We start from the raw sequence: 121,896 nt of genomic DNA on the forward strand, positions 1-121,896 counted from the left end.
CTTATCCGATGACCTGGAGCGTTCATCGGAGGAGCCCTGGGGGGTGACAGCTACTCGACCTCCACTATCAACTGTCAGCGGTGTCTCTTTCATACTATGGGTACTGTTGGTGCCAAGAGATTTAGTCGCATTTCTAAAGTTTTTCAGGACATGTTGCCGCTGTGCAATAAACTTACAGTCAAACAAGCTCACACGTTGACCCCTAGAGTCGATTAATGATTTGAATTTTCGAATTTTGATTCATTATTCAGTTGAAATTTACAACGTCAAAAACAAAGATATGAAAATTCCAATCAACTTTAAATTCAATATACGACATTTTGATTGGTTAATCAGTGCTAACGCAGCGGGAAGACCAAGAAAACATGGCGGTCACAAATAGTCTTGGCCGTGTTTATGTGCCGGGAAGGCCTTTACCTGATATTATTCGACAGGAAATTGTTCATCTCAGCAATAGCGGATTGTCCAATAAAGCAATTTCGCGACAACTGAAAATTTCTAGTTGGGGAGTCTAGAAAATACTTCAACATTATCGACGACATGGAACTGTGTCTCCATTTCGCTCAAGGCGGGAGCGTTCCCTACAAAATTTATCCTCCAAGTAATTGAGGCATGGAAATTACAAAACCTAGTGTGTATGCTTATGAAATAAGAGAGCGACTTCTGCTCGAAGGTATCTGTAATTTAGATGGTTTACCTTCTTCATCACCAGTCGAATAATGAACTGAATTTTCATTTGAATATTGCATTATTCCGGTTCGTACGTATAAAAGGAATAATTGACTAATGATTTCATTAATCGAATCTAGGGGTCAACGCTTGAGCTTGTTTGACTGTAAACCAGTGACAATTATGTTGGAGTCTGAGTGATTAGCGAAGTTAAAGTGACCGTAAACTGGTTTTTAAGATTTTTTTCAAACCAATAGGAATGACTTTTCCACGCTAGTGTCCTACTGTTATCTTGTTTTATGAGTATGGAGTATTGGTTTGGCTTACAAATATTGAAATTAATCCGGAAACCAATAGGAATCGAATTACTCAGTTTACGCGTTAGTGTTCTAGTTATTATCCACTCGTTCTTTATCCTGTTCGTTTTTTTTTTGAGTATGGGGTTTTGAGTATGGGCTGTGTTGGGATTTTTTATGGTCAACTTGAATATAGGAGCAACAGGTGTTCTGAGCGCGACTGCAGACTCCCATTCTCATCTATATAGCACAGGGGAGATCGCTGAGAATAAGATAATATTGTCAGCGGTCTCACCAAGCGTATACAGTCAATTCAAAAAACGTTGTCGTCGACCGGCTCAAGCCTACGCGACTGGACCGAAAGAAATATGGGTAAAATTCACTGAAGCGGTTAAATATTCGTTCTGAATTAATTGTTCCCGCTAGTAGTAAAGATAATAATGGCGAGAAACAATCCGTCAAATGCATGTCTTTGGGTTTAGGGAAAGAAAAATAAAGTAGTTATGATTCAGTTCACTATTTCGAAAATATGAAGGCATTAAAAAAAGGTCTCCTTCAACTCTTCCCGCTCGCCTACGAAGGTTCGTGCTGTAAACCAGGCATAACTAGTCAGATAAAATTATGGAGTGAACTCGGCTTCAATTACTACCCAGAGTTCCTTTCGGTCCAGTCGCGTAGGCTTGAGTTGGTCGACGACAACGTTTTCGAATTGACTGTATTGTTAGCAGATATGACAGGGGCGTGACCAGGATTTTCCGAAGGGGGGTCCCAAAATCATAAATCCGCCATTTTGTTTGGGTTGCCGGAGCGCCGAACCAAAACAATGATAATAAAATAACATAGAGCGGCATTGCTTTTAATTTCGCACTTCTTAGGCCCCGTCCACACTATGCCGGATAATTTGAATCCGAATTTTTATCTATTCGTTTAGGCCTACCGTCCACACTAGTCCGGGCGAATCCGGAACAATTCTTCTCCGAAAACGAGTTTTTTCGAACACGGTCTCCAGAGTGAAAACGCCGGCTAGCCGTATTAGTGTGGACGAAGAACATTTCGTATCCGAAATTTTTCGAATACGATGACGTCATGACTGTCATGGGAATATGGCGGGAAGGCTAAAAATTCACCGCGGGCTCAATTTCAGCTTCGATGCACATGTTCAGATGTGCAATGAAGCGTTTTTGCCGCCTCTGATCAAGGGCACTAGGACACCGAATGTGGTTTGATTTCTATAGGTTTTTTTTTTCCTTTCGATTATTTGAATTAAATCAACGTTGATACTTGTTTACTTATCTTGTGTCCGTGTTCCTTCGTTCGCTGTTGTAATGCAGACGTTTTCATTCCAAAGGTCAAACGGTTTGAATAGCCTATGATCGTTACTTCTTTTACGGCCGTGTCCTAGTGCCCTTGCTCTGATCGGACTAGTGTGGACGCGAAACATTTTATCCGTTTTCATGTGTGGACGGAAAACACATTATTCTCGAGGTAAATTGATGAATAAAGATAATGGAAAAGGTTAGAACATAAGGGCATAGGAAGTATGGTTGCCTTGACAGGCGCCGGGAGTTGATCAATTGATTTGGCTTCTCAAACTCATTTTAAATCATAATAGAAAGAAATTCTAGTTTTTACTTAATTTATATTATTCATTTATTACATTTCATGTATGACTGGTTATAAAATGTGCGCATAAAAGTTTCAAAACCTGATCTTTGCTCAATGAATTTAGTCGCAGCATAGTCGTAAGGAAGGTGCGAGGGTGACGAGTATAGTGAGTGTGCGGTAATGCGTTCGATGCCTTCAGACATTGATAGGTTTCATTTTAGATTTTTTAGATTTCATTTATCTTTTCCAAGTCTGTTATTTTAATAAGGCATAGCTGGACTGGACTCTATCAGTCGTGTCTTGATCACTGTTTGATCCTTTTAAAGGCCGGTTTAGACGGTACGATTTTCGCTTACAACTATCGTATACAACACGCTCGCGTCTGTCGTAGGCGAGTTGTACACGATAGTATACAAGTATCCAAAACAAAAAGATTGAAATCTATATAACTTTAGTTATGGTTGCCATCTTGAGGCATGTTAGTGCCTACCAAGATGGCCGACATAACTGAGATGTGAAAAAGAATTTTGGTTTTGAGTAACTAGTACCTAAGATAAAAGATAATATTAAAACATGCAAGTCTTCGCTGCTTTTATGCTCCGATCTCAAAATATGAGAAAATGATTAGATATGCAAATGAAAGTCATAAATTATTTGCACGTAATCAAATTTTAACTCAAAAATGTTTTGAATTTTTCAATTTGCTATGCCTTTTAAGACTGATGAGACTTTCGACACATTTTATTAAATTATATGTAAAAACTTTTTATTCACGTGACCATGTCAAAGCCTCATTCACCTGACAAAATTCGTCCTTCTGATTTCGTGTTTAATGCTCATACATTATTAATGAGTTTGAGAAAATCATTTTAAAATCGGTCTGCTAAACTTTATTCCCCTCTCAATAACTCGTTTTGACTCTTCGCAAATACTACTACTAAGACAGGTTACACAAATATAAAAATATAGAAATTTATGCTATTTTCTAAAAATATTACTGGTAAGTATTTTTTTATATATAGGCGTTTCTGGTAGATACATTAAAACTTTAAAAAAACTGCTATTGTTTTCTTTATAACAAAAAATATATTAAATTGTAAACTATAAATAAAAAATTTAGGAGTCGGCACAACAAAAGACAGTTTGAATATATGCGGGTTTAAGGAAAATTTTGTCCCTGGTAGAAGGGAAACCCTCTTCCTCGAGCTACCCTGGGCAAGCTAACTTTTCCCTATTTTCTTTGTAAATTCATCTCAACCGTTTACATGAGGTATTTTACTTTGCCTCGGCTAGAAGAGTCACCCTACTGGTAGGCTTACCCTCTTTGCGAAAGAGGGTGAACCTGGTACCCGGGACAACTTTTCCCCTCACCTAACCGAGACAACTTTTTTGTTTGAGTATGCATATCACCATTGAAACCGATAGTTGTCCCAGGTTCATAGGGACAACTTCTTTCCATGTAAAGGCTTGAGTAGATAGGTGTCCCTGCTACCAGGGACAAGTTTTCTCCATGTCAACGGCCTCTAAGCCCTTCAATTTGGGAAATATTGAATATAGTTGCTTAATTCTTCTTCATTGGTGAGAGAAAATTGCCAACTAATGCAAACAAATTTGGACTGGCCTTATCATTGAAACTAGTAATAGAGGTAAACTTTACTGGAAAATATACAAACTGTTTTTACACAAAGTCTTTTGGTATATTAAAAATATTTTCGAATAAAAATGATGAAAGGATAATACCTTTTCCCTCATTCTTCTGAATGTTTAGTAAGACTACCTCCCACAAAAAAAAAACAACAATCAAACCTGAGCCCAACAGGCTGGCTCCTTCTTTCCTTCAAAGACCACTCACACCTGATTTTCTTGCACAAGGTATTTTTGTAATAGTTCTGTACAATCATCCCTTTGCATTGCCAGTAAATGGTTGTAAAGAACATACACAGTTGTGTTTCCTTCTGTGCCCCATTCTTGCAAAAGGCTTTGACAGGCTTCATTTCGGTTTAATTTAAAATTTTGTATTTTGCATTGGCTGTAGCCGAGTTTCCCTGCTAGTACCTTCCAGTTTCGTGATCCTTCTGGATTTAATAGACAGCACAGATTCTCAAACGTTTCAGGATTTAGATCTCTCAACATCAAGCCAGTTTCTAAACAGTTCCAAAGTTTGAAATATATTAGATTAATTATTAGAAGAAGTCAATGTCCAATAAATTAAGCAATATCAAATATTTCATAGAACTATGTGTCATAGAAATAAGCTTTCAGAAAGGGAAATTTAACAATTACTCTGAATGGACTACAAGTCAAATGGGCTATTGACTCATAGGCCATGATGGCAAGAAGACTATAATGTTTTAGTCAAATTCACCTAGTCGGTCAAATACATTTATATAGATAGAAAAAAGTAGACTATAGCCTAATAATATCTCATCCAATCAAAATGCAGCATTGATGATAGACGATTTAAGTTGGATGTGACTGATTGTAGTTTGCCCTCCTTCCCAGTGACAATATTGCCTAATCATATACATACCTCTAACAGGAGGCAATGGTCTTTTCTTGACAAAATCATCAATCTCAGAATCATCAGTGAATGATGATTCAGGGTATTTATTTCTTCTCTGTATATTTGAAGAACAATGCCAACAAAGGCAGACCAGTAAAAGGGCAACAACAAACAATGCCACCATAATTGACAATATTACCACTGTCGTGTTATTTTTTTCTACCTTTTCTGGATCATCAGAGGGTTCTGGTTGTGTAAGGGTAAAAGCTAGAAAAATGAAATGTACCAAAAAATAATAATAGTGAAATAATGCGTGTATCCAAAATAATCAAAATTTGTTAGCTATAAATTATATCCTATCAGTAGCTATCAATATTATCTTGATTGCAAATAATTGACTTTGTTAACATGACCTTGAGTGAACTCAACATGATGAATCTATTATTTGTACTAGGTTTTTCTGCAGCTTACGTATTAATCATTTCAAGTTCACACCATATCAGAGGTTAACTGAAGGCTCTCAGCCAAATAAAAACAGTTAGTACAACGTATAACATACAAGTCTTCAAAAACGAATATAAGATAAGAAGTATAAATTTTTAAATCAAGCTAACTTATCAGTAAAAGTCAGAAGACAAATAATTATTATCTAAACGTTTTGACTGTACGATATGATTGTATGAAGTAACTCACTTTTTTTTCAAATGGACATTTGACTTATTGGAAATCTACTTTCGATATTCATTTCATTATTATCTTAAGAGTTGCATCTTTCCTTGATTCTTTTGAAATAGATAAATTTGAAAAAGTAGAGCTATGTTCCTAAGCCCACCTGCTCAATCCTTAAGATATCCTCCCACATCCAACAGTGAAATTCAAATTTCTAATATAATATGGTTTTGGGCCTTAAATCTTTGAGCTTTTGAAAGCTAATTCTGAGAAAGTAGTTCTTTGTGTAACATACAGCAAGGCAAGTCAAATGGTAGTTTCACAATACACCTTATAAACATTTAAGATATAACATGCACAGTGATTGGCTGACTATCATGCTTCTAACAGAGGAAATACTGAAATGCTGGAGCAAATTCAAATTATTTCATAAAAGCAATATAAATAATCTGCTTATGACCCTGTATAGGTTACTATCAATAGATGGCACTTTCTGTAATATTTGTTTATTGACTGGGGGGTGGAAGGGGGGGTGGGGGGGGGGGGGGGGGTTGGGAGGAATTAACATTCAGAGGCTTGGAGAATTTTGAAGGTTGTGTGATTGTGTATCGTGATTTCTGGTGTCGGGGAGTAGAAATACTGTAGTCAGATACAATACTTTGGGAACTATTTTGAAGTTATTTTACTAATTGTATATTAATTGCCCTCCAGTCAGCTCCAAAAAGTCACATGATTGATAGTAAGGTCAATATTTAAGAAATAGGAAATGAGTGCCATGCTGTGTGCAGTTCTAAAGAACGTGGACGTTGTCAGAACCCGAGAGAAGTGTTAGGAGAAGTATGATGGGTAGTGGAGTGCTTCTTGACACTTCTCGATTGTGATGCCTGTCAATCCCCAAGTGCCCAATAACTCCACACAGCACAGCAAGTTTTTTTTCTTTTATAAAATACCAATTACATGAATGACGAAACTGAAAGCATGCTGTGTACTCTCATAAAGCATGTGCTCCCAACCAACCAGAACGTGAGATTTGTAGAATAGTTATTTTATAATGTTATATAAACACTGGGAGGTGTAGAACACTCAAAAAGTGAGGTCCTTTTTTAAAATCATCAAAAGATGAAATAGTTTTCTCAATAAAGATTATTACTATTAAAGTAAGAAAAACACTCAGCCGGAACTTGTGTTCCAAAAATTGTTTCTCTCTTAATTGTGCTACAGCTAGTGCTCCCAGTGTATTTATATATAACACAGTTCATAGACATGCGTGCATTTTATGCAGTCCTTAATCGTGCATTATAAAGATGACTTGACCAATAAAAAGCAAGCAAAAAGCAAATCAAACATCTATGATAAAATGTGTTACTAACCTGGTTTATTACTGTCTCCTATGAATAGAGGTTTTCTAGAAAAAGGTCTACTACACAATGTGTCTTTAGAACCATTGCATTTCCGCGCCACAACTTCCCCTTCTTCACAATGTGAGCACTTTTCACACTGATATGGACTCTTTACAAAGGTCCCCTAGAAATGAAGGCAGTTTTATAAAAAGTAAATTCTTGCTTAACATGCTGCCTATTATAGAAAAATAAAGCTGCTGTGCACACTCTTATGTAATGATAATGACTGCACCATTATTTGAGCCCAAAATGACCTTCAGAATTTTATTGAGGAACCATACACATTTAATTTAAACTTCAACAGGGCAGAAACCCTTAATTTTTCCAGGGCACTCTACGATTGCTTTTTTTTTTTTTTTTTTTTTTAATTTCTGAAAGGGTGCATTAAAAAGAAACTTTTAACAATTAATTCTGAAATAAATGACATGGGTTTTACTCATAGAAAAAAAAGAAGCACATTTCATCATTTATAACTATATATAATGAGACCCAGAAAAATTTACCATGGCATCAATGAAATCGATCTAATAGTCATTGGCAGCCACCATAATGTTTTTTTGCTTTGGCCTCATCGAATGAAAAGTCAAGCTAATGAAAACATGCCATGCAACATGCCCACTGCTTGCCTAGTTAATAATTAGGTGGTTTTATTTGGGATAGCTTCATGAAATGAGAGGGAGAACCATCCACATGGTGATAAACTGTTTTACACTTACCAAAGGGCAATTGCTGCATTTTCTGTTGTGGACATGAGTGCAGTTTTGTGACACTATTTCTGTTGTGCCACATGACTTGCACAACTGACAAAGTGCCAAATTTCCATCCCAGTATTTATTGGATGGGCATTGGCAGATAAATTTATTTGTTTGGTTGCATTTTGCAATCATAATTTGTCCACTACGGCATTCTGGTAAGCATCTTTCACAAACATTGATATGATATGATGGATAAGTACCAATTGGACAGTCAGATAAAACATGATAAATAGGCAACTGCAAAAACAAGAATTTTTTTTGTTAATAATAGAACTAGATGGGAGATGCAAAATAAAGACTAAATAAAGGTTTTATTATTTGAAGACAGCTTGGTCACCCAGATGAGTATATAATGGTAAATAACATGACGCTCTTGGAGCGTGCACTGGGTTGCCCAATATGCTGGTATGCTGGAACTTATTTAAAACCTAATGTTACTTTGGAACCAGCTCTGCTTTGGAACATTTTAGGTGTATTTTTCTTTCAGACCTTCCGATTACTTATTTTTTCTCACATCAAATTTGTTCAAATGTGTAGCCTTTTTAAATGTGTTTTTTTAATGAAAATGTACTGCTCTTGTATATTTTTTAACCAGTGCATAAAGCAGTATGAGATTAGAAGACTATACAGACGTGGTTTTGTACTGACTGGAGAGAACAGCATTGCGTTACTCACATCACTAAGTTTTAATAGGCTCAATCATCTTAAATTACGTACACTGACAGCAATTTGACCCTGTCTGACGAAATACTTATAGTTATTTCATAACTGAGCATGTCATATAACGACATAAATTTGTTTAGAAAATATGCTTAAATTATTATTTGTTATTCGCTAATTTCTGAAGTTCTCAATCTCTCCTTCATTGATTATATTCTTCAAATATTGTCTTTTAAATATCCAAACTAGGGAATTAGTGGATCTGTGAAACTCGGCTAGTAAAAGGATACTAAGCGAAAAGTATAGTACGGCCAAAGTTACTAGCTCTATTACCTTGTAGTATTTAACGATACATTCATGTATATGCCTTATAAACTAAAAACTGAAAGCTGTATTTTCATTTAGGCTCTACTAACCCAAGCAATTGAAGCCAGAATACTGCCGACTGAGTAGCTGTATTAATACTAATGAATAGCTGAATTACAATCCTAGAATCTTCTTTTACTGCTCAATTATATTACTTCTAAAGTCCAGAATTACATCCTCATCTGCTGAGCCAATCTATCAGCCATTTATCTATGAACATGTCATTTAAATTCATATATGGGTACACTTGTACGAGAATGCAACATTCCTGAGAAGGTGACTACAAAAAAAAGGAAGGCATTTTACAACTGGGCTGCCATAGGCAACCCAGTAAAAACTTCAAGATGAAAAGGTAATTCTGGTAAAGAGAAAGAATTGTTAATTTCGCTTCTTACAGTGCTTCCCAATCACACGTGTGAAATTGTATGATTTTGGTGAACATCAATCAAAGTGTTTCCATGACATTGTAAAGAAAATAGAAAGTTTTCAAGAGCAAAATGCTTATGGAATGTTGTGGCAACGCCTTGATTGATATCTACCAAAACCAGCAAATAGTATGATTTCAAACATGTGATTGGGAAGCAATGTAAAATACTAGAGAGCAGTAGCTGACTACCAGAATACAAATATTTTAGCCATAAGTTAATACCATTAACCCATGGCCAGGAACCCTAGAAAGTCATTAGAGCTAACCTTTTGAGGCCTGTATGTTATGATCAAGGCAGTTAAAATAATCAATTAGATAAAAAATCATAAGGAAATTCATGAGAATTGAGGACAAAGCTAAAATGCCATTTTGCAGTCAGCTTTGCCTTAAAATCGGCCTGATGCGTAATAGAGAGTTTTGCTAGCTGTATATATAAGCATGTCAGCTAGCTTGATCAAGCTTTCAAAATAGTTCGTAGGCGTGATATATCATATGAACTAATTTGAAATTCCGAATCGTTCACCTAGTTCATAATCTGATAAAAATAATAAAATGAACTTGAAATCATAGATATAATTCATTGTTAAAATTGCTAAATGATTTAGGCTTAGTTGATATAGCTACTTAACTTATAAGTTAAGCTTAACTATAATTTTACGTAGCTATTTTACTGTAGTTGAATAAAATAATCTGTAAAGAACTATTAAAGATGACTAGGAAATCGATTGAAACCAAGGAAACACAAGGACTACCCAAAAGACGTGCTGAGACGGCTTCATTCATCAGCCGTAAAGAGTAAACTTATTTTTAGTTCTTTCATGGGAGTCAATCAAATCTCGTGAATATTGGTGGTAGTCATAAGTGTGTAGCTAATTGTAGCATGAACATTTTTTCGAGAAATTAGTGGAAAACCTAAATACTTACCAAAATAAACAACAACCCAAGAAATACCATTCTTTTCCACATTTAACTCCTTTATGTACTTCCTTATAAAACATAGGTTTTCTTCGATTTTCTAAAAGAATTCTAAATGGCGGACACATATGACGTCGTCATGAAAATTATAAAGAGCTTTTGATTGATTGGTTGTTGTTTAATTCAACCAATCAGAATTTTGTTTAAATCAATGTATTTTAACAGGCTCAGACTTGTTTTATCTTTTGCCCAAGGGAGCACGCAAATGCGCGCACGCGCACGATTTTGAACAGTTGGGTTTCCTGTGGTGATGGCGTAATTTGACACAGGAAGACCGTTATAGCAAGGGAGCACGGCAAACAAAAATTTGTTGATTGGTCTTCCTGTGGTAATGACGCATGCTGACGAATACGGTTATCCGCGAAAAATAGCGTGGGCTCAAGTAAATAATAATAATAATAATAATAATAATAATAATAATAATAATAATGATAATAATAATAATAATAATAATAATAACATTTATTTATACACAGATATTTATTTATACACGATAAGTTATATACAGCGTAGCTGATGTGGTCGTGTTCTAATCCTAGGTCCTAAGCTATAATAGTCCTCTCACTCTCACCCACACACATTCTCTCTCTCTCTCTCTCTCTCTCATTCTCTCGATCTTATCTACTACTAAGCTAATTATTACATAATTTAATATTTTGACTGGAAAGAGTTATTACATCTTTAGTTGAGATATGTCCTTTTTAAGTTTTTGTTTGAAAATAACGGGGCAACTCGATTCTCTGGTATTGTTGTTGAGCACGTTCCACAGTTTTGCACCCTGGTACCTTATTGCCTTTTTTCCATGATTGACTGTTTGGAAAAGAGGCAATGTTATTTGGTTGGAACTACGTAGGGAGTAGCCAACATCTCTCTTTTTGATGTGGTCCTGCAGTTCCTGGTTGGAATCTAGGTTGTAGTAGCACTTGTGCATGAAAACACCCAGCTTGATAGTGTAAAAGAACTTGAGGGGTCTCCAAAGCAGTTGGCGCCTTATCTCTGTTCTTGGGGTGTTCCAGGGCAGCTGGTTGATGACACGTGCAGCTCTGTAGTGTAGCTTGTCCAGGTTATCCATGAGTGTTTGAGTACAGTTACCCCAAAGTAATATGCCATAGGTGACGGCTGGAAGAATGATCTTGTAGTAGAAGTCTTGTTTTACAAGTTTGGGAAGGAAGTAGAGCGATTTGAGTAGATTTAGTTTTTGCACAAAAGATTTAGTGAGTTCTGTTACACAAGACCAAGACAGCTTGTCATCTAGTTCTAGGCCTAGACATCTGGTGTGTTGGACTTTCTTCAGCGATGCTTTACCAAATGTGACGTCTGATAAGGGACCAATGGATGGAGAACGTCGCAGAATCATGTACTCGCACTTGCCAGAGTGAGCAGTCATCCGGTTTGTGTTGCACCAAGCGTACATTCGATGGAGTACAGCATTTATTCTGTTGACTGCAATATCGGTTGTTTCGCCAATGGTGAATATCGTAGTATCATCAGCGTACATGTATAACTTATCCTCACCAGTTGCAATATCTGGCAGGTCATTGCAGAAGATAGAAAAAAGGACTGGTCCTAAGACAGATCCTTGCGGGACGCCATATCTAATACGTTGAATACTCGATGATACACCGTTGACAGCCGTTGTATGAGCGCGATCTGTGAGGTAGTTCTTTAACCACAATCGTACGTCATCAGCCACACCGAGCATGGTGATCCTGTTCAGGAGAACGCTGTGGTCTATAGAGTCGAAAGCTTTCTTGAAATCAAAAAAGACAGCACAAACGACATAGTTGGAGTCAAGGGCCGACCTCCACTGTTCTATCATGTTGGCAAGGAGTAGTTCACTTGAGAGACCAGGTTTGTAAGCCCACTGGAAATGGCTGAACAGGTTGTTGGATGACATGTGTAAAGTAAGGCAATCAGCGACAGTAGTCTCCATTATTTTGCTTGGCACACAGAGAAGTGAGATGGGTCGGTAGTTAGATTTGTCTTGTTCGTTATCCTTCTTGAAGATTGGACAAATTTTTGCAATTTTCCATGCATTTGGTATTAATTTGGTGCTTGCAGATTTGTAGCAGATGTCAGTCAAAGATGGTGCTATAGCGTTGTCTGCGAGTTTTAGTAATTTGGGAGACACGTTGTCTAAACCCATGGATTATCAAAGATGGCGGCATATATATGACGCGAAATACAAGTCAAAACAAGGGAGCACGGCAGACATAAATTTGTTGATTGGTCTTCCTGTGGTACATAATTTCATTGATTGGTCCTCCTGTGGTATAGACGCGCATGCGGTTGCTTAAAAGTCGCGCGGGCTCATACGTAAACAATATGGCGGATGATGAATATAAATGACGGGGAGTGAAACTAGGATCATGTGACCGGGTATCGGCCAATCAGCATCAGGAAATTACCAACGTACTTTGTAGCATGCTCATCACGGTGTTTTTGGCCAGCTGTTTATCGTGAAAGCCTAACATTAGCATAAATGAGCAATTAAGGTGGCTGCCTACTTTTGAACGTTCGATTTGAGCCCACTAATCAATGTTACGTTGACGACACCAAATTGTTGCTTACTTTCAATCTCCAGGACCAACAATATATTGTTTCAAGACTTAATCAAGACCTTTTCAGAATAACTAATTGGATACTCGACAATTACCTACTTCTAAATCCCGACAAAACTAAACTTATCATCTTTGGGAGCAAAGTGATGACTGCTAAAGTGGAAGATTTTCGTCTAACGCTACTGGGAAAAGAACTTACACCTGTCAAGTCAGTAAAGGATTTAGGAGTTCTCCTTGATTCCAACTTGACGTATAAAGATCATGTACAATCGACAGTGTCTAGTTGCATGTCGCGTTTGGGACAGATTAACCGAGTAAAACATGCCTTTGATCAAAACACTCTAAAAACCATGATAAATGCCTTAGTTTTCAGCAAGCTCTACTATTGCTCTAATGTGTGGAGCAATACCACTGAGAGTAACCTGAACAAAGTCCAAGCTGTGCAGAACTTCGCATGCCGTATCATTAGCAACAAAAGAAAGTACGATCACGTCACGCCTATTCTTAAAGAGCTACGATGGTTACCCGTCAGACAGCAATTACACTACCGTAATGCAATTATGGCATTCAAATGCATGACTGGGTGTGCCCCTGATTCCTTATGCTCGCGATTTATTCCAAGATCAAGCATCAAGCAGCGTACGACAAGAAACTCGCAAAAGCTGCAGATACCTCTTTGCAGAACGACTACTGGACAAAGATCATTTTACTATAGAACTGTCAAATTGTGGAATTCACTAGACTCTGCCCTTAAGTTGAGCTCAACCGTGAAAGACTTTAAACGGACATTAAAACAACATCTTATTTCAGATTTTCTAAAACCTTAATGTAATTTAAATGTACAATTTATTTATCTATTTATTTATTTACTTTATTCTTTGATCTTTTCTTTTTGCTTCTTATATAATTATATATAGTATTATTTTAATTGTAATTAATTAGGCCCTTTATTCTGAAAAGCCTTATAGAGGACGAATAAAGTATGTATGCATGTATATGTATGTACGATGTGCGCGCGCTCAAAAACCGCTGAAAAATCTACAAGATTTTATTGAAGAACCATACGCGTTTTGAGCTTCAACAGGGCAAAACCCTCAAATTTTGCACGGGATATTTTTTGATAGCTCATTCGAAAAAACTCCTAAAAATCAAGGTTATATCAACATTTTAGGAAAAGTTTAAATCAGGAACACGTGAAAAAATAGATTTTGTACGGATTTTTGTTCGACTTTATGAGATTTTTTAAGAGCACCGAAACTACAAAATATGACAAATCAATGTATCTCCCTGTCTTTTTGTCGAAAATATCCATGTTTTATTGTAGAAGGATTGACTAGCCTTCGTTCGTGCAATCATATAGTCTGCAAATAACTATTATCTTATGAATCTTTTTTTTCTTTTCTAATCACTTCCGGTGGCGTAATTTTTACTCCAAAAGCTCGTGCGTAGGCTCCCATTAAATGCTGATTATCTCGAAAACGAGCTCGGGACACCCTCTTTTTCTTTCCAGATTTGGAATCAGCATTAAATTTCAATTCGGAAAATCGAAGTTTTAAGAAAAGCTTAAATCAATTTCCAAAACTAGGCAGTCACCTTAAAACAGCCTGGAAGATAATTTATTTCAAACATTTGCATACCGGAAACCAAAATGTCTTCACTTTGTTTTCTTAATTTTGTTGCTTTTTTTTCTTTTAATGGTGCTTTGTCTGGGTCAGACAAACAAAGGCTTTTTCTTCAGTTATTATTGGATTTAGTGTGTTTTATATCATATGAAATGCAGGCCTTCAAAACTTTTTTATTGAAGGAAATTATAAAAGAGGAGAGAAAGAAAGGAAGTCAATTTACATTAATTTTTTGGCATTGCTACCGAAAAAATCCAAACACGGAATAATTATTGCCTTCAAAGCAAATAAAGAGGCTGTAAAAAGGATTTCCGTGTGTTGGTTACTAATGATAGAATTTTAATCGTCTTGTCAGTCGTAAAAACTTGATTTTATTCTAGCGTAAAAGGCAACAGCAAGCCTTTGTCTTTTGGCGAATAAAAATTACTTCAATTGCAATTATAAAAGTAGATTTTAATACATGTAAAAAACGATATTCGTCTGCCAATTATTAACAGCCTTAGTATAAAGCTAAAAAGGCAAAGAACAGGATGTAAATACAAAAAAGCAAAAAACAAAACAAAACAAAAAAACAATGAAGCACTAAAAGTACGAGGTCGATCAATCAACAATTAAAGTTATTTCGCTTTCAAGGATTCAAATATTTACTAGAATTGCATATTTACACTAAACTAGACTTTTTGAAAATTGTATCTAGAACTTACAGAGTTATCAGAGTAACTTATCATTCTGCTGTGTGATGAAATTGTTTTCGAAATTGTGGATTTGAGTTTTTGAAGCTACAGTATTATCAGCCTGAAAGATCGCTAATCAATTTCACTTTGAAGTCCCAAAATTCACCAAGATGTGAACTTGCGGCGAACAAACTGTTGAAGTTTCGTAAAACCAAAGAGCAAATAGATGAAATACCCATTGACCGAGTCGACCTGGACGCATACATTAGCAATAATTTAGCTCATTAACTGGCCCTGGCAACCCAAGTGGCCCTGGCAACCTGACGTAGCATTGTCGAAAAGTTTGAAAAAGTTGCATTCCCCGTCAATATTATTTTTACCACAATTGTAAATTTTCTCGCGCGCTGATTGGTTAAAAAACGTCGTAAATAAGAGGCCATACCAACAAATGGCGTCATGCAAGATTTCGTGCAGTCTATTTCCTAGAGTTTTGTGAGTTTTGTAGTAAAAAACAAATTTACGATGGTTTAGCGTGGTATGTCCTCTTATTTACCACGATATGACGCCAAACGTTGGTCAAAATTAGTTATGGATCCACTCGGCTTACGCCTCGTGAGTCCATAACATTTTGACCAACTTTTGACGTCATATCGTGGTAAATAAGAGGACATACCACGCTCAACCATCGTAAATTTGTTAAATATGCCGCCATCTTTGATATTTACTTAAGCCCACGCTATTTTTCGCGGATAACCGTATTCGTCAGCATACGTCATTACCACAGGAAAACCAATCAACAAATTTATGTCTGCCGTGCTCCCTTGGTCAAAATACACGTGTATCAAATACAAGTAAGCTATTGTTTTCAACAATAGAACTCGACACTTTCTGTGACATTGACTGCGCATGTACAAGAATATGGCCAGGATGCTTCGACGTCAGATTTCTACTATGCTGAATGTTAGAGAAATACTATACCTCCAAAGATAATAGATGTAAACAATACAATCTATTTGGGGAAAATTCAATGGAAACAAAAAACCAGTAGAAAAAAAATTAGATAGAGCCCTCAAGTTCCTCCAACTTCCTCCATAAACTCGTAAGTCTGTTCCATCCCGGTATATCTCTTTCGTCGCAAAAATATTACAAAGTTATGATCGCATGTCCGTTGATTGCCCCCGTGTTATTTTTATGAAGACGTCTCACAGTTTGATGAAAGTTATTTAACCAGAACGGCAATTTGGTTGCACATCGTCATTTAATACTGAAGGAAGCTGTCCTTCGATGTTTAACTGTGAGACTATAAAGCAGCATATTTCATAGTGGGCTTAGAGACGTTCTTGGTAATATAATAGCTCATCAACAATTTGATTCTGTGTATTTTTTTAACCTCAGCACTTAGTGAAGAGTTTACTTCAAGAAACTTTGATATTTCTTATGGAAAACCACTCATTTTGCAGTCAGTAACGACTAGTATACTTTACTTAGTAGTTATTTAATGCCTGTTCGGACCTGAAAAGCCACTCATTTTGCAGTTAGTAACGACTAGTATACTTTACTTAGTAGTTATTCATGCCTGTTGACCTCTTAGTTATTAAAAGGTTTTCAACATGGTCAAGTATAATAATATCTGTCACTTTCAACCCTCGCTTGTATTTCATTAACTAAAACGGATTAATAAAACAACCAATCATGTCCTGTATTCAACGTTACTGTGATACACGTACCAACCAATCACGTCCTGTCTCTTTGTTTTCAATACATGTATCAAGAACGTGATACATGTACCAGACACATGTATCTTGTCACTTTCTTTATAAATACATGTTTAACAAACCTGTATTTAATTGAAAGCATGTATTTAAGTACACGTTCCAAACGCCATTACATGTATGATACTTGTATAATACATATATACTACACGTATTTTTGACCGGTATTTTACCCCATATATATCAAATTTCATTTATATTTATCATCCGCCATATTTGTTTACTTATGAGCCCGCGCGATTTTTAAGAAACCGCATTCACGTCCATACCATAGACTCCTCCACAGTCTCTCGCTCGTCCGTACCGTCTCCACGCTTAGAGACTGTAACGGTACAATGACCGAAAGGACTTATGGGTCCCGAAAACTTGGACCCAGCGTCCTTTGGGAACCAAAATACTTGTCCACAGTCTCTCTCGTTTCAATATTTTCAAGATGGCGGCGAAAACGAGAGAGACTGTGGACGAGTATTTTGGTTCCCAAAGGACGCTGGGTCCAAGTTTTCGGGACCCATAAGTCCTTTCGGTCATTGTACCGTTACAGTCTCTAAGCGTGGAGACGGTACGGACGAGCGAGAGACTGTGGAAGAGTCTAGTCCATACCACAGGAAGAGCAATCAATTAAATTATGTACCACAGGAAGACCAATCAACAAATTTATGTCTGCCGTGCTCCCTTGGTTGGGCCAAGGGAGCACGGCAGATATAAATTTGTTGATTGGTCTTCCTGTGGTACATAATTTCATTGATTGGTCCTCCTGTGGTATAGACGTGCATGCGGTTACTTAAAAGTCGCGCGGGCTCATACGTAAACAATATGGCGAATGATAAATATAAATATTATATATTATCATATGACCCGTACGGCCCTGCTCGCGCGCTCTAATAAAACCATTGGAAAAAGTCACGTGATTGGGGCCGGACGGGTTGACGTAAGCGGGCCGGAAAAACCCGTCCGGCCCTGCTCGAATGCGCGCGCTTTCTTTTTCTTAATTATTTTTATTTTCGTGAGGGTCATATGATAAAATGCTTATTGACTGAGTTAGGTCGGGCCGTACGGGAAAATATTTGGCTCTCGGTCATTTGTACGGACCTCGCTGCGCTCGGTCCGTACTACATGACCTCGAGCCAAATATTTTCCCGTACGGCCCTCCCACTCAGTCAATAAGTACATATGCCGCCATCTTTGATATTTACTTGAGCCCACGCTATTTTTCGCGGATAACCGTATTCGTCAGCATACGTCACTACCACAGGAAGACCAATCAACAAATTTATGTCTGCCGTGCTCCCTTGGTTGGGCTATATATGAATAAACTTACGTGTAGCGCCATATTGGATTGAGCCCGCACTATATTTTTTCGAAAAAACCGCATTCGTCATCACCACAGGAAGCCCATTTTTACCACAGGAAACCCAATATATGAAGGCCGCGCGCTTGCCCGCATTTGCCGTGCTCCCCTGCTTTCGCCGGCCCATCTTCAGATTTCATACCCCAGAGCCTGCGTTTCTTTTGGCAAGCGGCGACGAACAAGGGATCTGGGCTCTGCTGGCAATAATCCATTTCTTGAGACCAGCATTTCTTGGACTTCCGTTATAATAGCGCATATGCTCAAAGACTTGCCAAAATTTTTTTTTGTTCCCAGTTTCTAATTGCCCAATTTCACTATGACTTCACATCAAAACAATCTATTGTTTAAACGCAATGGATTATGGTCGTCGGAGGGGGTCAGATCAACGCAAATTCACCGAAAATTGTTCTAAAACCCGTATCAATCCACGAAAAGTAGAATAGCCAGCAAATGCTCAGAATATTTTTAGTACATATTTATACATATTATATCTGAAAACCAGCCATTTTAGATGAAACTGTTTGGCAAGGAGCAAATTTTGTTGAATTTTCTATTGGATTTGGCGATTCAATCCCCCACATAAACAAGCAGTGATGTCATAGTGAAATAGGGCAATTTTTACATCGATTAAGTAAACACAGAACTCTGTTTTGAAGCATTATTTTCATTGATTATATTTCACTTCCTGAAAATTGCGCATACGCCAAAAATGGATTATGCCCCCTTTTCTTCGCCGCAGGCTTGACCGACGGCAATGATGAATAGGAAGGGATGGGTTATCACTGGTATAATACAAAAATATAGCGGCATTTTCCCAATTAGTGTATGAGAACATGGACGTATTACCAGATTGTTGAACAAGTATGGTCACCCGACTCCGGCAGTCACTCGTTGTGAAGGTTCATGCCATACTATTCGACAATTATTCTATGGTAGTTGAAATGGTCCAAAAAAGACGGCAATAATAGTCGGCTACATGGTTTGTATCCATGGAACAACCAAACAAGAAGAGACGAATCAGTAGTAATGATGCACAAAAAAAAAATTGAATTTTTTTACTGCAAAAAGAAAAAAAAAAAACGCGCAAAAACGGTTTGAAAGAAAAACGGTTCGTAGAGCACGCTGGCTCCGCGCACGTGCGCCATTGTAATTTGTTGGTATATTTTCTCATTTAAGACGGCTCTCGACCAATCAGAAAATGAGAAAAATTACGTTAGTGGTAAAATCGAGTATAAATTCAAGGAGTTTGAGCAACGATGCTAGCATTCAAGAGCTTTCCAAGAGCCCTTCAAACTAAAATTTAATAAATGGAGTTTTCAAGGAATTTGAGGAGTAGCACGAAACCTGATAGCGCTGCACTCTATGTCAAAGCAATACTAAGGTGATAAGGGGAAAAAGGGAAGCTTTTACAATATTTCAAACCTAACCTTTATTTTATTGTTTGCATTTCTTTCCATTTGTTAGTTGCGAAAGTTGTTGATTTACAAGAATATTTAGTTGTAAGTCATGTATCTTGGAGTTGCACTGAACTTGGCGTAGGCTTTGATGACTTTGTTCACAGCATCGAGAAAGTCTTTTTCTGTGGCAACCTTGGAAAAAAAGAAAGAACGCTATTAAAAACATAAACATTACAAACAAAAAACAGAAAGACAGACAGAGCAAAGGGATAAAATCACCAAATTCTGAAGAAACATATTTACAGCACCAACAAATACAATTACATATCTTAATAAACCCGAAAATGCATTTCCTTTTAAAAAAACACCTCTTATTAGCAATTTACAATATGGTAGCAGTTACAACATTCGTTTAGGTAGATTCGAATTTCGGGACAATCCGGTCCGGTTTTTTATTTTCATATGGCTTTTCGGTGACTTTTTGCAAATTTTTGTACATTTTCATTTAGCTATAAAAGAGGGGTGAGTGCCTTCGAAGTGGATCTTATTAAAATAGGTAATGGGGAATGACCGGGATTGTGGAATCGGAATGGAGACTGAGACGAGCAATTTCCTTTAACCACTCTCGCCTGGGGAGAAGGTAAAAAGAAGACTCTGCTCGAGGGTACACTTCATAAGTGTCAAGTCGATTTTATGGGTTTTCATGAGGACAAATCTTTTGAATTTCAGAGCAGTAATTTCTAATTGTGAGAAAAAAAATTATTCGCTTGTGGTTTGACCTTGCTTTGTTTTAGGGGGGGGGGGGGGGGGTTGGAGGACCTTTTGCTTTCCTCCCCCCTTCCTCCCTCCCTCCTTTCTTTCCTCCTTCCTTCCTTCCATTCTTTCCTTGCTTTTCCTTCCTTCCTTCCTATTCCTCCCTCCCTCCCTCATTTGTTTGTTTCTATGTTTCTTCGTTTTCTTTTATTTGTTTTTATGCACTAGTCAATTGAAACCCCCACCCCTCGACCTCCGAGAAGGGGCGGGGAATTTAACATTTATGTAGTGTTAAATTCCCCGCCCTGTTCAGGGTACACAGAAAAATATTTGCTGTTAAAATTGTTGAGCTACGCGTTAAATCCCCCGTTAAATCCTATCCAAATTAAAGATTCATTTGGATCGTTTCCATTCGAATTATTTCGAGGGAAAACTATGACTTATGGAATCAGTCTAGCATAGTTTGGAATGATATAATTATATATGTCTGTCCAATTTGGAAATAATTGAATTCAAAAAATTCCTCTGACTGCCAAATTGGGACTCGGCATATCGGCCTCTTCAAATTTTGCCAGTCCTCGGAATTTTTTTCTGCAAATTAGACAAATTGTCTAACATGTTTACGATAGATAAACTAGACGTTCATGTTATTATTTTCTCGAACAGTCATTTTACTAACCGAGTTTCATTCCAGTTTACTGAATTGGATATTAATGAACAATTCGATAAAAAATATGTACATAAGAAGCGAAAAAAGATGACGGATATTCAAGTGTCCTTAGTAGTCAGTCTTCGCTCGTTTCCTTCCGCTGGCTGGCAATAGCGCAGGCTCTGGGAACGAGAATGGTCTTACCGTGATTTGGGTAACAGGTTTCCTGTGGCGTTTATGGCTGGCTTCAACCGTGTAATATCAGGGTTGTCAATAAAATTTTTGGTAGGCGGTTAAAAAATAGGCGGTAAACCGGAAATCACTGGAGCATGTAATCAAGGCATACTTTTCAAGATGGCGGACAACGTAGTTTCGATTGCGTTGCAGTTTTCATAGTTTAAAACTCATCAACTAATGAGTTTGGGCTAGGTACCAGTGCGGGATCCTGTTACGCGAGTATATCCCCCAGCAAGGAGGTAACCATGGCAACCGGGCCACAACCCAACGCTGGTACCTGTCACACTGTAAACAGTGGAGATAATATTTACCTATGATAACCAAAGTTAGCCATTTAGAGGAGGGAGGGAGGGGCAACTTACACGATGGCAAGCATGCAAAGATGGCATACAAAGCTACCAGCCAGTTAGTGGACACGCCACCCGGAGCTCGGGCGCATGCGTAGCGTGGATGGTCCGCTGGCCAACGGTGCTTAGGCTAGCAGGCTTAGTTGTGGTTTTAACTTTGCCTAAATTACATTTAGCCCCATAAAGCAACAAAGATTGGATTAAAATTTATTTTAGAGATAAAGCACTTTAATCACGTTTTACAATTACATTGGGAAGTGCCTGAGTAGGCGGCCGAATTAGCATGAGTAGACGGCGGAATCTGCCGGTTGCCGGCTTCTACTGAAAACACTGAATTCACTCGAAATTTGTAATTTTGTACTACTATGTTTGTATTTTCCTTTCAACTTTGCCAGATGCTGTTTCAAAATGAAGTTCATTACTCATAGTCGTCTAATAAGTGTAATAAAATTCTTTGTAAACACTCGACAAAATTACTCGATTCTGATTGGAAAAGAGGAGTACAATTAAACCCCTTATAGTACACTCAACAAAATTACTCGACTCTGATTGGTCGAGAGGAGTACAATTATACCGTTAATTGTACTCCGTTGGAGTACCGAATTAAGTCGCTATGGCAACACGGCCAAAATAATGTCAAAACAATTACTTTCTATCATTTCGTACTTAAAAAACATAAATAAAATTTTAAAGCCGTAAGAACTAATCTTTTTTATGCATTTCAGTTGCGCGATGGACTGAAAATCGGCCGCCAAATAGATAAAGATGAACGGCGTCGCTTCGAATTTTTTACTGAAATTTTGTTGAGTGAACTATAAACAAAAAATCGCACGATCTTCTCGTACAATTTGGAATTAATAGACACTCGTAATGCTTTGAAAGTTCTTTAATTGCACTCGCCTAAAGGCTCGTGCAATTACAAGAACTTTCAAAACATTACTCGTGTCTATTAATTTCCAAATTGTACTCGAGATCGTGCGATTTCCTATACAAATCGTACTCTGTAGAGTTCCAATTAAGTTGCTCAATTTTCTTGAGTGTATTATAAACAAAAAAAAAAACACACGCAATCTTCTCGTACAACTCGGAATTGATGGTTTTCACGATGGCCATTTTGGAGGACTTTAACAAAAGAATTGTCAATGAATTCTTTTGTTATATCCTCCAACGTGGCCGCCGTGTCTTTTGTTATTTAATTCTCTTGGGAATGGTTGAAAACCATCAATAGAACTCTTCGGCTTGGGGTAATGCTTTCCCATTTCAGACCACGTGTCATAATTCCCTTGAGAATAAGATTCTTTGTTTGAGCTGTATCCATATTCATGTGTCTTTTCATGTGCAACCGAGCGCAAACCTTAAACAAAGAAATGATACTCTAGGGAATGACATGTGGTTTGAAATGGGAAAACATTACGTCGGAGCCGAAGAGGTCTATTTATAGATACTCGTGATGTTTTGAATGTTCTCAAACTGGACACGCCTAAAGGCTTTCAAAGCATCACTCGTTCCTATAAATTCCGGATTGTACTGGAGATCGTACGACTTCCCTATGCTAGTAAAGTTCAACTTTCAGCGACTACGCGCAATGCCAAATCTAAATGAAGGCATTTTAAAAATAGACACACTGTAGAGCCTGGCTGGACACACAATGATATGTCAAATCAAACTAAAACAATATAACACTTCCATGATTGGGGGTTTACCTTTCTTCTGGCACGAATAGCAAACATTCCAGCTTCTGTACAAACACTTCTGATTTCAGCTCCTGAATAACAGTAGTAAATCAGGTAAAACATATTAATCGTTTTGTACCGAGAAGGCAGCTAACATGTAGAGGTTTTATAGTATATTTTTTTCATGATATATTGAAAACTGACTTTTCGAGTTGATACACTGAGTTCACTACCGATTTTCTCTGGTTTCTCGCCTTGCAGTGAAAACACAGTCTAAAAACCGTTTTAAAGTTTTAAACATAACCCTAACATAAACGAGCACAGGATAGTCATACCTGTGCTGTTTGGACAAAGTCTCGCCAGCAACTCGTATCTGATATCTCTTTCTACACTCATTGAACGTGCATGAATCTTGAAAATGTGTGCTCTTCCCTAAAGAAAGAAAAAAAGATTAGGAAAAAAATCTAACGTGAATATTACGACTTGCTCCAAGCCGACCTCTCCGATACACACAAAGCGATAAGTATGTGTTTGTTGAAATCGAGAGGTCCAACGCGTTTGGTTCTGGTTGGCCTGCCTGTGCATTATTCAGCGCGCGCGAAGTAATACGGAGACTAAGAACTTTGCGAAAGTCTATCTGCATATTAGTGACTTTGATTTTTTATAATGGAATTACTTAAAATTGGTTTGAAAAGAATATCCTCTTTTGATAACATTATTTGCAAACTATATACTTGCATTCCTTTCATACCCATCGAACTCATACGAATCTACTCATTTATTTTACTATCCAATCATAGCTCAGTGATAATATCTGAGATATCATTGATGACAGCTGTCATAAACCTACTATAAATTTACCTAGCTAACCAAGTAGCAGATAAGCAATGTTAGATCCGCGTTAGCTCGTACTGAGACCAGCTTTTCCTAAAACATGAATTGACATTGATATAGAATAAAGGTAGGGCATTATGATTAAATTAAACCCTACCTCTAGGTCAGGTAAACCAAATTCCACCTTGCGATCTAGACGTCCTGGGCGCATTAGAGCAGGATCTAGTGTATCAGGTCTGTCATAAGTGAAATGAAGTAAGTAGACTCTCTAACTACATGTAGCTGCTGTTTATAAAACAGCAATGGTAATGGTGTGGTGATGGTGGTAATAGTAGTAGTAGTAGTAGTATTTATGGTGTGATTTTACTCGGTTCACCCGCGAAACAAAGTAAAGTCACACTACATAAGATGACTAAGCGTCAAATTAATACTACTGTTATATGTTACGTTGACTATTCTTTCAAGGCCAAAGTAAAATCACTCTTCTATGTGTTTACTGTTTTTGTGATGTAAAGTATCTCATTTACTGTATTTACAACGAAAGCCAATAAAGGTCATTAAGAAATGAAGCTATCAAAATGTAGCTATTAAAATGAAGCTATTTGTCGAGGGTCGAGGGTACTATGTCGAGGGCGAGGGTAAAAAGTCGAGGATACCAAATATACCATTAAATTTAATTTTTTCATGTTCTTCTGAATTATTCTATATTTTTCCTATAGCTTAACATAAACTAGACATTGATAACGCATTAATTCCAATATTTATAATATCAATAATATTCATTTATAATAACGAAACATTTAATAATGACAACAATGACAAGTTCGAGCCCTTCCTCTGTTTTTATAATTCCCTTTTTTTCTTATAAATTCGTGTTTTCATCAAACCAAGTTAATTTTCGCTGAATAGTGACAACTTATACTTGTGCGATTGATGTAAATTTTTCTACGTTTTACAAAATTTTTGTTAATTCCGAGTTCTTAGGTCGTTCCAATAGCTCAGATAGTTTTGATTGATAAAATTACAAGAAAAAAGAAAAGAAAACAAAACAAAAACGAAAATGTACGTAGTAGCGTATTAATAACTGAAAGTTTGTTATTTGATCTATACATGTACATGAGGAATGAATAAAAGTACGTACAATTCTAAACAAATTAATATCAACTAACAACACGCCTTCGCCTACTAACCCGGCCTTCATTACAATAACGCCGATTATCAAAAATGATAATCACTACAGAACGCATAGATATCATTCTGGGCAACAGCGAAGAAGGGTGGGCACGGTAAAATTGTTTTCGCGCGCGCTTGGACGACGCTTTGTATCAAATAAATTTGTCCAGGATCGTAGAAGAAAATATAACCACTCGATCGTGGCACTTACATACACTGTTCTCGATTTAAGACTGACTGAATATAAGGTTCAAGTCCAAACTGTTTAGGTAGTTCCGTTGTTCACTAGTTAAGGACATATAAGTGCTGTTCGAAATGAACACTAGCCCAGTAAAAAAGGGGGTTTTTCCTTTTGATGTGAGAGAGAGAAGGATGGTAGTAGGTATTAATAAATTACCCGCTATGTATAATTTGTCCTGTCTCGACATTTTTTGACGTGATTTGCTTGTTCAAATATTTGACAATAAGATTTGTGGGTGGGTTTCTATATTTGTGTACAAACTCTTGTTATCTGTAAATAAGAAATGTAAGGGAAACCTTTTATTTTAATGACTTGTCAATAGACAATCTGTCATTGACCAATGGTAAGTCATTCATAATGTCTTGTCTATTAAGGTGCCTATCACCCTTCTGACAACATTCACAGTATTGATTATACATGGGGTAAGATGTAGAATAACCCGAAAATATTTCATAGTTTGAGTGCGGCTTCTTGAAATTATAAAGGTTTTTCCATGCCATATGCTAATGTTGTGACGTATGAGAAGTAATAATTTAATATACAAAACATTCCTGGCACACATAAATGAAATTTGGAATGCGTCATTGTCTTTCCCATTGCTCTTATCGAAATTATTGCAAGTTAGTTTTCACATAGAAGCCGGTGTTTCGAGTTACGAGGAACAACAAATAACTATAAATGCCTCCTCATACGTCACAACATTAGCATATGGCATGGAAAAACCTTTATAACTTCAAGAAGCCGCACTCAAACTATGAAATATCTTCGGGTCATTCCACATCTTACCCCATGTAGAATCAACACTGAGAGTATTGTCAGAAGGGTGATAGACACTTTAACTCCAGGGTCAAGAATGTTTGTTCATTGACATAGCCTTGGGAAGTACTTTTTGTAGTAAACAAAAGCTGCAAATCTACTGTACTTTTCCAGTAAAAACGGGTTTTGATCATGTACAACTTTGCGCATGCGTACTGGAAAAGTGCAGGGTTCTTTACTATACAAACAACTACTTCCTAAGCCATTTTCTGTTCTCTTGTTTAGAATCATCTTATGTGAAACTTTAAAATATCTTTAGGACAATCTGTTCTCTTTTAGTTGAGCTAGCGAACACCATCGACAGATTTTCAGGGTCAGCTCTTAGAACTGAGTGCTCGTACTTTTTCCTCAAGTCAACACCTGTCTCAAGCTCTTACGTCATACTTGACCTAACTGGTCTAATCTAGTTTGACCTAGTATAAACCAGTTATGTGACGTATTGCGTGAGCTTAGCCCTTGAATACGAGCTCACTCAGAGTTCAGTGCAGTTGATAGCACAGTGCACAGTGAAGTAGCAGCTAGTCAAGAGCCATAACCAGAGTACAGATGAGTTCATTGTAAAGTACTACAAGCAGCAGAAAATAAAGAAGAAGAAAGCAACTAAAGAACGACCAGAATCTTTGTGTCCGTTGAGAAAGTATGACTCCCCCACTTCCCCTTCGTGACATAATGAATTGGTAAATATAAAGCCGGTCGATGAAAAAGGAGCAGCATCAGAAAAGACAAATTGCAAGTTGAATCTCGAGGGATATTCATGTTGTTGCTGGCGGGAAGACATTCGATTTACGCGCCAAATGACACGATCAAACATTTCTTCGAGGGATTGTGGTCTGTGTAACCGCTGTCAACTTTGTAAATTACCCCACGGTAAACTAGACCTAGGCAAATTTACATTAAAACTGAAGGAGTAACAAAACACGAATTTATAAGAAAAAAATAATTAAATCAATAAGAAAATAAATTATAAAAAAATATCATGGAATTAATGTGTTATCAATGTCTAGTTTATTTTTAGTTATAGGAAAAAATATAGAAGAATTCAGAAGAACAAGAAAAAATTAAATTAAATGATATATTTGGTACCATCGACTTTTTACCCTCGACCTTCGACAAATAGCTACACTCAATACCTGTTAGTAGCCATGAGGACCTTGATGTTGCCCCTTGGATCAAAACCATCCAGTTGATTTATCAATTCTAACATAGTCCTTTGTACTTCATTATCCCCTCCAGCACCATCATCAAACCGTGCACCTAAATTATACCAAAAAATGACGATTTTAGAAATGTAAAGACAAATTACCAGTCACAGTCTTTGCAGTTTAATTGCAAAAGATATCTATTTGAGCCCCTTAGATTCTTTCAAACTTGGAGATGCTACTGATAATTGGCTGAGCTATCAACAATGAAAAAATATAAATATAAATATCACAGAGTTTCATGATGAAGTTCATTCAGAAGTTAAAATCGATTTCATTTTTGAGGGAAAACGAGCAAAATTATAAGGTATCCTTCTCAATCGAAATCGGGCAAGCCAAATTTCTTGAAATTCAAATAAAATACAGTACCGATCTTATTAGACAGTATTTAGACGGCATCATCACTCCCGCGTGATAATATTACGACCAAAATTCGGCCAAAGTTTGTTAGAATGTTTATTCCATATCGAGTGTAGGCGAGTGTAGAAAAATCTAGCCGAGGGAAGCACTGGGACGGGAGCTACAGCTGATCAAACGCGTCACTAGGGTAGCGCCCAAAAAAATTACTCTTTTACATTTCGTTATCCTTGTCCCCAAGAAGATGCTTTCATACCAATCCAGTGTCTATCACCCGATATTCTAAACCCTGCAATGACCCGCGATGTCATATAACCAAGAGAATATGAACTAAGAGAAGGAATCCCCGTGCCCCATCATGTGCACACTTTGATGCTATTTTTAGAATCTATTCTAAAAATACCATCCAATGATTATCATTTATTTGATCGTTTGATTTTCTGCACGCGCATAGTACGCGCGCGCTCTACGCTGTTTGCTAACGTTTTCTTGTGCTTTTCTTATGTTCAAATGTTCAAATCTGCCTCAAGATGACGTCGTAGGTCGAAAGCCGTTGGAAAATAAATGTAAAAATAATCCAGAAAGTTGAAGAAATTACTACTTCAAATTTCCTGTCGTATTTGCCAATCTTTCGACGTGCACATTCATATTCAGGGCAGAGTCGAAACACAGGCTAACCACTCTAATAAATGAAGGAAATACCAAATGGCGTCTTGTCTTTGTCTTTTTATGCGCGCGCGTTATCGATTTTTTGTCATCTCCCCTACCCCCCTTGGTAACAATTTTGTTTTTCTACTATACAATATACTAACAAGGTAGGCAACTTCACGGGCTTCCTGTGGAAAATTCAAACTTTGACGAGAGAAAGCCGCGAATTTATCCAGATATTTTGACTCCGAAAACAAAAAAAGTATACAGAACGTCGTACTTACATCTAATCTTCAATAATTTAAAGGATTTTTGATAATAAATTCTCTATAAGGAGGGGTTTTTTGGGCTTTTTTAGCGAAAACTTATGTGCCGTCAGTTATGCTTGCATCCGAGCGGGCCTGAACACGAGAAAAGGGATTCAAAACAAGTCCTCTCCCTCCCTCTCCAAGTGTTTTTGGTTCGTTACCACATGCTTCCCAACCCCACACTCCGTGAGTCTTTCATTTTACTTCCGGTTTTTTTTCCAACCAATCAAGAAGCGTATTTTTGGCTTCGCGAAACCGGAACCGGCCATTTTCGCTGCCTTTTTGTAAAGCTTTTTTATCGTAGAGTTCTCAGATCTATCTTGAAAAACGTCGTATAGAAAAAAATAGAAATACTCATTATGCATCTGTCTTTAGCGTTTGTTTGAAAAATTTCCTCTCGACTGCGATTTTCCTCGATTTTTTCGCCAAACGAAAACAGCAGCCGTTTGCTTATTAAATATTTTCTGCATCCATAATGACAAACAATAGAAAGTCTGGTCATTTAACTGGGACCTAGTTCGGTATTTTTGTAATTTCTGCTATAGGAAAAATCAAAATATGCCGTATCAATGAATGGATAGAAAAAGATAAAAGTTGTATTGACAAGCGAAGTGTTTGTAGGCTTTGAATTATGTGGAAATAAGTCGAAATTAGACGAAGAAAATTTAAAAAAGAACACACCCTACACAAAGTATAGTCTCCATACTATCCTATATCCCTTAAGTCTCCTTAAGTTACGTTTGAGTGAGATACGGCCATTACAATTTCCACTATTATAGTACACTCAACAAAATTACTCGACTCTGATTGGTCGAGAGGAGTACAATTATAGCGTTAATTGTACTCCGTAGGAGTACCGAATTAAGTCGCTATGGCAACAAGGCCAAAACAATGTCAAAACAATTACTTTCTATCATTTTGTACTTAAAAAACATAAATAAAATTTTAAAGCCTTAAGAACTAATCTTTTTTATGCATTTCAGTTGCGCGATGGACTGAAAATCGGCCGCCAAATAGACAAAGATGAACGGCGTCGCTTCGAATTTTTTACTGAAATTTTGTTGAGTGAACTATAAACAAAAAATCACACGATCTTCTCGTACAATTTGGAAATAATAGACACTCGTAATGTTTTGAAAGTTCTTTAATTGCACTCGCCTAAAGGCTCGTGCAATTATAAGAACTTTCAAAACATTACTCGTGTCTATTAATTTCCAAATTGTACTCGAGATCGTGCGATTTCCTATACAAATTCGCCATGTGTTTCGCTTCGTCTTGTCTTATGTCCTTGATCTGACGTGACCTGCTAGATTCCCCAAAATGGTATTTTTGACTATCTTATACAATTCTGATAAACTTGATTTTAAAATTCAAATTTATACTTATAATAACAACGACAATGTAAAATGTTATATATTTTTTATTTAAGTCAATCGAAGGTAGTTTTATTAAAGAGGAAAAAGAGTTAAGCTTACTTTTATTCACAGCACGTGTCAAAAGCCCGACAAACAATTCAAGAATTTCCTTAATCTAACAAACTATAAACGAATAAATAGTCAAACCACTAGAAACTAATATTATTCAACTCAAGAAAGCCAAACCTATAGTATTCAACAGTGCAGATAGTGTAATTTTCTTTAAAAACTCAAATTTACGAAAAACTTAAAAGTTCAAATGCAAAAAGGCAAGACATTCGAAGAAAATCCTCGATCGTAGAAAGTAGATTATATATTTTTCTCAAGGGTAGATAAACAACAACAAACTTAATACATGGCTTTTGTATATTACCTCGAACAACAGCTGATAGATAAAACTTTATTCAGTAGCGATTTTCTTCCGGAAAATCGAGACTGTCATTGTTCAAAACGATGCAAGTCTTCTTTCTTCAATAAAAATGCCTGGGAAGATGGCTGATAACTGTCACAAATTTAAAACACGTAATACCAGCAAATTCAGTCTAATTGGTCCTTTTTGTGGACAATACAATAGAGAAAGAGAAGATCTGAAGTGGAAAAGGGCTCACGATTTCCCTCTTTAATCTCCATAGTCGATTTCATATAGTCGATGTTTCTGCATTGACATCAAAGCGAAAATGAGTAGATCACGTGACTTTTCAGTGTGATAATATAGTTGGTCGAGGCGCGCAAAGCATGCTAGTGAAACATCCTCCTTTGTTACAAGGCTATATAGGGGGGATTCCTTCTCTTAGTTCATTTTCTCTTGATATAACTCTTTATTTATACCCCATTTATTAACTACAATTGTAAGATGTGTATCCACACAGACAATAGCATCATACCATATTCAGCCTTTTTCCACCTTTTCAACCCAAGGATTTTCACATTTTATCCAAATATAAAATCATAAAATGACTTTAATAGAGAGAAAATTAACTAAGAGAAATAATCGCTAGTATTCGTGCTTGTAACTATCATAGCGCGCTCTACGCTATATGCTTACGATTTTTTATTTCTTTATTTATTAAGCTTCGCCATTTAAACACTCGCACATACATACACACACACACTTTATATATAAATATATACATACATAATCGCTGGGAGTCCACTACAGCATGTGCCAATTACAGTGGTCCCAATATATCAATATCAGTCGATGGGTGACCTTTAAATTTGCAAAGTTCCTCTTCTGTATTTGGCAAAACTATACTTCACATTAATAATATAACTGCACCAGCTCTAAAACCTCTTCATAAATTCCTTACAAAAAGTAAAGCATCCATATGGAAAAAGGCTTTAATAAAACAGTAAATGACTTACCTCCAATAGCATCGATCTCATCAAAGAACACAATACAAGCTTTCTTTGTTCTTGCCATCTCAAAGAGTTCTCTGACCATTCTTGCACCTTCTCCAACATATTTTTGTACTAGCTCTGACCCAATAACCCTGATAAAGCAGGCATCAGTTCTGTTGGCTACAGCTCTGGCACAAAGGGTCTTACCTGTACCAGGTGGCCCAAACAGCAGGACTCCTTTTGGAGGTTCTATACCAAGATTCACAAATCTTTCCGGCTAAAAGACAAAAATGTATTAATTCTAACTGCTGATTAAAGAATTTCTAATTTTCCACAGAAAGCCCGTGAAATTTTGTTAGTAATGTATACATGTAGTTTTTGTTAGCAGTTGTTTTCCTTTGTTTCTTTTTAAGTAGTTTTCACTTATATTTGTTGTTGTGATGAAAAAGAATTAACAAACATGATAAGGATAAAATGAAAGATTTATGCACTTTTCCTTTTTGTTCATGCAATTCAGCATCTTATAATACACTCAACAAAATTACTCGATTCTGATTGGACAAGAGGAGTACAATTAAATCCCAAATTGTACTCTGTAGAGTTCCAATTAAGTTGCTCAACTTTGTTGAGTGTATTATAAACAAAAAATCGCACAATCTTCTCATACAATTCTGAATTTATAGATGCTTGTGATGTATCGCCTAAAGGCTCGTCCAATTTCGAAAACTTTCAAAAAATCACTCGTACCTATAAATTCCGAATTTTCGAGATTATGCGATTTCCTACACAAAAACATGTGATTCGTAAAGAAAATCGCACTATCTGGAGTACGATTCGGAATTGACGAGGCTTTTATACAATTTGAGAACTTTGCTGTTGTAGCATTTTCATTGGGTGGACACTTGTATTGCCTTTTGTGAAAAGAGTATACATACATGCAATAGAGGAGTTTCTACCACTTCTCTCAGTTTTTCAATCTGTTCTTTACATCCGCCAATATCAGAATAAGTTACATCTGGCTTTTCTTCAACCTTTGACAAAGAAAGCAAAAAACATTAATAAATTCAGTAAAAAATATTATCAAACTCATGAATAATTAATGAGGAAAACAAAACAGAAATCACGACCGTGAAGAATGTTGTAAATCTGATACAAAACTGTGTTCATTAGCATAAACTTTAAGTTGGATTTTCTTGGCCAAATTCACTTTAATTTTGAAAATTTTAGTGAAACACAAAGGAAGTAACCTAGTTTGATAAGTCATATACAGTATTCGTGCCTGTGTTGTATCAGATATACAATCACTTGGCTACGCCTCGTGGTTGTATATCTGATACAACAAGGTCACTCATACTGTATATATTACATAACCTGAGAAATACTAAAGCGTTTACAGGTCAAGTGTGCTCACTGTTATATAATTTTAAGCTTGAATATAGAGTTTCATGTATGATTGGTTGAGGGACAAGTGATTATGATACAATATTCACTGGTCATGAAAGCAAAGCACCAAAGCAAAATCAATAATCACGATTTTTTAGTCCTGAACTTTGTCTTTTCTCTGATATTTAAATAATTTATATTACCTGCATCATAGTAACAGTTGGATCAATCTTTGGGGGGAGTGGAATATGTATCTGATATTTGTTACGATCAACACTGAAAAACAAAAATTGTATATTCCTTCTTGAATATATAATTATATTAATAGCAAATATTTATAAAAATGCTTCCAAATAAAGGTAATCAAAACTAAAAACAAGCCAAAATATTAAAAATCTTGATCCCTGATGGGTGGTGTAACAAAAAAGCTACATTCTGTACACATATTTCAAGTAATATTTCAAACACGCGAGAGAGTTCTTCCTCCGATTTCCAAACACCGAAAAGTGAGTTGAAAAAATGAGGCGCAGCCGAGTTTTTTTTACTGACTTTGAGGTGTTTGGAAATCGGAGGAAGAACTCTCTCAAGTGTTTGATATTACTTCTCAAACTCATGAATATTTCTTGGAGAAAATCAAAGAAAAAGTGTACGAAATTTAATGCAAATTAAGAACACATTTCCGAACCACCGTCACAGTAGTGATTTGCTTTGTTTTCTCCTCATTAAATATTTATGAGCTTCTCCTGTCTTTTAGACGTCAAAAGATTTTCTGCTTCCAAATAATACAATACTTTTAGTCTGTCCAACTTGTTCAAAATTGCAATTAAATTAAATATTAGTGGGTGATAACTGTCACCATAGGAGTCAACTGTGCAAATTCAAATTCAAATTGAAAGTTGTTGACCGAAAACGTCTTTGAGGTTTGACATATTTTTGAAGTGGATCAAAAAATATCTTTCACAATCTTGTGATGTCATGTTCCATTGCTCAAGACAAATTAAGCACCACAGCTCATAAATACTGGAGGCTCATAAAATGATCCACAAAAAACCATCCTGACAATGGCAACCTCAGATCACAATTTTTAGCCAACATCTAATAGCACAGAAAGGCCAGCATGCAAGAGCATAGAAATAAGAGCTACAAGTACACAAATTATTATGGCAGAGACAAATTACTGACTCACCCTACTCTCATGCCTTCTTCAATATCAGTTGGTGCTACTTGGTCACCAAGGTCTACCACAAACTTTGCAAACTGCTTAACATTAATTATGTACTTAGCATCATCTGAATCAGCATTTATTATCTTTGTACATCTAGCAACCTGTTAAATTTAAAAAACACATGAAATTAAAACAGAAAATGATATCTTTTAGTGCCCCTAACTCCTAATGCAATATTTTTGGTATTGATTCTACATGAAGTGAATAGTTGAATGGTGAAATACAGTAAAACCCTATGAGTAAGAACCTGAAAATTAAGAGCCTGTTAGCCTCAAATTTGTCATTTATACCCCCTTTAAACAAGAACCTATTTATCCTAGAAAATGAAAAACAGGTTCTTATTTTCAAAAATCATCATTTAGTGATGCAGAGCTGGGTAAGAATCCTGTTTGGAAAAAAGGAGCTTGCCATTGCTGTGCAGATAAATCAATTAATGTAATAAAAACGTGAAATACAGTAAAAACCCGCGAGTAAGAACCTGAAAATTAAGAGCCTGTTAGCCTCAAATTTGTCATTTATACCCCCTTTAAACAAGAACCTATTTATCCTAGAAAATGAAAAACAGGTTCTTATTTTCAAAAATCATCATTTAGTGATGCAGAGCTGGGTTAGAATCCTGTTTGGAAAAAAGGAGCTTGCCATTGCTGTGCAGATAAATCAATTAATGTAATAAAAACGTAAAGTGAAGGAAGGTTGATATTAATTGTATTGCATTATGAAAAAAACTGTACAAGGTGTTGTTGATGGGGGAGGGGTGGGGGAGGGGTGGGGGAGGGGTGGGGTTGATTGAAAAATAGGCTAATTACCATTTTATCTTGTAGCTGGATTTTATTTGTTTTTATACAGAAATAAGAGCCTATTTAAGAACCTAGATAGCCTAAAATTGTGTTAACTACCATTTAAACAAGAACCTGTTTAGGTTAACTCTAAAATATGTGGGTTCTTACTTGCGGGTTTTTACCGTATTTTAATTCATATGGTTTAAATAAAGCATCTTGGAGATATTTAACCCATTGACCACTAAAAAGGCCAAATCAGGCCATTACAAAATCTGCTGATTTTCCTGAGCTGGCCAAAATGGGCCGAAAATTATCATTATTTTTAATCAGCCGGTGTCTACCCAAGAAAATACCCTTTGTAACCCATTGTTCAGTTGTCATACTTGAGGTATTATTCAATCAAAATCCAGAAACTTCACATAAATGAGTTTGAGCTTAATTTTTGGTCAACTTTCTGAATAGCTCTAGGAACCCAGGCAGAATAATGAGATTGGACCTTAGTAGTCAAAGGGTTAACAATTATTATTCGCTGAAGGCAAAGTGAATATCAATGAATGCTTACTAAGCAGCAAGCCTTTGAGAGGTAAATATTCACCAAATTCACTGATCCTGATGTGAATAAACCAATGTGAATTATCCAACATAAAACTTCAGCTCAGAAATAAGATCAGATCCTGGCAATGTGAGTGCCCAAGAGGAGAATACAAGTGTAGCCACGCGGCTACACTTTTCATCTTTTCATCCATGGCATTCACAACCTTAGTCGCACAGATGTTGAATGCTCTTGGTGAAAGAAAAAGGCAGTCAACACCAGCCCGCAGTCGGTCGTTGAGATGTTTCCACCAGGCAAAGAATATGTTTCTCTAAGAAGAAAACCACACAAGGAGGACAGGGAAAGTTTATACTCACAACTTCATGGCTATGGTAAATTTATAGGCATCTGTTGGATACTAAATCCTGAACTTGGAAGAATTTCTGGAGATCCAAGGGCAGCAGCAACAGATGGCATTTGTACAAGAAAAAGTGCAAATGTCAGACGAAATAATAAAAGAAGTTGCAAACTGCACCCATGGTCAGAGGGGCAACCCTGTGTGGCACCTTGTTCGTAAGGGACGTCTAACTGCAAGTAACTTTGGGTGTGTCCTCAATGCAAAATGGGCAACACCATCCCTGATCAAAAGGCTATTAGGAGAGTATGATGTCTCACGATTGAAGGCTGTTCTCTGGGGTGTCAATAACGAAGGTGAGGAAACTGGGGTCTGGCTGGACAAGACAGGGGTACTTGGTGCCTCTCCTGATGGAATGGTGGGCAAAAACCATGTGCTGGAGGTGAAATGTCCATACACCCAGAGAGAGTGTACGATAGGAGAAGCTGTAACCAATGACAGTTTTTGTTTGCGAGAGAGTGAGGATGGGAAGCATGAGCTCAAGACTAACCACATCTACTGGAATCAAGTACAGGGAGAGAAGTTCTTAACAAAGAGGGAATTCTGCTATTTTGTGGTTTGGACAAGGAAAGAAACTGCAATACTGACTATCAAGAGGGAACAATCTTGGTTGAACAATATTGATATTCTCTTAGTTTTTTATTTTCTTCCATTTTCACTAAAATCTTATAGGGAGAACTTTAGGACTTGACATGAAAACCATGAAATTGAATAAATTGAAATAAATGGAGGAAAACAATTTTAACTTGAGCTCCTCATGTTTACTTATTTATTTCTCAGTTTTCACAACTCCACTCTTATTGCATTAATATACAGCTTTAGTATAAATCTATGTAAATAAGATCCTGACTGTTTCAAACTGAACAACATATATTTTTTCACATGTGTTTCATCATGTAAATATTCTAAGTTTAATTATGTTCAGCTAATCTGAAAACATGTAGCTAGAAACATGATTTTCAATAAAAAATATCTTAAGTCATTATTAAATTAAATATTTTACTCAAATTTATAGTTTGTGCAGCCTTCCTTAATTAATGGAAACTGAAGGTATTCTAGTGCTGCACAAAGTTGAAATCTGAATAGCATCTAAGATATGGAGGAATAAAAGTAAATATCTTAAAATCCTTGAGCCTGGCATTTGCTCGTTTAACATAGATCCTACATCTTGCGATTGACTTAGTAACTTTGATTTCACTTTCTGTAAATTTACCATGTTCTAAAAATGGTGGTATATTAACATAGATCCCCTTTGGCACTATATCCTGAATTAAAAAACCTTTAATTGCCAGAATTAAGTCACATGTTTGCAAGTGTTGAATTAGACCTGATTGCTGCACAATCTCCTGGGATGGACCCAGGGTAACAATTACTTACAAAAGTTATGACTCCATTGGGGGCGACACCTACTAAAACTTTGAAAGAGTTCATCCCCCTATAACTCAAATAGGTCAAACTTTTGTTGGCTCATTAACCCTAATCAATGACAATTCTACAACTGATAAATTGTGAAAATGAAGAAGGTGCACTCAATTTGTTTTTCTCTCTAGAGGGGATGGTTGTCATTATGTCTTTGAAAAGCAGCTCATAGAGAACATGGATAAATGTTATAACAATGTTAGAAATAGTGCTATGACGCCAAGAAAAAAGATAGGCTAAATGAAGGTTGGTATAGTTTTGACGTAATTTCATTTAAGGTCAAAAAGATCTGGTCTTCAAAACTTATTGAATCAGCTTTCCATTTTAGAAAAATATACAATAGAATCCTTGAATCTAGCAGCATAATCAACTACAAACTTCTTTTGTTGGTAAGCCTGTTTCCATCCTAATGACCTCTGCACTTAGGTTTGACACAGAGTAGTGTGTGCTTTTATATTTTTAAGTCTCTTTTGACCATTTCTAATACTTCACACATTTCTGATGCACTGTTGTTGCTCTGCTGCTCTTTATATTCCTCAACGATCTTTTCGATGTTCAACTGGTTCTCTTTTAATGGGTTACTTTTGCTCTTCTTTCTCTTTGGAGCTCCGTCTTGGCAGGGAAATAGCTTATGTCAACATTTCTTTCAAAAATTTCAGGGCTGAACTCTTTTGACCATCTCTAAAATGGCAGCTACACACAAGTGAATGTGGGCCTGGTTCTCTGTCTCGTCTTCTGTTTAAATGGAAAAAAATCGTAAACTTTTTTAAAACTGATACATACGACATTTTAGGAAATGAAATCTTGACGAGGAAAAATGTGTATGTGCTAAATATCAAGCGTAAGGCAATCTACAAGGCAATGTGATCAAACAAGCTAGCATTCTGTAAACAAGTGCTATTGGTGAATATATCATAAGCTTTTTCATACCTGATCAAACAAATCCATCGTTTGTGCTCTACCAAGTTTCTCTTCTTGCTTGGAAAAGTAAAAAAGGTGCAGGTATGTGATGCTGAATGATGTTTGCAATCTGGGACGAAGCAGTAAACCCATCTTGAAAAGACACGATCGGAGAGCGACTAGAAGTCCCTCCAATTAACTCTTTTAAGCACTTTAAAACTTGACAAAATGTCAAATTTTCTTAACTTAGATACATGTAGAACAATTAGCCCTTCTTTGACGAATTTGTATAAACCAATTAAAGTAAGACGTTCAAAAAACAGAGATATTATCGTAAATCCAAGAAAAATAGACCTCTGAACCGTATCTATCACGCTTCAACACAGTTTGTTTGGAGCGCAAAATTCTGTCGCCCTGGCTACATGACGTCACACTTGAGTACTCTATTGCCCTTTAACCTCTTGAAAGCTAAGATGGAATTATTCATTTTAGCCTCTCCATAAAGAGGAGTGATTGTAGGAATCCAGAATTACTCTTGCGGCAGGTTTTTGCAAAACAACACTGATTGCAAAAAAGACAATAATATAAAGAAACTCTCAAAAGAAATGTAAGTTTTTGCCAATTTAACTGTCAGTGCTCTCAGAATATTCACTAACTACTCTGCTAGTTTTATCACAATGCTAGAAGACTTACATTTTGACGACAACAACCCAAAATACATTTCGATAAGATCATAGAATTTGCAATCAGGTCAACTTATCATATATTCTATTGTAGAAAAAAACTTGGAACAATCCAGATTTGATGAAACACTAGCATAAATCTCGTATAAGTATGTAATACATGTAGACAGAAACAGCATTAATCTTTAGTAGTTCCTGTATTAGAATGGCTTCAATATCCATGTGTCATGTATGCGATTCAAGTAGCCAATTGTAAATTACCTATAATAAGTGCCTGATATTCAGGTTACAGGATTACACCATTTACCTGTAAAGGCTGTTCACCATGTAGAGTTTGTTTATCCGCAGCCAAGTCCCACAAAGCAGGAGGCGCAAGACCTGTATCAGACTCTTTTATGCCTGAAAATATAGAAATTTTAGATCAGGTCAGGATTGCCTAATAGAAGGTAACAGTAAAACTCATCATTCAAATCACATTTACATGTATATACCATAAAATTCTGATAAGCCCCTCCAATCATACCCCAACCCCCCTCTCCCCCCCCCCCCCCCCCCCCCAACCCTCTTTCAAATATATGCCCCACCAGTCTTGACAGGCCAAAAACCTCTCCAATAATAAGCCCCTTGTATATATGCTCCTAAATTGCTTATATTTTGAAATTGCCTCTCGACAGTGCACCTAAAATTCAAGTTACCCGATTTGTTAGAAATATAAACTAACATAGTGTAAACCCTTAAATTGGGCAATAAGTTATGATCAGATGATGTTGTATGTTATGTTGTTGTGTTAGAAGTTGGGGTGTTCAAAATTTCCATTTAGAAATATAAAAATTCCAGCACAAATCTTCTCATAACGCAAAAAGCCCTCCGATTATACACGTAAGCCCCTCTACCCCTCCTAATATGAGGCTTTTCCAAATAAATGCCCCCCTTCCCAAAGGCCCTTTGAAACAAAATATAGCCCCCAGACCTATATTCAGAATTTTATGGTATTTAGGCAACATTACATGGAATCTTATATATTCCTGTCTTACCTATGAGTTCATTGACTTTTTTTAATATAGACTGAATGTCCTCCTCTACTTTCTTGATTGATCGACTGTATACTCCAGCACCCTAACACAGTTAATTACAACTTTATTGAGATAAATAAAATGGGTAAATATAGGGAATTAATAACTTAAAAAACCTGATTAACCCTCCTGAACTGGGGATTTTCTTATTATCCTGTGAGCTTGATAAAGAGCCATAATTTCAAGTTAGGTTTTTGGAACGTTTCTACAACCTTCTGTAGTCTTTTTCAGGTTGCACTTCAGTTATGAATATTCTTGTGAGTTTTCATTTCCACAACCTGAGAAACCTGAAGAAGACGACTGAAGGTTGTTGAAACGTCGCAAAAACTAAATTGAAATTGCAAGAGTTTTCAAAACAAGCTAGTGGCCCTCCTGTTACACTTATAATAATTGATAAATGAAATAAAAAAATGATAAATATCGATTAGGGCTCATTCACAGAAAGCTAAATTTATGTTTGCTTTGCAAAATTATCTGTCATCACGAGCATTTTCCTAGTTTTGCTAAACAAAACTGTCATATTTCTTGATCCTTAAGAATCATGTGTAGTGTCAACAGGAATGCAGATCGGAGTATGCCCGATCAAATGCCACAGCTCTATGGCCAAATCATGCATTTTCCTGGAAGTCATAAATATGGCTACTGACGATCGCAAATGGATCCATCTCAACTCTGCAATAATCAAAACATCAAATCTGAAAGAAATGATGCACACAAAGTATCCAAGATCACAATAATAATTCAAACAGCAACTCAAGCAATGGAAAAGACAAGGGGAAAGGCAAGATAACAATGTTTTGAATGCAACAATGTTTTGAATGCAACATAGTAGTGAAACAAATTGAAGTAAACACTAAACACTTGCTATGAAAAACATCAAGTTGTATGATAGTGTTACAATTTGATTTGTTAATTGTGTACTTCATGACCAGCCGATGTGTTGACCAACACTTGACCGTCACTCCACCAACACTCCATTATCAAATACTTTCTGATAAATCTTCAATCTTTCACCGACTATCGGCCAACACTTGAAAGCCATCACCTCACCAAAACTCCACTACAATCGCATACCTACATGTAATTTTGTACATGTACATGTATTCTTATCGAACATTGAATGGCGTCAGCATATGATGATCCAAACTCAAGTGGAACCATGAGCGCAGCGAGTGGTTTCAATGCAAAGTTTGGATCATATTTGAGTAACCATAAGAGTACAGACCAAAGGAAATGGACCCCAATTTGTTTTTTACCACACAAAAAAATTCACTAACATGCATCAGGTGATCTGCAGTGTTCTTACCAGGAATTTCTTTCTGGGGGTCAAAGCGCCCATCAATCCGAAATATAGGGGCTATTTAGAAAACTGGATGGGCCATTTTCCAAAATCTTAACACAAAGGATAATAATGTTTTTAGCCAGTAACTCTGTTGCAGATCTACAACAATGTTTGAAAGTTTTATTGGTAATGACAACGCAATAAATTTTCGCTGGGCAAGCATACTTGAGACTTCAATAAACAAGGTCAGTTAACACAGACTAGTCCCAGACGTCTTGTCGAGTGAAATACAACATGCCGGCTATGCTCGATTCGGCGTTTCATGTGGACTTTCACCTTGTTTATTGACAATATAATGCGACTTTTATTATTCAAAAGTACTATAAATCTTTTAAAACTATCAGGAAGTATTCTTTGGATAATTCATGCGGCCTTGGGGGCGCATAGAGTTGACATTTGTGCGCCATTTCTGATTTTTATGCTTGAGTCCCGCAATGGCACAGCCTGGTAAGAACACTGGATCTGGGGGAATACGCACAAAGGCTTGTTGTAGTTGATCAGGCGGTCCTAGTTTCAGTTGTTTATCGGCAAACAAATAGCTATAATTTCACGATAACTTTATAAAAGAATTAAAACCACAATGCACCATTTGACCTATAGGTATTCATTATAAGAATATAGGTAGAATTTCAAACGTATTGCTAGTCCATAACACAGCTAGGAAAGCAAAGATTAGACAGCATTCAAAGCCAGGTTTCCCCCGTCTGGACTGCCTGATCAGATTTTTTCTGTGAGCTGGTTGGCTGGTTTTTGATGGGCTGTCAAAACGAAATCCCCTGGCATTTTTTTGACATTTTCTTAGTGATTAAAACAACTAACAGAAAGAGCGCGCACTTGTTGATGTCAGCTTATTGGTCTGTCCTCCTATCCATGATGAAAAATTTCCAATCAGCACGCGAGAAATTAACAATTTGCGGTATAAAGTAAAATGGAGATTTAGTTAAATTTCTATCTATTGCCGCTTTTCACATGACGTCATCAAAACATCAAAATCTAAACTATAGATCGTATAAAGGCATTTCTCAAGTATGTTTTACAAATCACGGTTATGAGTCACAAGAAAAAATTTCTAGTAATTTTGATGTTTGGTTCTCAAGTTATGAAGGTTGTGTCACGCAATGCCGTCACGTCTATCTAAATAGCAATCAAAATAGTAAAATAATTTACCGTAAATCCTCTACTTAGCTCCCCTCTCAAATAAGCCCCCCCTCTCTAATAAGCCCCCTTTTTTAAAGGAAAAATTTGTTAAGCCCACCCTCTCTTATTAGCCCCCCCCCCCCCCCCCCTTTCACAACTAAAGAATCACGTGTACTGATTAAAGGTGATTTATCAAAGTCTTGGTTGTTCAGAACATTTCTTTTTAGCTTGCTTTGTTAATGTTATCGTGTTTTAGTTTAGCTATTCACAATAATCGTAAATTATACTTGAGAGACTAACACAGGTGAATCAAATAATAAAAATGCCATGTACATCACTACAGATTATGTGAGACGGTCAATAGTAATGCTTCTGTTTAATCCTGAGTTATAATCATATTACATACTGCGTTTCGACTAAATCAATAAGCCCCCCCCCCCTCTCAATTAAGCCCCCCCTCTCCAATAAGCACTCTTTCAAACGTACCTGAAATAAATAAGCCCCCCGGGGGCTAAATAGAGGATTTACGGTACTCTAGTTAAAAGATTTTCCCTTAGACATGTCTTAAAGATCTATTTGAGGTATATTTAAGTAAAATATAGTCAAAAATATTAAAAATTCCATCATCTTAATGCACCTGTCAATTGAAACCCCCACCCCCCCCCCCTTCCCGGGGAGGTATGGGGCATAGTAGGGGAATTATTGGGGATTTGATCTATTGATTTGCCCGATGGGTTGGAAGATTATACGTGTTTTAGTACTTTGCCTGGCTTTTAGGGGTGGAGATTTGAACATTTTGGGCACATCTTTTACCGTGGGGGTGGGGGATTTGTCAATTTTGAAAGGTGGAGGACTGGGGTGGAGGAATCTTGGCAGAGCAACCATAGGGTCACAATACAAGTTAGTGAACACATTTTTCGGTATGTTTTATATGAATATCTGAATTGAGACCTCATCTGTCCTTTTGATATCAGTAAAGAATGACTTTAAGAGATTGACCTTGTATTTTTTGCTTTGATGACAGTCTTCCAATGTCGATATTTTTGCCTCAAACTTTCATGTTATAAAATAGAGCTTATGCTTTGGACTATTTTTAATATAAAAGCTTGCCTACATTGATTTTTTAAAATGTGTAGCTTCTGTTCAGTTTCATTTCATAAAAAGCAAATTCAAAAAATGATTAAAGAAAAATTATTAAAAAGAAGATACAGATAAATAAAATAAATAAACTTCAAGGCAGTGGGCGATTGACAGAGTTGAGCGTATGAGACTTATATGAGTATAATATGGATAGGTATCTTAGATAGGTAGCAAAGGTACAGTAAATGATGAATTTATAACAATTTATATTGAATTGAGAAAAAAAGCATTTTGAGTAACGTTACGAAACATGCTGAGCTCATGCGTCGCGACGGTGTTGTAGGGAATACAATATAAAAATAAGAAAGCTCTGGGATAGTCGTTCAATCTACCAAGTATTTATCATCAGGGGTTAAGACACAAGGTAGAGGTCAGTATTCGACCTACACATTTCAAAACTTCTAGCTCCAGAAGATTAACCCTAGACCTACGTGTAACGAAACAACCGGGACACACCACATTGACCTGTGTGTGTATTATGTGTAGAAAGAATGTACATAAGTAGCGTGTGTCAGAAATTAAAACTAACATATAGGTAAATTAGTTTTCCCCCATAGTGGGGGACTTTGTTCATGTTTGATTGGGGGTTTGCAATAAAAAATGTCCCCTGTATATGGTGCATTATCTTAGTTTTGTTTTGCTTTATGTCTAATGCCCCATACTTCCCCGGGGTGGGAGGAGGAGTGGGGGTTTCAATTGACAGGTGCATAAGCCTTTGAAATTTCGTCCGCCATTTAAAAAAAATAACTAAAGCACGAGCTTAAAAGTCATAAAGCAATTCTCCGGGCAAGATTTATATGTCAACCTGTTGCAATTAGCATAAATTCATACCCGATTGGACTTTGAACTCTATCCCACGATGCAACGCGAACTCACATTCGCGATCCATGTATTATTTAGCAAATAGATCAGGCTTAGCTATGTTCTGTTCTCTGATAAAACACGACTGGAGCTGTAGGACATGAGAAAAGTTATAGAAATCACGAGCCGTAGGCGAGTGATTTCTATAACTTTTTGAGTGTTTTACAGCTTCAGGAGTGTTTTATCAGAGAACAGAAAATAGCTAAGCCTGATCTATTTGCTTTATGTAATAGATTTTTACGGAAAAAAATAGCGTAAAATTTCAAAAAAAAAATTTGTTTACAAAAAGAGCGTGCATCTGTCGTCAAACTTACGTAAACAAATTTTGATCTATGCAATGATTGGCTAAAAACACGACCTATGGCTATCTGATTGGTCCAGTTTTGACAGGTAATGACAGATCTGTACAGGCTGGCATACAACTGGTTTATCGTATTTGTTCAATAAGAAAGGAGAATTGCTTGTAAATTTTAGCAAAAAAAGCCAAAGAAAACAAGCATTTAACGGCTAGAAGAAATGAAAATTCAAATACTGAAGAGTTTGAAAAACGTTTTCAAAGTTCAGATCGTTAAATGCACATTTAACCTGTACAAACACTTAAGAAAACCAGCTTATGAACACTTTGAATGCCAAGGAGCCGAAAGACGAGGAGCCGATTTTGATCTTCAAAATTAGAAGAAAGCTAGCAGTGCAGTAGTTGGAAAACTTGTTTTTTTAGTTGACCCTGAACTAAAGTATTGTAGGTAGTATTTAGTAATCGTTTCTCGGGCTATTGGAAAACAAATTACGGTAAAAAAAATTACAGTAAATTATCGTAAAATTGACGATGGTAGTTTGTAAAGTAAGCTTAAGTTTCTTACGATAGATTGGTTCATCCTCGTTAGACTATGAATAAAATTTTAAATTATTTTTTTACTTCTATAACACCATCACAGTCAAGCAAAAAGCTTCTAGTTTAGTGAAATAAGGTCATTGTAATAGTCACAGCACAAACGAAAGAAAGCTTTACTCATCGAAATGTAGTACCAATCAAATGTGTTTCAAAACGACATATTTTAGTTTAGAGGAAAGACATAATTCTTGATAAAAATAAATGAATATTTTAAATTTAAAATGTGAAAATGCTTGAAATTGAAAAGCAGAATTCCTGTGAAGTATTTTCTTTGTTTAATTTTGTATAGAAAACATGGTTTTGACGTCATATCTATGTTTCTATACTCTAATAAAACATAGCTTTTTAGCCAATCAGAGCGCGCTTTCGTGAAAATCTATTATGTAAAATGCGAATTTACGCTTTTGAAATTCATGGTGATGTAGGTGAAAACCAAGTATTAACAGATTTATCGATTAGACAGACCGTTATGAAATATTGGTTCTACAATGAAATTGATACTTACATAAGTCTTCAAAAGTGCTATGTCCCCTTCGTCTAGAACTATTAAACGTAAGAATAATTAATGTTTTAGCTACAAAGAGGGAAAAATTCTGACTTTCATACTTCACTGGCGTAAAAATCTCAAACAAACATCAAACAAAAACTACCTTGAATAGGCTTATCATTTTTATCTTCATCTTCTTTTACTGTTCTTTGGTCTTTTCCTAAGTAGTCTGGCATATTTCTGTGGCTATATGACAAATAAAACCTCTCAATTTCGGGTTTTTTCACCTTGCTTGTCTAAAATTTCTACGACAAAAGTATAGTCTCAATATGGCGGATGACTACTGCGCATCTGCGCGTGTGTACAGCAGAGTCATGCTCTTCCACAGTCCCTCGCTCGGCAGTTGTATCCGAGCGAGGGACTGTAGCCTGTGTAAACCTTGTAACGTGGACACACTGCTTTGTAAGTTATTTCCTTTTCTCCATAGTTTTCTCCATTAGATTACAGCAATGGCGTACAGGAATGGAAGAATAGGAAGGCGAATAAGCTTTTGTACAAAAAGATGCCTATTACTAACTTTAGTAATCGGTTCCGTTTTGTTGCTTTTCGTTGGAAGTCAAATCCGCCTCGATTTTCAAGAAGCGTCCTTGTTTCGCAAGGTTAAACTTGTAAAAAATAGCTGGTTTGAGAGAAACTATGTTGGAAGTTGGATACAAGGTAAACTGCTGTCTCTCAAGTGGGAAAGTTACGTCGATACTTACTGCAAAAAAGGAAAGAGTTTAGCTTTGGGAAAAAGCTACACAGAGGAAGATTACTTGCAGTGGACTCCAAAGATTGGCGAGCAGTTAGGGTTTGAAAACGGGCACTCGATCTTTGACAATGGTTGTGGCTGTGGAGCTTTTCTTTCAGCTTTTAACCAAACTTACGAAAATGTAAAACTCGGTGGTCTTGATCTAAGTACCGGGGCAATAAAGTTTGCTAGAGAGATATTTCCCGATATGAAAGACAACTTCAAAGTTGGGACAGTTGAGGATCTTTCTTTCGTCCAAGATGCTTCTTATGATCATTCGATGACTTTTTTTACCTTTCCATACGTAAGCCCCGAGAAACAATGCAAAGCTGTAAAAGAAATGCTTCGAGTCGTCAAACCTGGAGGATCTTTGTACATCGGCCACAATCTCGAGTCAGATTGCAAAGACAAGACCCATATTGGGATTTTCACGCTACCATTGTGCTTTTGGAACGAGAAATGCTTAAAGGATCAGGATGATGTGAAAGAGATTTATTACGTCAAGGAAAGAGATTTGTTTGGTATTTCAAAGTATTGTCCTGAAAAGAGTGCTGTTTTTGTCTATAAAAAGGAGGCGGTCAAAGTACCTGAACATAGTAATAGCTATACTTGTAATAGTAAATACCCCCCTTCTGGTAGGAAATCTTAGTAGGGCTAGTGGGGACTTTATCAATTTATATATAGAAAAACTGCTTATTATTACTTCTAAAAAATAATTAAGTTTCAGGAAAATTTGCAGCCAAATGGATAGTCAAACTCAATGGGAGAAAGTATGAGAAAATATTAGTGCTTGGCATGGGCACACATCCGTGCAGGCAAAAGAATCTTGTAAGAATGTAAACATTGACAACTGGCCATATATGTATGTATAATGTTTAACACATACAATGTTTCTTACACACTGTATATTATATACAGTATACCCACTGGTTACCTAATTGTACAGTGGACACTTATCCATGGACCATATAATTAAATTCATGTATATGTTTATTAGCTCCAAATTCACATTTAAAATTAAAAAAAGAAAAAAAATTTCCCAATTCACTGGGTTTTCTTTGTTATTCATAGGGCTGGATGTATGATAGAGACCAGATAAACAACAGAGAAATTTAAAGCCAGGGAGGGATTTGATATTCAGCAGGGAAAAGTGGGGTTGATGAATTGAATTGAATTGAATTGCCCATTATAAATTCATCGGGCTATATAGGAGTGACCTGGGCACTCATAGACCAGTAAATTTATAATGAGCAATTCAATTCAATTCATCAACCCCACTTTTCCTGCTGAATATCATTTATACTATTCTTCATTTGCAATAGACGTCATAGCCGCCATGTTGGAAGAATTTGACAAAAGATTTTTCAATAAATTCTTTTGTTATATCTTCCAACATGGTGGACATCCCTTTTGTTACTGTGCTCTCTTGGGATTGATTGCAAACCAAGAATACAAATATACTAAGTTAAGTTACTGAAACACAAAACTATTGCAACTCTGTAGAGTTTTAATTGTCAGCTGCCAACATGAACTGACTCAAATGAAATCTCATAAAAGAGTAACTAGTACCGTGGTATCATTTAAGTGATAAACTGAATCTAATGGAAATGAAATGTGCAGTTTTCAAAATAGATGATACTTGATAGGTTTTGTTCTGTTTCTTCCAAGCGCAATTACTTTTTCTCTCCCTTTGAATCGTCATCGCTTTTCCTTTTCTTGAGCTGTTCAGCAAAAGGCTTTCCTCTAATATGTAAGCACTTAGAAATAGCTTGTTTCACCTCTATTCTTCGTTTGCAATAGACGTCATAGCCCCGGGGGGGGGGGGGGGTACTCCCCTATATTTGCTATACGGGTATGTGCCGCCCTATAGAGTGCTTACACTATGTCCATGAAATAAAATCTAAATAGTTACTACCTAATAGTTTTTATTTAGTGACTATTAGTCACTATCACTCAACTGGAACGGCTTTAGTAACAATACACAAGGGAAACCAAATACTCAAGACAATAGAAATATAATACTTTATTTAATAGAGGCATACTTTATTGTTTCGACATAAAAATCATTGCATTTCATTGCAGGGGCGCATCGATTCCCATGAAAGCGTTTATAATAATAATTTTAATAATTAGACGAGGTCGGCGCTACGCGCCTCATCGACTATCTATTGACTCATAGAAAACGAGAACGCTTTCATGGGAATCGATGCACCAACTATGAGAAGGTTTTACAGGAAGGCCTGGAATATTATTCAGTGAATTAGAGAGATTTTCATAAACCCATGAAAACGGCCAAGTTTACTTTTTAGAGTTCAGTATAGTCCGATTCAAACAAGCAAAAGAATCAGACCGGTGTAAGAGTAAAATATTCACGGGTTTGTGAAAACCCCTGTAATGAAATGCAATGATTTTTATGTCGAAACAATAAAGTTTGCCTCTATTAACTATCTTTCTATTGTCTTGTGTATTTGGGTTTCCCTTGTGTAGTGTTACTAAAGCCGTTCCAGTTGAGTGATAGTGACTAATAGTCACTAAATAAAAACTATTCGGTAGTAACTATTTAGATTTTATTTCATGGACATAGTGTAAGCACTCTAGGGTATGGTTTTTCGGCTTTTTGGTCTGGGGTAGGGTATCATTTTTTGACATTTTGTCTGGGATAGGGTATCATTTTAGTCTGGGATAGGGTTAACGATTTGGTCATTTTTGTCTGGCGAATAGGCTACGCTTTCTGCCGGCACAAAAACAATAAAAACGTTAGTAAATATTGATTGCAATCTGTTGAAAAACCGTCTTTTCCGTCTTTTAGTCTGGGATAGGGTATACAATTCTTAGTTTTAGTCTGGGGTAGGGTATGTAAAATCAAAATTTTAGGTCTGGGATAGGGTCAGGGTTCAAGGTCCAGGCGGCACACCCCTACCCAAGTTGGGGTGGTAGTACCCCCCCCCCCCACCCCCCCGGGATCATAGGCACCATGTTGGAAGAATTTGACAAAACATTTTTCAATGAATTCTTTTGTTATATCTTCCAACATGGCGGACATCCCTTTTGTTATTGTGCTCTCTTGGGATTGATTGCAAACCAAAAATGCTAGGTCGTTGATATCTTTGCAAAGATCTTGGGTCCCTATGTCCGGTTCCCTCCAAAATAAACTTATCCGGAACGCCACCTTCAAGCCCACGTGTAGTTGTCGTCGCTCGCAATCTGTGATTCGTAAAATACCCCTCAATACCAGCTTTTTGACATAACCTTCGAACGGTTTGGCCCAAAGAGTTATGCCTGACTGGATTTGCCGTAAACCACTGTACTGACAAACACGAAAAAATATTCATTAATAAATAAGTACATAGTTGTCAAAATATCACAATAAATGAATGACAACCACAACAACTCCATTCATTAAATATACCTTTATCTTTAACACTCCACTTTCGTCTTGGAGTAAAATAGAATTTTTTTTCCTCAAAAGCAGACTTTGGACATTTCTCCAAGTACTTCTTGTACAACCAGAACAAACACCTTTCTGGCGTTTCTTCGTTCGAGTAATGCTCCACTTTTTTACCCTTGTAGGCACGATGCTTAACCTCCGAAATTGTTCTTTTCTCCAAAAGAGGTGTACACTAGTTTTTCTGGCTCGTCTTTTGCTGAAACCAGTGTGAGCTGATTAAATTGAAGGTTATGGTGCTCTTTCCCACTTCTTATAAAGCAATTTTTTTACCAATCAGAAAGACCATCGTGTCCAACAACACTTGAGGAGAGTTAACGCCTAACAAATCCAAAGCCCAAAGTTTTTCTTCTTGACCATCTTGAGAAAGATTCAGCTTGTTTTACACCTGCACCAACGCCGGCTGAAGTCAACCGCTTCATTTCCGCATCTAGAGAATCTTGAAATAACTTGAAGAAAGGATTCTCAAAGATCAGTGTTAAGTTCTGGAAGCCCATTTTCTCTTAAGTGTCTCTGAATACCACAGCATAACTGGTACAAAGTGTTTTTTTCCCTCACCTCTACTACGAACTTACTGAGCCAATAATTAAGTTCTTCGTTACTTAAAGTCAATACATTGGAATTGACCACCGTATATAAATCAGAAGTAATTCTTCAATTGCACGTTACGTCATCGCGGCCATTTTGGTGCCATTTAACAAAAGATTTCTCATTAGCACCCATTGTTAACGGTACCACAATGGCCGCCATGCTTTTGTCTTTGGACTCTCTTGAGAATGCTTGCAATCCATCAATAGTGGCATTGGTGCTTCTCCGCTCCTTGGCCCATTCGATCCAAGTACGAGCACATCTACCTGTGCTCCATTTTGTTCCCTCTGGAATCCTAGCTTCGTTTCTTTTGGCAAGTTCAACATCAGAAACCACTGTAATGTTTCTCTTGCTTTTCCCTTCTGAAGAATTGTCATCGGTATCTATCGTAGTACAAGAAGGTAACTCCAAGTCTAATAAATCGGCAATATCGAAGTCGGGCAAAGAAATGTTTCTAAACGCATTTTGAGTGATGAACACGTCATCATCGCTACAAGTCTCAAGAGGAAAGGATCCTTTGCATGTCCTCCAACTAAAACGTTATTCGTTCGGTCTATTCAAAGTTTGCGAAAACCTAGTGAATTGAGAACTAAGTTTGTTAGTTACCTCGCACGTCGGCATTAAGGTAATTCCCTTGTTTTGCACTGCGCATTTTTCTGCGCATGCCGCTAAAAGCATGGAACTAACAAAGTCTAGGCATTTTTCTTTCGGAAACTAAATAAGAAACATGTTCAAAAGCAATTTTCACTTTTTTTCTCTTTTTTTGAAACTCGCCCCAGTCTCTACTCAGAAAAGTGTCAGTTTTCGACTTTTTTGGGATGTTTTTTCAAGATAAATCAAAAACGAGAATGGTGACCCCCATTTTTTATTTCAGATTTTTGATAAATGCAATTTTCGTCATTATATATCAAAATATGAAGGAAAAATTATTGGATAGATTTTGAAATATTTTGATGCGAAAAGTTGACATGAGCAATTTTTGGACGTTCGTAGAGGCGCACATACCTGCATTTTTTACTAATAGTTCAAGAATCATAGTCATCCAATGACTTTGATGGATTTAGTAGTATAGATTATCTAGTAAACTTCGAGTAAAAAGTGCGTTTTGTTATATGAAAGTACTTTTAACGGTGAATAAAGGTTTTTGATTACAACTTCCGGTTGCTACCACATTTCACTATAAACGGCTATAAATTGACATATTTGCAGAGAATCTAGCGAAACAATGAGAATGGTGACACATCTTTTTATTGCAGTTCTTAAATGTTCATAACATAATTAATGTCCATGCATAGTTTCAGGACAAAGTTCATTGGCAAAATTTCTTTCAAGGGAATTACCTTAAGCTATATACTGCCCTCGGGCCTCCGTTCTCGGTAACTAACTCTTACTTATATACAACTATAGGGCATTGTATATACACTGAACCCATACAACATGTACATTACAAACAGACAAACACTATCTATATATGTACATGTAAAGTGGACACTTGTCAATGTACAATATAGAGGATATTACATGGGCGCGCGGAAATACGAAATTTATCTTCGAGTGTTGGAAAGATCTCTCACGAGTGAGCGCAGGAACGAGTGAGAGATTTTCAACACTCGAAGATAAATTTCGTATCTCCAAGCGCCCATGTAATATTCTGTTTATTATATAATTATCCATAAAATCAACTTAATAAGCCTTTTATTATTATAACTAACTAACTAATAGCTTAAATACACACGGTAACGATATTTTTACATGTGAAAATATCAGTTTTCGAAAAGGAGAAATATAAGTATTTTGTGGATACTTATATGATAAATATATTTATTATATAGTTAAGATAGTTGATTGGACGAAAAAAACTGTGTTTTACTTAGTGAATGGAGCACAGTGCTGACACCATCCCATCGCACGAAGTTTTACTAGATCCTGCGACCGTCTTTCTTTTTTTGAAATAAATTCAAAATTGAAATAAAGTTAGTAACTATATAATAAAACGAATAAAACAGTTTTTCCGTGCTCCGTTCAGTAATAAAGCACCACTTAGGAAGCGCCGTAAGCACTCAAGAAGTGTGAGAAGAACTTTCAAGGGAATCCGGAATCCGGAATCCACGAAATTTTAGGCTTTGGAATCCTGAATCCAGCACTCTGGAATCCGGAATCCAGGCCTTGGAATCCGAAATCCAGTTTATTATGACCATTCGGAATCCACCCTTTTGGAACACTCAAATGCTATCGCCTCCACCTAGACTGAACCGATGTAGCCCCTCCCCCACTGTGTAATATCTCCACCAAGAATATCTGTTATCAGGTGCTGATTTAATCGATAGACGATTCTACTTATACTGGCAATTATTATATGACCGTGAGTGAATCTTAGAGCCTGGTCACTAGCAAATCGAGCAATCTGATTGGATAGATCGCATCGCGGACTGGTCTAGATTCTCCGGTATTAACCGGTCCGATCTCATATTAATCTTACAGCGAAAACATTTTGTCCTTTTCAATGAAAAGTGGTCGTATAATAAAACTCTTATCAACCGAGCTTGATCGGTCTGTACGGGATAATCTTGACCTCGGTCTGTACATTCCGACCTCGGTCAAGATTATCCCGTACAGACCTCCCGCTCGGTTAATAAGATCTAAGTATAGACCAAATGCAAAACTCGCACCGATGTGAGGCTTAAGTTGTGAACAAAGGGCATGATTCGTGACTTTTGAATCACGCCAGATTGCTTTGAATCATGCCATATCCCTTTGTTCACAAGTTAAGCCTCACATCGGTGCGAGTTTTGCATTTGGTCTATATCAAATATAATTTTCAGAGAAAGTATCTGAAAATTAACGATATGGAATCCGGAATCCGCAATTCAAATTTGGAATCCGGAATCCAGACCCTTGGAATCCGGAATCCAGCGCTTGGAATCCGGAATCCACCATAAGTCCGGATTCCCTTACATGGGGCGATTCCTACGGCTTGTACTTCTCCTTACACTTCTTTTGTGCTTACGTCACTTCCTGCGTGCTTTAATACTGAACGGAGCACGAAAAAGCTGTTTTATTTGTTAAATATGCAATATGTATGTACAGAGTGTAATGTGTACTGTCTTTTTCTAGTTCTTTTCTATTTCACATATAATAGATCTATCCTAACTTATGCTGTGCTCTTTTTTTTACTACAACCTACCCATGATGTCATTACAGTGCGAATTAGAACGTGTTCAGAAAAGGGCTGCGTGATTCTTCTATCCTGGTGTGTTTTATCACAAGGCACTAAAGAAAATAGGTATACCCACTATTATTCTTATAGTTAAGCTATTTGTAACAATGCTTTTAACTCTATCGTTAGCAATAAGGACAATAGGTCGAACAAATTATTGCATGCTTTAAACCATGTTCTGTATTCTTTAATTAAGGAAAAAGAGGTGCTATATTGCTTTTCTTTTAAGGAAAAATAGATGCTACGCAAATCCAAGATGGAGGACTGATTGTTTTAGAAATACTTTTATCATGTCCTCTCGTATAAGAACGATGTTTAGAGCCAGTAAATTTTAGAGAAATTTTAAAGTAAGTTGTCCTATGATTTTATGATTTTATGTTTTATATATTTTTTTATAACGATTATTTATTTAGTTTGACGTTTAGGGGGGTGGGGGTAGCAAAAATATCACATTTGAATGATAAAAGCTTGAAAGTGAGGGCTATTACACCTTTCTCTTTCTCATCAACAGCATATTTTTTATACAAATTAAAGAGGTGGTTCTGTTTAAATGGTATGTACAGGTTAGGCAGTTTGATGAAAGAGTAGGTGCTCTTTGAAGTAATTTTCCCAACCATGCTAATAAAGCACACTTCTAAGACAAAAATTAAAGAATTAATTTTGTTTTCTGATGTTTTTATGTTATGCATTAATGAATCCCTTTTCAAATTTTGTTGAAAATAAATTCTTCGTTTGCAATTAGACGTCATAGCCGCCATGTTGGAAGAATTTGACAAAAGATTTGTCAATGAATTCTTTTGTTATATCTTCTAACATGGTGGACATCCCTTTTGTTATTGTGCTCTCTTGGGATTGATTGCAAACCAAGAATAGAACTATTATGTTTTATTCTTTTCTTGAGAATATATTTTATTATTTTTTAGATATAATATGTGGATGACACATAATTTGTGAAACAATATACTGTATTGAGTTTTTTTTATATTATTATATTATAACTTTTTCTCACTGTACATGTTGAATAGACTTAGGGGGGGGGGGTATGATGTTTTGTGTCAATTGGTGGTCTGTATTCTTACACATATGGCAGATATACATATGCATATCTATATATAAATTAAGAAAATGTATAGTAAATCTGGATGTTTGAGTCTATATACTGTCGGTAGAGTGCTCGATGCAATAAGTTGCAGGTCTTGTAGAGCGTAATACAAGAACATCTCCAAAAGGCGTAATCTCTGCCTAACAGAAAAGCTTTACATTATGTATGGATCAATTCCAAAGGTGCCCATAAAAAAACACAACTAGGAATATAGGGGCAGCGGATATTTACTATTAATTCAGTCGGATTGAATTATGTGCAGGAGTTTTTCCCATTTATTATAATGAAAGTGTAATTTAATTTTTTATTTTTAGCTATTCTAAAGGTGGCTCGATACAATAATTTTGAAGCACGACTCCTCTACTTGTATTGCAAACTGCGCGGCTCCAGATATACCTTGGCCAAATATGAGTTTATACTAAGTGTAGGGATAGATGGAAGTTATAAATCGCGTGTATTTCGTGACCATCGGACACGCCCTGAAGGCACAGTGACGTCATGTGATTATTTTTTAAATCTATTTTTTGACATAATCTGACCAGACCCGGAAAAACGGAGTTCACTATCTGAAACATGCTATGGTAGTCTTCAAGGTCAGAAAGTTTCAGAGATTTTCATTGTTCAGTTATATCGAAAAGGCAGCTCATAAATGCTTGACTACATAAAACCGGCAGAGTATACCATATCATATTTTTTACTTGCATTATAGGCGGTGTTACCTTCATAGAAATAAGAACATTGTATATCTTTTTTGAGGTTACGGTTTTTAAAGAAATGCTTTCTTTCATGGTAGTAATTTTCACATCCGGATTATAGATTTGAGGTGGAAACTTGTTTCTTATAACTGCAATTTCAAAAATTTGACTCATCATGCATTATTAAAGCCGACAAAACTAGCCTCCTCAACAAAAGATCGGAATTAATTTCTAAATGCCGCCATGAGAACAAGTACTGAACACCTAAAACAAATCCAGAAAGCCGCAGAACTATGGATCTATTTAAATATACAGTTACACTAAATATAGAGTAAATAATTGCCACACATGTATATATAGGCAAAAGTAGTCTCTGGGGGACTTTTGACTCGTAACCAATCTTCCTCGAAAAATCGAAACGGACAGACAGACAGACAGACAGCGACCAAGGGAAATAGATGGACTTAGCTCGCACTCTATGTGATATGCGGATTATATATATAGATTGCATATATTATATATTATATATGCGGGTTATATATATAGAGTATATATATAGATTGTAGATAGATCAAATAAAAGAGATCACTTTAGCTGTTACTCCGAGTTTCACGCTTACGCGATCTGCATCAGAGTGCTTGGACAGTTTGTAAGTTGGAGACCCACAGAAGGATACTATATGGGTCGCATGCATGGGTGTGTGCGGTTTATGAAGTTTGGGAAGTCCGTAAAGTTTGGGTGTTTGTGTTACAGATGAGCGTGGGTCGGTAATGGTATTGGTCGCTTAATACTATCGGCCTTCTTGAGGGTCAGCTTTTTACTGTTGAATTTACGTTGCATTGAAGTTGTAGGGTCTTTAGTCAGTTGTTCGTAGGTATTCTTGTCGTTAACAAGTGAGTCCCTCTTGTCAAAGTAGTCAGTTTTGTCCATGACAACAGTAACACGTCCCTTGTCAGCAGGTAGTATCACGATGTACGTCTTCGTCGTTTTTCAGTCGTTTCAGTGATCTCAGTTTCGGGCTCAGTTCGTCTCTTGTCAAGTTGTTGTCGAGTGTCGGTGTCGCCATAGTGCAGTTTTCGCATGAACACAGGCTAACCACTCTAATAAATGAAGGAAATACTAAATGGTGTCTTGTCTTTTTATGCGCGCGCTATCGATTTTTTGTCATCTCCCCTACCCCCCTTGGTAACGATTTTGTTTTTCTACTATACAATATACTAAATTGTTAGTATATTGTATAGTAGAAAAACAAAATTGTTACCAAGGGGGGTAGGGGAGATGACAAAAAAGTCGATAGCGCACGCGCATAAAAAGACAAAGACAAGACATGGTATTTCCTTCATTTATTAGAGTATTTCCTTCATTTATTAGAGTGGTTAGCCTGTGGTATGACTGTGAAAAGCTCAGTGCCCTAAGCGTGACGTGCCGTGACCGTGATACTTTCTAGAATTTTAATTGACTGAATTTTTTTCACGCGCAATATGATTGGTCTAAAGGTGCCTTGATCTTGGCGTGACCGTGTCCGCGCCGCGTTTAAGCCGTGTTCCGGGTATTTGATTGGATGGAGAGTAAATTATCGTGCAATGTGATTGGTCTGGCGTATCCCTTGCCGTGTCATGGCAAAGTTCGTGCCGTGAATTTTTCACAGTCATACGAAAACTGCATTATGGTAGAAGCTATTCTGCTTCTAATGTTATCCTTAAAGTGCTTATAAGCCTTTACACAATATTTTCAGAATTGATTCTTTAAATAGTGAATAGTTGTTTGTGACAATTATGCGTCATTTGAATGTCGGGTCTTTGAGATACAAAGGTTTATATTTCCAATATGTTAATGACTATGACGTAACATAAGGGATTTGAGTTATTTTGTGGCAACTTTTAATATTGAACGCTGGACATTTTACTGAGTCACGAGTAAAAGGGTGATGCTTTTAAAATACTGTGTTCCAGAACGAGCGCAGTGTTGTATATTAAATGATCCCTTATGTTACCTCATAGTCATTAACATATTGGGAATATACATACATACATACACACACACACACACACACACACACACACACACACACACACACACACACACACACACACACACATACATACATACATACATACATACATACATACATACTTTATTCGTCCTCTTTAAGGCTTTTCAGAATAAAGGGCCTAATTAATTACAATTAAAATAATGCTATATATAATTATATAAGAAGCAAAAAAATAATAAAAAATCTAAGGATAAAGTAAATAAATAAATAGATAAAAATTGTGCATTTAATAAATATAAAGTAAATGATATTTCAAATTAGGTAAAAACCCAATAAGAAAAATATATTAAAAAATTAAATAAAATGACAAATAATAAAAATAATTCCTAAAAAAGCACAGATAGCCCAAGCTTGGTTTCTGTGGTGTTCTGTCATAAAGAAATGTGAGGGGATTCATCAAAAATTTCAATAAAATCATCTAAACGTGAAATAAAGACGCCGGAAGTTTTCGTATCGTAAATGCAGATTGGATTTGGATATATTTCGAAAAAAGACTATATATCCAAATCCAATCCGCATTTACGATACGAAAACTTCCGGCGTGACCTCGGGTCAGTTGCCGAAGGAAATCCGTTGAACTGGTGTACAGTGAGCTCCAAGCATGGGTCAGAACAATTGAGGTAGTATGTGAGGTAGTATGTGTACTTACTGGTGGGGAAAAAAATCTTAAAACGGGTTAAATTCAAAAAATAACCACGCAGAGCGAAAGAAGTGCTATTTCTCAATGATCGGGTAAAATTTCGAGGCTTTATTTCACGTTTCAAGGATTTTATTGATATTTTTGATGAATCCCATTTCTTTATAACAGGACACCACAGAAACCAAGCTTGCTTGGGCTACCTGTGAAAAAAATAACAAAACTATCAGCCTCGCTTTTATTCTTAGTAGCAACTGCCGTTCCAAATTTGGTAAATACTACCTTATATGGTAATGGTTGGAGATGTGGGTGTCTGTAACGAAAATGGCGGCATGAAAGTCAGCGCAAGATTACTGCTGTATTCTGATTTAGCCGCTTAATTCGCCTAAAAATAGCATTAACTTCATCTCAAAACCTCGATATAGTCTTTGAATATTATCTTTTTTATTTAGTTACACTTTTTAACAAGTTTCTATCGAGACAAAGTGTAAAAATGATTGGGGGTTTGTTCATATACAACCACAAGGGAGAGGTTCTGATATCTCGTGTCTATCGTGATGACATTGGGTATGTATCTTATTTAACGTGTAATTTTATGATTACTAGTTTACTCTACCAAGTTAAGCTTTTTTTTACACTATTGTATGGCAATTCAGTAGCAAATTCACCTTGTGGAACTCAGGGGATTTAGCTTTACAATAAATACTTGTGCATCCATCTTCCTATATGGGTCCTACATGATAAGGCATTTTCTACAGTATTTTAAAAGCTTGAATAAAATCATTACCTGACTTGCTCCTGGAAACAAAATAATATTTTATTTTATTCTCCCCTTTAATTTCAAACATCAATAATTGCCCTGCATTTTAGCAAGCTGATATATCAAGCTTTTGTTGAAGGATTAGCGTTCAAGACAGTGTCTCATTCTAGACATGATTTTGTTGGATGTCAATCAAAAACATTTTTGTGAATCTCTGTCATAAAACGAATTTTTTTCCACATCAAACAAGTTGAATATCATAATTTACCAAACAATGTTAAAATTCTCAATTTACCTGGTTTATGAAAATTATGAAATGGTTTATTGAAATTCTTATAAACAACTCAAAGAATATTTTATTTGGGGCAATTTATCGACCTCCTGTTGGTTCCCAATATTTAAGTGACAATTTTAATTCTGAACTGGAAGAATCCCTTACTATAGGCGCCACAACTGAGAAAAAGGAAATATTGCTAATTGGCGATCTGAATGCAAATTTTCTTCCTCGCCAAAGAGAAGTTGGCACCTCAAGGGAGTTAAAAAATATTCTCAATGGTCTGGCCATGTCACAACTTATTAGGGATTCAACACGGACAACAAGAAACTCTAACTCATTGATAGATGTTATACTTTCATCACACCCACATAACATTCCATTTACATCTATTGTTCCTATTGGTCTGAGTGATCACTTCATGGTTGGTTGTGTACGAAAAATGAATTCTTTAAAGTTCCAAGCTCGCATGGTTTCGGGCCGTACTTATAGTAAATACAACAAAGATTCCTTTGTGAACGATCTAAAGAATGCTTCGTGGGACTCAGTGTCTTATTCTAATAGTGTTAATGATGCTTGGAATAATTTTAAAAGCATTTTTACCAAAATTTGTGATTTACATGCTCCTGTGAAAACAAGAAAGGTTCGTGGTTGTTCTAATCCTTGGATGACGCCAGAAATTTCATGCTTAATACACACTAGAGACTATCATTTACGTAAAGCAGAGCTTTCTGGGAAAGACGAAGATTGGTTCATTTATCGCTCATGTCGTAATCGAGTTACTGCTGCAATAAGGCGTGTAAAATCTGACTATAATAGGAACTTTATTGAAGAAAATATGGACTCTCCGAGAAACTTTTGGAAAGCAGTTAAAAAAAATCCTCCCGAGTAAATCTCCAAAAGCAGATGCAATCAATCAACTAAAGATCAATGGTCAAACTATCACGGATAAAGAATGCATCTCTAACAGTTTTTGTAAATTTTTCACAGATGTAAAAGCTCGGATATCAGGCGTGAATAGAAATCATTCGTCAACAATCTTCTTTCCCCTTAGCAGATCTACTAATCACAAGTTCCACTTGAGTGAAGTTAATATCGGCTTTGTCTGTAAACAACTCTTGCAGTTAAAGACAAACAAAGCGACTGGGCTTGATGGTCTTCCATCACGATTGTTAAAAGATGGAGCTGTGTACATTAGTGCAGCTGTAACGTCTATTATAAATCTTTCCATCAGAACACAACAAATTCCTCTTGACTGGAAACATGCAAAGATTATACCGTTATTCAAGGAAGGAGGGAGAGACGAAATGGACAACTACCGTCCAATTTCCATTCTACCAGTGCTATCAAAAATCCTAGAGAAGGCAGTTCAAGTACAATTAATTGAGTATCTTAATGAACACAATCTTATGTCAAAATACCAATGTGGTTTTCGCCGCAAGTACTCCACGCAAGCAGCAATAAATTTCGTTACAGACTCCATTAGAAAGAATATGGATGAGGGATTATTGACAGGTGCGGTATTTGTAGATTATCGAAAGGCGTTTGACACTATTGAGCATGCTACCTTACTAGAAAAACTGAAGCTACTTGGTATCTGTGATAAAGAGCAACGTTGGATGGCCGAATATCTTAAAAATCGTACCCAGTCAGTATTTCTTGGTGGTTCATTGTCAGATCCTCAAGTTATGGTTTCTGGAGTACCACAAGGATCCGTATTAGGCCCTTTGTTGTTTTCTCTTTATGTTTCAGATCTTCCGAATTGTTTACAAAACACAAAAATACTGATGTATGCTGATGATACCGTTATTTACTGCTCTGCCCCAAACATGGCTCAGTTAACTCAAAAGCTAAACAACGAGCTTAAAAACCTTGCTGATTGGTCAAAGTTAAATGATCTCTACATCCACCCCAAGAAAACCAAATATGTGGTATTTGGAACTCATATGAAACTTAATCAAATTGACTCTAATTTAAACTTTGATGTTTATTTAGATAACGATATTCTTGAACGTAAGAGCTTTTATAAGTATTTAGGAGTATACCTAGACCAATCGCTATCCTTTAAAGAACATGTCCACAGACTTATAAAGAAAGTTTCAAGTCAGCTTGGCTTACTGAGTAGATTGAGAAATAGTCTCACTACGTATGCAGCTAACAAAATCTATACCACTATGGTTTTACCAAAATTAGATTATTGTGATTTTACATGGAATATCAATTTGGCTGCTTCTATTAATGTCTCTTTAGATCATTTACAAACGAAAGCTGGCCGAATAATTTTAAAGGATTGTAGCTTAGACCATGATAAGGTGATAGATAAATTGGGCTGGAAGAGTCTTCGAAATAGATGTTCAATTCATAAGCTTATTTTTATTTTTAAGTGCTTAAATGGCATTGCACCTGAGATTTTTAATGGTTACTTTAATTATGTCTCACATGGCTATAATACTAGACAAAATGGTTTAAATATTATCATACCAAAAGTTAGGACTGAATCAGCCAAGAAAACGTTTTATTATTCTGGAGCTATCATTTACAATAGTCTACCTAGCTCTCTTAAAGAGATTAATTCTTTATTATTATTTAAGTCTAATCTCAAAGATATTTTTTAAATGTTTTAATGAATTGTATTGATTTTTACTAACATTTTAGTATTTTACAGTATATATATATTTAATTATCTTATTATTTTGTTGATAATTTTTGTTGCCCCCAGGGCGCTCCTTGATAACAGCTGTTTGCTGACGAGCTTACCCTGGTAAAACATGTAATTATTATTATTATTATTATTATTATTATTATTATTATTATGCATGCAGTTGGCATAGAAATGCATTTAATTGACATCTGAAGCATGCTATTCTATCTTGAACCTGCACATGTAACTAAGAGTAGCTATAACATGCCTTAAAAAATGTCTGAAGTGTAGCATTGAGACTTAATTTCCCAGTGCACCCACTCTAAGTAAAGCAACTCTTATGTCATGCCATCTCAAAGGCAACTGAAATTAGTCAATAGTTCTCTTCTTTACTTCTAGACGCAACACAGTAGATGCTTTCAGAGTTAATGTCATCCATGCTAGAGGTCAAATCCGTTCCCCTGTAACCAATATTGCCAGGATCAGTTTCTTTCACATCCGGCAGGGCAATGTTTGGATTGCTGCTGTTACCAGACAGAATGTCAATGCTGCACTAGTCTTTGAGTTCCTGAACAGGACAGTAGATATCATGATGTCATACTTTGGCAAAGTTACAGAAGAAGGGATCAAGAACAACTTTGTATTGATTTATGAATTATTAGATGGTAAGTTGGTGCATTCCAGCTGAACATTTTGCAATCATGTTTTATTATCCCAGATACACGTATTAGTATACAAATATCACATTACAAAGCTTGGAGCAAATGCAATTACCCTGCGATGTTTATTCTCTTATTTTGTACAGTAGAAAATGTTTTGAAGCCTTCTTTACTGCCAACCGGTTGGCTCACTTGGTTGATCATAGAACTTTCGTGTGGGAGGTTGTTGTTTAAGTCCTGGCCGGACCAACACTAGGGGTCTTAAAATAACTGAGGAGAAAGTGCTGCCTTTGTAATTACATCTGCAAATGGTTAGACTTTCAAGTGGCTTCTCTCCACACTTCACCATTACTAACCAACAATGAAGAGACGTACAAGAACCACTAAGAACATAAAGAAACCCTGGTAGTGACCACTCTCAGTGCCTCATACTAACCATTTCACATGCTTGTAAATTAAATAAAAAACTATCTGAAATTTATCTGAAATTCATGGATCTGCCAGTTAATACCATTAATACTTTTTAGAAATTGCTGATTATGGCTACCCCCAGAAAACAGACACAGCCATTCTGAAGACCTTCATTACACAACAAGGAGTGAAGACACAGGTACAGAATTAATTGGAGTTCATTAAAGCAGCTTTCATGAGAGAAGAAATGTACAGTACTGACTTACTTGTCCAAATGCAGGGTGTATATACTACATGCCACATAGCCAGTGGCAGATCCAGGGGTGGTTCTGTGAGTTTTATGGAAGCCCTCTTTTGTAAGATATTTTGAAGCCAATTGTGTTCTTTACGCTCATCAGAATGAAATTGGAACCCTTTTTTGTAAGGGCAATCTTACCAGCTTTTTCTGCATGGCAGCCATTTTGGAACCCACCTATTTAATGCCTGAACCTGACATTGAAAGCACTGCAGAAATGGTGGTCAAAAGACCTTTCAAGCTTGGCAGGATTGTTTTCCCATTTCAGACAATGTGTCATTCCCTGGGGTATCATTTCTTTGTCTACTAGGGTATTATTTCTTTGTCTAACGGGTGTGCATAAGAAGACACATGAATATGGATACAACTCATACAAAGAATCTCATTCCCAAGAGAATGACACTTGGTCTGCAATGGGAAAACGTCATATCCAAGCTAAAAAATTATTGTCTTTTTGTGATACATCCATTTACAGCACTTAAAGTACACATTTGCTGTATCATTCCCCACTCATGTGAAAACTGCTGTAATATGTGACTGCATATTTTTTATCTAGACCTGGTTGTACATATAGGAAGGGTTGATAACACTATCCAATGGAGAAGTCCTTATTCAGTGGATAATTCAATGCTGTTATCCAATACATTTATTCACTATATATAAGTGTACAGCCAGGCCCTGGATCCAGTTGTGCAAAGACTTGATAAAGTCACCCACGGAATAAGATTATCCAGTGTATAGAATTTGTGTAGGTTTTATCCTGAGAATAAGGATTTGACTGACACACTTGCCCTTTTTAGACTCGTGAAGAACAGGCTCAGATCACTAGTCAAGTAACTGGTCAGATTGGCTGGAGAAGAGAGAATATCAAATACAGAAGAAATGAGCTGTTTTTGGATGTTTTAGAGTCAGTCAATTTACTCATGTCACCTCAAGGTAAACTGATCAATGATATCATAGATATCGTCACTGGAATAATTTTACTGATTTGTTAGAAATATGAGCACAATGTTCCAAAATAGGAGGGATTTCATGTGCAAATATTCATTTACTACCGTATTTACTTGAATAGACGCCGCAGCGTTTATTCAAAAATCACTTTATTCAGTAAGTTAATAGCTAAATACCATACTACATACGGTAACCTTTTTAATAGGAAACAGTAACAAATCTAATATAAATGCCATTCAAAATCTCATTTTGTCTATTCATGTGATTTTCACACAATGTTATTCAAGTTCTATTTCAATATCACTGTCCTCTTCGTGGTCGGGGTCTAATAGCTGCAGCGTGGGGCTTGCGTCCTCTACATCTGAGTCTGTACATTCAAAAGGATTAGTGTCTGGTTCACTCAAAATGCCTAGCTGTGATTGAAGCATTGGTCTTCCAGAGCTGCAAGGCTGTCCATCCTTTAAGCAGTGAATAGTGTCGTCTCTGGACCCATCTACTGGAAGGTTCAAGGCACACATTGTAAAGGATTTCTTAATCACATCTGTGGGCATCTCGGCCCATGAATCCAAAATCCATTGCAAAATAACTCTTCTCGGAGGTGCTTTTAAATTCCCAGAAGTGGTTTCTTCATGTATGCCAACAGTACTTAGCCACTGGTCCTACTTTTCTGTGCAGGAAGACTTAAATGGCTTGTTCCAGCTTACATCCGGAGCTTGAATGTACTTTGTGCATCCTGCCGGCACAATAACGCGATCGATTTTCTTTGACGTCAGTGATTCAGTAACAGTATCTTCAATGTGGCATTCGTACGAATCCCAGGCTAACAGCCTACGATTGAATGAGAATGCCCCAAGGACAGAATTGATCCAGACTATAGTTAATTCAGAGTCCATCCACGCGTTAGTGGAAGTTGCGACAACTGCCCGGCCTTTGAACTCTTGATTTAAAGCTGCCACTTACCTTTAAGCTCCCTTAAATACAACCATTGGTTTTTATTTGGTTCCGTCCGCCTTGGCTGCTAATACGACAGATACTCTTGCCTTCTCATGACCAGTCGTTTTAAGAGTAACAGTCTCTTTTCCACTTGTATCGACGGTAGTTTCTGAAATCATATCGCACCAAACTGGGGTTTCATCCATGGCAATTATGTTACAAGGACCATAATTGTGCTTTATTTGAAGTCGCCTAACTTGAATTATGTAGGATACAAGTTTTGCGACCATTCTTTCTGGATCTTGTTGAGCCACAGATGCATTTCTTCTCAATGATAAACCATTTCTCTTCGTGAATCTACACAACCATCCTCTTGACGCTTGAAAGTCCTCAGTCACGTGTTGCTTTCCGGCGTAATATCACGATAAACCATTTCAGCTTTTTTCATGATAAGCTTGCAGGAAACTTGTAAACTACGAGCCCGTCTGTTGCCAATCCACTCCAGGAAGACTTCTTCCATTTTAGTACTCAAGGGTTTCTTTCCAGCCCCATTTAATCTGCTTCTTTCTTTACCCTTTTTGGTTTCAAGCAAAGTTTGGATGTTTATCTTCTTTGCTCGCCACTCTCGTACTCTCTTTTCATCCAGCTGAAAGCGTTGAGAAGCAGGTCGATTCCCGTGTACTTCCGCAAACGCAATCGCTTCTTTCTTTAGTACAAGACTGTACTTCTGTTTTCTTTTCCCCTTATGGGAAATTATATCTTGAGCATTTGAATCGGCCATAGCGATTACAAAGAATGGTAACCATATTAAAGCAAGTTAAACAGTTACGTAAAGTCTAAAGGAATTTCACGGCTTGCTATGCCAGGTGTTGAAATTAGAATACCATTTCCTGGCATGTGGGAATGGTTCTCTCTGATTGGCCATGACAATATTAAACTGTCAGCAGATCTTCAGTGCCATACATACTGCAGTGGTTGTGATATGCAGCAGTGTGTCAAGTTTAATTGTAATCGAGCAAAGCAGTTGTTATTTTGGTCAGCAAGTCCAGCAGAAAACTGAGAAAATGTCAAGAAGCTTACCAGTGGAATTTAAAATGTATTTCAAAGTTGACTTCGAGACAGTTATCAGAGGGCATCACGTTTACAAGTCTGTGTGGTCTCCAGTAATGGATCAAGTACTTGAATGTAAGTGGGACTGCGCGCCGAGGCAGAAGATAACGATTCTAATGCAATTGGTGTTTACCTAAAATCAAGCCAAAAGGAGACGCTTGCTGGACATGTTCCAATAGAATTGTCACGATTATTGAAAAACTTTATTGAAGCGAACGCTGAAAACAAACTCTGTGCACGAGTCACTGGAAAGAGAAATAGAGAAGTCGGCCTTGTTGTACCAGCGAAGTTCTATGCCTTAACATCAGAATTGTGCATTGCAAGAATTCTCAAAAGAGAACTAAACACAAGAGCAAAGAAGTACAGTCACTTTGAAATGTTCTAAAAGAAAATAAATTTCCATTGCTAGTTTAATCTTGAAATAGAATTTTTCTTATTAATAATCATAAATTATTCCAGGAAATTATTATTTCCTCAAATAAACGCCGCACCGTAAATGTGGCGTTCATTATTATTTTGAGTTCCAAGTGCGGCGTCTATTTGAGGGCGGCGTCTATTCGGGGGGGGGGGGGGGGGAGCGTTTAAACGAGTAAATACGGTATTTTATTTTCTTAAATTACAACTTTATAACAATAGTATTCAGGGTTTGTGCTAATCCTTAAACCCCTTGAAAACTTAAATTGGACTCGCGTTTTCAAGCAAGCACACTTGAAAAGCACTTGACAAACTCTTTAATTTGACAATTTTAGCAAAAAAAACTTGAAAACTCTGCTTTAGTCATTACTCACTTGGTTCTGAAATAGATTTAGTCATCCAAAATATTTGATCTGTTTCCATATCGATTAGCCTACAACTACAATATATATCAACTAGGAATTACTTCCCTTTCATGAGGGGTACTGGAGTATTTGACTGAGTATTTATCAGGGTGTTAAGGAACTAGTCATAAAGTAAAGGGGGGTGGGGGTGTAAAACTGGATTTTTTGCTTTCTCAGTATAAAAGAAGGTTGAAAAAATGATACCCCATCCCCAAAGTTTCTTGCTGTCAGAAATGCAAAAACAAAACAAATTATGGTCACAGTAGGCACAAAAGCACCTGAAAATGATCACCTTAATAAAACTTTTTCATTTCAATTCCAAAGTTTTGAAACTTGGCCTTGAAACAAAAGTCATTCGTTTTCACAATCATATGTTTAAATTACTTTTTGTGATTTTTAGATTTTTTGTGGGTAGATGATGTCACAATTTTGGTTCCAAATTTCAAGTTTACTCGATGATTAAATTAACCATTATTGTTTGAAAGACTTGAAGATCTAACAATCGAAGAGAATTTTTGAGCAATAAAATCAAAAGATATGAATATTTTTAAACTTGTATTTGCACCATTTTGTTTTATTCTTTGTTATCAAAATGGCCAAGTTTCAAAAACTTTGAAATCAGTACCTAAAGGGTCATTTTGTGAAATGTGATTTGACTGTTTTTATTTTTCTTGAAACATGAAATGGCCAGTTTCATTATTTTGCTAAACATGATTTGACTGTTTACCACCCTGACTTATGTTCTAGCATTTCTTTTCTTGTTACAGGGCAAGTCCTTAGTGCTCATGTATCTGGCCGTGTAGTTATGAAGAGCTTCTTGTCTGGAATGCCTGAGTGTAAGTTTGGAATGAATGACAAACTTGTGGTTGAAAAGCAGTCCTCAAAGTCTTCATCATCAGATTCTTCTTTGGATACAACTTTAGGTTCCAAAAAGTAAGTTCATAGAGAAAACCTGCTTTTAGCCTTTCCACATTATACAAGTCTTATAGTAACTCTTGATTCACCAATCATGCGCATTTAATCTTTGCTGTAGGAATACAAGTAAGACTGGTATAGCAATTGATGACTGCACTTTCCATCAGGTTGGTTTGCTATTGCTTTTCTTTTTTTATTGAACACTTACGTGTTTGATTATTACTTATTGTGTTACATGGATAATAAAATTCACTATTTCCTTGCAGTGTGTGAAACTAAGTAAATTTGAAACAGAACGCAGCATCAGTTTCATACCACCAGATGGAGAATTTGAACTTATGAGGTAATGTGAATGCCATCTTTTTTATGTTTTTGCACGAATTTACATTAGGGTCACAGGGAACCCGGCTATATTTTTTTGCTTCTTTTAAAAGTCGCTTTGCTCTTTGTTGGTTTCCTGTGTTGTGATCGGATGTAATCAGATTTGTGCTGTGATCAGATCGGCGCTGTAAACTGATAGCCGATTAAATTCAAATTAATAACCGTTGGTAACACACTCTCTAGTAAACACTCAAAAGAAGAGAAGGGCTGCAACAAAGCAACTTTTATCGTATGATCATCACCTCCAGTTGCTCAGACCAGCTACTTTAGTACAACCAGCAGGAAGTCATGATGATTTTCATGTTTCGATTGCGTCATGTTGTTCAAAAATGCTCAAAATGTAAAATCCTGTTAACAAGGGATTTCAAATTTTGTGTTTTGGTGAGTAACAGCTATTTCAAATTTAAACGTTTTTAAACTAAAACAATTATATTTTATCAGTTCAGAAAATGTTTTTTGTTTCCGCCCTCAGGCCGAAACGCTACTAAGATCAGTTTGGGTAGCCCATAATATTCTGTGAAGCTGTCAATCAGCTGTTATTATTTTCTATCGTATCCAATCACATTCGGCTTTCTTATCACTTCATAAATAACGAATGAAGTCCTCTTAAGGTGAGTTATTCAAGATCTGTTTACAATACTTGACAGTAATCTTTTCACCTATCGTCATCAACAAGTGTCTTTATGATGTCCTGTATACCTTTTGTTTCATTTATATACAGTCAATTCAAAAAACGTTGTCGTCGACCGGCTAAAGCCTATGCGACTGGATCGAAAGGAATATGGGTAAAAACCACTGAAGCGGTTAAATATTCGCTCTGAATTAATTGTTCTCACTAGTAATAAGATAATAATGGCGAGAAACAATCCATCAAATGCTGTCTTCGGGTTTAGGGAAAGAAAAACAAAGTGGTTATGATTCAGTTCACAATTTCGAAAATATGAAGGCATTGAAAAAATGTCTCCTTCAACACTTCCCGCTCGCTTACGAAGGTTCGTGCTGTAAATGAGGCATAACTAGTCATAAAATTATGGAGTCAACTCGGCTTCAATGATTTCTACCCAGAGTTCCTTTCGGTCCAGTCGCGTAGGCTTAAGTTGGTCGACGACAACATTTTTTGAATTGACTGTACATGATCCGTGATTCGCTAAGGTCAATAGCTCAATTATTGTTTTATTTAAATAACAATTTATTGTTTGACATCATTGTCGAAGCGGATGTATTTAAAAAGACTCGTGTGTGTGCGTGTTTGCACTCCAACGAACAATGCGAGATAGATATTTCATTCATAGAGTAAAGGATTTGGACATTGTCTTACTCAAGCTAGTACCTGCTATTTCTTCAAGTGAATAAAGAAAAAATGACAGATGCAGATAAAACTTGTTTCAAGAACGAGAGATCCTTGAAACTTCTAAATTACTAGTAAAAACTCAGGAACTCAACCACGTCTAGTTCGAGTGCTTAAATGACAAAAAACTTAGTCAACAATTCACTAATAATCACTCTATTTTTGGTTCTTCTTTATGGAGATTTTTTATATTTATACAATAAGCAATCTATATCATATTTTTAGGTGCCAACCATTTAGACCTATGAGTTCTTTTTTTCCCATGAAGAAAGCTAAAAATAGAACTCCTAAACATTACTTACTGTCTGACTGTCGTGATTGGATTGCGCTCGGAACTGTTAAAAATGTAAGTCTTTTTAAAAGTAAAACAAAGCCACTTGACACAAAAAATCAAAACTGCACACCCCTGAGACTAGGCTTACTAGCAGCGGGGCGAAACATCATTGCTCTAAGAGCAATATAGGATTGTTATGATGTAAGGCTTTTGAAAAACTTTTCGGTGTGTAAAGAAGGAACAGTGCCAGTATCTCAAATCTTGAAGATGCACGAGTAGACTTCAGATAAAGAAAATGTTTTGCCTGAGAATGAATTCGGCAGGATAACTAAAGCAAGTTTTCCCTACGATTACTCTTCATAATATATGGAAATTTAGATCTCTCTGTCAACAAGCTGTCAAATTCTATTGTTTCAAATTGGACGTACACCAGATACATCCTGTTTCATAAGCTAAGCAGTCCAAGCAACTGGAGGTGAACATATAACTAAAACTTAGCTTTTAAATATCACTTTCTAAGATCGTTACTTTTATGAGTTCAACAAAATAAAACATCCCGACCCAAAGTTTGTTCATTGAGCAAACATTACATGGGTTTTTTATTAATAAATTACCTTCATGAATAATTTGAACAGGGGTTTTAAAATCGGACACTTGCTTTGTTGCATCCCTTCTCTTCTTTTGACTGCTTACTAGAAAGTGTGTTACACACCACAGGCAACCCATAAGAAACAGAACATCAACGGTTATTGATTTGAATTTAATCAGCTATAAGTTTACAGTGCCGATCTGATCACAGCACAGATCTGATTACAGCTTAAGTAATAGGAAAACGATCACAACACAGGAAACCCACAAAGAGCAAAGTTACTTTTCTAAAAGAAGCAAAAAAATATAGCTGGGTACCCTGTGTTAGGGTTAATAATTATAACAATATTCATTAAAAAAAAAAAAATATTTAATAATGTTCTTATTCAATAATCTTTTGCTGTGTACATGTAAACACTCAATTATAGGTTACTTACATTAACAATTACAATTAATCAATTAAACAAACGATCATACTATTAACTAAAGTTCACATACTTCACAGCTTTACAAAGTTCTTTAGGCGATTTGTACAGGATCTGCAAGGATCCTTAGTAACGTCTGATCACAAGATATAAAATGATAAATGATGAAATAAATGTTTTGATAATAATAATGACCGAAATATTACTGCACATATTTCATATGCATGTACTTAAATTTACCAAATGCATACAAACTCTTGACAGAATATATGGGGAAATACCCATTGCAACTAAATGGCTAGGTTTACAGTGCCCTAAATCAAAAGATAAACTGGGCGTACCTATCACAATAGTACGTTTCACAGCTCCCTGTGCAATCTTGAAAGGTGGCTGTGCCTTTGCATCAAATCGAGACAAACGGTGAGCTTGCAATGATAGAGACCTTTTTTAACACCTTGGAAAATAATTATTCACATATCTCTGTCTGCAAGTTCATCGTTCGTCTCACTTCCGTGCAAAGGCATGGCTACCTTCTACCTTTCAAGATGGCAGAGTTAACTGTGAAATTGTCTTTGGCTAGCTTGATAAATGGAATGATGGGAGAGTCAATGGATGGATTGATACCTTGGTTTTCAAAAAACAAATAAATCTCTTCAGTAAAATTTAGCTTGCCTTTTGTCCTTTATCTGAACATTTTTCTTTTCACTAAAAAAGACCTGAAATACCATTAGCTTAAGCTGTATTACCATTAGCTTACACCTTCTCATTGCCATTACATTTGCAGATATCGTACAACAAAAGACATTAGCTTGCCATTCCGCGTGATACCACTGGTCAGGGAAGTGGGTCGATCAAGAATGGAAGTAAAAGTTGTCCTAAAGTCAAACTTCAAGCCTTCCATTTTAGGACAGAAAATTGAGGTGAGGACTCATTTTATTCTGTTTGGGTTATAGAATGAATTGTATTTTCAGTTTTATTAACTTATTTTATTAAGCCTAGCCTCAATACTTGGAATGTCTCAATTCACACAAAACTTTTCATTTAGTTGTTCTTACTAGGGCGTTTTCTTTCTATCTTTTACCTTTGCTTTTATTGTAACTTTGCATTCCTTTACAATCTGCTTCTCTACGTATAGTTGATTTTTTTTACTCATTTTTTGCTTGATAATGATGTTATAGCACATGAGGAAACATAATGTTCATCTTTCTTTTTTTTATGTTTTATACAGTCTCAATGTTTTATGAGTAAATTGTTTCAAGATCTCTCTTAATTCAAATTTATTAACTTAACCAACAATAAATAATGTAACAAATTAAGAGCAACAGAAATAAGAGGCAGGGCTACTGCAACAGCCTAGGCAATTACTGCAGGCCTGAATTAATCTATGCTTCTCTCAGCTTTCCATTTGTAAGAAGGGATGAAAGTTTTCTTATTTCCACTACTTGATTTTACTAGGTGAGAATTCCTACCCCTCCCACTACAGCTGGAGTACAAGTAGTTTGTCTGAAGGGCAAAGCCAAATACAAGTCAAGTGAAAATGCTATTGTCTGGAAGTAAGTAAGCCACATTGTAGAACTAGGCTTTATGAGATAGGATCATTTTATGCCAATATCTTGATGTATATTATCTTTTGTTCTCCAATGAATTTTTGAAAATACTCAACTTGGTCAAAATTAAACTATCTGTTTGAGATATTTAAAGTGCATGAGACTACAGAAATACAATCAATAGGGACAATGGAAATAATAAACCTTCTTTCTTTGCACTTTTACAGTGAGGGCACTCTAACTGTTAACACTGGTAGTTTTTTTCAGGTTATTACTTCCTAAACTTTCTACTGTTTCAAGCCTCTATGTTTCTCCTGTTTTAATTAAACCACAGAGACTTTCAAACACACTGCGGAGTGATCAAAATAAATCTTATTTCCAATCAATTCAATCCTATCAATATCATTGAGGGATGATTTACAGTATGCAAAAATGGTCTTTGTTGTCTGAAGAATGAAGCAAATAAATAATAATGAGGATCAAAGCCCCTCTTGGTTCTAACCCTTATAACTAAGATCTTGTACAATATTTGTTTTAGTAAAATAGTTATTAGTTAAAAAATAATTTCAAATAATACATCAAATATAATATTACAGAGGCACAAGACAGACTTCAAGAGCCATAGAATAAAATTTGCTGCTGCTATAGGCCTTGTACAAATATTGTTGACTTTATTGTATTGTATTATTGTAGGATTAAGAGAATGGGTGGTATGAAGGAGTCACAAATTAGTGCCGAGATAGAACTTATGCCTACCAAGGATTCAAAGAAATGGGCACGACCACCAATCTCTCTAAATTTTGAGGTAAAGCTGTTGCTCACCACTTTCTGTTTGCACTGTATGTTAACAAAGCCACTGGTAGATGTTAACTTTTAAATGTTCCAAGAAACATCTGTATGTATTAATCGTGTATTAGTCAAAAATCTGATTTCCAAGATGGCATCTTTTTGTCCCCTAAAACAGACCCACAGTGCACTGCAATGTCAACTCAATCTCACAACCTTACAGTAACTTACAAATTTCTCGCGCGCTGATTGGTTATTTTTTATCATCAATAAGAGGACAGACAAGGGAGCACATTAAAATTGTGTTTGTGTAAGGAAAGGTATTGTTCTTGGTTGATCTATCTAGCGCGCGCAATCCATCATGTGACAGGCGTTCCTCGTAGTGTTTTGGTTTCGGCCGATCCGAATGGCCTACGATCGTGTAAGGAAGGGAATGACGAGTGTAATACACGTCGCTCCGCTCCTCGCAAGAAATTCGTCGGTTTTCGGAGTAAATTCGCTAGCCCGACTAAAGCAAGGAACGCCTGCCATAAAGTGTAGCGCGCGCGCGTAAACAAGAACTACAAGGAACGCCTGTCATATCTTAGATTATGTGCGATAAAATCGAAGATAAACCAACACAATCAAAATTTTAACGTGCTCCCTTGGGACAGACAGATAAAACTGACGTCAACGAGCGCGCGCTCTTTCCGATGGTTGTTTTGATCGCTAAAAATGCGAAGTTTTTATCGTTTTTGTTATTGTAAAAGACAAATAGACATCAGTTTTTTATGTGTCTGTCCTCTTATTGACGATAAATTGCGTCATCACATTGTCAAAGTAGTTAGCGGATCCACACTACATGTACTTTGACAATGTGATGACGCAATTTATCGTCAATAAGAGGACAGACACATAAAAAACTGATGTCTATTTGTTAAATATCTTTCAAAATCCTGTAGAAAATAAAGGCCAAAGCAAGTCGTTGTCTGACTTTGGTTGAAATATTACATTATAAAGTATGAGAAATATCCTACTTTTCATATTCATCATTATGTGTGATTTTCTAGGTACCATTTGCATGTTCTGGGCTAAAGGTTCGTTACCTGAAAGTATTCGAACCCAAATTGAACTACAGTGACCATGACACCATCAAGTGGGTGCGATACATCTCCAGAAGCGGCCTCTATGAAACACGATGTTAATGTCTCCATATCATGGTAGAACACCTTAATGCAGTATCTAATCATCATTTGTTCTAGTCAGGATGTGCATGCCAAATACCTTAATGCAGTATCTAAACATCATTTGTTCTAGTCAGGATGTGCATGCCAAAAAGCTTTAAACTTCCCTGACAAACTCGTAACAAAGATTGGTTCCTGAACATCAAAGGTGCCACCAGTGTACTACTTCCACGATACGGCGGCCATCTTGCCAAGGGGCAAAACGAAACAAAGATGATGGAAAATGCATAGAGTTTCGTATGTTTATCTTTCTTTTATGAGTAAATGTGATCGATATGAACCCCCTTGATTCATTTTTTTATATTCGTTTGTGATGAGCTGTTAATAACAATCGGCATCATTACTGTAATAAAGCTTCGTTTGCCTCCTAGACGATCGACCCATAATGCATTACGATTGAGGATGGCTGCCGCGTCGTCGAAGTAGTCCATTTAGCCACACTAGTATTCTTGGGGTGCAACCACACGTCTTCTTTATCCTTGTGATGCAAGTAACAGTAAAACAGCCGACATGTTGGTTGATCTAACGAGAAGCTGATGAGGGATGCTTTGTCATCGCCAACCAACATGACGGCCATGTGTCGTTACATGCATCCATGGAAGAGCAAACCCGAATAGTGCATCTTTTGTTTGTTTGATTTCTAGTATTTTTATTTAGTGGTCTGATTAAGTCACTACTCCTTGGGTTGTGATCTCGTGGGCTTTCTATGGTATTTTCAATGTAAAAATTAATCAAATGTGATAACCGAGCTAGAAATATTGTTACATTGTTTAATCTCTGATTAAAAAAACGCATCGTTAATTAGATGTGGGTTTTTTCTTCTTCTTGCAAGTCATTTCATTTGACACACCTCTCCGCTCTTTGATCAATTGACATCGGCTTCAGGCTCTATTGCAGTCCCTTTCGTTGGTCTCTAATTCTTCTTAACATGCATCACATTTAGCTAAAATCCTCTAGTGCAACATCAATCGCTACTTACATCTCGATCTGTTACCCCAGTTATGCAACACTGAAAAGTATCACTTTTTTTACTACGAAAAACCATCAAACTGTCTCAACATCAATCTAAATCACGAGGAAGCCTTAGCAGTAATAACTGACAAATGAACTGTTACCCACTAGTTTGGATCACGACGATTATTTCTTTGCCCAAGCGTTTAACTGTTTTCCTTATTATAACAATACGAAGGAAAAGAAAAATGGACAAATGAGAAAGTGGTTTGGAGCCCAAAGGGTTGAGGTGTAATTAATTATCGGCGCGTTTGTCTTATCGTTTATTCTTGTCTTTACTTCATTTGACCTCCCAGGTTGTTTAAAAGATCCACTAGAGTTCATAGGCGTATTACACTGACGCGTTTGTCAACAACATTAATTTAGGGACAAATTTAATGGTAACCTCAGTTGGCCGTGAGCCTCTGAAAGATTTAGAGCTGAGGTATATTTTGCTTGGTTTCTTATGCCATCGGCTTCTTTCTTCTTTAAAAGCATTCAGTGAAGTACATTTTATTAATTTTCGTCTTTTGTTTATGACAAAAAGAAGATTCTCTATCCATGCACTTGGGCAAACGGAACAGCGTTTGGTTTTTCCCGCCATTTGATGGCAAATGCCAAAACATTGATCTTCGGGATGCAGGCGCCTATATACAAAAACGCCGACTACGCAATACCCTTAACTGATATGTTCTTATACTAGTGGAAGAATACAAACCGGAAAGAGGCAAAGTGTGAGCGAACGCAGCTTGTTGCATGACAAACTCTTCAATAATCTGCAAATATAATATTAACGTTCAATTAACTGATAAAATGCAACAAAAATCTCCTATGCATAAGTGTATTTCGTTCGGAGCTAAGAAAAAAAGCTAATCAATTAGATTTAGTAAGGGGTCGGCAAGATGGAAGGAAAAACAAAAGGTTTAGGCTTCTGATGTGTTTTAATGTAACGAGTGTTTGCCTTGGATTGTGTGCATACACCAAAAGAAATGAGGAACAAAATCTGATTTTTTGGGCTTATAAAAGTAAACTAAATGTTTCATGATTTTGCTGTATTTGGTACTCGGTTTGGGCAAAGTATCACGAACAATGCAATTCAGTTCGTGGTTAATTGTTTTTAGATCAGTCAATCTAACCAAAGAGTGCGTTAACTTGAATTTATCTAAATATCCTATAATTATTTTCTTAATTATTTTTCAAACATAAAATATCTTATTTGTTTTGCTATGATTATTAGTTGGTAGCTTTTGGCACGAGCTGTTCACTCCGGTATCAACTAAAAAACTGTTAAAATAATTTTTTTTTAAACAAAATATTTGGTTCAGTGAGCCGCAGACCAGTCATTCAACCTTTAGTTTACCGACTCCTTTGCGGAGAGTTCCAGAAGAATGCGGCTTTAACTATGCAAAGAAAACCGATTTGTTACGACAAAGCGAAAGGTCAAATATCGAATCTTTAGAAACAAAAAACTATATAAAGCATATAAAACTCGGAAGAACTTATCAATTTTGAACAACAGTTTAAAAGAGCAAATCCTCGATGGTTTCTTATCCGGAAATGAAAATTATTCGTTCGTAAGGAACTCAGCAAACGCCCACCTGTATCAGCCGCATTTCAGTATAATTGACGCTTGATGCAGTGCATATATCTTTAATCATTTATAAACAATAAGACGAAATGTAGAGTGAACAAGATAACCAAACGATTCTTGCGTTAATTATGGGTAGAAAATAGAAATAAAATTGTTGTCCTTATGATGCCTTAGGGGTATTTTCGCTTCCGCGTTAAGAAAGGCATATATTTTGTACCATTAGGTGCCGATGTAACTAGAGAGCTACAGCTCCCGCTGTGTTAATATAGCCAAGCAACGAGATATCCGTCAAAATATCCGTAAAACAAAAAATGCTTTGCTGCGTATTTGACCGTTACCAATCAATCTGTGAAATAAAATAAAAGAAGTTGTTTTCTTTTAGTCAATTTTTATCTCGCGTTCTGTTATTTGTTCTTTTACGTGGCCTCATCTTACATTGACAATTTTTTTTCCATTCGTTTTCCAAGTTTCAAAGTAAGCCGGCCCAAAGTGAACATTAGTGGACCACTAGCTGAGCTCACCGTGTGAGTCGGGTGCAAATCTGATTTCGACATTGATTATTGGTCTAATTGAGAGAGTTATTGGGGTCAAGCTACAACACATCGCCTGTCAATTAAAAGCTGTACAGCGCCCCCGATGATCATTGCGCGTAGCATCACTAAAACCGGCAACGAATCAACAAATTGCATGGCACCGGATATAAAACAAAAACCTTAGATGTTTGGAGTTTTCTCAACAGCGCAGGAAAATCGATACGTCCACAGACGGAAATACACCTTTTATCCTCATATTTGCACTGACAAGCGAGCCAGCTTAGTTGATTTGGAGGTTTACATGGGACGTAACAGCTTATCTGGACCTATCTGAGTCCGCTGGAATTCAGTTGGCCCATTAACGTGGTAATATACCAGATATTAGGAGAATTATTGCTTGATAGACGACCTATCATTTTGAGAAAAGCTGATTTATAGGAAAACCTGGGAAATGGCTTCTCATCATGAAGAATCGCCTCCTTTGCAAGTCACATCAAAAGAACAATCACTGAAGAAACCCAAAAAGCTTGACGAATTTATCGTTGAAATCGTACACAGCGGACAAAGTCAGTCAAATTCGTCAGCCCCTTCAACTTACGAGAGTACTTGTTCGTCTTTTGTACCGCTCAGTAATTATCAACAGCAAATGAACAGTGAAGGGAAAGATGCGGAACAAAATGAAACATCTTCTCTGCCCTCGGAACAAGAACAAAGGAAAAAAGTCATTATCGAAGTTGGACGTTTGTTGGCAAAGATGGGTGACGCCCTGTGGAATCAAAGACGTAACTTGCAGCCATGAAACATATCAAGTTTGATAAGAAACAATACAAGCAAAGCCTGGAGGGAAAGTAACCATCATAAATGTTTTTTTAGAAAAACATATTGATAGTTAGCTCGTGAAAAAACTAAGTGGAAAGAAGTGAATCATTTCCGGTTCTTAAATACAATCGATATTATAGTGTGTTTGTAGATCAGTGATCTAAAAATTTGATTCTAGTGAGCCAGGTGTTCGTATAATAATGTACTGTATATGTTTGGGGGGATCGATATACCCATACAGCTGAATGTGCCGCTATGGTTTTTCGCGATTTTCGTCTTATTTTTACTCCGTCAGTTAAGTTTACATAATAATCTCTTAAAAGTGTACAATATATTATGTTATCGTATCTTGTTTTATTGGGATATCGTAAACCGATTCAAAGAATTCGTTGTATAGATTCTGATCTAGTATTTTCCTTAAGTAAGTCTCGAAAATAATACGAATAACACTGAATAAACTAGTGTCTTGAATACTGAGGGTATGTAATTTTTTTTAATGTTCTTGTCTTAGATAGGGGTTAGGGTTTGAGGATCCGCGCTGGAGCTCAGCGACGCGGTACATCAGTTCATATATCCGGCAAAACCAGCCTTTCGTTTCTATTCGGTGATGTGATAAAGAACTCAGTCCACATACACAAATAGTTGGGATAGTGCATGCTTAGTGCCGTACAATGACAATGGAAATAAATTAAACAGTTAACATAGAGTTAGAGTTATTTATAGCGTTCAAACTTGAAAGTTGTGTAAAATGAAAAAGTGCTAAAACGGGTCCATAGTTAAGTGTAATCGGGTGGTTTGTGTTAAAAGAAATAAATATAGCAACGTACGTACAGTTATTAACACATCCGTTTCACTTTTTAATTTCTAACAAGGTTTCACTACGTACAGTCTGCCTCGTTACTAAAACCGTTACTACTGAAAGAATTGTAAATAAGTTCAAAAATAGAAAACACTTCATAGTTATCACTGCAATCCTCTTAAATTCGTTTTTATACGGAGAAGTCTCAAAAAATTACGCAAATTTTGTGAGATTTTTTTTTTTCCCCGAAAGAAATTAAACATCTTATAATGACTCATAACTTAGTCAGTCCTTCTTTGCGGCTAAGCCGGGACAAGAGGTATGACTAGCAAAGGTAGACATATAAACTGTCTCCAAGGTTCTTAAAGTGACCTTTGAAGTATCGATGTTGACAGTACACTCCCAGTTTCAACATAACATTTCACTGAGTCACTGTAAACTACCTTTTGGTCGGTCCGGGCGCGTGGAACGTTAACGGCTCAGTTGTTTTCAGGATCTATTTAGTCTTCGGATGGCAATTCATCATTTTCATTGTACTTTCGCAGCATAGTATCCATCTTTACCCCTATTGCACTGTAACCTGAAATCGGTTGAACGACATGGCCATTTTTTTGGATACGGAAGGACATAAATGATCCTTGTCACTGAACTATAGAGCTCGATGCCGGTTGTCCCACTTAGATAAGCAGGCGACTGATAATTAATCCTTAGCACCTGCTGCCGACTCCTAGTAATCTGACATCAGGTATTCAAGTTTTAGCCGATGCTCTGCAAAATGTAGCGGTCTATTTCAGAATTGAATATCCAATTTGAAGATTCGATAGACCACACAGGTCGATATCAAACAAACTGACAACTAAGGTAGCGTGTGTATGTGTGTGGCCATGTGTGGTCCTAAATTAGAGTTGTCCTCCACCTCACTCGCTGTCAGTTTGGGACAGAGCCAGCTTTGTTCAATACCGTACTTTCGAGCAAAGATAACATGAAACTGCATACGAGTTCCCCTCGTTCTTGAACCTTTAATCTTATCGCTAAAGACATGCACGCGTTTACCGGCGGCGACCCCTTCTAAGCTTGTTTCTAGTCGATCGATCTCCTGCATCGTTCGAACATGGAACTGACATACATAGCCGAAAAAGAGACTTTTATTCTCCATGCACGGTCATGGTCATAGCCACTAAGAGGCAATCGAGACAGTACGTTGCCTCGGGAGAAATTTCACAGATCAGTATTATATAATTTCTTTGGTTCTTAATTATAAGAATGCAAACAAGTTTGTGTCAAGTCAAGAGACCGAAACCACAAAAAAAGTTTGGGAACTTTCACAAGAGAGAACTTTTTAATGAGATTAAAAAATATATATTTTGGACTACAGTATCTCATATCAGAAGTCGACCATATGAAAAACGAGTTTAAGACTCGGGGAACGAGCACCACGAACAATTAATGATTTCAAAAATATATTTTCATTGCAAGAAAGACCATGTCTAAATTAGTAATTTCGGTTATCTCTGTTATCATATATTAATCCCTGAAGAGCTATAAGCATTTGAAATGTATCAAAAACATTATATTATATAGCAAGGCTGGTAGGCCCTTGGTGTTGTTTCCATACAAACCTTTCTAATTTCAAACAGCTGTAGCTTTTTATCATTTATGTTACTGTATACTGAAATCTTGGAAGGCACTAATTCCAATGAAAGAATTGTTGTCTCTATAGCGTAATGGTTACAGTAGCTATTTTTACATTATGTTATGTAAAGTTTCCGTATAGAATTCACTAAGTCATTATTTAAGTCGGAGGGGGAGAGAATGTTTTTGATGCATTCAGACCCCTCCCCTACCTTATAGCTTTCATGTTTTTCGTGTACCCCCGCCCCATGAATTGTTTAAAAAATCGGCTCCCAATCATCCTCCTTTTGACAATTCAGGGCCCCCATGTTCCACTAAAAAAAATTTGAGGGCCCCCCGGCCCATTTTCATCTCCACCCGACTTAAATAATGACTGGTCCCTAATAGGCCTCAACACCTATCACCTATTCTAGCCACAGGAACACCACTTTCAAATATCAAATGTATTCGCAGCAACGTTTCTAAATCATACTTAACTTATCTATAAAACAGCGAGTAGCGTGGTTCGCAGTTTGGGAAATTGGAGGAAAAAATAATAGTGTTTAATTGTTATTCTTTCTATATTTTTTCTACCTGTACTAGTTCTTGCGTTATTTATAATTTTGGGCTTCCTTTGTACCTTTAGTCCTGGTAAGGAATATCATATCAGGTGTCTAGGTGACGTCATCAAGCCTTAGTTCTTTCTTTCTTTCTTCCTTCACCCATTAACCATGGCGGCTGTGGACACGTGTCGTTCGCTGGGACTTTTCTCTCTTTTCCTTCTTACTTTCCTTCATGTCTCCACCGCAGGAAAGAAAACGCTTGTTTTGTTAGATAATGCAAACACCAAGGAGACTCACTCGATATTTTTTGGCTCACTTAAAGGTAAAGAAGTATTATAGTGTTGGTCTTTCCTTTGTTCCCTCCCTACTAAGTAAGCTTACCTGTACATAAGTTTCGTATCTTTACTGATGCTTAACTCTTTAGATTTATTTTGAACCTTAAGATCTTCCTTTTTATCCGATGATTTCAGGTAAACGAACCGAGTATTGAAAACAAGCTTAAACTTTTAAAATTTTGAGCTTAAAGCTAATGTGATTTGAAAGCACTCGAAAAGTCGAGCTTATATCTTTGATGGAAGTTATTGCAAGTGCAAGGATATTTTTAGTTATGTTCCACAGTTGAATATAAATTTACTATCTCATTTTATTTTTGTACTATATTTCTAAAAACATATTGTAAAGTATATGAATATTATAACTTGAGCCAATACATTTTGACTCAATTCTTCATAAATTATTCATCAAAAACCAAACAAAAGTAACTTATGTAGTATCTATCAAACATCGTTTCCCTTAAGCTTCCTTCAGATCATGTCAATACATTTGCTGTGTAAATCAATTAGCATTTTACAGCTCAATGATCACATGCTGATTAATTTACTGAGTGCAAATGAATGCACATTTTGATTCCCATGGTGAAATTTACTGAAGAGCAAACACACTTTCTACAACCTATTTGAAGATTTAACGTTGTGGCATCGTGGTTTCCTACGCTCCTCTCGTGTTCTCTCAACATCCCGCTTGTTTTGATCAGAGTATCAAACACGGAAGGCTGTTTTTGATTTGCTTTATAAAATAACAAACACGCGAAAAAATCGAAAAAAAGCAAAGTATAAGTAAATTCTCCCTACGTGCTGTCTTATTCAAACTGGCCAATGAGCGCGCGCGATAGATTAAAATCTGACAGTTGCAAAATGACGATAGCGTGTCTTGATACTCTCATCAAACGTGGTTTTCGACCAATCATAGCATGCGTAGTATCCCAATTATTTTATAAATTATTATAAAAGATGCATTTGGTAACACACTGGTTACACATCGTTTCATTCAGTTCAGTTCCACCAATTTAAAATAGAAACAAAAAGTTTTCTCTCCAGTATAGACACATGACCATTAACTGCAAAGGGCCTATTGAAATAATCAAATTGAGATGCCATAATTTAACGAAAACCCTTAACAAATTCAAGGACACATATGAGACTTAATATCTAAGTGTTAGAGCATGGCACAGGAATCGCCAGTGCATGGGTCAGGAACTCTTCAAGACTCTTGAGATACTGAGAGGATGAGTTCACTTTGATATCTTACCAAATTGTAATTCATTATTAATATTTTCAGATAAAGGTTATGAACTAATATTCAGAACAGCAGATGATCCAGGCCTTGCCCTTGTCAAATATGGGGAATTTCTCTATGACAACCTCATCATCTTCTCTCCATCAGTGGAAGGTACAACATTAAGTTTGAAGTTAGTTTGTATCATCATGGACCCTTAGAAATTACCTATGCTTTTACAGTAACCCTGCCTCTTATTTCTGTTGTTGTTTAATTTGTTTGACATTGGCATGGCCTTGTCCACACTATGTTTGTGCTCTTTTTTGGGCATTTGAATGGAATGAGAGTAAATTCTAGTGCAATATGATTGGTCTGGCATATGCCTTGTCGTGTCATGACTGTATTCTTGCTGTGAGCTTTTCACGGTCATACAAAAACTGTTCTATGTATGGATTTGCACCATCACATGTCCACGCCCATAATACAGCTTGGGCTGCCTGTGGTTAGGTAACAGAACAATAAAACCCCTTTGCTCTTGGGAACTGAATTCTTTCTTATGCAAAACGATTGTATCGTTCCTGACATCTAACATGGCTGCCATCACATGATGGTGCAAAACTTTTATACTGTGTTCAAGTTACTTATATCATTCTCATCATTGATACTTCTTCTTGATACTAGCTTACTTGCTAATTTTCTTTAAATTTCAGTTTATTTTTGCTCTAAAAAGAATTAATAGTTTTACCTTTTTTAGTTTAATGTATGTGTATAATGGTATTAAAACAATTGTTTCGACTATAGAGTTTGGAGGTTCTCTCAATGTCAGGGCCATAACTGATTTCATTGATGGAGGAGGAAACGTCCTGGTAGCAGCTAGTTCTGCAATTGGTAAGTCTTCATTCCCATTGTATTTTAATTATTGCAATTGTCATTCATTTCTTTAATTTTCCTTTTATTGATTGGGCTCAACACAGTTGGCTTTTAACAAATAGTGCATAAAGTTAAGTGACAAAAATGATGGTTTTTGGTGTTTTCAGGTGACCCACTACGCGAGCTAGGAAGTGAATGTGGCATTGAATTTGATGAAGAGAAGACTGCAGTTATTGACCATATTAATCATGACGTGTCTGATCTTGATCAGGTAACAAATTAATAACCTCTCATGTACAAATAGTAAGCCGATACAGTTGCATGTCATACATGTTATAGCCCTTAAGATGGCCAACATGGTCAAAAGTTTGGCAATAAAATAAACCAATAGAACATTTTCTCAAGGCTGCTTGCGCATCCAAATTTAAGGAACTTGATGGACCACGATACCAGAACAGGAGCTTTATAATGAGAAACATTATACATTTCTATTAGATTTTGCAATAAGATTTTATCATACCGATTATTCTTCTCTTTGAATTTAAAAATGGCTTTTCAATTTTACTGAATTTGCGTTTTTCAGTTTTGTGGCTCATCAAGTTAGATAAGCAAACGGTCTATAGAACATAGTGGATATGGTATTTTGTTTTCTAAGTTAACAACTATTAATGAAATTGAACTGAACCTTCCATTTACTTTTGATGATGAATATATTATTCCTATGCCTTTCAAAAACTTCTAGCAAAATGATAATTCTTTTCTCTAGTTTTATTAGAGAATAGATATTGTATAGTTGTTGCTTTTTCATTATTTAAAAAGATTTAAATATTTGATGTTTCAGCATACCCTGATTGTGGCAGATCCAGGTCAAGTAATCAAGGCCTCTCCTGTCACTGGCAAGACTGTTACAAGTCCTCTTTTGTTCAGAGGTGTTGGGTAAGTAGCTGGTTAGAGTGCTTATGACTCAAAGCATGGGTAACTGGTCATGACGCCCCCTTGTCATAGCGCCCCCAGCCATGATGCCCCCACGTATACCATGACGCCCCAGTCTGTACTACCATGCCGTCCCCAGCGTAAACCATGACACCCCTAGTCTCTATTAAGACTTATTTAAATTGTATATGACACGAAAAAATTTTAATGTTAAGAATGTGTATTTTATTGGCATTAATAAGAATATCACGGTTAAATTTGTTCCAAAAACGCATTTCTCTAGAAATTCAAAAAATTTTAGCACGAGTTGTGACGTCATTTTGTTTACAAGTCTCCAGATTTAGTTGCAAATACATGAAATATGTTTGAATATAGAATCTTAATTTCAAGTAGTACACTTTTCAGTTTCCCAACATTGGAAGAGTACTACGTAAGCTATCAAATGAAGCTGACTAAAATATGTCTTTTGTTGTTAATTCATATGAATTACAATTTATATTTAGTACATTACTACTGAATCTAGAGTACGTGTCAACAAAATGACGTCACAAATTGGGATTAACTTTTGCAAATATCTCAAGAAATAAGCTTTTGAAACAAATTTTGTTACGATATATTTATTATTACTAACAAACTATACATTTTAAATGATGGAATGTTTTCGTGTCATATACACTTTAATAAGAAGTTAAACGATAATAATATGGCACTATGAACCCATGTAAATCGATCACTATTGGAGTTGTTTCACAATCATTACGGCTTTAAATAACTCGTTTCTACGCTTCGCATATCCACAAGTTAAAAACGATGCCTACAAGCTGGCAAATACTTAATCTCTGTAGTTAAGCGATGTACTTCTTTAATTTTGTCATTATTAATTAGTTCCAGAACATAGCTGAATTAGAATCATTGAGATGCATTAGGAATCCAACCATAATTCTAAGACATGTTCATCAATTAAAACTTATTTCGTGCAATCAAGTCACGCTGTTGTTACGAAGCACTCTCAACACGGCTCGTGATCAACATTTCAGAATGCCTTTATCGGCACGAGAAACCTATAGAAAATTATTAAGATATCATCTTACCATTGAAAGTTTATTTGAATAAGGAGGCTATTAAAGTAGAAGAAACGTTACGAATAAGTCCTGGAATAAGTCAAAAACTTTAGACGCAAACGAGTTGCTGTGACAACGTACCCAGCAGTGGGAAGACTTGCAAAGTGAAAACGGCAAACTACCCAATTTTCGTAAGAAATCTTTGCTGATTTACTAAAATATTTAGCAAAAACACACGTTTCAAAATCATGAATAAGTCAAAAACTTCCTACATCAAAGAACTATTAGGTTACAAGTCTGCGAACTACAACTGCTGAAAACAACTCATTCGTTCGAAAACAACTCATTCATTCGTCCATAGTTTATAATGGTCGTGTCAAAGGTTTTGATTTTTTCGCAATGTTTTTCTTACTTTATTCACCAGCACTCTCTTTCCTTTGTGGTATGTTTTCAGTGTCAAACTTTTTGCAGAAAGGTTTCAGAACTTATGCGTAAGCCAAACAATAATAGGAAAGATCACTAGCGTTCTTACGGCAACTACAGCGTACTAACTTGAATTACGCCAATAATTTATCGGACTTGAAATTTTTTTGTCAATTTTTTTCCTTTTCGTTATTTTTTTGTCGTTCTTGGATTTATACTATGAAATATTGTAAACTAGGGGCATCATGGTTTACGCTGGGGGCGTCATGGTAGTAAAGACTGGGGGCATTATGGTATACGTGGGGGCGTCATGGTATACGTGGGGGCGTCATGGCTGGGGGCGTCATGACCGTTATTCAAAGCATTAGATAATAGAGATTTAATTGAAATAATTTAGTAAAAATAAGTAAATATACCAAATAACTACCACATCCAAAACAAGAATCAAGAGCCATTCTTTTATTTGAAAATTAAATCAAATTAAAAATTAAGTCTGGGTTAAGTTTTTTATTTCTTGTGCACTTTGACTATCATATAAACTGCCAACCGGTTGGCTCAGTTGGTTGAGCATCGGACTTTCATGTGGGTGAGGAGAAAATGCTGCCTTTGTAGTTACATCTGCAAATGGTTAGACCTTCAAGTGGCTTGGATGACCACTTGAAATGGCGGTCCCGTCAGAACTACTGAGGGCGCAAAGAAACCCTGGCAGTGACCACCCTCAGTGCCTACACCTCATACTAACCATCTCTCATTTATAAATCATTGTAAAACGCCTTTGAACATATCCATATGGAAAGGATCAGTGCTGCTATATGAATATCATAATCATCATAATCATAAACAAGAGAAATTGCATAAAGAAGACCAGGCCAGTCCTGCCTTCTAAATAGTTGCACATCATTTTGCTGATCACTGGTTTATACCAGCTGTTCTTATGTCCAGCTGATTGCTTTTTTATCAGGATAAATAAACATGTTATTATTATAGTAATAATATTATAGCTATAATAATAATTATTATCATAATCGTCATCACTAGACACCTGCAGTTCTCTAACACAATCAAGAATGGGTTTTTTTATTTTGGTAGTATTGCAATAGATTACTAGTTTTATTTCTTTCAAACTCATGAATGCTTATTGGAAACCATATTAACTAGACCATGCTTAAAAAGATTCAAATTGAAATATTAGATTTCATATGTTGAATTTTGATGAACATATATTAATTGTTGCAGGATGACTGCAGACACAGATAATCCACTCGTACTTGAGGTTGTTACAGCATCATCAACTGCATATTCTTACTATCCAGATGTAAAAATATCAGAGGTAATTTCTTAGCGGCAACTGCCTTTACCAATAGTATATCCTTCAGTGTCTTAACTGTGGGTTTAAACACCTAGAAATGTTAATTTTGCTTAGTTTCAAAATTACAGCCCTTCCAAATTCCTAAATCTGTTTCCTCTAGTGTTCTCACAGGGGGTGGCAGAGCACCCTAAAAAATGGGGGGGGGGGGGGGGGGCTAAGATTGGAAAATATATGAGACTAGTATGGGAAAAAGTGGTGGGACTAAGATGGGAAAATACATGGGACTAGTATGGGAAAAAGTGGTGGGACTAAGATGGGAAAATATATGAGACTAGTATGGGAAAAAGTGGTGGGACTAAGATGGGAAAATACATGGGACTAGTATGGGAAAAAGTGGTGGGACTAAGATGGGAAAATATATGAGACTAGTATGGGAAAAAGTGGTGGGACTAAGATGGGAAAATATATGGGACTATCATGGGAAAAAGTGGTGGGACTAAGATGGGAAAATGTAAAAGATTAATATGGGAAAAGGGACATCTACCACGACCCCTGTCTCAAATCCTACAACTCTAAAGCATAAAAGAAACAATTTTGGGATTTCTGTTGAAGTGAATGATAAGCCCTTTGCAGCTCAGTAATCATGTTATGATAAAATCACTGAGAACAAATGAATGAACATTTTGATTCCCATGTCTGAAATTTGAGAGATCGTAATACAACTGCATTTCGTAACACACTGGTTACACATTGTTTCATTCAGTTCTTTACGAGTACCTAAAAAGAATCACCAATTTAAAATAAAAACAAAGTTTGCTTTACAGGACGGGCACATGACCATTAGTTGCAAAAGGCCTATTCTCTTAGTCTAAGATCTTTCACTGACCATTTTTTGCAGTATCCACATGCCGTGGGAAAAAGCACTTTATTGGTTGCTGCCCTTCAGGCCAGGAATAATGCCAGAGTGGTTTTCTCAGGCTCTCTGGATTTCTTCAGCGATGAGTGAGTCTTGCATTCTGTTTATTTATGGGTGGTGTAGTGGTTTACCGCTCGCCTCTCACCACTGTGATCCAGGTTTGAGCCCTGGCTCAGACTGGATCATATATGAGTTGAGTTTGTTTGTTGTGTTGTTCTCTCCCTTGACACGAGGGTTTTCTCCAGGATCTCCGGTTTCCTCCCTCTGTAAATATAGAATGTAGTGGTAGTGCATGTGGAGGGAACCTCACGGAAGAGCCCCGCATGGGGAGTGGTAGTTGTAAAAAAATAAGTTTTTTATTGTCTTTAACATTTGCAGTTACTGTAAACAGAACACAATAGGCCTTCTACTAATGTAAACAGCCCTAATGGTTTTTCTTTTACTCAGATTTTTCCAAAGATCAGTGCAAAGCTCTAAAGCAGGATCTAAAGAGTAAGTCTCCTATTCAAATGTCTTCCTAGAATGACTCTAAATGTTTGGCTAAAATTAAAAGTTTTGAATAGTCCAGCTTTCAACTTTTCAACCATTTGATAAGTGTGGTAGGGCATGTGTTGTGAATCCATATTAAAGGATATGAAGCAAACTGCTATGGATGTAGTCTTCCATTTGCTGGGAGTGTTAAATGAAAATTTGGGATTATTTGTTGTGAGCTGGTCTTTAATTTTAACCCAAAGGGTTGGTTTTGATTCTTATTTGATTGAAAATATTTTTGGATCACTGCATTTGTAATGCTTAGTTAAGTGAATAGTAAGCTAGTAATTCAAAGTGCACAGCAATTAAAGTGCAAAAGGCTTTCAAGGTGACTGTTTGCTATAGGTATTTAGTAATTTACGTATAGGTCTGTGGTATTTTTTTATAGGCACTCCAGATCTGGAAATCAGCAGGTTGCACTAGCCTTGGCTAACTGGGTGTTTAAACAGCAAGGTGTGCTGCGTGTTGGTGAGGTAAAGCACCACAAAGTGGGAGAAAATTCACCTCCAGCAGCTTACACCATTGAAGAAAATGTCGTAAGTATTTATTACACTAAATTATTGTCCTTAAAAACTGAATTTGAACCACCTAGTTGTGATTTCATAGTCCGGGAAGAAAACAAACGGTACCCGGTCTTTTTGATCCACAGTCATTTTGATCCAGGTCATTTCAATCCATAATTGAAAAAGAAAAGTCTTTTCAATCCACTATCTATACCTGTTTGATCCACTTATGAACAGGTTCATATTAATGACAAGTAACGATTACTTTTTTGATATTTAACAATACTAGACCAATATTTGCACAGTTTCTTGGATTTCTCAGCTGTTTGCGACATTCATTCTGGAGTGTCCGCCATATTGGATTTAGTAGAGCAAGTAGTCTCTGGATGAGGCAAAGGGAGCCCAAGCTTTGTGTGAATATGTTTAGAAAGAACCCGCTTAGAAAACCTTGTCTGTTTATCATCAATCTTTGGGATTTCTAGGTTTTCATTTATTTTTGAGTTATGTTTTTATTTCCAACAATGCTTAAGTAAAAATCGTAGTTCTTTAATCTTAGTATGTGAGTGTAGTGCAGATATTTATCTTTATTGTGTTTTTGTTATTGTGCAGTGTGCAGTTATAAAGCACGCGGGAATAGGCAGAACACGAGAGAAGAGTTATAAGAAGCATGATGCATAGCGGAGTGCTTCTCGACACTTCTCAAGTGTTCTGCCAATGCCCAAGTGCTTTATAACTTCACAAAGCACACCAAACAAGTTTTTTATTTCTTTTGTGAAATATAAATTACATCAACCTTTATTTTAGATAGCAATGACACAACTTAAAGTGTGTGTGCATGCTGTGTGCTCTCATAAAGCATGCATTTCCAACCAATCAGAACTTGAGATTTATAACAGTTATTTTATAATATTAAATATAATTTCATTGTCATTTGACATTCCACAGTTCTACAGTATTCAAATCGAGGAGTTTTCCAATGGGGAATGGCAACCATTTAGAGCTAATGATGTTCAGTTGGAATTCTTCAGGATTGACCCGTTTATCAGGACAACACTGAATCGCTCAAGAGGTGAGATCATTTTCTGCATTACAACTTTTTCTGATAGTGTGATAATGAGTTTTCTTCCTATTTCTGTAGTATTTCATTACCAGTTAAATACCAGTTCAATACCAATGGCAGCAAATGATGAAAACCATAATATACTATGAGGACCTCATTGGGATGACTGTCCTTACCACGGTTTCTGATATGCTGTCCAAAATATAAGTCGTGTCATTTGCTTGGACAAACATTTATCATCATGATTCATTAATGATTTATATAGCACCCTTTCTATTTGGATAGAATTGAAGGTGCTTTACATTGAGTTCTGAATTTCGAATTGCTTTTTTTTAAAAAAAATACAATTTACCAGCATGAGAGATGGTTATCAAGAGATGTAGGCACTGAGGGTGGTCACTGCCAGGGTTTCTTTACGTCCTCAGTGATTCTTTTACTTTTAATGATGAAGTGTGGAGAGACAGGACCACCATTTAAAGTGGTCATCCAAGCCACTTGAAAGTCTAACCATTTGCAGATGCAATTACAAAGGCAGCACTTTCTCCTCAGTTATGTTAAGACCCTTAGTGTAACAAACCCAACCTCCCACACAAAAATCCTATGCTCAACCGAGAAACAACCAGTTGGCAGTTATCATTAACACTTATGTCTGCAAGTTTTGGGGAATTTGGGGAATTTGGGGAATTTGTCACATAGGCAAACCTCAGAACCTGTTCCATCTCGTTTAAACCATTAAGAAAGCATTTACCTATTCTGTTATTTTAGGATGTCACTTATCAGGTATAAGATATGCAATATGGTTGGTCAATGCCCAATGGTGATTTTTATAATATTGTGTTGATTTCAGAGGGTCTATTCACTGCTCAGTTTAAGCTACCAGATGTCTATGGTGTCTTCCAGTTCAAGGTTGAATACAACCGTGTTGGTTACTCATATTTAAGTAGTAAAACCCAGGTATGTTTCTTGTGTTTATAATAATGGCGACAAATTTTGTGACTCCATTATTTCTGACTTCCTGTTCTGTATGACCCTTGCTTTTCTATGGTATAATTTTGTCTTTCTTACTATTTCAGGTGTCTGTGCGTCCCAAGCAACACACACAGTATGAGCGTTTCATCCCATCAGCTTATCCATATTATGCTAGTGCCTTCTCCATGATGATTGGATTGTTTATATTTTCACTTGTTTTCCTACACCATCGTGAAGAAGGGAAGATGAAAGCAGACTAAATTCAGAGTATTCACAGGCAAAAGTGAAGTAGCTTATCAATTAAATTTTTTTGTGCAAAACATTTTTTCAAGAAGCTAATAAACTGTTTTGATTTAAGCCTGACTTTTATTGCATCCAGTATACTAGTTTTCCTACCTACATCATTTGTACAGGTTCAGCTGTCTAGCAAACACGGGGAAAAAAACAGATTTCCAAATTGGAAATTTGTTGGGAATTTCCTTGAATTCCCAATTCAAACACCAACGTTGGGATATAATGTTGGGAATTTCCTTCTAATACCCAATAGAAAAACAAAATTGGGATTTGATGTTGGGAATCTCAAAAAAAAAAAAACCCAAATAGGGAAACAAAATTGGGATTTGATGTTGGGAATTTTAAATGAATAAAATAAATAAATAAATAAATGGGATTTAGCAGTGGCATTTCTACAGAGAAGCTATTCATCCACTGTAATTCCAATTGGAATTTTTAGAAGTTGATTTTTGCAGAGGAAGGAAATCTGGAGAGCCAGGAAAACCCTCGAAGCACAGGAGAGAACCAACAAACAACTCTACTCACATACGACACCGAGCTCAGCAGGACTTGAACTCGGGCTGCATTCTCACCGCTACGCCACCTGTGCTTCCCAATTCCCAATATCAAACCAACATAGGGATTTCAAGTTGGGAATCTATCAAATTCCCAAGATAGAGATTACAAAATCCCCAACAAACTAACATTAGGAATCAGTGCCGCGTTCCCAATTGGATGGGAATTCGTTGGGAATTCAAGGAAATTCCCAATTTGGGAATCCGTTTTTTTTCCCTGTGAAACCATTTTTTAAGTTCTATCCCTGGATAACTAACACAGCTGAGCTGCATTGGCAGCGAAAGAGGATTACTATTACCAAGTCTTCATATGACCTAAGAAATTTCTGCAATCTGATTGGCTGAAAGGAGTATTATTTCAGCATAATACAAAATACATCGTGCCTTCTCATAGGTACTTCAACAATATCAAAAGCAAAAATAACTTGGATAAATCCTCATTTTTGAAAAATGGCAAAAAGATTTCCTTTCACCTAATATATTTAAATTCACAAACAAACCATAAATGTCAAACAGGAACAAATAACAAACAAGAGTATTTGGAGGACAGAACATTTCAAATTCCACTTGTGGTATTTTATGCCAGGTAACGCTCCAAACCAATGTTATTAAGGAGTCAAACTAGCAAACTAAAATTAATTTGGGGTTTGTTGCAGACCATTTATTTATTGGTTGTGGGTTAATGTGGCTTAATAGGCCTTTTGCAACAACAGGTTTACATGACCCTACCCCCCCCCCTCCCCCTCCCCCCTCCCCTGTAAAACATCTCAAAATGAACACCAGGGCCCGGTTGTACGAAGCCTGGATAGCGCCTATCCAGTGGATAAATCCCTATCCAATGGATAAGTCAATGCTGTTATCCAATAAATTTTTCCGCTGCATAAGATTTATCCATTGCATAGTGCTGTCCAGGCTTCATACAGTCGGCCCCAGAAATGGAAAGAGCACGTCTATATTAATAAGTAGCTCATCATGTTGACTGTAGAAGAAATGGCATTGAATATAGAATTGAATATTTTATAAGGATTTGTATGTGGGGAAAAGTGCTGGATTCAGCACATTTTTTCCATACAAACCCTTATAAAATATTCGATTTTGTCTTTAATTCTATTTTTCCTGTATTACATGTTATAAGCTAAAACTTTGCCTTCTCACTAATATTGAGGTGCTCTTTCCATTTTCAGTGTTCATTTTGACACGTCTTTTTATAGGGAATAGGGTCACGTGACCTGCTGTTGCAAAAGGCCTATTAGTGCTTTATTCTCCCCTATGTGTATAGGTCACAATAATAATTAACGTCAATGTGTTGCTATGGTAACATGATGGTGAGTTATCTTGTTGGCAGCAATGCATTTTTCAATCAAACTTAAAAGGTACACCACAAATAATACCCAGTCAAGATTTCTTAAATCACAGTCAATTTGAAAAAACAGTTTTTATTTGGTATCTATTTACAATGACCTTATACACATGCCCACTATGTAATCAGTAACTTTTATTTTGCTTACACTGTTGACTATAGTACTGTATATGTTTTTCAATCTCGTTTTCTGCTGATTCAAATGTTGCTGGGAAAAGCATGGCATGCACAACCAGTAGTGGTGACATGTAATCTCTCCTGAAATTAGAACTTTTCACCAAACATTTAATCTTAGACAGCAATAATCGTTAGAAGCTTGAAGGTCCAGTTATCTAGGCAACGTTTCTTGCAATTTGTCTCTTAACTCATTATAAGAAAAAAGTGTTACTTACTGGGAACTAGGAAAACAGTGTTTTATGGTCAAAACAGCAATTAATTGATCTATTGATTATTTGATTCTTAAAATCTTACATTTCCTGTAAAATCACTTATGGTTTTGTTCTGGGGAACATGTAATGTTGCACACTCAGAATGGTCGGAAACAGTGAAATTGTATGACCATAACGTGGCAATTCAACAAAAAGTTTTGTGGAGTGAATACCTTTTTGGTTTTAGTTTTTTGATCAAGTCACGTGAAAACCAAAAATTGGTTTGAAATGAGAAAAACATGCCCAAGCTTAATTAAGAGGTCTATTTTGTTGGCTATCATAACAAATCATTGCTAGACAAGCTCCAGGTGGGTTGTTTCTCTAGACAATGTTGTGACAATCATTACAAAAGGTCGAAATTGTCAAAATCGTGACATGTTCTGGGTATTTCACTCACAATTTGAAACAATCATGACTCATATTTCAGGCAAGTTGCAAGAAACATTAATTTGTCTAGTAAATATAATACTACTGGTTATGGCAACTCAGACAGACCAATCTGTTCAGAAATGATTACATGTTCATTAGCACATTTCATTAAATTGGCATGCCTGAAAAGAGTCAATAATTGACCATGCTGCAAAAAGATTGGATATTTTGATTACTTGACCATGCTGAAAGAAGAATTGGATAATTCAACTACTTCTGATTAGAACTTTATAACATATTCCTAACATGTCAGCCAAATCATGTTTATTTCAGTCACCTGGAATGTCATATTACCACACAACTTAGTCATGTGAAGGACAATCTAGAACTTTTGGGAGATCTCTACTTCCGCATAGCCATAATACTTTGCAGGGAAACTGCACTTATATTAAAAGCTGATCAGACAATATTGAAAATACCTCGTTTAATATCCAAATATAAAATACAACATTTAGAGATCTTGAAATTTGAAGTAAATTTTAAACACCTCTTTGTATATTTAACCATTGAAATGAATACATTTTCTGTAACACCAAACCTCTTGATGTTCTAAACGAACAAAATTAACTAAAAATAAACTGATAAATGATCAGTACAGGTAAAAAGTATTATGGGCTATGGGAAAGTATGCTAGAATTAAATATTGAAAACTTGGTAATCATCACGGGACCTATATTTGAGAGAATGGATAAGCCTAAGAACTTATTCCACGCAAAGAGACCAACTAACTTTTTTTCATTTGAGAAAAATTCCTCATTCCAAATGCCACTCTCTGTTGCTTATCTATTAGATACAAAACACCACATATGTGGTACTAATAAATAATACATGTTCCACCTTTCCATTTTATATATGGATGGTTTTATAAATTAAGAAACACTAAATTCTCACTGTTAAAAACTACACTCTTTGTACAAAATGATTATTTTGACTTTAGTCACATTTTGTTTCACCTAAAATGCTATTCATGGGATTATGATTATTACTTTTGAGGTGCTTCATGATACACACACAGAATATCAATATATTACAGTTCAAGACATACCTCACCTAATAAACATTATTTATGACTTGAAAATCAAGCTTCCTTAAACAATGGAATCAAAAACAAGAGCTTTATTTTCAAATCAATATTATAATATAGTCAAGTAAATCCGCGCGATCTGATTGGTTGAAAAGCATGAACCATTTGCCCATGGGTTGCACGCTCACGTCAGCTTTTTTAGCTTCGGCGGAAAAAAAAATTTTTTGTATCTTTTTGCTGACAATTTATCTAGAAAAGATAACTGAAAATGATTGAAAAAAACTAGCGAAAATACTCATCAATCTCCAACATTTAGTATAGAGTTGTCATTTGATCAGCCTAGTAATAATACGTCAAGATTTGCATCACTTTCAAACAGTGAGCTGGACAAGATTGTGTCAGAGCGTCACTCCAAAAAGACAAAGCAAACCACAAATCGATCGGTCGGTGTCTACATTCAAAGGATTTTAAGCAATGATTAAATAAATACAAAAATATTGTTATCGTGTATTTATTCAACAAAAGTATTTCCAAAGTAATTAACTATAAATATCTTGCTCACCATCTACTTCGCAGCTTCACAACTGCAGTGAAGTACTTTCTGAAGCTCTACATGGGAGGGAAAGCCGACAAAGCGTACTACCCAGAGAAAATTAATCCAGTTCAGTCAGTTAGTTTTGATCCGTGTACGAGATTATTTCCATTGCTAAGTCATTGTACGATAACAAACTTGAACATCGTCAACAACAACAAAGACAGCCACTTTGTTTTTCACTGATTTTCTCGGGCATTACTGTACTAAGATATGTCAACATTTGAAATGTACTTCTTACAGTTGAAAATCACTTTCTCCGTAGTTTTGGACATCTTTGATTCACTTGTAAGCTAAATTTTTGCCATTATTGTAGTCATAACTGTCTTCAGTGTAAAGCTGCCATTTTCAAAACGACTGTTTTTCTGTTTTTGGCGCCTTTGTGCTTTTCATTCACTCAAGGTGCGTAAGGAGAATTTAGGGCATGATCAACAAATACAGTCTATAATTTGTATTTATTTCTTGTTTGTTGACTTGACTATATTATAAAAGCAATGGATCACAAGTAGCTGTGCGTCCATCGAGTTATGGATGCACTTGGGAGGTTGCTTAAGCACTCAAAAAAGCTAGAGTTGCACTTCGCTTCGCGTCGTGCAACTCTTATGCTTTTCTTCGTGCTTAGCAACCTCCCGCGTGCATCCATAACTCGATGGATGCACGCTACTTATGATCCATTCCTTAAATAATAGTTTTTAATGTAAAATGCAGAATAAAAGTTAGTCTAGCAGGTTTTCACTATTGATACAAGTGCAGGATTTATGAAATTAGACAGTCACACACACTAGTAATAGCATCAAAAGTGAAAGTCCATAATAAGATGGCTACAAGAAACCCAAACAAATATTGATTGAAAGAACTGTTGGCCTTTTGTTGCTTCTTCAAACAGGGTGAAGATCAGAATCATTCCATGGGTTTATTATTATCTGCTGAATGTATGAAAGGCTAAATGTTATATCTGCATATTTTTACTTTTAAGTTAGTAATTATAATTTCTACATAATTGACTCCCAATCGAAGTCTTCTTCTTCTTCATCATCTAATTGAGTGCCACCCTGTACTGATTGTGACACAGGAGTTACCTTAATCCCAGGAATTGAATGATTAGAACCAGCACTAAATCCTGCTGAGCTGTTGTAACTTGTGTGGGATCCATGGAGAGATGACTGAGGAGTTGAAGAGCTGTAAGTAGAACTGCTTTGCTGTACAGGAATATTTGGGCTTTGCATAAGTCCAAATCCTTGACTTGACTGCATTTCACCACTTCCTAATAAGTTCTGCTGGGATAAGTATTGACTAAAAGAATAGGCTAGTTCTTGCCATTGACTGGCATCTAATCCAATGTTTGTAAAGTCAATATCTTTCATACTCTCCATGAGGTTCTGCCAATGGCCCAAATCTATGTTTTGTATGTTTCCTTTGTTCATACTTTCAAGAAGAGTCTCCATGTTTTGCATTAAATGTTGCTGCTGTTGTTTTGCTTGAGGTAATGATGTGGCGACATGTTGTGTAGCTGCTGGGTCGGAACTCCTCATAGTTCCTGGAAAAAAAAACAAGCTAAGAAACGGAAAAAAGAAAACCATGTTCACAAAAGTTGTCAGTCAGGCTACATTTACTCGGTACTGGCCAAATTCTTAACCAGTCAAAAATTTAACCTGCACATACTGTACCTCATGCATGGAACTGTCTCTTAAATCGTAAACAAAAAAAAGGTGTACAGTCCGAGTGCCACATCAATTTGTTAATGTTAGTTATTTTCAATCTGATCAATGGCATGTGCAAAGCATGCAAAAACTGCCTAGAGCTTGCCTTATGAAATGTTATCCAGACAAGGTGTTCATCGGTACTGGTCAAATTTTACTTGGGCTAGCCATACACAGTTATCTGGACAAGGTGTTCATCGGTACTGATCAAATTTTACTTGCGCTAGCCATACAAAAAGTTATCCTTACAAGGTGTTCATCGGTACTGGTCAAATTTTACTTGGGCTAGCCAGACAAAAAGTTATCGTGGCAAGGTGTTCATACGGTACTGGTCAAATTTTACTTTTGCTAGCCATACAAAAAGTTATCCTTACAAGGTGTTCATACGGTACTGGTCAAATTTTACTTGGGCTAGCCAAACACAAATTTATCTGGACAAGGTGTTCATCCGTACTGGTCAAATTTTACTTGGGCTAGCCATACACAAAGTTATCTGGACAAGGTGTTCATCGGTACTGGTCAAATTTTACTTGGGCTAGCCATTTGAAAAGTTATCTGGACAAGGTGTTCATCGGTACTGGTCAAATTTTACTTAGGCTAACCATACACAAAGTTATCATGACAAGGTGTTCATCGGTACTGGTTTAAATTTTACTTTGGCTAGCCATACAAAAGTTATCCTGACAAGGTCTTCATCGGTACTGGTCAAATTTTACTTAGGCTAACTATACAAAAAGTTATCCTTACAAGGTGTTCATCGGTGCTGGTCAATTTTTATTCGGCTTGCCATACGAAAAGTTATCAGGACAAGGTGTTCAACGCTATTGGTCAAATATTACTTGGGCTAGCCATACAAAAAGTTATCTGGACAAGGTGTTCATACAGTACTGGTCAAATTTTACTTGGGCTAGCTATACAAAAAGTTATCCTTACAAGGTGTTCATACGCTATTGGTCAAATTTTACTTTGGCTAACCATACACAAAGTTATCCTGACAAGGTGTTCATCCGTACTGGTCAAATTTTACTTGGGCTAGCCAAACACAAATTTATCTGGACAAGGTGTTCATCTGTACTGGTCAAATTTTACTTGCGCTAGCCATACACAAAGTTATCCTTACAAGGTGTTCATATGCTATTGGTCAAATTTTACTTGGGCTAGCTATACAAAAAGTTATCCTTACAAGGTGTTCATACGGTACTGGTCAAATTTTACTTGGGCTAGCCATACACAAAGTTATCCTGACAAAGTGTTCATATGGTACTGGTTTAAATTTTACTTTGGCTAGCCATACACAAAGTTATCCTTACAAGGTGTTCATATGCTATTGGTCAAATTTTACTTGGGCTTGCCATACGAAAAGTTATCTGGACAAGGTGTTCATCAGTACTGGTCAAATTTTACTTTGGCTAGCCATACACAAAGTTATCTGGACAAGGTGTTCATATGCTATTGGTCAAATTTTACTTGGGCTAGCTATACAAAAAGTTATCCTTACAAGGTGTTCATACGGTACTGGTCAAATTTTACTTGGGCTAGCCATACAAAAAGTTATCCTGACAAAGTGTTCATATGGTACTGGTTTAAATTTTACTTTGGCTAGCCATACACAAAGTTATCCTGACAAAGTGTTCATATGGTACTGGTTTAAATTTTACTTTGGCTAGCCATACACAAAGTTATCCTGACAAAGTGTTCATATGGTACTGGTTTAAATTTTACTTTGGCTAGCCATACACAAAGTTATCCTTACAAGGTGTTCATATGCTATTGGTCAAATTTTACTTGGGCTTGCCATACGAAAAGTTATCAGGACAAGTTGTTTAAACAGTACAGATCAATTTTTTATTGATGCAAGTCAAAAAATTGAACTTGATTTGTTAGGACCCAAATATGCACGGCTAAACATGCATAGTTCTGAAGGCCATTTCAAGGTTCAAAATTAAGCTTTTCAAGGATCAATTTTGTTTGGGAATTTCTTCTTAACAATAAATAGGAACAACTGACACATTTTTCGAAGACTTTTTGACTATGACTTTAAAAGAGAATTTGAAGCCGGCTTCATAACATCAAGGTTTAATAATGGAAAATAGCATTTAAGTTAACGACCTTACCATTCTTGCTTTTCAAGTGCACTTAAATATGGGTTTTGGATTCCAGGGCTTTTTAAGGATTTCAAGGAGTAGAAGATTGCAATCAATGGCATTTAATGATGCAAAACTTGTATTATATTTAAAAGAAACTTACCAAAACTGCTACTGTTCTGTGAAGCATCAAAAACAGACTTGTATAAGTTCTTGAAAGAAGCACTAAGATCTTCAAATGCAATCTCTGGGAAAATTTTATGTGGTGGTTCCCCAAAGTTATTTGAATTGTTTAATCCACCTTGTGCACCATTTCCCATCATACCATTACCAGAATGAACATTAGATGAAGAACTTGGTGAAACTCCAAGAAATGATTGGCTATTGGGTGAAGACGTATAGAAATGATCCCCTTGTAATGAAGCAAGTGTTGGAGAATGAGCAACAGGTGAAGAAGACAAATTAGATCCTTGACTACTGTTAGGAGACCACTGATTTTCTTCTGTGCCACAAGGAGAAAGCTACAAGAACAACAGAAAGACAAAAATGTAAAGCTCTGAGCACTGCTCTTCATTGTGTAACTTGAATGGTGTTAGTGAGATTGGTAGGGAACTGTGCAGTAGAGTACAAACACTAAAAGTGTGCAACTAAATATCACTAAATAACTGTGTTATTTTATGCTAATTCTATTGTTTTCTTTTGTTTAATTAGTGCTATTTACTGCTAAATAGTGATAACTATTGCACACATTTAGTGTTTGTCTCTATTAGTGAAGGTTGAGAACTATGAACTTATGCTATCACTATTTGAATTGACAATTGTAGGAGAATTTATCAATGTGCCTTAGATATGCCACCTTAATTAAGTTATCGTAGCACAATATTCTTTAATTACCTCAAACCACTGAAATATTCTCACAATGAGTAATTACCATTAAGGAACTATTTGAAGAAATAGGCTCCCACTCGCACATAACTTTACCTTTTGATTATTTATATCAAAAGATATAATATATATATATTTATATCAAAAAAATCAAGGAAAGATTGATGCATATTGCATCAGATATAATAAAATAGCTCCTAAACTAGAGAAGAATACTATAAATCAACATAAGAAGCATTAAAAGGTACATTTTAATTTTTTTAACAAGAACAAACTAAAAATAATTCTGTTACGCCATTCATGATAATAATTAGGATTTCTGGAGAAAAAACAGTGGGGGGAAAAGAGATCTATAAGTCTTATCAAACAGACTTTAATGAAGACAAGTTGCATAACATTTCTAAACAGATTTTTATAGAATAACCTGGTACTTTTTCACAGTGTAAGTACATATAAATTGTTTGTCAGACACACACATCAAGGTCAAGATATAAGGTGTAATTTAATATGCATAACACAATGCTCTTGCCATCAGGATGAACACAGGGAACCCAATATCTCAAGAGTGCAAATAGGATTCAGAGGAGGGTATCCACAAGTTTACTGTGCAAGGTCCATACCGTAAGTTATAGACCGAGTTTTTTCCACTGCCTTATGCCCCAGGCGCGTAGCGAGTGGGCCATAAAAGAGTGGAAAAAACGAGGATCCATAACTAACGGTACGGACTGAACAAACGAGGTTAATAAAATATTTACCATATGGCAAGGCATTGAGATTAAGAAGAGGCAAAGCAACGAAAAATAAAGTTGACAGCGCATGTCAAACGAGAACTGCATCTGAAGGGCTTCCTGTACGTGCCATAAGTCATAAAGCAAAAAAGGCATCAAAAGAAGACCTCAAGAACTCAACATGAGATTGAGAAGAAAACTGTCGTACTTCAAACTTCCTTTCGACTTCAAGATATTCACAATCAACTGAAGATGAAAAATACTACCGTCTTCCGTTTGTATTCCTGCCTTTTACGGGGCAAAAAACTCAAAATCTCTCCAGAAATGAATGAGAAGCTTTGAAAAATTACAGCTTGCTGAACATGGATAGTTTTTTGACATTTTTCAACGTTTTGACTGTTTGAAGCAGCTAGGCTACCATATGCACAATGGTCGAAGTCATGAAGACACACTTTTGACTCATTTAAGAAAGATACTGCCCACAAGTGCCTTCAAATTCAAGTGTGGATGAAATATTACTGAAATATGGAAATACTTAAAAAGCAGATGAGCCTAGAAAACTGGTTAAGACCGACAGCGTTAACAAGATAAACAACTGACTTCTTCACCAAATAGATTCAGATAAGTTCAAACTTGACGTTGTATTAGCTTACTGAAATAACAAATTTACATCAATTCATCTTCTTGTAAAACTATCTTAATTTCATTTACTGAATTAGCCACTATTCACCACCCTTTAGTTCATAGTTTCACCTAGTTTTAGTTTTAGTTTTTCTAGTTTTTTCTAGTCGTACGAATCGCTCAAGTAGTGCCGTGTAGAGCCTTGATCGAAAGAGTTGTCGCTTGTTATGATAAGTTTTACATTAAAAACCAGTGACTTTCAGCTATATCAAGAGAATATTAATATTTTCTTGGTTATCTTTAATAATTTATTAAGGTTTCCTGACGAGTTTCATCCAGAAATATCTTTTTATAACGAAGATTTGAATGTTTTAAAAGATCATAAGTATGTACACTCAGTGAACCATTTCATTTTTCGGTCCGTACCGTTAGCTATGGACCGCAAATTGACCAATCATAGCATGTGAAATTACCTTGCCATATAATAAAATTTGATATGGCATTGAAAGCTTAAATATGGACCTCTGGCTCAGAAGATGAAGTAAATTGAAACAAAACTTCTTCTTCATGTAAGACTTCAAGCAAAAATTGACATATTTTAGAAATGTATCAATTAGAAATAAGTCCATACAGCACTAATAAATTTATAATGAGGTTTATCTCAAATATTTCCATAATAGACAATCAGAAATCTCATATATAAGTAGCTAATATTCATAGGTTCGAACTTTTGGAGTTAATTTGCTCTCATAAAACTGTTCACGCCCTAATACAAAACTGACATCAAAAGACAATCAAGGGTATGAAGAAGAAAGATAAAGCAGACAACTGAAAATTGTCATTCGGATCCAATGAAGTAGGCTACTGAAGATTTTCACACACGTTTTGGCTTAATTACAATGGCCGAAGCTCAATCATGCAAGACTGCTGCAGCGAAGTTCAGATTGAAAACATTAAGTGCTGTCAAGCATTATTTTCCTCAAGCACTCGAAGATATCATTATGCTTCAAAACTCCAACTCCAATACCCATGCCCTTTTATGTGGGATAACGTTGTTATGATAAGAAATCAGCGGAAGAAAATATTAAATTCGTTCTTCGAAATCGCATAATTCCTACCAATTCGATCGCTGTAGGGTCAGTGATTGATTTGCCAATTTTGATAATTTCGTTCGTACAATAGAAATTCAAGAACAGCAAACATAGCTCGATAAATATATTTTTAATAATAGTAATAACACTGGGTCGAACTGTGCTCTGTTTTGGGGTGCCATGTTAAGTGTTGACGTATTTTACACTGTTACAAATGCCCTCAATCATTACTATACATACTACTGAATACTTACCCTTGAATCACTTGGTTTACGTTTCCTGTTCTGTCTTGAAGGAAAGCTTTCTTCTTGGGGATTTTGGTCGATAGCCCAGTAAGATCCCTGAATAAATTAACCATTAAGTCTTACATATCACTTCAACATGAGCTACAAGATTATTGATTCAAGCTTAGACAAAAATCCAAGAGAGTGAGATTAAGTACTCGCCTTGCCAGGATCATCTTTGCTCCTTGGAACCTTCATAAAGCACTTATTGAGAGATAGGTTATGTCGTATGGAATTCTAGTCGAACAAAACAAATTACCTGGGTTACGGAATACTATATGCAATCATATCTTACCCGGAGACCAAGAAACGTGAAATGCAACCTTACCTTCCAACCATTACCAGCGTCCTTATAATACGGAAAATGATCACATATCCATTGGTAAATTTCACTTAAGGTCATTTTCTTTTTTGGGGAGCTGTTTATTGCAAAAGTGATGAGGTTAGCGTAGGAATACGGAGGTTTACTTTCCCTGGTTTGGTGTTGTCTTGCCTCCGTTTCGTCCAGAACGGCTCCAGGATCGAGTGGAGAACCGGGAGCTTTTCGTACAGCTTGTTTGTCCTTACACGCATCGTTGTTGTTATTATTATTCTTTAGTTGTTGGCCACTGAGTGCCGAGCCAACACTAAGCTTAGGCAGCCAGTCCATGGCTGTTAGACTGCTATTTAGGTCCGCCATGATTACAGCAATGGCGTTCTTGCCAACCAAATCGATGCTGGGGGTCCTTCCGAACTGCCACACTGCGCATGATTGGAGCCTTGGATGACGTCAGGAGTGACGCATTGTCTCAAATGCATTTGCAGGTCATTTGCAGGGCAACAAAGCTATTGAAATTCTACCTGGATAATAAAACTATCCAAAAAAAATTAAAACTTAAAAGGATCAATAGATGTGCTGTGAAAGTAGTGAACTCACTATCAATTCTACTAAACCTTTCTTATTTTTGTATGAACATAGTTTACATGACGTACATTATTTTTATAAATAAATAAATAAACGTATTTGGTGATTCATGCGTTCATACCATGTTACCCCAGGGGTACTCTTGCCCATATGGATGTGCCGCTGAGCCCTCTGAACCCTGACTCTGTTTCAGAGCAAAAATTGCTGGAATTCATACCCTGTTCCAGAGCAAGATTGCTGAAAACTCTGTTCCAGAGAGGAGAGAGTGTGATTTCATATACCCTGTTCCAGAGTGAGAGCGATTTTATATACCCTGTTCCAGAGTAGAATCGCTGAAAACCATACCCTGTTTGGCAGCACGTACCTGTATAGGGAAGATAGGGGAGTACCCCCCCCCCCCCCCCCCCCCCAGGCATGTTACATGAATTACCATACTACTAAAGCCTCATAATCAAGGCTAAACTTCCACTTCCCATGTCTTTGATAGGATCAGGGTTTTGGGCTCAGATGTCAGGGGAGTGAGTGTGTTATTCTGGCATTGGTTGGGATGTGCTGCTGAAATCTCTGTTGACATCCATATAAAACAAGAAAATCTTTAAATTACATTCCCATAAAACAAACACTAATTTCAATGACAATTTCTTGAGTAAATTACAGATCAGGTCAAAAAACATTTGAACAAAATGTGCTTCGAAATTTGTTTAAGAAAAACAAAGATCCTATTGAAGACTTGAAGATGCTGAGTAGTGCACTTTTATCTGAGATTAACAACACTATTTTTGATATTGACACACAGGGGTGGTAAAAGGTGACTAATCACCCCCTTTTGCTCAACTTTCTCAATATATCATTAGGAACAGTCACCATCCCCCCTCCCCTTCCTAGAATTTCTGTTAAAACCTTCGTAATGGTCACCCCCTTCTAAAATTCCTGGATTCACCCCTGAAGCATCAACATATCAAATCCTATGCTTATATATGAGAGTACAACCCCTCCCCCTAGCATTTTGAGCTGAAGAAGACATTCCATAAAAAACTCATAATTTATATAACAAATAAACAGCTTTTTCCATGCTCTGTCTGGTAATAAAGCATCAGGAAGTATGTAAACAAGAAAGAAGTGTGGAGAGAAGCATGAGCCATGGCCAGACTTTTCTCTCCAATAGATGATATTAAAATGTTTAAAGCCTTTTAGTGCAGGTTTGATGGATAGATAGATGATTATTATTTCAAAAGTGGTCCATTAGCAAGAAACTCAAAAAGGAGGATACCAATAATACATGAAGTTAACTAATGCACTGAAAGAGAGATATGAGTAAAGAAACAAAATAACATTAAATCATTAATATCATCAAAGTGATTGAATGATGATAATATGAGACAATACTGGTAACTGGGTTTGTGATCCCTAAGTAATGCACTTGTCATCGGCTTCCACGAGGGGGGGGGACCCCTAGCTAGACTCGGGGAAATGTGTGGAAAGTGGGGACTTAGCCTTAAATCCTTGCCCCAGTACCTGGGGGAATAGTGGTAGATAGATAAAATGTTCTGAAACCCCCTGGAAGCATTAGAGTTCTTTGTAAAGAGCTGTTTTCAATAAGGTATTGGACTCTAAAGGTCTAAAAAGGCAAACGGAGGTATAAACATTGTTTTTTGTTTGAGTTTTATTTTGACTGATTTTATGGCATTGGGGTTGCTGTGTTAACCTACACCGCTCGTAAACTGAAAACTAGTTGTGCACAAAATGGCGGATACTGAAGGTCAAGTTACTGTAACTGTAGCGACACGTCAACTGTAGCAGCAAGTGGAAGCTTGAGATAGATGCTGATTTAGTATTTCAGTAAGAGTTTCAGAAAGTTAAGATATTATCAAATGCTCTATTTGCTATACATGTTACTAAGATCTTGTCTCCAATTTGTTTTATAGATTTAGTGTGTGCACTCTACTGTTTTGTGTTACTTTCGTGATCTGTTATTTCAACTCCATAACAATTTTGCCCCAGGGGCTGGTGGAATATAGGGGTATTTTCTAAGAACCTTGCCCCATATCTGGGGAAATACAGATAGCTTTCCTCTAGTCTCAAAGCCCGGGGGGGTACTCCAATATATGGACTATACGGGGATGATCCGCTAAACAGGTTATGGTTTTTCGAGCTTCTTGTCATAAACAGGGTATGCAATTTCACTCAAGTTCCAAGTTCTTCCTGAGCTTCCTGTCATATTCAGGGTTTCTACTTTCGTATTGACCGAAACTGGTTATTATGGTCGTAAAAAAAACGATACGCGAGATGACATGATAATTGAAACAGGAACTCAGTGCAATTAATTATATCTTTTGTCATGAACAGGGTCTACAAATTTGTTTTTTTTTTTTTGTCATAAACAGGGTGCCCCTTTCAGAATCCCAGCGGAACACCCCTACCCAAATTCTGGCGGAGTACCCCCCCGGGTCTCAAAGCAAAGTCCCCACATTTGCCCGGGGTCCCCCCCTCGTGGAAGCTGATGACAAGTGCATAAGTCCTCCTATATCCATCAATAAAATAAGTAATAATTGATATAGTTCATTACTATTTAATTATTATATATGTAAAATGCACTTTCTCAAGTATGCTAACATGTACTTCCTGGCAATCCTGTGATTGGACAAGCTTGTACTGATTGGGGTGTATCCTTTACATATTGAGTCTCATAAAGAACCTGTTGAATTTTCAATTTTGTCAAGTCTTTTATTCTTGGATTTGTTATATTCATCAATGTCAATCCAACATGATGAGCAAATACCATATCTGGGTTTCCTGACATAAGCTCTGTGATTGAAACTCCTTGATTCTTCTGTTCTTTTTGTGTTTCAGTTTTTGATGATCTTTGTAACTTGGCAATAACATTTTCTAAATCTCCCCCAGATTTCTTCCTCTTTTCTGTCTTTTTAGACACTGGCCTATTATCCTGTTTATGCTCACTTGATACAGAATTCATTCTTTTATCTTCTTTTCTTTCTTCTTTTTCATCATCAACTGAAGTTAAAGAAGCAAGTAAATTTGATTCATCCCAAGAATCATCACGATCGTTACTATCATCTTCACCATTATGTAAGACGTACACCTGGTCTCCACTGTCGTCTCTAATACACTGTTCATCTAAGCAAGTTTTAGTATTAGGTCTAGGATTACAGTTATCTCGCAAAAAGCTCAGTGGCTTAAAAAAAAGCCACCTTGAAGTGTATCCCTTAGCTGGATCTGTCTCATCTCCATTCGTTTGCGCCTTCTTTTCTTTCCATAGTTCTTTGCCATAATATGTTCGTAAATTTGTCATCTTTTTTCGAATTTCTGGAACTAAAAGATAAATCAATTTTATAAATCGCTATAAGAAAGTAACTGATACTCGGGAAAAAACCAAGTAAAAAATTATACATGAACTGGTATACTTACTTGGTATTTTGAGCGTGTCGCTTATTCTATCCAACGCTTCGATTCTTTTGTCGCGCTTGAAATAGTCGGCACATCGTGTATTATACAAAACTTCTTCGTTATCCCACAAAGCGATTAATATCTCGATCTCTCGAGAGCTCCAAGGATATCTCTCCTTATGTAAAGAATCTGACATATTTAGAAGTTTAAAGCCTTCTTTCCAATTTTCTCTAGCAAGAATAACGATATCTCTTCGAAACTCAAGTCGAACCAGAACGTCGAGCCAAATCGTACACGTGACTTGAGCGATTCTAGGGAACCCGAAAAGCACCATGGGACGACTACAAAATTTGTTGCTACCATTTCTTTTTAATTTTCTAGTTTGTATGAATCGTTGTTTGCAAATTACTTTAGTCCTAATTATGCACTAGTAGAGAATATGTGGACCGCATAGCACTTATGAAATACATGAAGATATAGAAATATAGATAAGTTATAGTGCTTATAGCGAGGTCGGAAATTAATTTTTCCGAATTTAATTCCAAGGGCTTTTGCCCGGAATAACCTCGTTCCCAAGCACTATAACTTATCTATATTTCTATATCTTTATGCACTAGTAGTGCGAAAGCTCAGTAAAAATGAAAAGACTTGGTAGTAACAAAGCTAAACAAATTCTATATAGTAATCATGGTACCCACGTACGACAAAATTCTAGACTAATTTTGGCCCAGTTTGGTCAGAAAATTGTTGGGCCACCTGTGGTAGATTTTGCAGTTGTGTCCGAGAATGCCTTGTACTTCTCCGGCATTTTAAACGTTTGGTACTGTTGCTAAATGCAAGTTCCCCACTGTGCCATGCTTTCCCGAAACATCTGAGAAGTGATTCTTGTATCAAGTTCTCCGACTTCAGATATTCATAACCTCAGAACCTTCGGTATTTTGCTCGCCATTCACTATACAGGAGAAAACCTTGAAGTATTATTGTCCAAAGTTTGATAGAAGAGAGCACATGTAATGAAAAAACACGTTTGAATTCTGAATAAAATTCTTTTGAACCATAACTACATTAGTGATTTGTCGTAAACTGAAATGACAACGCACGGGCATTACATTGGTTTCAAGACGGATTTTTTCGTTGAATCTTGCCTTATATATGATAAACGGGTAATCGTATTCAGCCGAGTAAAATTGAGGATTAATTTCACGAGCGTTTTCAAAGTTTTGAAATTGCACGAGTCGCGAATAAACCTATACAAATCTTTATTGTACGAGAGCAAAATAATTAACCTCTCAGTTGCCTAACTTATGGCCCTAGAAAACAAAAAGTAAAAACTATAATAATTGAAAAATATATAAGAAACTATACGATATAAAAATGAAAAAAATTAAAAAACAACAAGGCAGAAAACTCTGGTGGACATAATAGAAATTAGTATAATAATATTTACCTAGTGATCGACACATTTACATGCAGAGAAGGTCTTCAAGTTGAGCTGCAGAGTTTAATTTGTCCAGGAAAAGAGAACGTACTGACGTTTTAGAGAAGGAGGAACAAAAGAGACATTGGTAGGTCGTAAGGTTGACAAAGTTTGCTTTAGATCAGGATGCAAAAAATTGAAAAGGATAGAAGCAGAATAATGAAAGCGTCTAAGACCACTCTTTGTGAGAGCTTTAGAATAAGAAGATAAGTCGTGCAAATTTGATTTTGTCTAATATTTGGGTGTGTGGGACTTTAAAAACTGTTCCGCCTTCCTTGATAAAAGGAGAATTTTCTCATCCTAATAACATCGTAGGGATCGGGTTCACAGTTTCAGGAAGGAGTAGATCAGTGCAGTTGCCCCAGAAAGAAGAGTAGTAAGTTAGGTGGGTGTAGATGCAAGAAAAGTGGGTCCAGTTCTGGACTAGGCATTTGCGGGCAAGATTTTGCGCGCGCTATAGGAAAACACATACAAAACTTTGAAATTATGTTAACGAAGGAATACTTTGAAGTTAACCGCCAACCGGTTGGCTCAGTTGGTACGTTGAGCATCGGACTTTCGTGGTTCTTTCGTGGTTCGAGTCCCGGCCGGACCAACACTCAGAGTCTTAAAATAACTGAGGAGAAAGTGCTGCCTTTGTAATTACGTCTGCAAATGGTTACACTTTCAAGTGGCTCGGATGACCACTTTAAATGGCGGTCCCCTCTCTCCACACTCATAATTACTAACCAACATCGGAGGGACGAAAAAGAACCACTGAGGACGTAAAGAAACCCTGGCAGTGACCACCCTCAGTGCCTACACTTCATACTAACCATCTCTCATGCTTGTAAATTGCATAAAAGCAATCTGTCAATCACTTCTCAATGTAAAGCGCCTTTGATTATATTCAGGCGCTATATGAATTCATAAATCATAAATCATAAATCATAAATAAATCAAGTTTGGTTTAATCAGAGAGCACAGGAACTTTTAAACAATACAACTCACTTAAAACAACATCTTTTCTTCTGTGGTTTTAAAAATGGGCCTATAACTCTATAGTTTCCAAAGGTTTGTTATAAACAATGACCGAAAATCCCTCTCAAGTACGCGCCTGCAATATTCTCACTGAATAAATTAGCGCGGAACAGTATAAATTAACCCGAAACACGTGCTTCGTCGCATTACCTCGCAAGACATCGGAAGGGCAAGTTCGCCCACCCCCCTCCCCTGGTGACGGTGGCGTACCTCTTTCCCCTTGCTGTTTACCTCATCACGTCGCGGATCTTGCCCCAAACTTAATTACTGCTGACGTGACAATGGTATTCAGTGAGTATATAGTACTATTTATGAAAGCACTCGAGCATCTCGAAAACCGTCTAATCCAATCCAAACTTATTCGGATCGGAGATTTTTATTTATTTATTTATTTTGCTTTTTATTTTATATCTATTTAAAAATATAAATATAAATATTACTCGTTAATAATAAATCAAAATATTTAAAGAAAAAAATAGTTTTAATATCAGATACTTTAAAAACTTCAAAACTTTTAACTTATTACTTGCATCAGAGCGAGGAATAGTAGGCATTTGTTAACTTTTTACTTTTAGCTTTTCTGTTTTGAAATCCTACCTGGGAACAGTACTAGTTCTTATTCCAGTTGATTTCTCTGCTATTATATATTACTTTCAATGTCATTACTGCCAATCCCCAAGTTCTTTATACCTCTTTTATTTCTTTTATGAAATACAAAGTTAATGAATGACGAAACTGCGCGCGCGTGCTGTGTGCTCTCATCTCATAAAGCACGCGCTCCCAACCAATCAGAACGCGAGATTTAGAACAGTTATTTCATAATAACACATATAAACCTACATAATAGTCATGACTTTCAATAAAAAAAGGTTCACGATATCATAATGTAATAATGAAGAAATAGACGCGTAGCGGAGTGCTTCTGGACACTTCTCGAGTGTTCTGCCAACCCCCAAGGTTGAGATCCCCAAAGATATCACAATATAATAATACCATGATCACCTCGGGATCCATTGTTTTTGGAGGGACGTTTAATCACTAACATCCCTCCCTCATGAATGACATGAAGGAAATTTAGAAACTAAAAATCCCTCATCCATATGAATGAGGAACGATTACTTACTAATCGTCCCTGATCCATATGAATGAGGGATATTTAGAAACTAAATATCCCTCATGTTATTCATGAGAGGTTGTCCCTCATGTAACATAATCATCGGGACACCGAGTGTGAGGATGTATACCACCCTGCCACAGGCTTTATTCAATGTGGGATAGAGAAATTGATCTTAGAGTCGGATTCTACACGCTAGGACAAACTTTGCGCATGCGTTATAATGGACTAAAATTATCAACTTGTTACAATCTAATGTTTTACACAAATGTTAATTTTCTCGGTGCAAGGGCAGCCTTCACGCATGCGCAAAGCCATTTTGAAACAAAAAGCAAGAAGTTAACGTTTATTCAACCACTTTATTGATTTTTCACACGTCTTATTTAGAACTGATTGTAATAATAAATGTTTAATTTTTCCAATTGAACGTTACTTGTTGATATTAATGTTTATGCTAAAATTGGCTAAATTCGCTCCTTGCATATTAATGCCACCCAAATTAATTGCTGTCGGTCCGATTTCTTCCACCTCTTTACAAGCTTCCACGAGCAAAAATTTATTCCTTAATTTATATGTTTTCTGTGTTGACAAAGAGACATTCCAATGAGAGTTCTTAAAAAAAAATTATTGTGTCATTGAAGCAGTTTTAAGAAAACATTTTAGGTTTTAATTAGCATTTTGCTAACCAAACACTCTCTTACTTGTGCTTCCAAGAGTAATCATTCAGTCAAAGTTCTTTAAACAATGAATTTTGATTTAGTAGGCTATAATTAAGTAGGCCTTAGTATGCTACCAATTTCCCAAATATTTTGCCAATGTTTACACGGATAAAACAAAAACATGAGGTACAAAGTTTAATATCTCCCTTGAGACGATAAATCAGATAGATTGATCAGACATTTTGCGGCCTACGGCCTCGGGCCTTCCACTAAACCTCCCTCGGCTTCGGGGACATTTAATCACTAACATCCCTCATTGCCATGGTATTACTTATAATAATAAAGAAATAGAAAACGCGCGCGCGTGCTGTGTGCTGTCATAAAGCACACGGGGGCTGGCAGAACACGAGAGAAGTGTTAGAAGAAGCACGACGCGTAGCGGAGTGCTTCTGGACACTTCTCGATTGTTCTGCCAACCCCCAAGGTTTACGATATCATAATGTAATAATGAAGAAATAGAAAACGAGTGTTTCTCGAGCGTTCTGCCAACCCCCAAGTGCTTTATGACTGCACACAGCACAGCAAGTAAGTTTTTTATTTCTTTTATAAAATACAAATTACACTAATAGATAGGAATGACGCAACGGAAAGTGCGCGCGCGTGCAATGTGCTCTCATAAAGCACGCGCTCCAAACCAATCAGAACGCGACATTCATAACAGTTATTTTATAATTCTCTGTATAATATTTTGTATGTTTAAAGAAGGGGAAAGCAGCGAGTCGTAAAGGGTGGGGTCCTGACCCCTTCCCTTGGTCCGCCCTTGAGTCGTTAGACAGAAGCATTCTGAATTCGTTGAAGTTTATATTGTGGAAGGCTGTTTCCGTAATCCAACCTACACGATATAAATGCCTGAACTAATAAGGTCTATAGAGCGTTTTCGCTCACGTGCGAAGGCAGCCATAAACGATAGAAACTTTCTGCACAGTATTTGCATAAAAATAGAGTTCAATTCCCGGAGAACAGAAAATGTATTGTTTTGGTACCCCATAATGGCCGCTGTGACGTCACGTGAAAACGCTCTATTGAACACTGACGAAGGCGACGATTAACGCAACGAAGCTTTTAGCAGTTTTATTTAGCGTAATATATTCCAGTCATTAGGTTATAAAGTAAATATACCGTGCTTTAAAGTCTCAACATGCATCCACAAAGTATATCATGCCATTGTTTTTAATACTATTGTAAGTGACAAGAACCATTTAGAATGCCCATTGAATATTTCAGCTGCAGATGCTCTTGATTTTGCTAACTGTCTTCTTTGTGGAAGCTTATGAACTTCAAGAACAATGCTCTTTCCAGTAGGATTAATGCCTTAAAGCAATCAAAGCGACACTCAATTCAAATTACATGATAACAATAATAACAACAACAATAATAATAATGATAATAATAATAATAATGATAATAAAAATAATAATAATAATGATGGGGTCATTATTGTTGTCAGATTAAAAACAAGATCCTTCCACGTTACGAAATTATGCAAATTAATTCCAAGCTTTTTCAATTATATGCGTTGTCCAAGTTTTCTCTAACAATTCTTTGGCAATAAATCAACTGTCAAGAGAAAGAAGAATAAACAAAACAAAAAGAATGTTTCACTATGAAAACAGATAACAGATAGAGATAGTGCACTACCTCTATGTTCTGACCTGCATGTGAAACAAGCTCTTCAAATGCAAGTACTTTCCTCATTTATAGATGTAGCTACAAAGAGAGCACCTAAAGTTACATATTGAGGCCACGTGCTTAAGATCCAAAGACCCTATCTGAGTGTTGGCCTTGCTGAGAATTAAACCAACGACCTCCCGCAACACATGCATGAGCGAGCCGGGTAGCGGTTAAACACCAATTTACAGTACAAGGTATCTAATATACATATTGATGACTTACTCCGGCAGTGTTCATCTGTTCCAGGTTTAATTGCCGGTCCTCCTGCTGCAGAGGAAACGAATCCCTCTGGACATCTGCAGCTGTAGCTACCAGGAAAGCTACCAATTATGCACTGTGTCCTGTGGGGGCATTTATTCTGGAGCTCGCATGCGCTTCCTGTTTTAAGTATCGTTTAAAAAAGGAAGAGTAATTCAGGCGTCAAGGTAATTATAACTTTTAATTATCCAAATTTGAACCTTGTAGCCTCGGTTGAATGCTTTGTATTTCGCACGATCACACACGAAACATTCGTTAGGGTTAGGGGAAGTTAGTGCTAAGGTGAGATTTTCTATGGTAAATTAGGGTTTGCAAGGTTTGTTAGGTTTAGAGTAAGGTTTGTTAGGGCTAGGTTTATCTGTTTTGATAACGTTATGGTAAGTTAGGCTAGGTTATGGTTCGCGGTTAAGGTTATATTTAGGCGAGATAGTGTGAGTTTAACTAAACGTTCGTCAGGGTTAGGTTTGGGTAAGGGTAAGGGTAAGGTTCGTTTGGGTTAATGTGAGATTTGCCATCAGACTGATAACGGTGGAATATGTCTTCAGACATGTAATGTTGATGAATTTTCATTTATTGCTGTCTAGATACTGGAGTTATTATGCACTTTCCTTGTTAAAATCATCTAATGCATAGACAAAAACAAGACAAAAAGGATTGAGAAATTCTGAATTCAATTTGTGACAAAAGCAAATTATGAGTCATGAGGGTTGAGTATACTTGCCGTGTGTTCGTAGCGTCTTCAAAGTAAAGAATAAAGTACCTTTGATAGCTGTTAAGATGAATATTGGATCATAAGAATTAGGAAATACATTTGTTAGGGTGCTGCTAGGTGCGCAGTTATGTTTGGATATGTAAAGAAGACGAAATCTGTTTTTATAACTTACGGCCGACTCCATATAACTCTATGCCCATACAAGGGCGCTTATTGTAAGATAACGGGTTGAAGGAAACGTATCTGTAGGCTGTATCGAGACCAATAAACAATTCTGAAGCTAACCTGCCACTGCGCTGAAATATCTTTAAAAAAAGAAAGAGAAGAACAATGTCGCATGTAGTACTTACTTCACCCGCACGAAACCCAACGTGATAAATACCGGCATTACGATGTTGCTCATGTCCTCACTCAAGAGAAAATGAACATTTTCTCTTGCCGCATTTTAATAAATCCCGGAGTGCGCTATATGTAAAACTTGACTATTTCACAATATAAAGAAAAGATATATAGTATGGTAATTGAACTGAGTGGAGTGCAATTTGGTCTGAAATCAAACGCGCGATTTGTAATTGCAAGTTTGATTTCAAACCAAATTACTTTCCACTCAGTTTAATTACCAATATTTAAAAAGATAATTGTGTTTGATACTTACATCACTCCCGCCTGGACCAGAAATGAACTTCCATTTCCTGCCGTCAATTGAGACTGACATCTTAAAAGTCGTAACCCATTGCTCTTCTCCTTGGAGGTGCCCCTGTACTGCGACAGAACAAATGAAGTAAAGACCACCAAGATCTACTTGAAACCTCGAGGTACTAAAAAAGAAGAAGAATACTGATTATAAGTAATAGCATGACTTGAGGTACGGCGTTGCGACACAAGTTGCATGCAGCATTGCGGCGTGTAACCTACGAGACAAGTTGCAGCAGTCGTTGCGAGAAGTAGAATTCGTTTCTACTTTTGGCAACGATTGTGTCTCCGTTGCACCGTGTAGACACTCCTGCAACTTGTGTCGCAACGCCGTTGTGAGACAAGTTGCAGAGAAAATTGCTCCGTGCTATCGCGCTTTAGACCTCCCGAGGCTTGAGGGGACATTTAATCACTACAGACTCAAAATGTCATACTATTACTTTGTAATATTACAATAGACCCGTTTCGAATTCCAAATCACCGCTGTGTTTCTTGATTACAGACTCATTTGCACAGGATTAGCCTCGAGTTTGTGCAGAATATTCACGTGTTCCAGTCAAGGTCCGTCGAGTTTCAAAGTGTTTGTATTGTTGAAGTTGTGCATTGTTTACTTTACTGTTGAATTTGGTTTCTTTGTTGAACCATTGCAATATCCAAAAAAGACGGATTAAAAAACTCAGAACTGACTTGGTATTTATACCTAACGGCGCTTTGTTTGTACGAAATCATATTCACGGCTTGTAAAAAAATGAAAAGACAGTTAAAATCCTACAATTCCTAGTGAAAAATATACTTATATTGTATTGCGTAAATAAATGTCCACAACGCTGTATTGAATGTGTGTCGTATTTTATTGTCTGCACCAAAACGCTAATGAAAACGTTAATGAACCCACGCAAACATATTCATGATTGTCAAATTCAATGCTAAATTTCTTAATGAAGGTTCCATCGCACTATTGAGACTCCGTTCGCCTTATTGTATGCCTGTTCGCTCTAATGACAATGCTTCTTCGCTTTAATGAATATTCCTTTGCGGTTAATGAACAGCAAAAGGTGTACTTGACTAATGTTTGTCTCTGACTTAAAATTTTGAAACAATTTCCCAAACGTTTCAATCCGCGAACACGGATATTCTTCAGTGTGCCATTTGTATTTTGGGCCGCATATTCAAAAATGTTCGTACCAGCGCGCGCGCTAGAGTCCTAGAGTACGAGAGTTCTATATATTTCTGGAAGCTTGATAAGTCGTTCTTAGACTTAGTATCGTTCATCGAGTACCAAGCTTCCAGAAATAGTCTTTGGTAGTTACAGCTCTCATCACTGTCTGTGATTTTGGCATTTCGAAAATTAATTCCATGCCCGTTCCATTTGAGTTCTCAGCTACTTTGGAAGATGGAGCGTTATTGCAAACGGCTCTCTTGTGTTCTCTTTAGGCTCTTTCTTTCTAGATCCATTTTAGATCGGTATAGTTTGAATAGATCCGAGATCGATCCAAGCTAAGTTTTCGAGAAACCTCACACTTTCTATAAACGACCATAGACCTTTAAAAAGGTAGTCTTACCAAAACAAGGTTCCAAAATGTCTAAGGGTTTGGAAACTATATTAAACTATCGCAGATTTAGTTCCACTCGTCTCTTCTTCCTTTTCATATTACGCTATTCTTCCGTCAATTTTCCTCGGCATATTCATACTTGCTTTTAGTTGACATTCGAAGTTTCATCACGTTTTGACGTCATTCATAGAGTAGACCGTGTGGATGGTGCTAGTGAGATGCGATCATACACAGAATATACACATCCATTGTGTATACACTTATTTTTAAGAGTTAATTACCGAAAACGGAGGCAATAAGCCATATACAGTCAATTCAAAAAATGTTGTCGTCGACCAACTCAAGCCTACGCGACTGGACCGAAAGGAACTCTGGGTAGCAATCATTGAAGCCGAGTTGACTCCATAATTTTATCTGACTAGTTATGCCTGGTTTAAAGCACGAACCTTCGTAGGCGTGCGGAAATGTTGAAGGAGACTTTTTTCAGTGCCTTCATATTTTCGGGATTGTGAACTGAATCACAACTACTTTGTTTTTCTTTCCTTAAACCCAAGAAGACATGCATTTAATAGATTTTTTACTCGCCATTATTATCTTTGCTACTAGCGGGAACAATTAATTCAGAACGAATATTTAACCGCTTCAGTGATTTTTACCCATATTCCTTTCGGTCCAGTAGCGTAGGCTCGGAACCGGTCGACGACAACGTTTTTTGAATTGACTGTACATCCCGAGAGCAACAGGCCCGAGGGATGTATAGGCTTATTGCCGACGTTCGAGGTAATTAAGTATTTTATTTATCAATTGAGGTTTTCTATCAAATGTTGCTCATTATAAATGCGAAGTCTATATATATAGTTATTAACCGGGTTAATAACTATATATTGACCTCGCATTTATAATGAGGGTTATAACAAAAATAAAGCCTAGTGAATAACAAAGAAAACCGTGTCAATAAGCCTTTTCATAGTTTAAGAATAGAATCCACTGCGCATGCGATTTTATCCCGAATTTCTCACCTTCTTTTGTTTAATTAAGAACAAAAGAAGGTTTAGACAAAACAAGGTGAGAAATTCGGGATAAAATCGCATGCGCAGTGGAATCGATTCTTAAACTATGAAAAGGCTTATTAAGAAATAAAATAAAGTTAGTCACTTGAAAAGCTACAAAGCTGAGACCGGCAAGGATTATGGGTAGATACATTTTACATGTTTCAACCGCTTGATAACTGTTGATGGACTTGAGATCTTCTACCAGTTACAAGTTGACCTCCTTCGAGCATCCTCAGCTGCAGCAGTTTGTGTCAAAAGCTTTCCTTGTTGGATATAAAACATCTCCCATGATTTTCAGTGATCACAGCTTTCTAGGTTTTTGGACTAACTTTATTGAAATAAGTACATATAGACATAATAGACACCAGATAGTCAATAGACATCCTATGTGTATAGCAGATAATCTTTGAAACACGTCAAATTTACTATGATGCACGTTCCGTTCAGTTTTACTAAATGCATCCCACATGGAAAGGAGTGAGTACGCGTTCAAAGCCATTAGCGTCATCAATAATATTTTTGAGTTTGCTGGTCATAGCAAGAGGTTAATCATCTACGGTCTAGGGGCCGACTAACCTCTCCCTCAGGCTTCTGCCGAGCTTCCTGATCAGTCTATATATCTCCGGATAGCGGTGTCGGGGTCGAAATCTCCGGCGTAGCCGTAAATGCTTCGCGCTGGCATACGACGGTTTAGCACACGATGTCTGGAAGTATGGTCCTTTCTCAATGAATAAAAAAGTAAAAATCCCAAAATCATGTTTCCATAGCAGATAATCTTTGAAATAGATCAAATTGACTATGATGCACGTTCTGTTTAGTTTTGCTAAACACATCCCACATGGAAAGGAGTGAGTGGCTTTAACGTATACCCACTCTTTTTCATCTTAAATGGACCTAGTGTGAACGAGCCCTTAGTAGTATAGGGAATGGGGGTTCCAGCGCAATCTCAACACGGGCAAGACCCGTGTCAAAAATCCACCTACGGAAACAACCCACTCCAAGTGTGGTTGGGGGCAACAGCGCAAATATGTTAGTCTATATATGGAGTGCGAAGATTGTAAGAGAACTTTTAAGAAAGAAGCGGATTTGAAAAAGCATTTGAAAATGAAGACGAAGTGTATGAGCAGTTATGATTGTGGATGTGGTAAGAAGTTTGAGACTAAGGTTAAATTGTTTTGGCATTGTCAGGACTGTGAGTACGACTACGACGACTTAAAAAGTGCTTGGTATTAGGTATAAAATATTTCCTATTATATAGATGGAATCCCAAAGCAACTTCAGCACGGTGTCAATACCCGGTAACGGTGAGATTGACGTTAGACAGTTTTGGCGTCAGTCAGAAAGGAAGGTTAAAAGGACTCTCCGAAAAGGTATAGAAGAATTAGGAGCCCTGAAAGCGAGCATAATGGTAGAAGTAAGTTTGTCAAAAGACGAGGTAATGACGACAGCAATGTTGCGATCAAAGTCGTTAGTGATATTAGAATCCACGAATCTGGATAGGTCACTCAGTGAAGCCTTAGAAGCAATAATGGAGTCGCTGTCTAACTACACGAAAGAAGGATCGGGTTGGACAGTAGAGGAGGTTGAAGGAATAGAGATAAGTATAGCCAGGTACGTACCCATACGAGGGGGGAGTTACGTACCGCTACCAACGTGGGTAGAAAGGAAGAAGGCTATTGTAAACGTGAAGAATGAAGACAATCGATGCTTTATGTGGGCAATCAGGTCTGCACTGTATCCAGCAGAGAAGGATCCCTGTAGGACAAGTAAGTATCCCACAGATGATTTAGAGTGGGATGGTGTGGAATTTCCCATGCAGTTGATAGACATCCCCATATTTGAGGAAATAAACGATCTAGCAATTAACGTTTACGGAGTCAGAGAGCAGACGATAGTACCGTTAGTTCTGTCAAAAAGTAAAGGAGAGCGCGTACATTTATTCTACCACGGCGGACACTACTCATGGGTTAAACACATTAGCAGACTATTCTACAGACATACTAAGCACAAAGGCAAAAAGTACTTCTGTGACTGCTGCTTGCTGTCATTTACATCCTTAAATACCCTAAAGAAACACGATGAGATCTGCCGCGGAGTCGAAGAAGTGGCGCAACGGATCCAGATGCCCACCAACAAAGAGCTTTCATACGCAGACCATCAAAAGCAGATGCAAGTGCCTTACGTGATATATGCAGACTTCGAAGCGTTGATAACTAAGGAAGAGCAGAAACGTGGCGCCACGAATAAGGTAGGATTACACGAGATCTGCTCCTTTGGTTACATAGTAGTCAGATCAGACGGTAAAGCAAACCCTCCTGTGATTTACCGAGGTAAGAACGCAGCTAATGAGTTTCTAGAAGCATTGCGAGAAGAGGAGGGGGAGATTAGAGAACAATTAAGACGTCCAAAGAAGATGGAATTTACCAAAGAGAACCAGGAGGCTTTTAACAAGGCAAAAAAATGCCACATTTGCCAACATACGCTTCTTCAGTTTGGAAGACGAGCCAAGAAAGCGTGGGATGAAGATGGAAAGTATCTAGGAGAAGCTCATTTTAAATGCGGGAAGTATGCTAAGAAAGGTGAGAAGCCGGGAAAGCCCTCCACGCACTGCATTCACTGCCACAAAGCATTTGTTGAGGATTTCTATGTGGATAAGGTTAGGGATCACTGCCACATCACGGGTAAATACAGAGGAGCGGCTCATTGGAAATGCAATATAAACTTCAAAGTAAATCCAGACATGGAGATTCCGGTGTTCTTTCACAACCTCCGCGGTTACGACTCCCATTTGCTACTACAAGGAACAGACGGCTCCGACGTCAAATGCATACCCAACAACAAAGAGCGCTACATGTCCGTAACTGTGGGTAAGCTAAAGTTCTTAGATTCGCAGCAGTTTATGGCGGACTCCTTAGCAAACCTCGTAAAGTATAACACCAACTTTCCCATTTCCAGTCAATACGGCGCGGAAAGGAAAGGAGTCTACCCATACGAATACATGGACTCCTGGGATCGATTCAAAGAACCCCTACCACCCAAAGATCGCTTCTACAGCACCCTAAACGAGTCTGGTATAAAGGATGAGGAGTACCAGCATGCGTTAGACGTGTGGGAAAAGTACTCCTGTGAGAACATGGGTGACTACCACGACATCTACCTAAGGTCTGACGTAGTGCTGCTTGCAGATGTTTTCCAAAGCTTCAGAAAGATGGCTATGGAATATTACGGATTGGATCCCGCTAATTTCTACACGGCTCCTGGGCTCAGCTGGAGTGCTTTGTTAAAGAAGACAAATGCGCAGTTGGATCTCCTAACGGAGTACGACATGTATCGGTTTATGGAAGACGGTATTCGTGGCGGCGTATGCGGACCCAGCCGACGTTAC

At 36.7% G+C, this 121,896-nt stretch overlaps 9 protein-coding genes and 2 pseudogenes across 10 annotated transcripts; 4 read left to right on the forward strand and 7 right to left on the reverse strand.

Annotated features, from left to right (window-relative positions):
• Positions 1–1,805: 1,805 nt before the first annotated feature.
• On the reverse strand, positions 1,806–10,367 carry LOC116293892 (uncharacterized). Its single transcript, XM_031701389.2, has 5 exons — positions 10,275–10,367; positions 7,859–8,134; positions 7,113–7,266; positions 5,101–5,340; positions 1,806–4,714 (listed from the first exon to the last, which is right to left on the reverse strand). Exons 1-5 carry the CDS (start codon positions 10,314–10,316, stop codon positions 4,419–4,421), a joined length of 1,008 nt encoding a protein of 335 aa, XP_031557249.1. The 5' UTR covers positions 10,317–10,367; the 3' UTR covers positions 1,806–4,418.
• Positions 10,368–19,716: 9,349 nt separating this feature from the next.
• On the reverse strand, positions 19,717–46,310 carry LOC116293885 (26S proteasome regulatory subunit 7). The gene is made up of 13 exons (XM_031701382.2): positions 46,122–46,310; positions 45,977–46,014; positions 40,061–40,142; positions 39,334–39,425; positions 34,260–34,399; positions 33,277–33,349; positions 32,626–32,721; positions 31,715–31,967; positions 27,553–27,676; positions 24,350–24,428; positions 23,694–23,790; positions 23,389–23,450; positions 19,717–19,891 (listed from the first exon to the last, which is right to left on the reverse strand). The coding sequence occupies exons 1-13, from the start codon at positions 46,192–46,194 to the stop codon at positions 19,796–19,798; spliced, it is 1,305 nt and encodes a 434-aa protein (XP_031557242.1). The 5' UTR covers positions 46,195–46,310; the 3' UTR covers positions 19,717–19,795.
• On the forward strand, positions 34,663–36,696 carry LOC148911235 (uncharacterized; annotated as a pseudogene).
• On the reverse strand, positions 36,737–39,094 carry LOC116293886 (uncharacterized; annotated as a pseudogene). Its single transcript, XR_016119659.1, has 2 exons — positions 38,374–39,094; positions 36,737–38,178 (listed from the first exon to the last, which is right to left on the reverse strand). The product of XR_016119659.1 is annotated as an uncharacterized LOC116293886 (transcript).
• Positions 46,311–46,381: 71 nt separating the features above from the next.
• Positions 46,382–47,791, forward strand: LOC116293896 (uncharacterized). Its single transcript, XM_031701393.2, has one exon. It carries the CDS (start codon positions 46,468–46,470, stop codon positions 47,395–47,397), a length of 930 nt encoding a protein of 309 aa, XP_031557253.2. The 5' UTR covers positions 46,382–46,467; the 3' UTR covers positions 47,398–47,791.
• A 1,326-nt stretch (positions 47,792–49,117) lies between these two features.
• LOC148911236 (transcriptional regulator QRICH1-like) lies at positions 49,118–50,615 on the reverse strand. Its single transcript, XM_089029920.1, is given in 6 exon segments — positions 49,118–49,137; positions 49,831–50,055; positions 50,158–50,330; positions 50,332–50,447; positions 50,450–50,554; positions 50,556–50,615. Coding segments are annotated over 6 exon segments (699 nt in total).
• An 8,175-nt stretch (positions 50,616–58,790) lies between these two features.
• LOC116293887 (AP-2 complex subunit mu) lies at positions 58,791–75,628 on the forward strand. The gene is made up of 11 exons (XM_031701383.2): positions 58,791–59,052; positions 62,560–62,825; positions 63,347–63,429; positions 64,326–64,461; positions 68,105–68,270; positions 68,371–68,419; positions 68,519–68,595; positions 72,053–72,188; positions 72,724–72,821; positions 73,509–73,620; positions 74,651–75,628. The coding sequence occupies exons 1-11, from the start codon at positions 58,979–58,981 to the stop codon at positions 74,783–74,785; spliced, it is 1,332 nt and encodes a 443-aa protein (XP_031557243.1). The 5' UTR covers positions 58,791–58,978; the 3' UTR covers positions 74,786–75,628.
• Positions 75,629–81,871: 6,243 nt separating this feature from the next.
• Positions 81,872–92,216, forward strand: LOC116293889 (dolichyl-diphosphooligosaccharide--protein glycosyltransferase 48 kDa subunit). Its single transcript, XM_031701384.2, has 12 exons — positions 81,872–82,052; positions 83,348–83,458; positions 84,086–84,172; positions 84,322–84,425; positions 84,996–85,090; positions 87,808–87,901; positions 88,779–88,882; positions 89,244–89,288; positions 89,716–89,863; positions 90,776–90,899; positions 91,738–91,844; positions 91,964–92,216. The coding sequence occupies exons 1-12, from the start codon at positions 81,899–81,901 to the stop codon at positions 92,117–92,119; spliced, it is 1,329 nt and encodes a 442-aa protein (XP_031557244.1). The 5' UTR covers positions 81,872–81,898; the 3' UTR covers positions 92,120–92,216.
• A 1,907-nt stretch (positions 92,217–94,123) lies between these two features.
• LOC116293894 (forkhead box protein J3) lies at positions 94,124–104,647 on the reverse strand. The gene is made up of 5 exons (XM_031701391.2): positions 104,262–104,647; positions 104,096–104,170; positions 103,904–103,990; positions 100,488–100,845; positions 94,124–98,077 (listed from the first exon to the last, which is right to left on the reverse strand). The coding sequence occupies exons 1-5, from the start codon at positions 104,610–104,612 to the stop codon at positions 97,533–97,535; spliced, it is 1,416 nt and encodes a 471-aa protein (XP_031557251.1). The 5' UTR covers positions 104,613–104,647; the 3' UTR covers positions 94,124–97,532.
• A 659-nt stretch (positions 104,648–105,306) lies between these two features.
• Positions 105,307–108,517, reverse strand: LOC116293884 (uncharacterized). The gene is made up of 2 exons (XM_031701381.2): positions 108,264–108,517; positions 105,307–108,167 (listed from the first exon to the last, which is right to left on the reverse strand). Exons 1-2 carry the CDS (start codon positions 108,436–108,438, stop codon positions 107,446–107,448), a joined length of 897 nt encoding a protein of 298 aa, XP_031557241.1. The 5' UTR covers positions 108,439–108,517; the 3' UTR covers positions 105,307–107,445.
• A 3,686-nt stretch (positions 108,518–112,203) lies between these two features.
• LOC116293890 (uncharacterized) lies at positions 112,204–117,988 on the reverse strand. Its single transcript, XM_031701385.2, has 6 exons — positions 117,599–117,988; positions 115,869–116,031; positions 115,386–115,518; positions 115,223–115,270; positions 114,466–114,621; positions 112,204–113,883 (listed from the first exon to the last, which is right to left on the reverse strand). Exons 1-6 carry the CDS (start codon positions 117,625–117,627, stop codon positions 113,729–113,731), a joined length of 684 nt encoding a protein of 227 aa, XP_031557245.1. The 5' UTR covers positions 117,628–117,988; the 3' UTR covers positions 112,204–113,728.
• Positions 117,989–121,896: the final 3,908 nt, after the last annotated feature.

Source organism: Actinia tenebrosa, unplaced genomic scaffold, assembly GCF_029948245.1.
Source record: "Actinia tenebrosa isolate PJP-AT-01 unplaced genomic scaffold, QUT_ActTen_1.0 PGA_scaffold14__42_contigs__length_11649687, whole genome shotgun sequence".
In the NCBI taxonomy this organism is placed as follows: Eukaryota; Metazoa; Cnidaria; class Anthozoa; order Actiniaria; family Actiniidae; genus Actinia; species Actinia tenebrosa.

Excerpts from the sequence above, each read along its gene's own strand:
- LOC116293892 (XM_031701389.2), bottom strand. The coding sequence starts at position 10,316 with ATGTGGAAAAGAATGGTATTTCTTGGGTTGTTGTTTATTTTG. Across the intron at positions 8,135-10,274 it reads TTGGGTTGTTGTTTATTTTG|TTGCCTATTTATCATGTTTT; the intron begins GTAAGTATTTAG and ends TTGTTTTTGCAG. Across the intron at positions 7,267-7,858 it reads AATGCAGCAATTGCCCTTTG|GGGACCTTTGTAAAGAGTCC; the intron begins GTAAGTGTAAAA and ends CTTCATTTCTAG.
- LOC116293885 (XM_031701382.2), bottom strand. The coding sequence starts at position 46,194 with ATGCCAGACTACTTAGGAAAAGACCAAAGAACAGTAAAAGAAGATGAA. Across the intron at positions 46,015-46,121 it reads AAATGATAAGCCTATTCAAG|TTCTAGACGAAGGGGACATA; the intron begins GTAGTTTTTGTT and ends TACGTTTAATAG. Across the intron at positions 32,722-33,276 it reads CAACTGTTACTATGATGCAG|GTTGAAGAAAAGCCAGATGT; the intron begins GTAATATAAATT and ends TCTTTGTCAAAG.
- LOC116293896 (XM_031701393.2), top strand. The coding sequence starts at position 46,468 with ATGGCGTACAGGAATGGAAGAATAGGAAGGCGAATAAGCTTTTGTACA.
- LOC116293887 (XM_031701383.2), top strand. The coding sequence starts at position 58,979 with ATGATTGGGGGTTTGTTCATATACAACCACAAGGGAGAGGTTCTGATA. Across the intron at positions 62,826-63,346 it reads GATTTATGAATTATTAGATG|AAATTGCTGATTATGGCTAC; the intron begins GTAAGTTGGTGC and ends AATACTTTTTAG. Across the intron at positions 72,822-73,508 it reads GAAAATGCTATTGTCTGGAA|GATTAAGAGAATGGGTGGTA; the intron begins GTAAGTAAGCCA and ends GTATTATTGTAG.
- LOC116293889 (XM_031701384.2), top strand. The coding sequence starts at position 81,899 with ATGGCGGCTGTGGACACGTGTCGTTCGCTGGGACTTTTCTCTCTTTTC. Across the intron at positions 83,459-84,085 it reads CTTCTCTCCATCAGTGGAAG|AGTTTGGAGGTTCTCTCAAT; the intron begins GTACAACATTAA and ends TTTCGACTATAG. Across the intron at positions 89,864-90,775 it reads ACACCATTGAAGAAAATGTC|TTCTACAGTATTCAAATCGA; the intron begins GTAAGTATTTAT and ends GACATTCCACAG.
- LOC116293894 (XM_031701391.2), bottom strand. The coding sequence starts at position 104,612 with ATGGCGGACCTAAATAGCAGTCTAACAGCCATGGACTGGCTGCCTAAG. Across the intron at positions 103,991-104,095 it reads GCAAAGATGATCCTGGCAAG|GGATCTTACTGGGCTATCGA; the intron begins GCGAGTACTTAA and ends TAATTTATTCAG. Across the intron at positions 98,078-100,487 it reads ACAGAACAGTAGCAGTTTTG|GAACTATGAGGAGTTCCGAC; the intron begins GTAAGTTTCTTT and ends TTTTTTTTCCAG.
- LOC116293884 (XM_031701381.2), bottom strand. The coding sequence starts at position 108,438 with ATGTCAGATTCTTTACATAAGGAGAGATATCCTTGGAGCTCTCGAGAG. Across the intron at positions 108,168-108,263 it reads CGACACGCTCAAAATACCAA|TTCCAGAAATTCGAAAAAAG; the intron begins GTAAGTATACCA and ends TTTATCTTTTAG.
- LOC116293890 (XM_031701385.2), bottom strand. The coding sequence starts at position 117,627 with ATGAAACTTCGAATGTCAACTAAAAGCAA. Across the intron at positions 115,271-115,385 it reads AGAGTTATATGGAGTCGGCC|CTATCAAAGGTACTTTATTC; the intron begins GTAAGTTATAAA and ends TCATCTTAACAG. Across the intron at positions 113,884-114,465 it reads AACAGATGAACACTGCCGGA|GCATTAATCCTACTGGAAAG; the intron begins GTAAGTCATCAA and ends GATTGCTTTAAG.